This window comes from Ovis canadensis, chromosome 3, assembly GCF_042477335.2.
Source record: "Ovis canadensis isolate MfBH-ARS-UI-01 breed Bighorn chromosome 3, ARS-UI_OviCan_v2, whole genome shotgun sequence".
Taxonomy (NCBI): Eukaryota; Metazoa; Chordata; class Mammalia; order Artiodactyla; family Bovidae; genus Ovis; species Ovis canadensis.
Genome location: NC_091247.1, coordinates 212,925,008 through 213,069,186, shown reverse-complemented (window position 1 = coordinate 213,069,186; position 144,179 = coordinate 212,925,008). Strand labels below are relative to the sequence as shown.

The 144,179-nt window shown below is 41.1% G+C and overlaps 3 protein-coding genes across 15 annotated transcripts; 1 reads left to right on the top strand and 2 right to left on the bottom strand.

The window, feature by feature from the left end:
* Window positions 1-9,081: 9,081 nt before the first annotated feature.
* AICDA (activation induced cytidine deaminase) lies at window positions 9,082-20,335 on the bottom strand. Its single transcript, XM_069586507.1, has 5 exons — window positions 20,160-20,335; window positions 14,753-14,900; window positions 11,796-12,069; window positions 11,406-11,521; window positions 9,082-10,590 (listed from the first exon to the last, which is right to left on the bottom strand). Exons 1-5 carry the CDS (start codon window positions 20,165-20,167, stop codon window positions 10,537-10,539), a joined length of 600 nt encoding a protein of 199 aa, XP_069442608.1. The 5' UTR covers window positions 20,168-20,335; the 3' UTR covers window positions 9,082-10,536.
* A 20,331-nt stretch (window positions 20,336-40,666) lies between these two features.
* MFAP5 (microfibril associated protein 5) lies at window positions 40,667-53,166 on the bottom strand. Of its 3 annotated transcripts, XM_069581334.1 has the most exons (12): window positions 53,119-53,166; window positions 52,648-52,786; window positions 52,356-52,491; window positions 51,774-51,833; window positions 50,244-50,279; window positions 47,273-47,317; window positions 46,744-46,776; window positions 46,344-46,379; window positions 44,758-44,787; window positions 43,766-43,853; window positions 42,757-42,830; window positions 40,667-41,097 (listed from the first exon to the last, which is right to left on the bottom strand). In XM_069581334.1, the coding sequence occupies exons 2-12, from the start codon at window positions 52,735-52,737 to the stop codon at window positions 40,985-40,987; spliced, it is 741 nt and encodes a 246-aa protein (XP_069437435.1). In that variant the 5' UTR covers window positions 52,738-52,786; window positions 53,119-53,166; the 3' UTR covers window positions 40,667-40,984. The 3 variants fall into 3 exon arrangements, with proteins under 3 accessions (XP_069437435.1, XP_069437436.1, XP_069437437.1); XM_069581335.1 differs by lacking the exon at window positions 53,119-53,166 and having other exon boundaries at window positions 52,650-52,781; XM_069581336.1 differs by lacking the exons at window positions 46,344-46,379; window positions 53,119-53,166 and having other exon boundaries at window positions 52,648-52,777.
* A 27,974-nt stretch (window positions 53,167-81,140) lies between these two features.
* RIMKLB (ribosomal modification protein rimK like family member B) lies at window positions 81,141-126,101 on the top strand. 11 transcript variants are annotated; one of them, XM_069581327.1, is made up of 10 exons: window positions 81,183-81,637; window positions 96,921-97,151; window positions 108,991-109,221; window positions 111,666-111,752; window positions 112,754-112,957; window positions 116,489-116,634; window positions 120,808-121,020; window positions 123,226-123,303; window positions 123,751-123,910; window positions 125,944-126,101. In XM_069581327.1, the coding sequence occupies exons 1-7, from the start codon at window positions 81,349-81,351 to the stop codon at window positions 120,886-120,888; spliced, it is 1,269 nt and encodes a 422-aa protein (XP_069437428.1). In that variant the 5' UTR covers window positions 81,183-81,348; the 3' UTR covers window positions 120,889-121,020; window positions 123,226-123,303; window positions 123,751-123,910; window positions 125,944-126,101. The 11 variants fall into 11 exon arrangements, with proteins under 11 accessions (XP_069437430.1, XP_069437422.1, XP_069437428.1 ...); XM_069581323.1 differs by having other exon boundaries at window positions 81,270-81,637; window positions 116,489-116,960; XM_069581328.1 differs by adding an exon at window positions 81,915-81,997 and having other exon boundaries at window positions 81,607-81,687; window positions 116,489-121,020.
* Window positions 126,102-144,179: the final 18,078 nt, after the last annotated feature.

The window sequence follows — 144,179 nt, the reverse complement described above, 5'->3', positions numbered from 1 at the left end:
GGACAATTTTTGTGTACCTAGCTCTGCACGGCCAGCAGAAAAACCAGGATACCATACTGCAGGGTGACTACTCAGAACCTGTCTTTAGGTCACATGACCTTCCCACACTGCCAAGTATTAGAGATGGCCAAGGTGTCAAGAAAAAAATACTTCCTCCAAGCATCTACTCTATTTTTTTTTTTTTACTTGAGGCTAGATGTGGGTTTCTGAGCTAGAAAGATCCAGAAAGGATGTTTATGAATAGAGAAAAATTGTTGAAGATGAGACTCTAAAGAGTTTATTAACTTTATCACCTTTAGTAACTTAAAAGGAAAGAGAAAAAAAGGGAGGGACGGGCTTCCACTTTGGACTGGAGAGAGCAGGGCATCAAGAACCCCTGCTCAACACCCCCCCAAAAAAAGCAGAAATCAACACAATTCTGTAAAGCAATTATTCTTCAATTAAAAAATGAATAAATTTGAAAAAAAGAAGCAAACCAGTCAGTATCTCTTAATTGAATTTTCTCTTGATAACTGATGCTTTCTTTCACTTTATGCTACAACTTAATAGAAAAAAACCTGGTAAGTGGTGTGGAACTCTTCCTGGGTTTATGATAGTACACTGTGCTATGAGCAAGCTGGAAGGATAAAACCACACTTGCCGTAGACAATATACTCTTGGTAGAGAAGGGAATTATTCTACCGGTTTTCTGTGAAGGCAAGGTTGGTGCATCAGTCATGTTCTCTGGCAGATAAATGGCAGGGGTATTCGCCCAAGTTCTGACTAGTCATCACTGAGAGAACTCAAGAGGACTTCCCCGGTGGTCCAGTGGTTATAACTTCACACTGCCAATGTAGGGTGTGTTGGTTGATTCTCGGTAGGGGAACTAAGATCCCACATGCCATGTGGCCTGGCCAAAAGATTTAAAAAAAAGAGAGAGGACTCAGACAGTGCTTTCTAAACTGGTGCTATCAAAAGGGAGCTGTATGAGAGATTATATAGCCAGGTTAGCAATGGAGGTAAGATAATTCAGAGTCTTTTGGGGAGGAGTCACGCCAAAGGGCATGCAGGATCTTAGTTCCCTAACCAGGGGATGAACCCATGCCCCTGCAGCAGAAGCAAGGTGTTCTAATTACTGGTTAGCCAAAGATTTCCTAGAGTCTTGAAGTAATATGGAAAATTACCCTGTGTCTTCCTGAATCCCCAAATCCTTAAATATGGAAATGTGTTTATAATTTTCCAGCTGTATATCAAATCAAATTTCCATGGAGGGTGACATGTTTCCTGAGAATGTTCTCATTCTACAAGGTAGTAAATTCTTCAGCCTTAAGTAAAGTTTTCTGTATTACCTCAAGGCATTTTCCCCCCCAAAAGAAACAGAAGTTATCCTCTATACAATGCATAACAAATAATAAAGCCATGTTGAAATATAGATTCTAGGTTGTCAGTTTATTTTACACCAGCCTTAAAGGTCATGCACATACAAAATAAAAAGTAGTGTATATTATAACAATTTAGTCTCCTAGGGAAATACTAAAACCATACAGAAGTAGAAACATTTTTCCTTTCTATCTGGATTCTTTGGCTGGTGTAATTAATTAGCACAAGACAGAGTAACCAGAGGAAATCAGTTTTCATTTTGTCTATACAGGAGCCCCATAGAAATATGAGATTTAAAGAACTAACCAAAGCATACAGCTTCTGTATAATTTAGGCAAAGAAACAATGGGTTGTGAAGAATTGACTGGATAAAAGGGGTTTGGGCTTGCTATAGTATGCAGATGAAGAAGTAACAAGATTTGCTTACACACCCTTCTTGGCTCTCAATTTCTTGTCTCTAGTGGCTCAGTGAGGAAGAATCTGCCTACCAAGCAGGAGACTTGGGGTTCTATCTATCTCTGGGTTGGGAAGATCTCCTGAAGAAGGAAATGGCAACCCACTCTAGTATTCTGGCCTGGAAACATCTCATGGACAGCCCATCCCTGGTGGGATACCCAAATGACTTAGCAAATAAACAACAACAACAAAACAAGGAGGGTACCTTTTGCTTGAGAGGTTTAGCTCTAATTTAGGTAGACAAGGGAGGGTCAGAGGGTCTTTGTTCCAATTTTACCATCTTTCAGAAAACTAGAAACACTCTCATGGGTTAAAGGGAATCAGTTCAGTTCAGTCGCGTCCAACTCTCTGCGACCCCATGAACTGCAGCATGCCAGGCCTCCCTGTCCATCACCAACTCCCAGAGTTTACTCAGACTAATGTTCATTGAGTCGATGATGCCATCCAGCCATCTCATCCTCTGTTGTCCCCTTCTCCTGCCTTCAATCATTCCCAGCATCAGGGTCTTTTCAAATGAGTCAGTTCTTCGCATCAGGTGTCCAAAGTATTGGAGCTTCAGCTTCAATATCAGTCCTTCCAATGACTATTCAGGATTGATTTCCTTTAGGATGGACTAGTTGGATCTCTTTGCAGTCCAAGGGACTCTCAAGAGTCTTTTCCAACACCACAGTTCAGTGTACTATGTATAACTTGGGTGGGGGGTAAAGGCACCAACTGGATGCATACAAGGCCTTGAGGGAATGAGTCAAGGAGATAGCTAAATGTTATCTTAAGACCTATAAGCCTGAGGCAGTCCTTCCTGGAGGGATGCAAGTGTTTAATATCTTTTTTTTCTGTTTTATATTCCTTTGTGAGATGATCATTCAAGTGCAGCCATGAGGAGACATAGTAAAGTTTATTATATTCACAGATCTTAACGACAGGAGGCCCAGTATCCGCACAGTATGCCACACAGGGTCACAGGAAAGAACAGAGTGGTCAGGAGACACAAGACAGGAAGGACAGGTTTAGATCAGAACCGTTATTGGTGTTTCCAGGAGGAAAGGCCAGAAGAAGTGAGTTTGATCCCTGGGTTGGGGAGATCCCCTGGAAAAGGAAATGGCAACCCACTCCAGTCTTTTTGCCTGGAAAATCCCATGGACAATGGAACCTGGCAGGCTATAATCCATGGGGTCAAAAAAGGGTCGGACACGACTTGGCAGCTAAACAACAAAGAGGAAGGACAAGGCAGTGCAGGGTAAGGACGTTAAGACTGGCGAGTTTGAATTAATTTCACTGCGTTCTAACCTATGGTGTGTTAGTTGCTCAGTTGTGTCCGACTCTTTGTGACTCCATGGCTCACCAGGCTCCTCTGTCCGTGGGATTTCCCACTGGAAAATACTGAAGTGGTTTATTTCTTTCTCCAGGGGATCTTCCTGACTCAGAGATCTAACCCTGGTGTCTTGCATAGCAGGTAAATTCTTAACCGTCTGAGCCACCAGAGCTACTATAGGGATGGTCGATAGTTGCCTGCTACCTGACCCTGGGATGATTAAGAGAGATGAATAAAGCTGTTTGTCAAGAATCAAAACTGAAACTGGCAAGAAATAAGGGTGTTTGTTGAGCAAGGGTTGGTTGGGACTTCAAATGGTTGCATCTTTACAAGGAACGACCTTGAGACCATAAGCGTGCAGTTGGCAGTGGACATTATTTTCAGATTGGTTAGTAGTGTCCCTGAGTTTGATACAGTTCAGAAAGTTCAAGTTCTCAGTCATGGAAGAACATGTCCAAAACTACATCCACAATGGCTACCCAGTTCCATTTTGAATGCCTGAACCGCACTGACACCATTTTGAGTTTTAAATGAATTATTTTCTCTAATGGTTAAGGTAGATGTTCAATGCATATTTAAATGACCACACAGCAGGTTGTACTAATTAGCGTACACTTACAACAGGTAGTAAGCCAGGATGACTTAGGCATATCTCAGTACTGTAGGAGTTCTTCCTTCATCGTCAACTATAACTTCTACAGCTGATTAGCAAAAGATAGGTTCTACTTCTAGAAGTCACATTCCTTTTATGAAGGACATAATTATTTCTTGTTTGAAAAAATCCTTTCAGATATTCTTTATAGCCTGTGGGTTTAAAAATTAAATCCCTCAACTTAATAAAGGGTTTTTCATGATCAGCCCCGTGCTGCCCCACCCTCTAGACTCCTCTTCTACAGCTGCACCTCCTTAAATGTTACCCTAACCTCTCCATCTTCAAAATGCTATTCTCGCTGCCAAATGTATCATTAGCTCTTCTCACTTCTAATTTTTCATTTAAACGAGGGCTGGGATGCAGAATGAGGGGAATTTTTGCTATGTTAGCTGTGTTTTCTATTTTTTTAATGGCATGTGCAATTTCCCCAACCAGGGATCCAACCCATGTCCCCCTGCAGTGAAAGCATGGAGTCTTAACCACTGGACCACTAGGAGAATCCTTGTTTTATTTCTTTAAACATTTTAAAAAATTTACTTCCTTATTTCTATTTTTGGCTGCATCAGATCTTAGTTTCAGTACCTGGGACTCCTTCATGGTGCACAGGCTTAGTTGCTCAGTGGCATGTGGGATCTTAGTCCCCCCGCCAGGGATCGAACCAGCATCCCCTGCATTGGAAGGTGGATTCTTTACCACTGGAACCTCAGGAAAGTCCCTAGTGTTTACTTCTTGATTGTGCTATTTGTCAGATGTTTATGAAAATTCTCAAACCGTTGCTTAGGATTCTGGCACTTTTCTCTACATAAAACTTTATTTTAAAAATTATTTAAGGACTAAGAATAAAAAATAGAGGGACTTCCCTGGCAGTCCGGTGGTTAAGACTCCATGCTTCTGCTACAGGGGGCATGAGTTTCATCCCCGATAGGTGAACCAAGACTACAAAAAAAGAAGAGAAGATTGGAGAATCTATGATGATCTGAGGTAATATGGAGCCGGAACTTTCAGAAGAAGACAGCAAGTTATGGAGCCGAACAGAGGGAACCCTTGTTGTTGTTCAGTTGCCCGGTCGTGTATGACTCTTTGTGACCCCATGGACTACAGCATGTCAGGCCTCCCTGTCCCTCACCAGCTCTCAAAATTTGCCCAAGTTCATGTCCATTGCATCCGTGATGCCATCCAGCCATCTCATCCTCTGACACCCTCTGCTCCTTCTGCCTTCTACCTTTAGGGAGAAAAAAGACACCGAGAGAGATAGAAGCCATGTGGTCCCTGAAAAAGCCAGGAAATGTAGCTAGTCACTAGAACCTCTTCGTGGTTTAGTCACTAAGTCGTGTCCGACTCTTGCAGCCCCATGGACTGTAGCCCACCAGGCTCCTCTGTCCATGGGATTTTCCAGGCAAGAATACTGGAGTAGATTGCCATTTCCTTCTCCAGAGGATCTTCCCGACCCAGGAATCAAACCCAGGTCTCCTGCATTGCAGGAAGATTCTTTACCGACTGAGCTATCAGGGAAGCCCAACCTCTTAGTCATTAGCAAAACCATCTCACTTTTCCAGTCTACATGTAACTGTAAAACAAATCTGCTTTTTATGAGTAGATTGAGTTAGTCTCTGCTATCTGCAATGAAATGAGCTACACTAAGGAAATGGCAACCCACCCCCGTACTCTTGCCTGGAAAATTCCATAGACGGAGGAGCCTGGTAGGCTACAGTCCATGGGGCGGGCCGCAAGAGTCTGACACGACTTAGTGACTAAACCATGACTAAACCAAGACAAGTATGGAGCTTCGCTGGGTCAGTAATATGAAGCAGTTAGTACCATGACAAACGTATAGTCTCAATCAAATGTTAACTCTCTGTGATATGTGGGTTGTTTTCTTTTTTAATTTTACTTTGGTTTTTTTGTTACTGCTGTTTGGTTCCTTACATATACATTCTGTTTTATGGGTCAGTTTAGTGAAACCCCAGTTATTCAGTCAAACACTGATCTGGGTGTTGTTGGGTATTTTGTAGATAAGAAGTCAGTAATCCCTTAGTCGAAATTCCAGTGATTAGGACTCTGCTTCCACTGCAGGAGTCACAGGGTTCAATCCCTGGTAGGGGAACAAAGATCCTGAATGCCCTGCAGCACTGCCCAAAAGAAAATGCTTGATTGTATTTTATATAATCTGAGTGAGCCTTATTCAGTTAGTAAGGATTTAAGAACAACTGAGAGGCTTTCAGGGAGATAGTTCAGCAAAGGACTGAAGCTTCTGCCTTAAAGTTCTCACCAGCCCTTCGTGCCACCCTGTACTGCAGATTTCAGACTCTGTGCCAACTCCTACATTCGTGTGAGTCAACTCCTTAATGTATATCTTTTTTGTTTGTTTGTTTTATTTTTTTTCTTGTAAACTTTTTATTTTGCATTGGGGTATAGCCAGTTAACAAACAAATGTTGTGATAGCTTCAGGTGAACAGAGAAAGGACTCAACCATACATGTACATCGATCCATTCTCCAAACTCTGCTCCCATCCAGGGACATAACATGGAGTAGAGTTCCATTTGCTATAATGTATATATCTTTCTCTGGTTCTCTTTCTCTGATGGAACCCTAACTCCCTTTCCTGCACATTGTCTGGCCTTTAAAGTGTTTCATAAATCATTGGTAAAGAAAGTTTCTAGGCATGTTCTCACCTATGCACTCGAATCTTCTCAACCTCTGAAATTAGTGGAATAGTCTGTATGTTAGTAAATATTGGAGAATAGAAAACAAGAATTCCTGTTGAGTCCTGTTTTCAATGGTATTTTTCTAAAATTTTAACTATTAAAAACTTGTGCTTTTTTTTTGGTAGAACTGTATGGAGTAAAAAGCATTAAGTTCCCTTTCCCCTACTTTCTTTCTCCCATCCTATTTTTCTCTCTGGAGATAACCCCAGATGAGTTTGGATTTTATCTGTTCAGTCTGTAGTGGCTAAGTGTTATGTGTATCTTTAGGTGTCTGCTGCTCAGCTGGCAGTGTGTCCAACTCTCTGTGGCCTCCTACACTGCTTCCCAGGTGGCTCAGTGGTAAAGAGTTCACCTGCCAATGCAGGAGACTCAGGAGACTTGCGTGCGATCCCTGGGTCAGGAAGATCCCCTGGAGGAGGGAATGAAAACCCACTCCAGTATTTTTACCTGGGAACTCCCATGGACAGAAGAGCCTGGTGGGCTGCAGTCCCACTGTGCTTCTGCTCAGTCATGTCTGACTATCTGTGACCCCACAGACTGGGGTGAGTTGCCATTTCCTGTCTCCAGGGGATCTTCCTGACTCAGGGACCGAAACTGTCTCCTGTATCTCCTGCATTGTCAGGCAGATTCTTTACCACTAGCGCCACCTGGGAGGCCTGAGGAGGAGAGGGGCCCTGAAATACGGGGTGGTTAGTTTTCATGGCTTGAGTAGTTTCCTCGGCTGATAAGTGGGAGGAACATTCGAACCAGCTTGGAGGAGGGGTGGGGATTTTTCAGAATGGGGCCACCACCTACTTTTTTGGCCTTTTTGGCCCTGAACTGTCCTGGCTATGAGAGGATAATGAATTATAATTATAATTAGTGTTTAATGAGACTCAAGATCTACTGAAAGTTGAACCTAGTTGGTTCTAAGCAATTTATGTTAATGGTTGTGCCCTGCCCCCTTCCTTCTGGTCTCCAAATATATTTGTTTTTAGTTCAAGATAATATGCATTCAAATATAATATAAAGAATCCTACATTAAATATTGGCATTTCAAGCTGAAAATTTTAAGAGAATTTGAACTCTGGATTTATCTGTTTTGGAAGTGGACATCTTTTCAGCGCCATGAACTGTAGCTGGTCAGGCTCCTCTGTCCATGAGATTCTCCAGGCAAGAATACTGGAGTGGGTTGCCATGCCCTCCTCCAGAGGAATCTTCCCAACCCAGGGATCAAACCCAGGTCTTCCACATTGCAGACGTATTCTTTACCTTCTGAGCCACCAAGGAAGCCCAAGAATACTGGAGTGGGTAGCCTATCCGTTCTCCAGGGGATCTTTCTGACCTGGGACTCAAACCAGGGTCTCCTGCATTGCAGGTGGATTCTTTATCAGCTGAGCTACCAGGGAAGCCCTTCCACTTTTAGGCTACTACCAATAATGCTGCTAGAATATTCATGTGCAAGTTTTTGTTTGAACCTTTGTTGTTAGTTCTCTTGGGTGTGTGCCAAGGAGTGGACCTGCTGTGTCATACAGTAATTTCGTACTGACTTTTGAGGAACCACCAAACTTTTTAATGTAATTTCATACTGACTTTTGAGGAACTACCAAACTTTTTAATAGTGGTTGCACAATTTTACATTTCCTCTAGGCAATATATGGTTCTAATTTCTCCACATTCTCACCAACAATGGCTATTATTATTTTTTTGGTTTGTTTGTTTATACCCATCCTAGTAACTATAAGTGGTATCTCATTGTGGTTTTCATTTGCATTTCCCTCACGATTAAGGATGTCCAGAATCTTTTCATCCGCTTACTAGTGGTCTGTTAATCTTCCTTGGAGAAATGTATCGGCATTTTTTTTTTTTTTTATGGAGCCTCACAGCAGGTGGGATCTTAGTTCCCAACTGGGGATGGAACCCAAACCCCCTGCATTGGGAGCGCTGAGTCTTAACCACTGGACTGCCCAGAAGTCCCTAAATTAGGTTGTCTATATTCTGGATACTAGACTCTTATCAGATAATATCTGTAAATAATTTCCTCGGTCTGTGAGTTTGAAACTGAATCCTCGTAAAACAGAGTTCCTCTGCTGAGTTTATGATTAACATCTCTATCTAAAACTTCCACTCCCGTTCCCCTCAGGATTGAGTCCTATCAAAAGGAGGACTGAAAAGGACATGCCCAGGAAAGGCCCTGCTGGGTTCCCTGTTTCTTATTTGTAGAAAAAGTCTTTAGTATCTTAGGCCTTCCCTGAGTGAACAGCAGACTTATGCAGGTACGGATTAGGAACTTTCTTAGATTTAGGTATTTGATAAACTTTGAATTAATTTGTGTGTGTGTGTGTGATCCAGTCTTTTGTCGATGGATATCCACTTGTCCCAGCATCATTTGCTGAGAATACTGTTCTTTCTCTACTGAATGGTCCCATCGCCCTTGTCAGAACTCAGTTGAACATAGATGTGTGTACTTATTCTTGGACTCTGAAGTCTATTCCATCATACGGACTTTGTGTAGTTTAACTTTTTAAAAATCACCTTTGGAATTACTTTAGTTTGACCTTTTATCTCCAAATCTCCAAAAATTATCATTTATTCAGTTGATTGAGCCAGAATCAAATTTGCTGTGGGAAAAATTTACTAAAAAAATCAAGAAAATGGATTTCATAGCAATGTTAATACAGTGTTAGACTGTGTTACAATTATATGGTTTACTATTAGCATTTCCAAAGCTATAAATGTACGAGACATTACAAATCCATTTTAACAAATCAAAAAGGGAAATTATGATAAAAATGAGACACTGCATACCATAAACATATAACATGAATACATGAATAAGGATGTTTAATATTTAATTATTTCACAAATTATGTACAATAAGAGTAAAACAGTATAATTATGCATTCTAGTTTTTTTCTTTTCTTGCTTTCAACTTTTCCTGTAGATCTGTTTATCTGCATTGCAAGGGTTGCTAGGTAATAGTTGTGATATGGTTATTCTGAATATTTTTCTCACAGTCCATGATAGTTATTAGGAACAAATAATCAGTTTGTGCTGTGGTGGATCATTCCATTTTAATGGATAAAACACTATTTCCTTGCAATGCTCTGTCGTCCTTCTCTCTCAAATACTGTCTTCTGTCACAGTCTCTTATGTTGTCACATCTTTGAGAGAAGGGACCCATACAGGCAAAAAAAAAGGGAAAAATCTTGACCTGGTTGACTTTCCTGAGGTTCAGAGAGAATGGACTTTTTTCTTTTCTCAACATTCAAGCAACTTCCTTCCAAGCGTTCACTAGTTACGTGGGAGACGCGTGCTTGCACAATTAAGATTCTAAAATGATCTTTTTGCCGATTTTTACCTGAGGTATTAATTCACTTGTAGCATGTCTTTTTCACAGCCCTCAAATTCATTTTAAGCTCCTTTATTATACAACATCCTAACGGTGATCATGCATATTCCATGCCAAGAAAAAATTAGTATGTACAAACATTAAAATCAGCCTTCAGACAATTAAACACAGAACACATGCTTGGATATTAATGCTTTGAATAGACAGCTTGGGGTTGCAGTCACCCAGGTTCTCTCATTAGGTTCTGTGGATCACAGGGTGGCAAGTTTGTTCACTTGAAAGTGAACCCCAAAGAAAAAGTAGAAAAATCTATTGTTAATACCGTTGAAAACGCAGAACAAGAATCAAATAATTAAAAACACTGGTCATAAAACCTCTGATCCTCTCACCATCCTCCTCAGCATTAACCTCTTGCTTTCTCTCTGCTTAAAAGTCAAGAGTACTGACACTTAGGGGCTCTCAGGCCTTGCAGTTCTGCCATTTCCCAGTAGGGGGCGATGTTACATTGAAAAACTGAACCAGTTTTTTGGCATTAACCCTGGTGGGTCTGTGTTCCTTCTCTTTTCAAGACATTTTTTTTAAAAAGTCCTCTATGAATACTTTTTTTTTTAAACTCAAAGAAAGTGAGAGTTGAAGAACAGAAGAATTCTTCAAAGATAGTTCTTTTACCCACTATCTTCACAGATACTTCTTTGTATGTGACATTCTTGAAGGTTGGTATCAAAGTCCCAAAGTACGAAATGCATCCCGCAAGTCATCAACCTCATAGAGTGGCTGTGGAGAAAGACAGTGGGTGCCTTTGTAATTTTTGTGTTAATTTTTTTCTTTTTAAAATTTGTATCTTTTGGTTGCACTGCATCTGGGATCTTAGCTCCCCGACCAGGGGTTGAACCCATGTCCCCTGCCCCAGAAGCTCAGAGTCTTAACCACTGGACCACCAGGGACATTCCCATTAATATTTTTGAAGAAAAGAAAGGGAGAGGGAGAGGAAAGAAAAAGAGGAAGAAATTTTACCAGGAGTAAAATGGATTCTGAGGAGAGTCTAAGTTAAAGATGTGAGTGAGGAAAGAGAAGGGAGGGGATTAGGGTGGGGAAGGGTGGAAGGGAAAGGAATTTTACTAGAAGGCTAGTGATTGTGCTAAGTCGTGTCTGACTCTTTGCGACCCCATGGACTGTAGCCCACCAGGCTCCTTTGTCCGTGGGATTTCCCAGCAAGAATACTGGAGTGGGTTGCCATGCCCTCCTCCAGGGGAATCTTCCCAACCCAGGGATCGAACCTGAGTCTTTTTTGTCGTCTGGATTGGCAGGCACGTTCTTTACCATTAGCGCCACCTGGGAAACCCCAGAGGGCTAGTAGAGGGCTTTGAATTGTGAAATATTAGAGCAAACTCAGTTGTAGGAGAAATGACAACAAAAACAGACGAGAAAGTTTTCATCATAGGAAAAATGAGAGGAGAATGATAAACACACACACAAACACACATGCGGAAATGTAGGAAATATAAGAAAAGGAAAGATAAGTAGTGCCAGGGATAGATAACTTTGGAGACAGAAAGAAAACGAGAAGCAAAGAAAGCCCCCTCACTTACCAAAAGGATGCGTCGAAGCTGTCTAGACAGACGAACCGAATTTTCATGCAGTCCCTCCCAGGCTTTGAAAGTTCTTTCACGATTTTCCACAAAAGTATTCCAGCAATAAAAATAATCTATTTGAAAATTTAAAAAGGTGAGAGGAGGGGATGGGTCAGAGCTCAAATCATGAGGAAAGAAAGAAAACCCTGCCACCCCTCCCCCAAAGTCTTGGGCCCACCGATTCTTTTCCTCCAATTCTCCTTGATAGCTTTTGGCGCCAGAGGCGAGTTAGGACTTTGGGGGCGAGTTAGAATTCTGCCCCTCTCTCCCCTATTTCTCACCCTGGCTTTTCCCAATCTGAATGGCCAGTCCTGCTCTGCAGAGCCGGGCCGAAAGGTCCCCGAGCACCTTTGAAGGTCATGATGGCGATCTGGACTCCAGCGCGGTGCAGCTGCCGCAGCCCCTCTGGCTCGTTCTTGCGCTCCTTGTCGCAGAAGTAGAGGCGCGCTGTGAAGATCCGCAGGCTCAGGTTGGGGTACCCCCGCAGGAAGTCGGCCACGTGCCGCGCACAGTCGTAGCAGGGGCTCCAAGACGTGAACCAGGTGACGCGGTAGCACCGCCCAGGGTCCAGATCCCAGTCAGAGATGTAGCGGAGGAAGAGCAACTCCACGTGGCATCCGGCCTGCGGAGAGAGCAGAGACTCAGGGGATGGTGACCGACCTTGACTGTCCTGCTGGTAGCTTCACCGTCATTAGTAATTCGTGTCCCTCCCACCGGTCAGCCTTTTTGGGGTGCCTGTCTTAGGTTTTGTCCTAGATTACAGAAAGGCTAAGCAACTGCCTGAAAGGACACAATGATGAGCAGTGAGCCTAAACTCTTTGCACTTTCGGCCTTGGGAAGGGGAAAGGGAGCCGATTTTCTGTGGAATAATGGGAGGGAGGATGGAATGGGTTGAGTGGGTCAAATAGCATCACACTATCTCAGATTTAATTTTTGTTTGTGAAGTTGCTTTTCCTTCCTTGGAGAGGAAAGAACATGGCTTGGAAGTGCTGTTGATGTAACCATTGTGAAAATACACTGGACTCCACTACACCAAGTGGAGAATAAAAAGTTAGGGTTAGGAGAGTCTGAGACTGACAAGTGGGTGCTGTAAAAGAGGTGGTAGGCACCGACTGTGGTCTAAGAACAATTAAATACAGGGGTCCCTTGTTTTATTGTGCTTGGCTATATTGGACTTTGCAGATACTTCGCGTTCCGAAGGTTTGTGGCAACCCTGCCTTGAGCAAGTCCTTTGGTGTCATTTTTTCCAACAGCATCCACTCACTTTGTGTCTCTGTGTTGCAGTTTGTGATTCTTCAAATTTCAAACTTTTCATTATTATGGTTATCTGTGGTCAGCGATCTTTGTTACTAGTATGACTCATCGAAGGCTTAGATGATAGCAGTTTTTAGCAGTAAGCTTTAAAATTAAGATACACACTTTTTGTTTTAGATACAATTGTATTGCATACTTAAAAGAACTATAGAATAGTGTAAACATATAACTTTTGTATGTACTAGGGCTTGCTTGGTGGCTCACATGGTAAAGAATCTGCCTGCAATGGAGGAGATCCAGGTTTGATCCCTGGATCGGGAAGATCCCCTGGAGAAGGCATGGTAAGCCACTCCAGTACTCTTGCCTGGACAAGTCCATGGACTAGAGGAGCCTGGTGGGCTACAGTCCATGGGGTCACAAAGGGTCAGAAAGGACTGAAAAACTAGCGCTTTCAGGAAACCCCCAAAGTTGACTCAGTTTATTGCAACATTCTCTATTGCAGTATGCTTTATGGCCATGTTCTGGAATCAAACCTAGAAAATCTCTGAGGTGTGCCTGTAATGAGTTTGCTCTTTGTATAACCCCCCATGATTGTAATAGTAATCACTATAGTGAGATATAGCAAGTCCACTTCATGTTGCAGAAAAGTCATTGCTCCCAGAATCTGGAGACCTAGGTTCCATAAGTCACCCAACTTTTAGATCTTCTGATTCCTCATAAGTTAAATGGAGTTTTGTTGTGAAGACTCAGGGAGAGAGAAGGAAAGGAACACAAAAGCTTTCTATATTTAGAATGTGTCTTATCACCAAATAGGGAAAAGATTAGAAGCTAAAACAATTGCAAGTGGGATAATGAACACAATACAAATACAGGCCAAGAAAAGTGGCATGTGTCAGTGTCATTCTACCCAGGGATTCTTCCCTGCGTTTCCGCCAAGACCATGTGTCAACTGCATGTTATGTAAACTCTTCTGGATTTTGGTGACGAAGTCTCTTGAAAATGTAATTCTCTGATCTTCTAGGTCTTTTTTTTTTTAATGCTAGATATGTTATTGCTCAGTTGGTAAAGAATCTGCCTGCAATGCAGGAGACCTGGGTTCAATCCCTGGGTTGGGAAGATTCCCTGGAAAAGGAAATGGCAAGTATTCTTGTCCACTCCAGTATTCTTGCCTGGAGAATCCTATGGACACAGGAGCCTGGCAGGCTACAGTCCACGGGGTCCTAAGAGTCGGACACAACTGAGCGACTAAACCACCACTGCTGCCATATTATTGAGAAGCAGTTTTTCTTATTTATCTATTCATGGCTTCCCTTGTTGCAGAACAGGAACTCTTGGGTGCGAGGGTTCAGTAGTTGCAGCATGAAAGCTCAGTAGTTGTGGCACATGGGCTTAGCTGCTCCAGGGCATGTGAAATCTTCCTGTACCAGGGATCGAGCCTGTGTCCTTGCACTGGCAGGCAGATTCTTATCCACTGTGGCACCAGGGAAATCCTGATCTTCTAGTTTTAATTCATGGCTTCCCTGAATTTTCTGAGGGTCACTATGATGAATGTACTTACTGGCTTATGATCTAGGGGAGCAGGAAGGAATAGAAATCATTTGAAAGATAGAACTGAATCATTAATTTTTCCTAATTCTTCTTCCTTCATTTTTTAAAACTCCAAAGCCACAATTTGTTTTTCCACGTTTACAGTTCAGCTTGAATGAGCTGATAATATTCCCCCAAATAAAAAGTCTCTTTCTTTTGGTTTCTTCCTTAATCTGAAAAGCAATTTGGATGCTGGGGAAAGGAGATGAAGGTTTGGGGCAGTGATTCTTAGCACTGAAACAAGGTGTGGCCTTGATGTGCCCAGCAGGATTGGGGAGGATGTTAAATGACTACCTTTGGAACCTGTCTATTGTGGGTGCAGGGACATAGAAAAAAGAAAAGGTATCTCAGAAATCTAATCAAGACAAATGAACCAGGCTGAGTAGCATCATCAGCAGGGGGCTATAAAAGTGCCCTCAGTGTAGCAGGCATTAATTAATTAATAGCGAGATATTAATTGATACCTTGTTTCGAATGTGCCCGAAGTCCAGTGAGAAGGAGGTGGGACTGTCCCGCCGCTTCACCACGTAGCACAAGTAGGTCTCATGGCGGCCCTTAGCCCAGCGCACGTTTTTGAACTGGTAAATAAACTGTCTCTGCTTCATCAAGAGGCTGTGGGTGAGAGAAGAGGGAGGAGATGCAGCCTTCTTGGCTTTCCATCAGCTTTTAAAGAAAAATTTGTAATACTTGGGCCAAACCAGAGGAGATGCTCTTGCTTCCTTATGCTGGATGCCTAAGACTTACTGAACTTCAGATCCACTACCCCTTTTCATGCTTGTATTTAAGACCAGTTGAGACAGCAAGAACCCCAAAGTGATCCATGCTCACAGGACAGGCTGCTTTCTAGATGTTGATAACTTGGATTTACAGATGTCTTTCCCAGTTTCATCTTTTCAGGTTTTCTCTCCAGTATTAGTCATGTCTCACTCTTTGCTACCCCACAGACTATAGCCCGCCGGGCTTCTCTTGTCTGTGGAGTTCTCCAGGCAAGAATACTGGAGTGGATTGCCATTCCCTTCTCCAGGGAATCTTCCTGACTCAGGGATCGAACTTCTGTTATCTCCTGCATTGGCAGGTGGGTTCTTCACCACTGAGCCACCAGGGAGGCCCCAACGTCTACCTAAATGTCCAACACAGATCTCAGATTCTAAGTGGCCAAAACAATATTCCCAAATTGCCCTGTCCTGACCTCCCTCTCCTGTCCTACCAACTTGCCATCCCAAGAATACAGTCCAAAAGCTTGGAATCATTCTTGATTCTCCTTCACTCATATTTAATTAATTAATCATCTAAATTTATTGAGTCAAACTTTCCAATATTTCTGGGAGTGTCCCTGCTCTGTTCTCTTGGTTCTCTGCTTCAATCCAAGCCCTAATCTTTCTTTTTATCACATTGTCTTGATCTCTAACTGATGTCTCTGCCTGTAGTCCCTTCAAAATAACAGTTTCCATGAGGTGCCCTAGAGATCTCAGAAAATCTAGAATAAACTCCAAACTCATTAATTGTGGTAAAGCTGTTACAGTTGGACACAACTACATTTCTATCCTTGCTTCTTAGTATTTTTCTCTTTTCTCCCATCATTTCACCCCCTTCCTTACCTGTGTAGCAGGCCCCCTGGCACTAGTCTCTAGTTTTCTTTCCAGCCATCTTGCTGGTATACATCTCCTGACTGAATTCTTTTTGCCTTTTTTACCCCCACTGTGCAAAACCTACCCCTCCTTCAAAGCCTAATATCAATTTCAGCTCTTCCAGGAAGACCTTTCTCAACTGCCACTATCCCCTCTTTCTAGGCAAAACTGAATATTACAGCAACAAAAAACCCCTCCTGAAGTTTCCTGCTGTTCTCCACTCATCCCTATCAAAGCATTCAACCTTTGTTATCAATTGATTGCTACGTCTGTCCCCCTCAGATGTAGAATGTAGATTAGAATTTCTGTGCTTTGAGTCAGGAAGTGACACTTTTTGAGTCATATGTTAAAAGTGTGAGAGGTATTTGACCATTCTCAACTTGAATATTACAAAAAAGTAGAAAGTGAACATTTTTAAAATGTTAAAGAATTAAGGTTTAAAATACCAATATATCTAGTGATAATTAGACACAGAGCTTCCCTGGTGGCTCAGACAGTAAAGAACCTGCCTGCACCATGGGACACCCTGGTTCGATCCCTGGGTTGGGAAGATCCTCTGCAGAAGGAAATGGCAACCCCCTCCAGTATTCTTGCCTGGAAAAATCCCTTGGACAGAGGAGCCTGGAGGGCTACAGTCCATAGGGTCACAAAGAGCTGGTCACATGACTGAGTGACTAATACTACATTTTACTAATTAGACATACTATCTAATGATAATCACTTAATATACTTATGTTTTTCCTTCTAGTCTTTTTATGCATATATATTTACAAGATTTGAGTTAGGCTGATCTCATGTATAAATTCACAATACAATCTAGATATTTTGCCATGTTCTTCACACACCGGGGATGGGGGTCAGGGACAGATTGCTTTTTGTTTTCCGGCACAGTGTCTTGCATGTTATAAGCACTAAACTGAGTTGAATTTGTAGAAATAACTGTGCCAACACAAGTTCCTTTGTAGTTGTGAACATAGCACAAGCTATACAGTGTGTGTGTGTGCGTGCGTTAGTCGCTTAGCTGTGTCTGACACTTTGTGACCCCATGAACTGTAGCCCAATGTGGTTGATAACCAAAGCATCAGTAGTTAGTGTCCCTGGTTTTTGTCCTTTGTCTTTTTCAGCAAAAATATCTACCTGTGGAGATAACGCTGCCACCTAGTGGCGTTGAGCAGAAGTGCAGACAATTTGTCAAAGTAATGATCTAGGCAGTAATTTGAATACGGTTTGCTGGCGAGAGAATTGAAACTTATTTCAATTTTTTTTTTTTTTTTTACATTGAGGTTTCCAGGTGGTACAGTATAGAATCTCCCTGCCAATGCAGGGGGATCGGGTTTGATCCCTGGGTTGGGAAGATCCCCTGGGGAAGGAAATGGCAACCCACTCCAGTGGGTTGTGCCTGGGAAATCCCATGGACAAAGGAGCCTGATGGGCTACTGTCCATAGCGTTGCAAAGAGTCAGGCATGACTGAGCGACTGAGCACACACACGCGTAATTTACATATTCACCCATTTAAAATTCACAATTCTATGAATATTGGCAGATGTAAACACTTCAAACTCTACTACTGTCGTGTACGGAACATTCTCAGGGCACCCCTCCCCCCAAGTTTTCTCATCCATCTCTTCAGTCAGTTCTTTTTCCCCCTCCCAGGCACTGTAATTATAAATGATGGTTTATTTTCTAGAATTTTATTTTAAACATGCATTATCGCCTCATTTGTGTCTGACTTCTTGTACTAAGTATATTATGACGTTGACATTCATCCATGCTGCTGTATGTATCAGGAGAGTTTGTTCTTTTGTCCTGCAAAGCACTATTCCATTGCTTCGGTACAGCACATTTCGTGTATTCACTCACCTGTTGATGGACATCTGGATTGTTTTCCATTTGAGGGTTATTGTGAATAAAGCTTCTACACCCGCCTTTGTATGGACATGTTGATTATTGATACTCTGATAGTGAAATACATGAGATAGACCCAGAAGTCAACTTCCCAAGTGTCACCCTTACTAAATCTGTAAGCAAGGGCCAGAGATTTTTAAAGGTGTTGTAATTTGAATGTTTTTCTCACACACATGAAGCTTATTGGAAATCGTTTTGAGGGGGCGGTGTGGGAGGTGGGGCGCTGTGCCACATGACATGTGAGATCTTAATTCCCCAACCAGGGATCAAACCCATGCCTCCTACAATGGAAGCATGGACTTCCATGGAAGTCCCTGGAATCCACTTTAAATCCTGAGGTATTGAAAAAAAAAAGAAAATCCTGAGGTAGAGAATTAGATGTATCACCAGTGTATACATTACATATATGAAACCATATACAAGTTAGTCAATCAAATTTTTATAATTAAAAATTCACACTTGACAGAAATCCAAAATGAATGTTAACAAAAATCTAATAATCACTGGCTTTATTCTAAAGTGATAATAATTTACCATGGTAAAACCACCACAGCACTACCTCGTTACTGTTACTATTGTTAATTGACATAACCACCCTCAGCATACTGGAGAGGAAGAAAAAAAATTCTCTCCTTTGGGCCCAGTTTTAAATGGATTAGGCATCGTCTCTTACCAATAAATTCCTTTTGCATTTACCCTGTCCTCCTGGGCTGTGTGGATGAGAAGTGGGGGAGGGGATACAATATCATGCATTGCAGGTGGTATTGGCCGGGCGGTTCCCGTAGGAGGGAAAAGTGTCCTGGGAGTGTAAGGAAGGATAGGACACAGACTAAGGAATTCAAATGGCCTTCTACCCCCACATGAAAATACAATTTCCATCAGAAGTTACCAGCCACAGTGAATTGAATTGCATGCCTGTGACCTTGTTAAGTATCTTTAATTATAGCTGGGGGCTTAGTTCCTATTCTCTGGTTTCTCTCCCTCTCTTTTAAGAAATATTTATTTATTTGGCTGTACCTGGTCTTATTTGTGGCATGTGGGATCTAGTTCCCCTACCAGGGATTGAGCCCAGGCCCCCTGCATTGGGAGTGTGGCGTCTTAGCCACTGACGCACCAGGGAAGTCTTCTTTGGTTTCTCTTGAGGATGCAGAGGACTCGGTAGAGACTGTCTGTAAGGCCCACAGGTTGACAGCTGCGCCAGACAGCTGTGTGCCCTGAAGCGGAACCCTGGCTGCATCCCCAGCAATGCAAACCAGAGACAGATGGGTTAAAAGTAATCGTGACCAAGTCATCCTTTCCTGCCGCGTGCCATCAGTGCTGTGCTCTGCAGATAGTATTTTCCTTAATGAAAATCATGTATTTCCCTTTTTCTCCTGTTGAATTTCATCCTCTCTCCTTCTCTGACTTTCTCTGAATTTCAGCTCTGATTTTACTGTTGTTTTGCATTTCATTATTTACAAGTATCTCCATTGAGCCTTTTTCCTCTCATACCACAGATTAGTTTTCACTGTAAACTGAGCTGACGTGTGATATTTTGCCCTCAGTTTTCTGAAGGACATTTAATCCACCATTAAGATTCTACACTGAGATTGAAGTATATGGATTAGGTGTAAATTTGCATACATTTGCAATAGAAATAGATTAAGTTCTATGATAATAACATAATTGTCATAAACTTCATGTGAAGACATCATCAAAAGTTTACAGAGTATGCATTAAAGAAGTAAGTTAAGTCATGTCTGAAGAAATGGAAAGACTCAGTAAAGAGTAAAAATGCCATTAACTGCCTCTTTGGCCTATAATATTAAAGAAGCTTTTTCAATTGAATTTATCTCCTTGTCACAGACAGTGACTGACCTTCAAGCAAATACTTTTGAATATTGGCATTTAGAAAATAATTTCTTGACTATGTAATTTTCAATAAAGTCTCTGTAGTCAAGTTTTTCTTCAAGAGGTTCTACAGTTGAATGTTTACAGAATTATTACCATTACCACTACTGTTTTTAGTACAGTATTGCCATGACCTTTTCATGATTTGAGTCTCTTAACATTTGCCTGATGAATATTACTATCATAAACTATCCTAACTGTAAGGACAAGTCAATGCATGGTGCATAAAAGTTCTTTTGAGTATGGAAAGGAAAAAAGAGAAAGATAATTGGGCGGAAAGCATGTAAGATCTGAACAGAAGATGAGACAGATCCAGAAAAATGTGTATCTTGACCAGGCAGATCCTGTGAGTCAGTGTTAGGGGAAAGGGAAAGTCTACGCATGTTATCACTCAGATTTGCTCTGAGAGTAAGGCCAGCGCAACCACCCACAAGCAGACTGCTTTACCTGTCCATGGTGGAATCCAGTTTGTCTTTCTTGGCTCCCTGAAGATCTTAAGAAGAAAAGCTTGCCTCCAGCACTTCTGCTGCACTGGCTGAAAATGCACCGGTCTCACACATTCAAATTTGAACTCAGCCCTTTAGGCTCCTCCCCACAACAGCATCACCACCAACAGGTACCCCATACCCCAGCAGGCTTCCTCCTGTTTGGGTCCACTGGAGATGGGTGGGGTTTTCATAGGCAAAAATTCACAGAGAGAAAATGACTGAGGGCCACTCTGCCTAATGTATAGGTCCCTTTAGTTCTGCTTCTTTAAAAATGCAGTCCACCCTCCACAGGTAGTAAAGATCAGGAGACAGGAGAAGTAGACAGACTGTATATTGTAATCCTGGTAAGAAATGATATCTTTATTCATTTATCTATTTCTTGGCTGAGCCTCAAGGCTTGTGGGAATCTTAGTTTTCTGACCAGGGATTGAATCGAGGCCATAGCAGTAAAAGCACCAAGTCCTAACCACTGGATTGCCAGGAAACTCCTCAAAATGGTATCTTTAAAACATAATAATAACAATAAATTTAAAAGTCTTGTGTGTTCGATCAGCCAAAAGCATCTATTCCTCATTTAATTACACAATAGCTCTGAGTCTCAATAAAGACCGACACTAACTGTTCCTGCTTGTTTGCTGGCCAAGTATACTCAGGACTTAGGACGGAGATTTTTGCCTCCCAAACCACTGATTTTTTTTTTTTCCCCCTTTGATTGCTTTACAAGAATTGCTAGAAGACTAGATGATTACACCAAAGGATAATTTTTGCATAAGCTCATCTTTTCCACAGAAGCCATAGATTAATTTGAAGTCAGAAGCAACAGCATCTCAAACAACAAAAGATTTATTTCATCACACAGAATCAGCCTCTAAGTGACTGCACTGAACTTAGAAAACAGGTTGGGCTTTTCAAATGAGAGGCTTTAAGTTCCCTCCCTCATACAAGCTGGTCTAATAAAGATTTTTACTTCTCCCTCCTGCATTCATATGTATTCTATCTATTCATTCAATAAGACATTCAATACCCACTAGGTGACAGAAACTGCCAGGTGCCGGTGTTGCAATAGTGAGCCAAGCGGCCAGGGTTCTTGCTCTCTTTCTGCTTCAAGGCTTTAAAAAATCGTCTATATGTTAATGATCCTCCCCTTGCCCCAGTCTGTAGTTCTAGCCTGGAACTCTCCCTTGTACTCAAGGTAAGTATATCCATCTTCCACCTCAGCATCTCCCTCTGGATGTCTGGGCATTTCAAACATGGCTAAAACTGAGCACCTGTTCTCTCTCTCAACGTATAATCCGGTCCTCTTCCCTCTTTGTCTCAGTGGCACTCAGAGCCATCCTGGCCATCTTCTTGGTTGCTCTCTTTTAAATCTCATGCCTGAATCCTGTTAACTCTCCTTTCAGAATAAATCCAGACTCTGACCACTTGTCACCACCTCCAGGTCTAAGCATCCTGAAAAAGCGTTCAGCCGCTCAACTGGCCTTCCTGCCGCCACCTTTCTTCAATTACAGTCTATTCTCACAGCAATCAGAGTAATTCTTTCGAAAAAAAATATATATATTAATTAAGGTTTATTTTCCTTTTTGGCTGCATGGTGTGCAGGGTCTTAACTCCCTTACCAAGAACTGAGCCCATGCCCCCTGTATTGGAATTGTGGAGTCTTAACCATTGGGCTGCCTGAGAAGTCCTATTTTTGAAATATTTTTGATCATGTCACTCTGCTGTCAACTCTCCCTGACCCCGCCTTTCTCAGTAAGAAGTCAACATCTTTACAAATGGCTCCCCAGACCCTCTGCCCGGCCCTCTGCCCCTGCCTTACCACTCTCCTTGCTCTGCACAAGGAACACACAGGCCTCAGTCTCTGCACTTGCTTGTCCCTCTGTCTGGAATAAACTTCCCTTTGCTGTTATTACTGCTTGGTCCTTTGTCTTTACTCAGATACTCCTTGTATTGAATTGAGACTTTTTCTTGGCTCATATCTAAGATTTCCACTATATCCCATCACACTGACCTTTCTCTTTCCACTTCCTTAACGTATATTTTTTTTTAGCACTTATAACTTCAAGTACGAAATTGTCTATGTTCACTGAGTCTTAGGTCCATGAGAGGTTGGTTCCTCTGCAGGGATTCTGCTGGTGGTCTAGTGGTTAGCGGGCTTCCCAGGTAGCGCTAGTGATAAAGAACGCTCCTGCTAATGCTGGAGATATAAGAGACGTGAGTTCAGTCCCTGGGTGGGGAAGATCCCCTGGAGGAGGGTATGGCAACCCACTCCAGTATTCTTGTCTGGAGAATCCCATGGACAGAGGTGCCTGGCGGGCTACAGTCTATAGGGTCGCAAAGAGCTGGACACGACTGAGCGGACTTTATCACACATGCACACCAGTGATTAGCACTCCATGCTTTCACTGCCAAGCTCGCCGGTTCAATTCTTGGTTTAGTCTCCTCTAGTTGAGGGAATTAAGATCCCACAGGCAGTGTGGCACAACCCTCCAAAATAGAAAAAAAAAAAAATTTCCTCTGCAGAGGCCAAGGTGTGATCATCCAAGGGTGTGTAAAATCTGATCCTCTTGTTTCCTCAGATATGAGTGGTATCTTTACTGTTTTATCAACGGATTGTCTAGAGAGTGACATGCACACACATCCTTCCAAAGGAAGTTTAAATATTAATTCTCAGAGATGGTAACATCACAAAATCTGAAAATTAGAAAAAAATTTCCCAGCTCACCCCAGTGGGAAGCTCAATTCCTGATACTGATGGTGGGAACTTGACGTGATCTGGCAATACCGTATGAGCTCCTTTTGCATATTCTCTCTCTTCAAATTATGCCCTTTTGTTCCAGCCGGAAATAGGAAAACAGACTGGCTGCTGATGCACCTGCTTTGTTTCTGTTTCGTTTTGGTTTGGTTTCTGGGATTCTAACCCTTTTTCCCCCCTTTGGCTGCACTGCAGATCATGTGAGATCTTAGTTCCCTGACCAGGGATTGAACCTGTACCTTCTGCAGTGGAAACATGGAGTCTTAATCACTGGACCCCAGGGAAGTCCCTCTAACTATTTTAAAAAGCACAGTTCAGTGGTATTAACTACATTCACAAAGTGCAGCCATCAAAATCCTTTTTCACGACCCCCCAAAAAAACCCATAATCATTAAACAGTAACTCACCATTCCCCCTGGCCATCCCTGGTAATCTTATATGGATATGACTGTTGTAGACACTCGTAAGTGGAAACATACAATCTTTGTCCTTTTGTGTCTGCCTTATTTCACTTTTCATGTTTTCAAGATTGATCCATCTTAAAGCATGCATCAGAATTTCATTCTTTTTTATGATCTGCCTTACTTAAAAGCTCACGCAATGCTATCTTGCTGGTAAAATCAACCTTGCAGATCTTAGATTGACCATATCCATTTAGAAATCTTCATTAGAGCTGCAGAGAAGAGTCTCCCCCCCCTACCCCCCATATTGACTGTGTTGTTAGAATTGGGTTTGGCTGTGTATGTCAGACAGACTCAATAAATTGCTTGTGCAAGATACGATTTCTCTTCCACATAAAAGTGTAGACAGTTGGTCTAGCAAGTAATTAAATCTAAATCTAACTGAAGTGTGGATTTTGGAGCTCTTTGTTTTGTTGAAAGAGTCTCTGGTGGCCATTTTTCGCCAGAATGTTTCCCCACCTCTCAGTTCAATAATGGGACATGAGTCTCAGCTAAGCAGCAAAGAGAAATAAAACACTGTGTTTTGGGAAGCACACAAGACCAGGCCTTGTGGGAAAGAACAGAGAAAGATGGCAATCATGGTGGTCCCCTGATTATGACATGGCCTTTCACTGCCATGGACCAGAGTTCCACCCCTGGTCAGGGAACTAAGATCCCACACGCCACCAGTTGTGGCAAAAAAATAAATATAAAATTTAAAAATTTGGGAATTCCCTGGTGGTCCAGTGCTTAAGACTTCATACTCCCAGTTCAGGGGGCATAGGTTCGATCCCTGGTCAGGGAACTAGGCATGCCTCACGGCTTGGCCAAAATAAGAAAGAAAAAAAAGGTGACAGTCAAGTCCATTCCTCCAGAAGCAGAATTATCTGTTCAGTTCAGTTCAGTTGCTCAGTCATGTCCGGCTCTTTGCAACCCCATGAACTGCAGCATGCCAGGCTTCCCTGTCCATCACCAACCCCCAGAGTTTACTCAAACTCATGTCCATTGAGTCTGTGATGCCATCCAACCATCTTATCCTCTGTCGTCCCCTTCTCCTTCCACCTTTGATCATTCCCAGCATCAGGGTCCTTTCCAGTGAGTCAGTTCTTCCCATCAGTTGGCCAAAGTATTGGAGTTTCAGCTTCAGCATCAATCGGTTCCTCTGCCTTTTCTAAAACCAGCTTGAACATCTGGAAATTCACGGTTAACGTACTGTTGATGCCTGGCTTGGAGAATTTTGAGCATTACTTTACTAGCCTGTGAGATGAGTGCAATTGTGTGGTAGTTTGAGCATTCTTTGCATTGTGTTTCTTTTGGATTGGAATGAGAACTGACCTTTTCCAGTCCCGCGGCCACTGCTGAGTTTTTCAAATTTGCTGGCATATGGAGTGCAGCACTTTCACAGCATCATCTTTTAGGATTTGAAATAGCGCAACTGGAATTCCATCACCTCCACTAGAATTATCTGTGGATATTTAGTTCTATTTCATAAATTAGATTTGATAGGGTTGATGATTGAGCAACTGAACAACAAAAACATCAAAGCACTGGTAGAATCTAATAATGTACAATTCAATGTACATTCTTATATACTGTCTCTTGTTTTGAAAATCTTACTTTTCAGTGTAGAGATTGCATAAAGAAGATTCTCTCCAACATATACAAATTCAGTACTTGAAAATGAAGGTTGTGGGAGAGGAAAAAAATCTGTTGTGTTTGTTTTAATGTTTTACCCCTTTGGAGATAATTCAAAAAGTGCTTTTATAAGTAATTTATAAACAGCATCTTTGAAAACTGAAATTCATTCATTTAATACTTATTGAAGTCTTACTATGAGAAAGCATAAGGCTGAGCTTTGAAGGGGAACAATGATGCATATTATAGTTCAAGAAACTTATCTTTCAAGCTTTAAAATAGGTGATCTTAAATGACAATATAAAAGAATTAAATGTCAATACGAGACTTGAAATAAAAATGAGAGAATCATTGCATCCCAAAGTTGAAGGGACAACTGCCTTGTGCTTCTAAAAATTGGATACACATATCTTCATTGGATACGCATATCTTCACACCTAAATATGAGTACATGGCAATAGAGGGCTTCCCTGGTGACTCAGTGGTAAAGAATCTACCTGCCAATGCAGGAGACACAGATTCGATCCCTGGGTCAAAGAGATCCCCTGGAGGAGGGCATGGCAACCCACTCCAGGATTCTTGCCTGGAGAATCCTCATGGACAGAGGAGCCTGGCGGGCTACAGTCCATGGGATCACAAAGAGTCAGACACGACTGAATCAACTTATCATGCACTCATGGAGGTTAAGTCAACATCTGGCAGGCCCACAAGTAAATAGAGCATCATGTTAACATTAGAGAAAAAACATAGATTACAAAGACATTTCAGCCCAACGTGTGGCTGGTTTAAGATGCTCAGCCTCTTAATTTTACTTCTCTTTTAGTTTAATGGGAAAAACACATTGAGAAACAACGATTCCATGATTCTCTGCAGAGAATTCTTGGTAAAGCATCCCACACAGCGGTCTCTTCACCTCTTATTTAATCCTAGTAACAGGATACCATTGCCCACTTAGTACAATGAAGTCAGAGGAAGAAAAGAATTCATAATCTATTGCTTCACAATAGACTGATTTCCTTTTTTTTTTTTTTTCTTTTTCTTTTTTGGCCAAGTGATTTGACTTGTGGGATCTTAGTTCCTTGACCAGGGATTGAACCTGGGACCTTGGCAGTGAAAGTGCCAAGTCCTAACCATTGGACTGCCAGCTAATTCCCTAGATTGAGTTCTCAATCAAGATTCTGATGAACGGATAGAATTTTAATAGAGTACAGAGCAGATGGACTTCCCTGGTGGCCCAGTGGTTCCACCCTTCCAATGCAGAGAGCATGGGCTCAATCCCTGGTTGGGGAACTAGGATCTCACATGCTCTGTGGCCAAAAAAAGGGGGGGGAAATGTACAGAGCAGAGAATTTCTGGAGGATAGTCTGAAATCTTGGGCCCTGGGTCTGTACCTTTCACTTATGAAGCACATGACATTGGGAAAGAATTCTTCACAAAGTCATTCCAAGGATCTGCTTAGCTTTACTGTGTGAGTGTGAAAGCTTAGTATCTGGAATACATGAATATGTCTGATAAAATTTCTCATCCTCTCTCCAAGTTGGCAGAAACAACATGAGCAAACACAGAGCTTCAACATGTGCTTCATATGTTTTAGCCACAATGATAGCTTATTCTGGTATGAGTGATGGCTTATAAGAAAACAATGATGACAGATAAAAATGAAATGTCAAATTCAAGAGGAGACAGCAGCATTGATTCCAAAGGAATATTTTTATGTGTGGAGGTGGAGGTATGTGAGGGTGTTTCAGTATAATGCCCCTGTTATCAAAACGTTTCTTAATTTGTGTGCCACATTAAACAGCAGTATATCTCAAAGTTTGTCAACTGGAGAAAAAAAAATGTTCAAATCTATTTTTCTTAAGTAAATTCAGTGATATAATTATCTATGGTAAAGGTAAAGGTTCTTTTGTTTGTTGAGGATTGAGCTCAGTTAAAGAGTTAATTTTATTTTAAAGGAACATAGACTTTGAATAACAATTTTCTGGGCATGTTTAACTAACCTAGTTGAGAAAACCATGGTGCTGTTTAATTGTAAACAGAGTGATATAAGACTGGACCAATACTTGATGTGTGCAATTTTAGTATGTAGGGTTTTTGTGCTTTTAAAAAAAAAGTTCAATTTTTCTCTTAAAAAAATGAGATGTCATTCATATTTATATAAGCTTCTTAAGAAAAGCTTTCTAACAAAATGGAGAGTTAAATAGCTTGCATAATGGCTGTAAAAATTATTTAAGAAGCCTGACTCATCTAGCATTAGAAAATAACCTCATTTCTCAGAAAGTTATAGTACCTGCTCACCTTTCTTCTGTTAAAGGAGGAAAAAAAAGTACATCTCTTATCATGACAGTAGCATTTTTCATTCCTGGAGATTTGGAGTTAGTGAGATTTTTTAAAAAATGGGGTTTCCTTCAGGTATTTTTAAAAGTTATTTTCCTTACTAACTACCCTCTTCCCTCACCAACTTCTCTTGAAAAGTCAGAAACCACAGGACTACCTGGCTAGGTTATTTTTAACGGAAATAACATGACTTGGAAATTGTGCCTCTGGTGGCTGAGTTGTCATGGACATCTGGGCTTCACCACCAACTGGACTTTCATGAGAAACACAAGCTGGGGTTTCGTTATGGCCAGAAGTCCCCCTGGTAGTTCTCCAGGGTACACATTCCTGTGTCTGAGAGATGAGATGCTCAGACAATGACTCCCTAGACCACTATTTTTGGACACCAGGTAGATTGTTCAATATGATACTTTGTTGTTTTTGAAAAGAGCCCAAAAAGGTTTCCGCGTGGGTTAAAGTGTGGTCTTGGAGTGCTTCAACTTCTGCATTTCCCAACTTTTGTTTTTCTCACTTTACTGCCAGCCATGTTACTGAATTTCTCTGGGGTCTGAAAGAGTTGAGGGACATATACAGGAATTACTCACTCAGCCTCTGCTGTGCAGCTGCCCAGAACTTACTGAGGTTGAAAGAACACAGAAGCATTTATCAAAAGCCTGGGGCTGGCCAAAGGTCTAAAAAAAGAGTTATTTTTGATAGGAACATTAACCAAAGCTTCATTGATCACGCATATACAAGAGAGAGTGAAAAGTTAGGGTTTTGTAATCAAAGACAAGAAGACTTGAGTTCTGTTTCCATCATTTCTTAGTGAACTGTCTTTGTGGGTTGCCTGCTGCCATATGTTATACTTTCCCCATGTATAAAATGTGAATAAATAATAGTAATAACTAACCATTTTTGTGCACTTTATGACAGGCTCTGTGTAAGCAAGTTGCACATATGATCTCATTTAAGTCAAAGAGGTAGAAACTATTATCCCAGTTTTCAGATGTGAACATTGAGGGCCAAAGAGTTGAAATGCTTAAGACTGTTAAAAGTAATTTTAAAGAACAATTTATTTATTGTTGACTGTACTGGGTCTTTGTTGCTGCAGTCTCTCTCTAGTTGTGGCAAGCAGGGGCTGCTCTCTAGTTGCGGTGAGAGGGCTTCTTGTTGCAGTGGCTTCTCTTTTGTGGAGCACGGAGCCCCAGCTCTAGGTGTGTGGACTCAGTAGTTGTGGCTCCTGGACTCTAGAGCACAGGCTCAATAGTTGTGGCCCGTGGGCTTAGTTCCTTTGCAGCATGCGGGATCTTCCCGGACCAGGGATCAAACCCGTGTCTCCTGCACTGGCAGGTGGATCCTTTACCACTGAGCCACCAGGAAAGCCCTTGTTAAAAGTAATTTAAATACGTGGTTCTGCATGTGGTCTAGTACATGGAAGATATTCTATAAACAACAACTGTTTTGCTAAAATAGTATCTTATAACAGCTGAAAGTATTAAGAAGATCAGATGCCTTAAAAATATAAATTATGATCATCAAAGTAATCTGCTCCCATGGTTCAAAGTTTTCTGATAGTAATAAAATGTGAGTAATAAAATACTTTTTTAAAGTAATAAAATGTGAGTAATTTTGAGGTTCTCATACTCTGAGGTTTGAGTAAGTGTATAAAATTGCACATTCCAGTGTTTAATTCCTACAGATTTTGGAGTCATTCTGGAGTACAGCCCAGTACTCTGCCTTTTTGACAAACACCCATTAATTCCAAGCAGGTGGTTAGTTTTCATTGGCCTAGAAGACCTTCAAGGTCTTCCCCAGCTCTAAAATTTTATGATTGTGTGACTTTATGTACTTCTGAAAATTGTGTGTGTGTGTGTGTGTGTGTGTATGTGTGTGTGTGTGTTTGCTTGCTTGCTTAATAAACAATTGAAATGCCAGGGGAAATGAGAACTGCTTCAGATAACGTACAGATCTTTCTTTCTCTTTGTGGGCACTTGGAAAACCAAATTCCATATTATTTCTTTGCTCAGTGATGCAGTATAAAGAATGATGTGATTTCATTGACTGGTAGAGGTAATTTTGATTAAAAATAGCTCTAAAATGAGTAAGGGATAGGTCCTGAAGCAAGGATAGCAGATTAAATGTTCCTTGTAGGATCGCTATTCTCTGCTCTTTCTGATTACTCACCAACAGTCGTTGGTATCAGATCATCCTCTCTTTAGGAAGTCCTGGCATCATATTGGCACATTCTTCCTCCTCAGTTCTCACCTTTTTTGAGGGCCTGTAGTGATCATTGCCTTACAATAGTCATTCCATCACTACTCATTAGATCACACTGCTTCTTGATTTAACTAATTTCAGGATCTTAGAAAGTTGAGAAGCATTTGACATCAACAGCCCCAGATTCCTTAGTGTGTGAACTGGATTTCCTCCTCCTTCAAGACCTCCTTGTTTTTCCTCTCCCCCAACCCATCCTCACGTGGACTAAATATACCATCGAGGGGTCTTCACTTTGTTACAGAAGGCAGGAATTGTCGACTCGGCATAGCTAGAAAGTCATTCAGTGCACTCTGCACTTTGCTGACATTGAACATGATTCTGCTACCCAAATGTCCTGGTTACTGATTGCTTTATTTCATTATTTTTAATTTTTATCTTCTGGTTGCACCAAATGGCATGTGAGATCTTAGTTCCCAGACCCGGGATTGAACCCACATCCCCTGCATTGCCAACTGGATTCTTAACCACTGGACCACCAGGGAAGTCCCTGTCCTGGCTACTTTAGACCTCCCTCCACAGGTTCCTTACCAGAGGTACTGCTACAGCATAAAGAGAAGTAGAAGTTGCTCCTGTGAGTCATTTGTGTCCCGTACGATCACCTTAAAACCTGATGATGGCAGACACAAAAGACCACATAGTGTATGATTCCATTTATATGAAATATCCAGAATAGATAAATCCAAGGAGGCAGTAGATAGATTGATGGTTACTCAGGTGCTTGAGGCAGCAGGGAAAAGTCATGAATGATTAATGGTTTAGGATTTTCTTTTTGGGGTGATAAAAACTTTTGGGAAGTAGATAGAAGTGATAGCTGAACAACAATATATGCACTAAATGTAATTGAATTGTATATTTTTAAATTAATAACTTATGGCTGTGCTGGGTCTTCTTTGCTGCTCTCGGGCTTCCTCTAATTGGGGAGAACGGAGGATACTACTCTCTGTTTGTGATGTGTGGGCTTCTCACTGCAGTGGCATTTCTTGTTGTGGAGCACAGGCTCTAGACTGCAGATTCAGTAGTTGTAGGGAAGCGGAATCTTCCCAGACCAGGGATCAAACTCATGTTATCCTGCATTGGCAGACAGATTCTTACCCACTGGACCACCAGGGAAGTCTGAATTGTATACTTTATTTTTATTTATGTGGATTTCACCTAAATAACAAATGTTAAAATCCTCATTAATTCAGAGAAAAGGATCTGAAGAGCTGGAGAAAACATGGGAATGATGGGTATTCTCTCAGCTGTCAGTATGTGTAAATGGAGAAAGCCCATAAGTAAGAGAGGCAAAGGTGATACATTTCCTGGAACAGAGGAGAGTAAAGAACAGGAGTGGGATATTCAGGTGCCCAGAATGGGTACTTGCAGGGAATTGAAGGCTGTGGCCAGGCTGTACAAAACTAAGCATCTCTCTGCCCCTGAACAAGAGAAAACAGTCTGTGGTATAAATGAAAGCTCTGCTTTATCTTTGATCAAAAATCAAACCTGGAAAGAAAACAAGAAAACACCTGCCATGGCAGCAGGTGAAAGTAGAAACAAGCTGAGTAACCCACATGACTCATCTGCTTGGTGGAGCCAGGATTGGCCGCCATGAGGGCAAGCTGCAGAGTTTGTGCTCAGAATCACTTTCTCTATCGCCCAAAGAAACCATGATTAAAACTGTTGACTAATCAGCCAACAAACTGGTGCTCCGTCCTTCTGATAAGAGGAAAAGTATGGCCATCTTGGGCTTTTCTCATGTTCTTCCTTCTAACCAGGTTCATGGTTCACAACCCCTGGCTCTCCCCACAGAATTCCAGAGAGGTGCAGTTCCTGGGAGGTGCATGTGGTGTGTGACACCAAGGGTTGTCTAGATTCACTCACAAACCTTCTTCAGCAACCAAGGAAATTACTTGTGATTTCTAAACAAGACGTTTCTGAGTTTTACTTTGGCAACAGAGTGAACATCAACATTAACCTAAGGTTTAGAACTTAGTTCAGGCATGGTTCTGCCATACTTTATCCAGTAAGTAGATGGGTCCCTTCACTTCTCTAAACCTTGTTCCCTATCTGAAAAAGAGGAATAATGGTCCCTCTGCTGTCCATCTCAAAGGGTCACACTCAAAATGAAACAATGTTTGTTCAGACAAACAAACACACACACCCCTAGCCAAGCAGTAGTCTCCATCAATGAGTGGACTTCTTTCCAAAAGTTCAGCATGAGGAGCCCAGGGCCAGGACATCTCCCAAGGGTGTTGGTCAAGCTGTACAAATTTTTGGCCAGAGAACCGACTCCATCTTCAGCCAAGATGTGCTGAAGAGGCTGTTCATGACTTGCCCCAGCCAGCAGAAGCTTTCCCTTTCTTTTGTGGATGGTCGGGAAGATAAAGCTTCCTGGGTGAGAAGACAAGACAGTTGTGGTTATGGGGGTTACACTGCGTGATGCACGTCTCCAGGAATAACCCCCAAACTGATGGTGCACACCTGCCCACACTGCAGGTGTGCACTGCCTGGGCACAATCACGGCAAGGGCTGCATTCCCAAGGCCAGAGGTGAGATCTGGCCTTCTTTTTGCCCATTTGGCTCTGGACTCCCTTATGGGCTGTGGCTCTGTCCTGCCCTCTGGTGCTTGCAAGGGTTGCAAGGTGTCTAGTTGTCCAGTGCTTGGGAATGCCACACAACCCCACCCATCCTACCTGCCCTCCAATCCTGCAAGTTTGAGCATCAGAGGCTGACCCGCCAGCTGCTCTTGCAAAAAAGACTCTGCTCTGCCCAAAAGAAGATTTTGGATGCTGCGAAAATAAAATTTAAGTTAGGAAGGTCAAACTGTAGAGAAACTAGCATTTGTGGCATTGTACATCCTTGGCAGGTTTCCATACCTCTCCAGGCAAAGGCCACTCTGTGAGGGTCATTTCACTTTGGCCTCCCCTGGTGGCTGAGATAGTAAAGAATCCACCTGCCATGCAGGAGATCTGGGTTCAGTCGTTGGGTCAGGAAGATCCCCTGTGGGAGGGCATGGCAACCCACTCCAGTATTCTTGCCTGCAGAATCCCATGGACTGAGGGGCCTGGTGAGCTACAGTCCATGGTGTCACAGAGTCAAACACAACTGAGCCACTAATGCACACATATACACACACACACACCTCATGTTGTCACAAGGGAAAGAAGAAAGTCAACCTCCTCAAGGACAGTTAGGGAGAAACCAAATGGCTTAACTAGGAAAAAAGTCCCTTACTTTTATTAAATAGTAGTCTTACAGGCAAAAAAACCTTTGAATACCTGACCTTGTTAATCCTCAGAACCACTCCTAAGGCAGATGTATTGTGATCAATTTACAGTTATAACAGGTGATTACCTTAGGATCACATAAGGTGAGTGTGACATCAGGACTTGCCCCCAAACCAGTAGCAATTCTTCTATGCCATTTAGACAAATAGGATGATACAAACCCACATTTCATTATGCCTAGAACCACACTGATTTAGATTTTAGATGCTCTGTGTTCGGATGGTATATTTTTTTAGTTTGTTACATGGCAAGAGAGAAATTATAATTTTTTCTGTAATTTTATTTATTTGCCTGTTTTTTGGCTCTGCTGGGTCTTTGTTACCGCTTGGGCTTTTCTTTAGTGAGGCCGGTAGGATCTACTCCCCAGTTGGAATTTGCGGGCTCTAGGGCATGCAGGCTTTTAGTTGCAGCCCATGGGCGCAATGGTTGTGGCTTGTGGGCTCTGGAGCGCAGACTCAGTAGTTGTAGGGCACCGCTTAGTTCCTCTGAGGCGTGTGGGATCTTCCTGTAGCAGGGAACCCACGTCTCCTACATTGGCAGGTGGATTCTTTACCACTGAGCCACCAGGGAAGCACAGAAATTATTCTTGTCATTAGAACATACTGCAATTCCTATGAACTGTAAATATAAGATTTTAGCTCACCTTCCAACAAACAATAGGTTTCTCTCAGTAGCCAGTTAAGAAGCTGTCATGTATATTTAACATGAACATTTTTGAAGTAATTTTTATTTTTAGCACTTTGGTTTTAATGTTTGTATTACACACTTTCATAGGCTTATTTGTATTTACACTATTTTAGTTTCCTTTCCCCCTCAGAATTTCACCCATTTTCAAGAATGATGTTTCTGTACAGTTCTCACTACTTCATTGTAGCTCTGTGTTTGACCTTTTGGGAAAGGACGAAATATTAGAAAAACATTCAATGACAGGGTTGATACCTCAATGCTCACCAATCTCATTTTCCTTTAAAATATTGACCTGTACCTGCTCAAAGCCTATCAGTATTTTTTTTTTTAATTAAAATTTCTGTTTTGGCTGGACTGGGTCTTCGTTGCCGGGCATGGGCTTCCCTCATTGCGGCGAGTGGGGTCTACTCTCCAGTTGTGCTCAGGCTTCTCATTGCGGTGGCTTCTCCTGTTGAAGAGCATGAGTTTTAGGTGCAGGGACTCAGTGGATGCAGCGCAGGGGCTTAGATGCTCCACCGCATGTGAGATTTTCCCTGATCAGGGATCAAACCTCTACACTGGCAGAGGATTCTCAGCCACTGGATCACCAGGGAAGTCCCCTACTACTTTTTATAACGGTTAGGGGAGGAGGTGAATCTCACATACATTTATGAGATTATCCTGAGTTCAGCCCTTACGGATTGGTACAGAACTATGGTAATGTACTCCCAAAAGCTCCACAGTATAGATATATGGCTGGGTAAACACACAGCAGAAAGGAAAAGAGAATGAATGAGAAGAAAGCTGGAGACGGAGAAATGAACTTAGAACCTGTGGGTTAAGAAAAAGCTAGAATCTTACTGAAAGTGATTGGACAAATTGAAAGGAAAAAAAAAAACCCATTATCAGTTATTTTTAAAACCATTGAAGGTTTGAGGTGAAGCGAAGCTCATTTTGTCAACAGGAAGCTATGGTACACGCTCTACGTTTCTATTTATATAAACAACATTTGCTTTTCCATCTTAGGTTCTGCCCAGAAGTTATCGTCTGACCGCCACTTCTGGCTTTGGTTGACTGGTTTTTAGAAAAAAAAACAAACTGTGACCACCTGTTTCTCTCTCTACCACAGAGAAAGTCAAGTCACTTTCGCTAGTGTTTGGTTAGTGAAAAGTGCTAAGACACACAGGGATTTCAATTTTTATTAGAATGTTGTATTTTTTAATTAGTTAATGGCTCTGCTGGGTCTTGTTGCCGCACGGGCTTTTCTCTGGTTGCAGTGAATGAAGGCTGCTCTCTGGCTGCCGTACATGGGCATCTCGTTTCGGTGGCTTCTCTTGTTGCAGAGTACGGGCTCAAGAGTACAGTCTGAGTAGCTGTGGTACACAGGCTTAGTGACCTCGTGGCATGTGGGATCTTCCCAGATCAGGGACTGAACTCATATCTCTCCCACACTGGCAGGTGGATTCTTTACCACTGAGCCACTAGGGAAGCCCTGGAGTGTTGTGTTTTTAACCAAATCTTTGTCTCCCAGAGTTTGCCTCCCCAATGTTCACTCTACCCTGTAAGGTTCCAGATGGGTTGGTATGGAACTCAGATCCTCCACCACACTTCTCCCAGACAGATTTGTGAATTTCCACCTTCTAGCCTCTGGGTTCCCCTTCTCTGATGTCCATCTCTTGACACTCTGCCATCCCCTTCTCCCCCTTCTCTGGTACTCTTCCAACTTCTCTTTCTATTCAGCTGTGTCTTTTCAGTGTGTTCCAGCTGCTTCTGTACAGAAGGAAGCAAAGTTGCTTGCACCTTGTGATCAGGTGTAAACATCAACTTTCACCATGAGCGCCAGGCATTGTGGAGGGGGAGGAGTTTGTGGCTGGTAACACATACTGCTCGGGGACATCAAAAGAAAGGTCCAGAAGTGGGGAGACAGCTTTTTGCACCATGAGTCAAATGAATACTCAGAGAAAGTGTGCAAGGAGCTCTTTTTAGAGAGTAGCGTGCACATTTGAATCTCCAAAACTTCTTCATTCAAAGAAGAAAGAGAATTTACTTCAGTCACATGCATGAAATGATGGGGTAAAGTTAGGTTCAGAGCAATTTTGGAAGAGAAGACAAGAAGAAAGCATGTTTGTTTTTTTTTCTTTTTAGATGAGGTGTACAGGCAGCTGAGTCTGTCTGTTCAAGGTGCCAGGAAGAGATAATCATCACTGCCTAATGATACTTTTGCAGGCATGCTTAGTCATTTCCAACTCTTTGCAACATCATGGACTGTAACCTGTCATTCTCCTCTTGTCGATGGAATTTTTCAGGCATGAATATTGAAGTGGGTTGCCATTTCCTTTTCCAGGGGATCTTTCTGACCCAGGGATTGAACCCATGTCTCCTTCATTGGCAGGCAGATTTTTTGCCACTGAACCACCTGGGAAGCCTAATTTTACTTTTACCAAATCTTTTATTTCCAACACTAAATATCCACTGTTTCCGTTCACATAATTTTTTTTTTTTTTTTGGCCATGCAGCAAGGCTTGCAAGATCTCAGTTGTCCACCAGGGATTGAACCCCGGGCCTTGGCAGTGGAAATGGACCCCCAAGAATTCCCTCAAATAACTTTTTTTCATCAGAATAGAATAGAAGTTCCTTGCTTAAGAAGGTTGTCATTTGTGTTCATCAGGAAAAGAATAATGTTAATACCATAAAGAGTGAAATGTTTTCAAATCTTTTTCTGGGGTGGACCAAGGGAGGAAAACTAGAACACCAGGGGCCTGAAATGGGCTGAGAGTAAACAGCAACAAAAAGGAAGTGAATGAAATTTTTAACTTTTTATTGTGTTTTGGAATATAGCCGATTAACAATGTTGTGATAGTTTTAGGTGTTCAGCAAAGGTACTCAACCGTACATATACATGTATCCATTCTCTCCTAAACTCCTCTCCCATCCAGGTAACCAAATAACTTTGAGCAGAGTTCCCTGTGCTATACAGTAGGTGCTTGTTGGTGATCCATTTTAAATACAGCAGTGTATGTCCATCTATATGTATGCTGTACATGTCCATCCCAAACTCCCTAACTATTTCTTTCCCCAACCCTTGCCCCTGGCAAGCATAGGTTTGTTCTCTAAGACTGAGTTTGTTTCCATTTTGTAAGTTCATTTGTACCATTTCTTTTTGGATTCCACATATAAGGGATGTCATACCATATTGCTCCTCTCTCTGACTTACTTCACTTAGCATGGCAATCCTAGGTCCATCTATATTGCTGCAAATGGCATCATCCTTTTTAATGGCTGAGTGATATTCCACTGTATATCCATCTTTATCCATTCCTCTGTTGGATGGGCATTTAGGTCCTTCCATATCCCGGCTATTTTAAATAGTGGTGAAATGAACATTAGGATGCATATATCTTTTTGAATTACGGTTTTCCCTGGATTATACCCAGTAGTACAATTGCTGGATCATATGGTAGTTCTATTTTTAGTTTTTAAGGAACCTCCACACTGTCCTGGCTGTACCAAAAAGGTGAATTTTGTAAATGGGGAAGAGAGGACAGAGGTAAAGAAAACCGGAACCAAAACTAATCTCCCAGAACTGCCCTGGAACTGTTCTTACAGCAAAGTTATGAGAGAAAACAAGCCTTTGTAAGGGGGAGGAAAGCAAGGATGAAAAGTGAGTTAGAAGTGTTGCTTTCCACTTGGAGAAGAAGACAAAAAGCAGAGAACATCAGAATAGTGAGAAATGGCAAAGCACAGGAATTTGATGCAAGAGAAAAGGAAGGGTGAAACATGAAACTGCATCCAGTAAGACCGAAGGGGACAGAAAAGAAAGAGAACTTTCTGGAGAACCGAGGAGTGGGCCACATCTGGGGGAGAGTAAACAAGTTTGTAATGTTGCAGAACCAGTGGTTAAGGAAGGAGGCGAAGATGGAGAAGAGCAAAACAGACATATGTGAGCCATGCTGCTACTCAGCTTTCAAAGGGAGACAAAAGCCCAAGTTCAGGCCTTCTTTCTAAACATAGAAAAGAGAAACAGACCAAAGGAGACCACTCTCCTCTGAGAAGGAAGTTGGAAAAAGTTTTATTTTAAATGTCTAATTTGCAATATATACAATAATGGGATTGGGGTGCTTTCTGGTGGGCATGCCCCTCTCAGTCAATGTGCAGTAAGGGTCAGTTTCATGAAGAGGCTCTTAAATGTTCTCAGAAACACGGTGCCTTCTGAAACCTCTCTCCACTGGCTACAATATCCATGGACTCTGTCTGTATACGAGTACATCTGCTTTGAGGGACTGAGGCAAGGATTCTGTGCTTCAAGGGTTTTTTTTCCTAGTATTTCTCTTTAATCAGTTGTGCAAATCCTATTAAACTAAGCTGCTTCTTAACAGACTTCCCTGGTGGCTCAGACGGTAAAGTGTCTTGCTTACAATGTGGGAGACCTGGGTTTGATCCCTGGGTAGGGAAGATACTCTGGAGAAGGAAATGCTTCTTATCAGCAAGAATCTAGTCCTCATTTCGGTAGTTTTTCTGCAACATGGAAGGAATCCAGCCCTTACCAAGTGGACTTCTGCCACATAGAACTGTCTCAAAGTGCCCTCGTTTCTGTTTGAATTCCACTGGCTTTTTTGGAAAGGTACTGTGTTGTTTAGATGAAAGTGTCCATGATGTTTCTTTGTCACTCATAATATGGTTTTGTTCTATGACGTTGTGGACTGTTGTCCTAATATAGAGTATTTATCTTCTTGTAAAGCAGACACGATAGTTGTGAATTAGATTGCATCTAGGCTTCAAGAAATATGAACAATGCATTTAAATCTCATCATTGAATGAAAAGAAATCTTTGAATAAACATAAATTTCTTCTATATTAAAGATGGGGAAATTGAACCAGGGCTTCATAATGAGGGAAATTGACTGATCTGAGTTTACCTGGTTCCTGCCAGAGCCAGGATAAGAATGCAGGTTGTCTGAATATTGTGTTTCTTTTACTCTTCTCTGTAAACCATCAAGTATACTTTATGCTCGCCTATTAAAATTCAGGTCTGAATTCCCTTCTTTGGCCCCCAGTCAGATGATTCCAGAATCCATCTGCATGCTCATCTCTAGATTATGGTGATGAGGATAAGAGAAGTAGCAACAGCTCCAGGAACTTCAGAGCAATGATCCGATTTCACATTAAGCTGTCTGATTAACTTGTGGAGGTGGAGTAGAGGTGGGCTAACCCCATTACTACCGCAAAGAATAATTACATAAGACTTTCTAGCTCTGCTTGGTGATTGAATAACTAACCGCATGAAAAACTGGATACCTTTATACCTGGTGTGCTCCTTTCTCTAGCCTCAGCTTCTGAGCTTAGCAGAAGACATTTTGGGTTTCTATAGTAGGACTGAATAACTCTTGTCTCTGGAGTGCTTTCTAGAACTACACAATTACCACCATCCTTCTCATAAAGAGAGCATATAAAGAAGACTGAGCCCCAAAGAATTGATGTTTTCTAACTATGCCAAAGCCTTTGACTGTGTGGATCACAATAAACTGTGGAAAATTCTGAAAGAGATGGAAATACCAGACCACCTGACCTGCCTCTTGAGAAACCTATATGCAGGTCACGAAGCAACAGTTAGAACTGGACATGGAACAACACATTGGTTTCAAATAGGAAAAGGAGTACGTCAAGGCTGTATATTGCCAGCCTGCTTATTTAACTTATATGTGGAGTACATCATGAGAAATGCTGGGTTGCATGAAGCACAAGCTGGAATCAAGATTGCCAGGAGAAATATCAATAACGTCAGATATGCAGATGACACCACCCTTATGGCAGAAAGTGAAGAGGAACTAAAAAGCCTCTTGATGAAAGTGAAAGTGGAGAGTGAAGAAGTTGGCTTAAAGCTCAACATTCAGAAAATGAAGATCATGGCATCTGGTCCCATCACTTCATGGCAAATAGATGGGGAAACAGTGGAAACAGTGTCAGACTTTATTTTTTGGGACTCCAAAATCACTGTAGATGGTGACTGCAGCCATGAAATTAAAGACACTCACTCCTTGGGAGGAAAGTTATGACCAGCCTAGATAGCATATTCAAAAGCAGAGACATTAATTTGCCAACAAAGGTCCATCTAGTCAAGGCTATGGTTTTTCCTGTGGTCATGTATGGATGTGAGAGTTGGACTGTGAAGAAAGCTGAGCGCCGAAGAATTGATGCTTTTGTACTGTGGTGTTGGAGAAGACTATTGAGAGTCACTTGGACTGCAAGGAGATCCAATCAGTCCATTCTAAAGGAGATCAGCCCTAGGATTTCTTTGGAGGGAGTGACGCTAAAGCTGAAACTCCAGTACTTTGGCCACCTCATGTGAAGAGTTGACTCTTTGGAAAAGACTCTGATGCTGGGAGGGATTGGGGGCAGGAGGAGAAGGGGACGACAGAGGATGAGATGGCTGGATGGCATCATGGACTCGATGGACGTGAGTCTGAGTGAACTCTGGGAGTTGGTGATGGACAGGGATGCCTGGCATGCTGTGATTCATTGGGTTGCGAAGAGTCCGTCAGGACTGAGCGACTGAACTGAACTGAAGTGAACTGTGGTGCTGGAGAAGACTCTTGAGAGTCCTGGACTGCAAGGAGATCAAACCAGTCAATCCTAAAGGAAATCAATCCTGAATATTCATTGGAAGGACTGATGCTGAAGCTGGAGCTCCAACACTTTGGCCATCTGATGCAAAGAGCCGACTCATTGGAAAAAGAAAAAAATCCTTCCCTGTTGCTGGGAAGGATTGAAGGCAGGAGGAGAAGGGGACAACAGAGGATGAGATGGTTGGATGGCATCACTGACTTGATGGACATGAGTTTGAGCAAACTCTAGGAGATAGTGAAGGACAGGGAAGCATGGTGTGCTGCAGTCCATGGGCGTAACTGAGTGACTGAACAACAGAAAGAGGACATACCAGGCAAAAGTTAGGACAATCCAGCAAAATAATTGGAGTAACGAGGACCACATAAGTGAATGGAGAGTTAATCTAGGAAATGCTTGAACGTAAAATATTGATGTTCTGTAGTTAGTTGAGATTGACAGTGATAGCATCTTCCCCCCTAAGACCTATCTCAAACAGATTCAGTAGTTAATGTTTTTAATAATTTTATTCAAGTTTATTTTCTCTTGACATTGTACATAGAATGTTTCTATCTAAGCGACACATTAATCATTTATCTACCAGGTCTATGATATGGAGAAGCAGCAAAACCATGCAATACTACAAAAACTATATGTTATATACTGAAAAGTGACAGAAGCGGGTAAAAAAAAAAATAAAGAAGTAGGGACAAAAGCTAGACATTGCAAAGGGATTGGTTTAAGAACTACTCGTGTCTATGGGTTAGCTGACAGTGGTTGGACAAGGGGTTCCCTCCCACCCACACATTCTTTCCTTCCTCTTCCTTGTTGATCACAGACCACTGGGTCCCTGCAAATTCACATTATCACAGGGAGGAAGGCGGAAGTAGTTGGAGCGTCGGAGTCGCCTTGGGGGCAGACCAGCCTTCTGACGGCAGAGTTCATCTAGAAGAGAAGCAGAGCATGTTGAGATGAGAATGTAGGAAGGTGGCCAGGGCTCCAAGAAAAGAGAAGAAGAAAGAGGAGACTGCAGGGTGGTGCAGTGAAAGGGTTGGAGAGAAATAGATCAGGGTTAGAACCTGGGATCTGTCACTTACTGGTTATTTACTCCCTACCAGAAAGACTCTTGACTTTTCTGAACCTCACCATCCTTTTCTGCAAAACAAGCATTGAAATACCTGCTTCAAGAATGTAGTTGAAAATGAAAGACTGGATGCAAAAGAACTGAGCACAGGTGGTCAGTTCTTAGTCACACCTTGCTTCCAATTCTTCTAATTATAGACTTATTAAACAGCAGGAAAAAAAAAATGAGGTCCAGTCATTCAAAAGTGTTTACTGTGTGCAAATGGCTAACTTTAGCAAGTCCCCCGAGACACTTGAAAGTGCCTCGAGTCCCAGATACTCATCCTCAGTGTCAAGGTGCTTCCCTTGCAGGTGGCTTGCAGAGCCAATGAAGGCGAGGGCTAAGTTTCCTTCTGCGAAGTTAAGTACAGCTCTTACTCAGAGGGGGTCGGTGCAAGGCCGGCAGCTGAGTCAGAGTGGCTTTTGCATGTGGTGACTTTGACGACGGCAGCCATCATCTGGGGCTGGGCCAGGGGAAGGTGAGAAATAGTGTTTTCACACCGCACATAGTGTCTAACCACACATTTGGACTCTTGTAATTTTTTTTTTTTTTAAATAAAATCTACCTTGCTCTACCTCTGAAATTTCACAAGAAGCAAGGGAAATGGTTCTTGGAATTGGTGGACTATTGTTAAGGTAACCAGTGTTCAGCCAATGTCCAAGTGATTTTTTTATGCATCCAAATGTTATAGTGTTTAAATTAGTGGCTTTTTTCCCACCTGGACTTATGAACGTGGCTGCAGGACTAGTAGAGACTGTTATTTGTAATAGTGGACTTGGCTTTTCATCTCTGCAAATGATCTTCAAAGTAGCAGAGCAGCTGAATGCACTAGCTATACATAAGAGAAGTTTGGGGTTTCTGTCTAGTTGGAAAGGGATTTAGCGGTGCTTTCTTAAGGGTTATCAATTTTTTAATGTTAATAATGGAAGATAATTGCTTTATGATGCTGTGTTTCTGCTGAATGACAAAGTGAGTCAGCTATGTCTTGTTTACTTGCTCAGTCATGTCTAACGCTTTATGACCCCATGGACTGTAGCCTGCCAGGCTACTCTGTCCATGCCGAGAATACTGGAATGGGTTACCATTTCCTTCTCCAGGGGATCTTCACAACCTAAGGATCAAACCCGAATCCTCTGCATTGGCAGATGGGTTCTTCATGGCTGAGCCACCAGGGAAGCCCTATACGCATTCATATATCCCCTCCCTCTTCAGCCTCCCTCCCTCCTCCTCTCCTTCCACCCCTCTAGGTCATTACAGAACACAGAGCTGAACTTCCTGTGCTGCACAGCAGCTTCGAGGGTCATGAATATACCAAACATGGTGCTTTCTTTATATTGTTTATTGGGGTAACTAGGTGGAGCAGGAGCTGATGGAAGTCAGCCTAAAGCCCTCCCCCAAAGCCACATCTTGGAACTGTTAGCACCTTGCCCCAGTTATCAGTTGCTCTCATTACTGTTCCTCCCCATCAGAGCTAGTCTTACCTTTCATAGCTTCGTGTTCTTTACAGACAAGACGGGAGCAGATCTCATTGTTGATGACGTACATGCGCCGTGAACTGCCATAGATCCAATGCCATGGTGCAAGAAGGATATGGAAAAAGCATTGAGAGGGAGAACTAGCCTCTGCCTGAGATGTCTCTTTCAACTCCTGCAAATACTTGGATTTCCTTAAGTATTTCAGACTTCCCACTCCCACCCCACCCAAGTAGTGTAGAAGATAGAATGGTATCGATCACGCTTGTTAGTTACAACTTTGCACATTCCACCTAGACTCAAGCTTTAATACTTCCCGCACTACTCCCTACTATTTTCTGCCTTCACACTTGCATCTTCAGCTCCAGCCTATTTCTCAGATGTGATGAATTTGATAAACCAGTGTTTCCCTCATGACCATCCTTCCTCCAGTACTCAGCATCCTTGCCTTCAGCATCTACATGTTAAACTGTTCCATGTGCCTCAATCCAGACTCAAGGTTCTTTTTTTCTTCTATCATAATACAGTTCCCATTACTTATTTCTCAGGTCTTAAGTCTATTTGCTTTTCTTGAAAAGTATTTTTATTTTTAAAAAAGCTTTTTATTTTGTCTTGGGGTAGAGCTGATTAATAATGTTGTGATAGTTTCAGATGAACAGCAAGGAGACTCAACCATAATATACCCGTATCCATTCTCCCCCATGACATTGAGCAGAGTTCCCCGTGCTACACCTTAGGTCCTTGTTGGTTCTCCATTTTAAATACAGCAGTGTGTACATGTCCATTCCAAACTCCCTAACTATTCCTCACCTGTATCCTTCTTCAGCAACCGTAAGTTCATTCTTTAAGTCTGTGCAGACTCTAGGTTCTAATTGGCACCTTTGGAATAGCTAAAAGGGTGATGCTTAAAACTTCTGCCGCCTTAGAGACCGAAATTCCAGAGTGGGTGCTCATTAAATAGTTACTGACATGAAAATGCTATCATGGGCGGCTCTCTAGGTGATACGGGACCCTTTACCTGGTGAAGCATATCTGATGGAGGCATTGCTTGATTGGCCGATGCACGGAGTAGAGTCTTGTGCAGGCGAATTTCTCATCCCGGCACTCTGAAGATACCCACCATAAAAAACACATGGTTAGAGGAATGGAGGAGGAGAGAAAGAGCTGGGGAAACCTACAGAGTAGTCTCTACAGAGGATCACTGTAAGCTGGGGTATGTTCTTCTTGTAACCAATACAAAGCAATAAAATCCATCTCTTTGCAACCCCGTGGACTGTAGCCCACTAGGCTCCTCTGTCCATGGGAATTCTCCAGGCAAGAATACTGGAGTGGGTTGCCATGCCCTCCTCCAGGGGATCTTCACAACATCGAACCCAGGTGTTCCGAATTGCAGGCTGATTCTTGACCAGCTGAGCCACCAGGGAAGTCCACAAAGCAATAATAGATGTTGGCTAAACAATGAAATTTAGGTGCTTCCCTACCTGAAAGGACAGAGAATAAAACAGTCCCTGTGGGTTCTTCTAGGAAAAAGTCCTTCTAGGGTTAGACAGGTGGCAACATGAAAGATGAAATGCTAACAGTCATATTCTGAAGAATTTGAATTCTAAAGTGGGTCACGATTTCTCTGTTCTGGTGGTTTTGAACCCTAGCTGCACATCGGAATTATCAGTATGTTAGAGAAAGCATGACATCTACAGTAATGTTGAGTCCTTGAGGTCACTTCCTGACCCACTAACAAACAGACTGTGTTCAAAGTTAGTTTATGGAGAGGACTGTTCTGGGACCATGCAGTGGTGATCCCATCTTTTCCCCATGACCTTTAGAACAGGAACTCATAGACAGTGAGGTAGGGTGGGAGGGACATGAAGAAGACTACAGATATTCTTTGAGAAAGAATTGGAAGTAAAACTAGATGATGTACCAAGTATTCTCCCAAGAACAAGGAGATTAGGAATTTCCAGGAAGAAAAAAAAAAAGCTTAAGAAAAATACAGACAAAAGACAATCATACCTGTGGTGGTATTTTTGTCGTTGAGTGAGGCTGAAAGGAGGAAATTTTATTCAGTTATTATTGGTTCTAGAAGTCACTGCCCTGTAACTGTCATGTTGCCTTACTTGAGACCCGTGTGTGTGCTCAGTCAGGTTCGACTCTTTGTAACCCTGTGGACTGTAGCCCACCAAGCTCTCTGTCCATGGGACTTTCCAGGAAAGAATACTGGAGTGGGTTGCCATTTCCTTCTCCAGAAGATTTTCCCGACCCAGGGATCAAACCCGCATTTCCTACGTTAAAGGTCGTTTCTTTACCGCTGAGCCACCAGGGAAGCCCCAGTCCTAACCTAGGGGCAAGTTAAATACTGGCTGAATTTGTAGAATGGAGAGTAAGTCAAGGAGTAAGATGCATCTTGAAGAAATGGACTAACCATGGGAGTTACCTATAAAATGTTATCGGAAGGGTTGCTAATAGGATACTATAAGAAGAATGTTAGCTAGGTGATCTCATCTATCCCCGGTTTCTTTGTTTCCTCTGCACTGGTTCTTATTTGCAGCATGCAGGATCTTCACTGGGGCATGTGGACTCTCAGCTGTGGCATATGGGATCTACTTCCCCTACCAGGGATCGAACCCAGGCTCCCATGGTTTCAATCACAGGCTTATATGCTGAGAATTCTCAAACTTCTATGTCTAGCTCAGAACTTTCTTCTAATAAGCTCCAGGTCTACAAATTCAACTTCCATTTTGTGGAAGAGCTCGTGGATTTTTTTTTTTTTAAAGATCCTTCCATGTCTCAAACTGCCTTCTTTCCCTTCACCAATTCAAAATGTTCAGTGAATGGTGCTACCATCCACCCAATAGCTACCATCTATCTAATAGAAAACTGAACTTCCTCTCAATAGCCTCTGCTCCCTGACAGCTCATTTCTCTCCCATACCTCTAACAAAATAATTCAGGACATCATATTTTATTGGGACTAGGCAGCAGCATTCTTGCTGGCTTTCCAATTCAATAATCTGCTTAGAACTTTCCTTTGCATGAACTGTTCTCTGGCTGGTTTTCATTTCCATCCTAAGCCTTTGCCTATATTGTTTTCTTTACCTGAAAGCTCTTCGCCTTTCCATTCATTTGATTCACTTCTGTTTGTCTTCCAGGAATCAACTTAGTCAATATGCCCTTCAGAAAAGCCTTTCCTAACTCTCAACACTGAATATAGTCAAGGACTTTGAGATTTCACAGCTTCTTTTGCTTGATTCCATATGTTTGGTGAAGCTGAATAAAATTATCCATTTCTTTGTCTTATCTCGTCTGTTAGACAAAAGATGTTTAGAAGAAAATCAGTTTTGTTCACCTTTACCTTTACCCATTCAATCTTGGAAACTTGGAGAGAAAAATCAAACCTTGGCAGTTTATGTATCAAACCACAGTTCTTGCTTGTTAGGGGCTCAAACATGTCATTAATTTAAATTAAACTGTTGGGCAAATGCGCTGCATAACATGTAGTCTTATTTAGGGTTCTTCACCAGCTGTGCTGTCTTCCATCATGGGTATTGCGGGAAGCCCAGAACAGCCCCCGTGGCCCTGAGGTCCCAGGTCTGAACTCACCCAGGTCATCGGTAGAAGGCTTGATATCAGCCAGAACTGAAAAGGCACAAAACAGTGATGTGAGAAGGGTTCCAGATTGACAAACAGGAAGGCACAGGGCAGGAGGGAGAATGTGGGTAACAGGAAAAAGCTGAGGCAATGGCTGGGTTTTTTATATTGTGTCCAGGGGAAGAGAGTTTATTGAAGATAATTTTTTTTGAGTATTATTTGGCCTGTTGACATTGGGAGTCTTAGGTATGTTTTTTGAAGCTATGAATCCACTTTGCTTCCTCTTTTTTAGGGGGCCAGGAAGCATCCCCTTCCCAGTGATAAAAATTATAAGATTAATTCAACAGCTAGAATAAATACTGTGACTATTAACATGAAACGTGCCGTTTTTAAGAGCTGGAGTGAAACCTACCTGTTTCATCTGTAGCAGGATCATTCACCAGATCTGCAAAGATATGATGGACGCAGGGAATGAAAAAATGCAAGCAGGAAAAACAGCAAAGGGAAAAACAGGGTGAGGCATGATGATCTAAAAGGAGGAAAGATTGCAGGGAAAGAATGCGGACTCTTGGGGGGAAATATAACGGACTATCACAGAGGGAAAAGGATGCGGCAAAAAGATTGGCATGTTTATAGCTTTGGTGGCATCTAAGACAGACAACAGGGCTCTGAATCCGTCTCTCTCTCTTTTTAAATAATATTTATTTATTTGGCTGTGCCAGGTCTTAGTTGCAGCATGAGGGATCTAGTTCTTTGAGCAGGGACACCTGCTCTAGTTCTTTGAACTTGGGCACCCTGCATTGGGAGCATGGAGTCTTAGCCACTGGACTACCAGGGACATCCCTGAGACTCTTTGCTAGTCTTCCTCTTACTTTATACAGACATCATCCTGGATCCTTCTATCCACAGTGTGAGAGCAAGGAAATAAAAGAATATCTTACTAGGATCTTCTGTGAATGTTTCTGAAGTCACTGTGGTCACATCATCTGCATAAAAACAATCAGAAAACACTTTCTGAGCATTCTCTGCCCCTCACCCCCGACCCCTGCACTCCCAGGAAGTGAAATTGTCAAGCACAGACACCATCATGTAGTAAGATCCTAAAAGTATTTTTCTTTGTTTCCCAACCAAAGTCCTTTCCTCTGTAACCCAAACAAATGTCACCCTTTTGCTACTCCCATGAATATACTCATACAATCCTAACCCTAAATTGTCCCTTTCCCATTGTTCTTATTTAGAGGAATGAATGAACTATGTGGCCATCCAGATAGTCTACTGATTAAACTTTGGTTCAGCATTGGACTGCAAGAATGACTTCATCCTAACAGATAATAACTGATACAGCTAGTTAGGGATTACTATGGGCTTGCTTCACAGATGGTAAAACAGCATCAACAAAATAAATAACTCATCCAAGGTCATAGAGCTTGTTGATAGTTATTATGGGCTGAGGACCTCTTTGTGATGCTTATTTAAATGAAAATTGTCTTTCTCAAAAAGACTGTGATTTAAAAAAAAAATCTTTTGACTGTGCTACTGTGCATGTGGGATCTTAGTTCTCTGACTAGGCATTGAACTGGCACCCCCTGAAATGGAAGTGCAGGATCTTAACCACTGGATCAGCAGGGAAATCCCCAGACTGTGATTTTTGACATTCATGATTTTGATATTTTTGGATATCAGTCTGATGATTCTCTCTACACAGTGTTCACAAGAGGTTACATTGGTCGTTTTCTGATGCTCACAGTGATAAGTGAGGTAGAAAGAGAGACGAGGAGGGGAGATGCTTTGCTATTGATCCTTGGAAAGTGAAAACAAAAGGAGAAGTAAAAAATGGTCCAGGTCTTAAGATGGAAGATATTTGGATAAACTAAGAAAACTTCATCTGAAACTGTACATAATAGCAACTCCTGAAACAAATAGTCTGAATTAACAAGCAACATAAAAAAAGCAGTGTGAAGAACTAGACGTTTAACAAACATCCCATCTGTAATGAACCTTCACTGTAAAAGGCTTATAGTCATTATCGGTTTTTCCCACTAGAGGTCAGCAAATCCACATAATACTTTGCCTTGAGGTCCGCATACAACTGTCAGATTTACAATCTGGTGAGAAGAGCATTTTTATAAAGCATATCAGAGTTACTGATCCTTGTACTAGAAGCAAAACACAGAACATTTTAAAGGAATTTCCCCTGCTTATTCCTCAGTCATCTTTTAGAAAAAAATTCCAGATAGGCATCAGATGGGACAGGAACCTTTTACGTCTTTTTAACACTTTTTAACATAAGCTTTCTTCTTTCAGAGCAGATTTTGATAAAAAGGAATTCAAGTTTGCTCCAGTCCCACAGGATAAATGAAAAACCACTGACCCGATTCATTCCAGAGGCTGTAAGAAGGGAGTGGATTTTCTCCAGGGTGTAGCCAATTCCTGTCCTGTTTCCAGTTCTCTCCAGCTACATTCCAGTCCAACCACTCACGGAAATAGAGGAAGCAGTGGGTGAACAAAGGGTTTGAGAATATCCTAGCTGTGTTTTTAGAATTTCAGGCAGAGTACTAGTTTTCTGCATATCTCTCAGTTTACCCACCTTTTCCATGAGCTACCTCCACAAAAGCTTAAGGACTGATGAATGTTTTCTGAGAAGGAATCTTATGGAGACATTTTCATCAGCTCTTACAATATTTCTGCTCAAAAAGCATCACAAAGTCATAAAACAGGACTGGACCTTAACCAGCCCAAAGAAAAGAATTTTGGATGTTAGCGCTGGGACTTCCCAGGTGGCTCTAGTGGCAAAGAGTCTGCCTGAAATGCAAGAAACATGGGTTTGATCCCTGGGTGGGAAAGATCCCTTGGAAGAGGGAATGGATACCCACTCCAGTATTCTTGCATGGGAAATCCAATGGACAGAGGAGCCTGGTGGGCTACAGTCCATAGGGTCACACAGAGTCAGACACGACTGAGCATCTGAGCACAGCACAGCACAAGGCTGGAATAAAATCTGGGTTCAAAAATGTAAGGATTCAGGCCAGAACAGAGAAAAGGTTTTTCTGTATTTTTATTTCTTCTACCAAGATGCACAGTAAGAAATTATATTGTGAGCCAGTATACACATATAAAACAGAAAGAAGAGTAAAAATAATACTTTACTTCTGTAATCTACTTGCAGTGTACTCTATTTATCTTCCAAGAAATATTTATTTTGGCGGTGCAGAGTCTTAGTTGAGGCTCTTAGGATCTTTAGTTGTGGCATGGGGGGTTTGGTTCCCTGACCAGGGATCAAACCTGGGTCCCCCTGCATTGGAACCATGGAGTCTTAGCCACTGGACCACCAGGGAAGTCCCCAGTGTACTCTGTTTTAATTTTAGTCTATCTTAACTCATTAAAAGCACCAGTTGTGACCCACTCATTAGATTTTTCGACTCATTAAAGGGTTATATACTGCAGTGTTCTCAAGGGTTGGGAAAACCAAGAGAAATTATAATTATGTTGGTGCCAAGAGGCAACTGCAGATGTTGAATCGAGCTGAAGGAAGCGGACCTTCGGAAGCCAAAACTTATGGATTCTGTCTCATTGAGCCACGATTTCCCTACAGGGCTGGGAAGACTTCTTTTTCCGTCTGCAGTTTAGTTTTTCCATTCTTACATGGATAGGAAAATTCTGTTAGGAGTAGTGGGCGTTATCCGAGGGTGTGAAAATGAGATGGACATAGAGAAGATTTGAGTGAAGTCATTTCAGTAGTGAATGAGAAAGTTTTATGAATGGGATGACAGAATTGTTGAATTCAATTCTATTATTTCACACACCTTGGCACTTCATCTCTGTATGGTACGACAAATTCTTGGAACTTTGACCATTTGGCTCCATTGTCCAGATAAGAACCCCAACAGAGCCCAGATGCATGGGATCACTTACCTCCTCGCTGTCCGCTGACTCCTAGGGGTGTCCGGCCTGCACAAAGGAAGAAGTATGTGAATGCGTCCAGCTCTATACCTCATAAAGCTTTTCTGCGATGAACCAGAAAATGATGGGAAAATTGCTGTACTTGCCATGTTTTATTTCTGTTACAGCTCCGTATAGAAATAGGCAGACTGTTAGTGCTACACACAGACACGGAAGCACTCAAAGACAGGAGACTGCTGAGCACAAAGGGGAGCCCTGACTCAGGAGGCCTCTTGCTTTCAGGCCGTCCAGAAGGGGTGGGGTCTTGATCCACCCACCAGGCAGCAGCCCTTCCTGATGGCCTGTCCTTCCATTCCCACAGCCAGCCCCTCCAGCTACACTACTGAAAAGGGCCCAAAATGATTATCTCACAGTCTGTGTTGGGCAGAATAAGAAAAAAAAAAAAAAAGAATAGGATTTTTTTTGGAAAGCCCAAGGTTCACTTTCTGTGGCCAGTCGTCTAGTTCAGTTCTGTGCAATCTATGAAGATCATTTTCCTTTTGTCTACAGAGGTGGCAACATTTTCTGTGTGCACGTGAGTCTGCTTGTGTGAGTCTGATGCTTGTGTTTGTTAGGTTAATGTATCCCCACTGTTTTCCTTCACAGTTTAAGATGTGCTGTGTGCTCAGTCACTCAGTCCAACTGTTTGTAGCCCCGTGGACTGTAGCCCGTCCGGCTCCTCTGTCCATGGGATTCTCCAGACAAGAATACTGGAGTGGGTTGCCATGCCCTCCTCCAGGGGATCTTCCTGACCCAGGGATTGAACCTTCATCTCCTACGGCTCCTGCATTTCAGGGTAGGCAGATTCTTTACCGCTGAGCCACCAGGGAAGCCCCTTCTTCATGGTTTAAACTTGAGTTTCTTGTGAGGTGGTCCTTATGTCTGTGTACACAATTGTATACATCAGCTTCTCTTTTTGCTTTCTTATTTTTTTGGAGGGGAGGTGTGTCCTGGGATCTAAGTTTCCTGACCAGGGATTGAACCTGGGCCGTGGCAGTGAAAGCACTGTGTCCCAACCGCTGGGCCACCAGGGAATTTCCTCCTTTGGTATTTGTTTCCCTGTTTGTATATTTATGAGAGCGGCCCTCTTGGTTAACATGCATTTGCGTGTATCTTAGTTTTGCTTTAATTTCATAACTCTCAGGCTGCCTTCTCCCAGATCTGAGGTTGTCTCTAATCACATCCCTCTAATCACAAAGTCTTCTCTTCTCTACTCTCTCTCTCTCATTTTTTGGTCATGCTGCAAGGCTTACACCTTAGTTCCCCAGCCAGGAACTGAACCTAGGCCCTTGGCAGTGAGAGCGCAGAGTCCTAACCAGGGGACTGCCAAGGAACTCCCTGCATTCTTTGACTTCTCTTTAATGGGCAATTCTAGAATTAAATAGCAAGCATCTCTCCTCCCATTCCCCTTCAGCCTCCTTGCATCCTCCCTCTAACATACACCTCTACCCACCTCGGAGGAGCTGACATTTTAGGGAGAAAAGAAAAAAGGTAGGGACTCACCAGAGGACATGATGAAGGCGGTGAGAAGCAGGAGCACTTTGGGTCTGAAGAACGCCATATCTGACAGGTGAGTGGGGAAAGTGGAGACAGTGATCAGCACTTCCGTTCCAGGCAAGCATATCTGTAGGGTGCCTTGCTTCCCAAGGTCTTACCTGGTCCCTCATAAGTCTCAGACCCTTCCTCTCTTTTCTTCCAACACTTCTTCAAACTCTCTTCTGTGATCATTTGCCATCATTCTCACCCCTTCTTTCCCAGAAAGTCAGGAAATTTTATACTCTACATGGTTCATGATGGGCCCCCCATCCACCCCATGGCCTCTTTAGTCCCTAGCATCTAAACTTTTGTTTTGATATCTGTGACTTTTAAAAAAATAATATCTGTTCATCTAAGTGTCTCCTCATTTGAATTCCATGGATAACTGGGATGTCTGTTCAATTCTAAATCAGTGACATTCTCCATTGCCTGCTTCCAGCCCTTTCACACACACACACACACACACACACACACACACACACACCCTCCCTCCCTCCCTCCCTCCCTCCCTCTGTCTATTTAGGGTTTTAGACAATCCAAGCCACTCACTGTTGATGGTTCTCTGCTCTTTCCACCGAGTCCTTTGGTTGTTGAATGTGTGTCTCTCTCCTTCTCTGTTCCACTTTGGCTGGGGTGTAAGATGAACAGGGCCACTCCCTGGAAAGGACTTCGAATTTGGCGTACTCTGAAACAATGAGATGAGGGAGAGCAAGGAAGAGAGAGAGAGAGGGAGGGAGGGAGGGAGGGAGGGAGGGAGGGAGAAAGCCAGGCTAGAGGAGTCTGATTCAGTGCTACTGTGATGCAGGGAGGAGAAGGGCGATGGGGTTTTGCAGTCACTCACACCCTCGTTCCAAAGGTTATGATCACACTGATGAGAGATGGTGCTGCTCCCTTGACGGGTTGGCTCAAGCTCATATATGCCTTTCTCCATGAACCACCATCTGGCCCCAGTCTCACTTTGTCCTTGGGTTACTTTTTACCTAAAGAGAGAGAGAGAGAGAAAAAAAAAAAAAAAACCCCGCAGAATATGTTTTTGTGTCTCTGGCTGTCTTCCATATTTGAATCATTCTTCCAACCCCCTTTCTCACTTTTGTCTTTTTAGAATTGTGCTCCCCCAAATTTCTTTGTTTCTTTGTGTCTCTCTTTTTTCTTTTCCTTTTGTCTTGACCCACACATTTAGCCTTTCCCCACCCACCCCCATAATCTCATTTATTGTCACATCCAAACAAACACAGACACCACAGGAGTTTTGTCCTGGAGAAAGCCTGGCTGTCTTAGGGTTAGGGACAGTTAAGGACTATAGGACCCTCACCCTTCTGTAATGTGCAGGAGCTCCATGAGAGAAGACGCCAGCCTTAGGCTGTCGTTTGGTTTTGTTTAAGCTTTTGTTAAGAATCTTGGTTTCTGGACTCTTGAGGACAAAAACGCCATCAGAAGGCCAATGAAAATTGGGAGCCAAGTTCATTCTGCTTGCTTTATTTCCCATCATATCACATAATATGTATATAACACTTTCTCTGATCCAGGAGCTATAAAAACTTTGTCTTTGCTCTTATTCCTAGAAACTCTCATGCTTAGACAATTACAACATCTCCACTTCAGCAAGAATAAACTTGAATGACAGAAATGCAAATCTGAAAAATGGTTGACCTTAGGTGCACGAGCAGGGTGTCAAGTTGTCTGTTAGCTTCCTTAGTCTATATTCCGTTCCCTGAACAGCTAAATTAGAGAAGCATACTGGTAGACCCTGGTGGCTCAGTGGTAAAGATTCTGCCTGCCAATGTAAGAGGCTTGGGTTTGGGGGTACTTCCCTGGTGGTCCAGTGGTTAAGAACCTGCCTTGCAATGGGGGCTACGCAGATTCAATCCCTGGCTGGGGAACTAAGATCCCATGTGCTACTGGCAACTACCAAGTCATGCCTGCCTTGAATAAGACTGGTTGCCGTGATATAAATAAATAAATAAATATTAAAAAAAAAAAAAGAGTCTCGGGTTTGATCCCTGGGTTGGGAAGATCCCCTGGAGAAGGAAATGACAACCTACTCCAGTATTGTGCCTGGAGAATCCCATGGACATAAGATCCTGGTGGGCATCAGTTCCATGGGATCATGAAGAGCTGGACACGACTGAGCAACTGAGGGCCAGCACCAGCACAGCTAGACAGAGCAGATAATATTAATGGGTTACAGACCAGAAGAAAGAAGAGAATTAATGATGGAAGAAGGGAGGAAAGGAGGAAGGAAGGAAGGAAGCGGTCCTGAGGAAGGAAGAGCTATGGACCTAGAAAGAAGCAAATAGCACCTGTGGTTTCTCTTCGGGAGCTATACCTGCTCCATCTCTGAACTACGCGGGTTCTGGTTAGTTCCCAGAACAAATCTGTGGACCAAACCCAAGTCTTCCTCACTAGCCTGGTCCAAAACTTGATCTTTTTCCATCTGCTCCATAATGAGAGTGCAGAGGCTGCAAAACAGATGTCTGGGGAGAGCCAGAGCAAGGAAAGGCAGGGTGGTGGGTGTGGGGGAGGAACGAAAGCAGACGCAGAGCAGAACTCAGGCAGGACACACAATAGAGGGCCTAGAGCCACACTCATGTTTTCCGTGAAGCACAGACAGATGGAGGAACTGAACTCCGGCCAGTCGTTTGGCAGGGCCGGCAATGACCTCAACTTGCTGGCCCAGCCAGAGACTGTAAGACTGTATCTCCGGAAAGCCTCCCCAGGCAGTAGGAGGGGGCGCTCTCCTGGAGTCCCAGGGCGCGGGGAGTCTGAAGTTAGAGCTGAGAAAACAGGGACAGAATGTTCAGAGCAAGCAGAAGGAGAAGGCAGGCAGCGAGTGGGACCTCGGAAGGAAGGGAGGGAGGAAGCTGGAAAGAAGGCGGGAACTAGTGAAAGCAGAAACCACCCTGTATTCTTGCTGGTCCTAGAAGGATGTCATTTATTTGCAAGTACTTGGGTTGATTTCTTATTCATGACCTTAGAGAGCTTCAGATTTACTTTTCTCTGGTGGTTATCATTATAATTACATCAAGTCAAAGTCAGCACCCATGGCCCAGGAATGAGCGACTGCCACCCAGAGACGTGAGCTGAGACTCTCCCCAGGGAAGACCTCCCTGAGCTGCAGTCCGTATATTCATCCAATACAAGCTGGAGCTGCTGCAGGTCAAGGACACAGGAAAGGCCTCCGAGGAATTGACTGGCAGGTGCAGAAGCAACTTAAGGCAGGCATTCTCATGTTTGAGAGAGCCAGGAAAATACTAGTTTTTTAAAAGAGGTCTCCAATCGGTGGACAATGGGTAAAATGCAAAGAGAGAGAAGGGAGGCAGAGACGCAAGACAGTGTGCTGGTTTATTCATCTGTTTACTGGCCTGTGAAGAATACACCCATTAGTTGAAGGCCTCTGGGCAAATGTACAGAAAGGTTATTACTGCGGTATGATCCAACTAAATTAAATCCAGGGCCTAAACACACAGAGATCCCATAAAAGGGAGGAGAGGAAAGGAGGAGGGTTATATGAGGTGGGGATGGGGGGTGGGGGAGTGCTGTGTGTAGCAGAATGAAGCAATAAAGCAGTAACAGCCAAACTAAGAGATGGACTCAGCGGAGGCCTTCAGAGCCAACAAACGTATGTCCTCTGAGACCTTGGGCTGGGGAGAGCCTCCCTCATCTTAGTAACCATGCACCTCTCCAATACTCTGCTCTTTACACCTCCATGCCTTGCACTTTCTGTTCCTTACTTTCTGAAATATCCTTTTCCCAACTCCAGTAAAGGCCTGTGAAAGTGTTAGTGTTAGTCACTCAGCTGTGTCCTACTCTTTGCAACCCCGTGGACTGTAGCCTGCCAGGCACCTCTGTCCATGGAATTCTCCAGACAAGAATACTGGAGTGGGTTGCCATTTCTTTTTCCAGGGGACCTTCCCAACCTAGGGATCAACCCTGGGTCTCCTGCATTACAGGCAGATTCTTTACCATCTGAGCCACCAGGGAAATACAAAAATAAATGCCTATATGCACATCAAAACCAGCTCCAAGGCTGTTCTACCCAGAAATCTTTGCCTGGTCCCCTCTGCTTCTGAAGAGTTAATCAGGGACTTCCCTGGCAGTCCAGTGGTTAAGACTTCACCTTCCAATGCAGGGGGTGCAGGTTCAATCCCTGGTCTGGGAACTAAGATCTCACATGTCTTGAGGCCAAAAAACCAAAACATAAACCAGAAGCAATATTGTACCAAATTCAATAAAGACTTTTGAAAATGGTCCACATAAAAGACAATTGTTAAAAAAGGTCAGTTGTTCCCTCTACTGAGCTACCTCTCCATTTTATTTTTCTCACTGTGGCATCAGCTTTATTATATTCTTTTTTATGTGTCTGTCTTCTTGATTACACTGAGAGGTCCTTACTCCGCTCTGGCTGACATAATGATTAGTACAGAGCAACTCAAAATTTGTTCATTTGAGTTGAGATGAAGACTTGGAAATATTTTGAGATATAAACATTCAAAAACTGAGTTAAATGCAAAAATAAAAAATTGAGAGGAAAGTTGTAAAAAAGAAAGTAGTTTGAGAAGATACAGGAGTTCAACCAGTAAAATAACTAACCAGTGTTTTGATCCAAAGGGAGGGGAATAGAGCTAGAGGAAACAGGTACAGAAATCAGGTACCGGTTATTCCAGGAACAAAGGAGTTTTGGCAGAAGGGCTGTAAAATCAGTGCATGTGAAACATATGTAACTTTTATCAACAATGATGAGCGCTTCTGTCTTATCATTTTCAGAGGGTGTGGTGGCCTTGCACTGTTCCTCTCGACCAATCCTGCAAACATAAAATGCTTGATCCGGTTCAGAACTCTGTCAGGTTTCCTGAAATGGAACCCACAACAAATAAACTTGAATAACTAATCAAATTGGCTGTAGACACACAAAATAAGACAAATGCCTGTTCACTGATAGGAAATGTCTATCTTTTCATTTTACTCATCAGGAAAGAAATAAAAACAAAGTCTGGAATTCAAAAATATGAAAGACATCCAGGAAAGTTCAATGTATAATTTTTTTTTTTTACGCAGTGTTCTTATTTATTTAATGTTTTCATCTTTGTTGCTGCACACAGGCTTTCTCTAGTTGCAGCGAGCTGGGCTACTCTCTAGTTGTGATGTGTGGGCTTCTCATTTCGGTGGCTTCTTTTGTTGCAGAGCATGGGCTCCAGGCAAGGGCTCAGTACTTGTGGAGCAGCCGCCTGGTCATCCCGTGGCACTGTGGAATCTTCCCGGTACAAGGAATCAAACCTGTGTGTCCTGCATTGGCAGGCAGATTCTTTTTTTTTTTTTATTGGAGGCTAATCGGTTTACAATATGACAGGCGGATTCTTACCTACTGGACCACCAGGGAACTCTCATGCATGTAATTATTCTCAAATAGCAACAGCTAGTAAAATCAGTGGACATAGCGCATTTATATGACAGATATGTTTGCATTTTAATAGACGGTATGAGCCAGGACGCCCATAGGATCGCCCTTGGTGACCCCCACGTTCTATTCTTCACTCCTATGTATAGTACTAGGCAATAAGGTAACAGGAGAGGAGATAATCCCAGAAGAGATTACAAAGAGACTCCAGCTTCTAGGGCCGGTGCTCTCTCGATCTCTTGCTTGTTTTCCCTGAGCAAAGCGGCTGCGCTGTGAGTCACTCTATAGAGAAGGTCATGGCCGACAGTTGTGTGAATGAACTTGGAAATGGATTTTCTCTCAGTTGGGCTGGAAGACTGCAGCCCCAGCCAACACCTTAACTATAGCCTAGTGAGCTGCTCTCAGCCAGAGGTATGCAATAAAGCTGTGCTTGGCTTCCTAACCAACAGAAACTTTGGGAAAATAAGTGTTTTAAACTGCTAAGTAGATAAGAATGCATCATAAAAAAATATTGTATCTCCAACTAAATAGTATATAATAAAATCACATTAATACAATTATACTATTATGAAATACTAAATTAGCTAGTATAATACATATGTTCAGTTGCTCCTTTGAGTCTGACTCTTTGCGACCTCCTGGACTGTAGCCCACCAGGCTCCTCTGTCTATGGAATTTTCCAGGCAAGAATACCAGAGGGGGTTGCCATGTCCCTCTCCACTGGATCTTCCCGAACCAGGGATTGAACCCGCATCTCCTGCGTTGGCAGGCAGGTTGTTTACCACTGAGCCACCTGGGAAGCCCTAGCTAGTATAATATGTTGGCTATTAATATACACTAGTTTAATACACTAGTGTTAATATATACTAATGTTCATGGAGCACTTACCATATGCTAAGCACTGTGTTAAGAAGTGTGATTGGGCTACATAAATTAAATATATCCTTTGTAATTAGGACTTCCCTGGTGGCTCAGAGGTTGAAGTGTCTGCCTGGAATGCAGGAGAGCAGGGTTCGATCCCTGGGTCGGGAAGATCCCCTGGAGAAGGAAATGACAACCCACTCCAGTACTCTTGCCTAGAAAATCCCATGGAGGGAGGAGCCTGGTAAGCTACAGTCCATGGGGTGGCAAAGAGTCAGACACGACTGAGTGACTTCACTTTCACTTTTGAAATTAATACATTCATAGGAAAGCATAGAAAAAAGGAAGGAGAGATGAAAAGGAAGAAGAGATAAGGGAGAAGGGAAAAAAGAAGGTGGGAGAAAGAAAGAAATCACCCAGAAACCATAGAATCACCTTGAATATTCACTTTGTATCAAGATTTGCTAGGGACTTCTCTGGTGGTCCAGTGGTTAGGACTCTGCTTCCAAAACAGGGGATGCAGGTTTGACCCCCTGGTCAGGGAACTAAGATCCCACAATCCTTGTGGCCAATAAAATAAAATTAAAATTAAAAAATTAAAGAAGACTTTCTATAATTTAGTACTACAACTTACTTGAAATGTAGAAAATCTTATGAGCTTCCATAGAAAAGAATTAAACAACTAAAACGTCCAGTTTGTAGTAAAGAACCAAAGGAATTTGTTTCTCTGCCTGGAACAGAAAGCCTGAGAGAGGAACTTAATTTTTTAATGTATACTATTTTGAAGATTTTGGTAGCTTCATATTTATCACTTCCACAAAAATTAGGGCAGAATAAAAATGAACTTCTTTTGGAGGTTAGTTTAAATGATATCTTGGAGAGATTTCCTGAATATAAGGCCATGAATAATTAAAATTCATTTAATCAGTCAACAGACTTTCTATACTCCAGCCATTCTGTTAATATGCAGTTGAAATAGAATAGAAATAAAATATATTGTTTTGCTTTTCTATTACAACATTTTCTAAGGAAAATTCTAGAAATTCTTTCTTTGGAGGTAGCGGAGTGATTTGATGTTGATGTATTTCTAGAAACAGAAAGATGGATTGAATGATCAGGAAAAGTTAGACATGAATCTCATGACAGGAAAATTGGAATTTGCTTGTTTTGGGTTTTTTATTATTAATATATAAAAATAAATTTTATTTATTCATGGCTGTGCTGAGTCCTCTTTGCTGCGCGGGCTTTCTCTAATTTTGGTGAGCGGAGGCTACTCTCTAGGTGCAGTCCGCAGGTTTGCCGTTGCTGTGGCTTCTCTTGTTGTGGAGCATGGTCTCTAGGATGCGGACTTCAACAGTTGCGGCTCCTGTGCTCTCAGAGCACAGGCTCAATAGTTGCGGCGCACGGGCTTAGAGGCATACGGGATCCTCCCAGTTACAGGGATCGAACCCACATCTCCTGCATTGGTGGGCGGATTCTTTACCACTGAGCCACCAGGGAAATCCTGACATTTGCTCTTGTTATTGGGTCTACCTGCATGCTTTGCATTTTCTGGTATAAGTGAAGGAGGCCTTCAGAGCTGTCCTGAGACGGACTTCTGGGTTGGGCAGAAGTACAAGGCTATCTTTCTTATCTTGAACCTTGATAATCTTTCCACTTGAAGATCCTTCTCCCCAGTTCCCATAAGAGTGATCTTTAACAAACCACACTGAAACTTAGGATTTTGAAAGAAAAACAGCTTATAATTTTCCATGATTTTGTACATTGATCAGGCAGTAAGTCTGCTTGACATGGTGTTGGCTGAAAAATCCCAAATGGTCTCACGCATGGCTCTCTGGTGCTGGCTGCCCATGGAAACGAGCCTCTGATGGGGCTGCTGGCAAAAGCCTCAGTTCTCATCTATGTCGTGTCTACAGCTGACTCACTTGGGCTTCCGACAGCATGGCCCTGGTGGGGAGAAGAAATCTCCCAAGAGGCAAAGGAAGAAGGTGCAGACCTCTTAGGATCTCCTTCACTTTGTTTTCAGTTTTTTAGTTTTTGGTTATGCTGCTGGGCGAGAGGGCTTCCCTTGTAGCTCAGGTGGTAAAGGATCTGCCTGCAATGCAGGAGCGAAGTGAAGTTGCTCAGTCGTGTTCGACGCTTTGCGACCCCATGGACTGTACCCCACCAGACTCCTCCATCCATGCGATTCTCCAGGCAAAAGTACTGGATTAGGTTACCATTTCCTTCTCCAGGGGATCTTTCTTACTCAGGGATCAAACCTGGGTCTCCTGCCTTGTAGGCGGACGCTTTACAGTCTGAGCCCCCAGGGAAGTCCGTAATGCAGGAGACCCGTGTTCAGTTCCTGGGTTGGGAAGATCCCCTGGAGGAGGAAATGATAACCCACTCCAGTATTCTTGCGTGGAGAATCCCATGGACAGAGGAGCCTGGAGGGCTACAGTCCATGGGGTCGCAAGAGTCTGACACATCTTAGGGACTAAACCACCCCCTGGGTATGAGGGATCTTAGTTTCCCGACAAGGAATCAAACCCATGCCCTCTGCAGTAGAAGCATGGATTCTTAACCACTGGGCCACCAGGGGAATCCCTGGTCTCAGCCTCACAAGTTCCCCAGCATCACTCCCACTATATTCTGTCAGGTAAAAGAAGTCTTCAGGGTCTCAATTCCAAATTAAGGGAAGGAGAAATAGACTTCTCTCCTTGATGAGAGGAGTGGCAAAAAAAAAAAAAAGTGTCACAGGGCTTCTTTGGTGGCTCAGACGGTAAAGAATCCATCTGCAATGCGAGAGACCTGGGTTCGATACATGGGTAGGGAAAGTCCCCTGGAGGACGACATGGCACCCACTCCAGCATTCTTGCCTGTTGAAGTCTCATGGACAGAGGAGTCTGGCGAGCTACAGTCCACGGGGTTGCAAAGAGTTGGACAAAACTGAGGGGTTAAGCACAGCAGAGCACACATGTGTCATAAGGATAAATGGAGTCTTTAGCAGATTAGCTAAGAGCCAAAGAACATTTGTGTTTTGCCCTTTCCCTGAAGCCTAATTCCCTCTCATCACAATTCTAAGGACCTCTTGTATGCTCAATAAGATAGAAAATTTCAGTCTTTGGTTTCCTCGGTATCCGACACTGTTCTGCTTACTCGTCATTGCTGGAAGTGTTCAAGTTTCTTCCCCAGGCACCTGTCTCTTGACTATACTGTGTCTCTATTTACCACTCCTGGGTATCTATTTATCATCTTTTGCTTCTGCTCCCAGATCTATACCTCAGTCTCTGCTACATCTGAAAGTAAAATAGGCATCTCTAGTTGGATATTTCATTGGCACCTTGAGTCTGTCACGCTTTATCTTAGAGAGAGTAGGATCATTTAAGCAGAAAAGGGCAGGTGGGGGCGGCAGAGGTGGAGAAGCTAAAGAACAGACTCCTAGCAGTAACCTCCTAGAGACCAGTACCCATCTTCTGGAGGCCACCTCGCATGTTGAGATGTTACCACTCAGTCTACAGGAACACACAGGCTCTGCTAGAATCCATACTAGCAAAATGCATCTTCCCTCCCTGCCTTTCTCTTCACTTACGTGGCTTTCAATTCTTCTCGGTTGCTGGAACCTAAACCACATTTAAACTCTAGCTATAAGAGGGTCTAGGGTAGGTAGTTTTTAGTTTTCCACCCTCTGTAATACAGGAAGGTGCCCAAGAAAGACACGTGAGTAAATGTAAAGTAAATTGCCGTATCTTTGCATATGGAAAATTGAGTTATTCTCTGCATTGGTGCCCCTCTCATTCTAGAAATCTGCCACCATAACCCAGATGAAGCATGTGAGTCATCCCTGAATTTCTCCCTCACCCTGAATCCCAACACACACACACACACACACTCACACACATACACATATACATCCGTTTTCTCTCTTATTTCCATCACCACCCCAGTTCAGTCCAAGTCATTACTCTAACAGTCTCAACTCATCTCCCAGTTTCCTCACCTTAATTGGTAATACAGAGCACTATGAGTAATTTTTCTAGCATTACTCGACTTAGGTCATCCTGACTTAAAAACCTTAGGGGCGTCTCATTATCTTTAGGACACAGATAGAACCTCTTAGTTCCATCTCTCATCACCAGTGCTCCAACCCACCCACTCCGACCCATTTTGCTTATTGCTTTCCGACCACACTGGCTGACTTACAGTTCTGCAAAAGCTCCAAGTTCTCCTGTTGCTTCGAAGCCACTGTACATACTCCGTTCCATTTGTACCACCTCCACCAAAATCCTTAATATATCAATTTAGCAAACAACCCTTATGTTCATCTGGCTAATTTCTGCTCATCCTTTTCAGCTCAGCTTTGGATTGTTTTCCCGAGTGTCTCCACCACAGTGTGGGCTTATTGTGGGCAGATGTTTTGCTCACTGTTGCATGCATGCCCAAAACCAAGCCAGGGACTCCTATTTGTGCCTCAGAATATGGATGCCTAGAGTAGGGGAAGGAAATGGCAACCCACTCCAGTATTCTTCCCCTGGAGAATCCCAAGGACGGGAGAGCCGGGTGGGCTGCTGTCTATGGAGTCGCACAGAGTCGGACACGACAGAAGCGACTTAGCAGCAGCAGCAGTGTAGGGGAGAAACTGTATTTCCTAAGACTGAACACAAGAGGACGACAAATCACTTCTCCGGACCTGCTCTGACGTTTGGCTGAATTTTCATACACCTCATTTACTATTCCAACTGACTGTTGACACAGTTCATGTAGCACAACTCTTGAGCTGTGCCCGACAGGATGAAAGATTCCTAATGACTCAGAACTGTACTTCATTTATATTCTGGCTGCCTTCTCAGTGCCAGGCACTTCACTACCTACTGGTAACTAAAGATAAATCAGTCCCAAGTCCTCCATTCAAAGAATCCAGTGGGAAAGAGAAGCAAACTTAATTTTTCTTTATTCCCAGGCATAGGAAGACACAACTCATTTTTTTTTTCCAGTATCACTGGCTTCTTAAAATGGCAGAAAGGTTAACTATTGGGTGTAAATAAGACTGAAACTTAGGGGCTTCCCTAGTGGCTTCAGTGGTAAAAAATCTGCTTGCCAATGTAGGAGACACAAGTTGGATTCCTGATCCGGAAAGATCCCACGTGCCGCAAAGTCACTAAGCCCTTGAGCCACAACTACTGAGCCTGTGCACTATAAGAGAAGCCACTGCAATAAGAAATCCAGATACCCCAACTAGAGAAAGCCTGCGCGCAGCAACAAAGACCCAGCGCAGTAAAAAATAAAAAACAAAAATAACCAAAATAAAATTATTTAAAGACAGAAACTTAGACTATCCTAAGTGACATGTTTGAAAAGCATAATCACCACCAATCCAGCTAATTCTACCCCAGGTAATTCTAGGATAGTTGGAGAATTATGCCTCATCCTAAGCCCATTATTCCCCCTCCCCATTTTGAACAGACTTTTTTTTTTCGTTCAGAGCAATTTTTACGTTCAGAGCAAAACTGAGTGGAAAGTACAGAGAATTTCCATATACTCCCTGCCCTACATACTCACATCCTTCCCCACTGTCAGACCAGGGAAGTCCACTGTTACAAGAGTAAATTAGGGTTCACTCTGATCTGACTTCCCTGGTGACTCAGACGGTAAAGCCTCTGTCTACAGTGCGGGAGACCGGGGTTCGAGCCCTGGGTTGGGAAGATCCCCTGGAGAAGGAAATGGCAATCCACTCCAGTACTATTGCCTAGAAAATCCCATGGAAAGAGGAGCCTGGAAGGCTGCAGTCTATGGGGTCGCAAGGAGTCAGACACGACTGAGTGACTTCACTTCACTTCACTCTAATTTAGAATGCTGTCCATTATGTGGGTTTTGACAAATGTGTACTGATACGCATCCACCATTATAGTATTGTACAGAGTAGTTTTACTGCCTTCAAAGTACTCTGTGCTCTGCATTTTCATGACCCCTTCTCTGAGCCCCGACAACAACTGATCTTTTTGCTGCCTCTTAGTTTTGTTTTTTTTTTTTCAGGATACATATAGTTGGAATCATACGGTATGTGGTTTTTTTCAGATTGCCTCTCTTACTTGATCATAATACATTTAGGTTCAGTCCATGCCTTTTCATGCTTGGTAATTTATTTCTTTTTAGTGTTGAATAACAGTTAAACCACATTCACCTATTCGATTGTTTCTGTTTGGGCAAGTATGAAGCTGCAATAAGCAGACATGTGCAATTTTTTGCATAAGTTTTTCCTTTGGATAAGTACCAAGGAGCTTGAGACTAGATCATATGGTAAGGGTATGTTTAGTTTTATAAGAAACTAATCTGTCTTCCAAATTGGTGGTACCATTTTGGATTCTCAGCAGTGAATGGGAGTTCCTGTTGCTCGACATCCTTGCCCTTGTTTCATGTTATCGGTATTTTGGATTCAGCCACTCTAATAGTCATGTAGTGTTGTCTGATTGTTTTTTAATTCTTCCTTCTCTAATGACATAGGGTATGGAGCGTTTTTTCATTTGCTTATTTGGCATCTTATTTTTTATTGGTGAGGTACATGTTTCAGGTCTTTTGCCCATTTTAAAATCAGTTGCTTTCTTTTAATATTTACTTATTTGGCTGCATCGGGTCTTAGGCGTGGCTCTCGAGGACTTGGGCTCAGTAGTTGGACCCCTCCGGCTGCGTTGACCCATGGCAGGTGGGATCTTAGTTCCTCAACCAGGGACAGAATCTGAGTTCCCTGGACTGAACCCAAATCCCTGCGTTGGAAAGTGGATTCTTAACCACTGGACCGCTAGAGAAGTCCCTGTTTATTTGTCTTATTGTTGATTTTTAAGAGTTATATTTATATTTTGGATACCTATTCTTTTTCTGATATGTATTTTGCAGATATTTTCTGCCAGTCTGTGGCTTGTCTCCTCATACTCTTGAGACCATGTTTTGCTAAGCAGAATTTTGGAATTTTAATGAAGTTTCAGCTTATTAATGACAGTGACTTAGTATGTGAAAAAGTCAGCACCATATCCAAGGTCATTTATCTATGTTATCTTCCAGAAATTTTATAGCTTTTCATATTAGGTCTATGACACATTTCTCTAAATCTTTTAGAGAAGAGCATAAGGTCTGTGTCTAGATTCTTTTTTTCGGGGTGAGGGGAGGGCATGTGGATGTCCAGCTGTTCCATACCATTAAAAAAAAATTTATTTATTTATTTATTTTTGGTTGTGCTGGGTCTTTGCTTTATGAGGATTTTTCTCCAGTTGTGGTGAGTAGGGGCTTCTGTCTGGTTGTGGTGCAAGGGCTTCTCATTGCGGTGGCTTCTGTTGTAGCAGAGCACAGGCTTTTGAGCTAGCAGGCTTCAGTAGCGCTTGTGCTCAGTAGTTGTGGCACACGGGCTTAGTTGCCCTGCAGCATGTGGAATCTTCCTAGACCAGGGATTGAACCCATGTTCCCTGCATTGGCAGGCAGATTCTTAACCACTGACCACCCGGGAAGTCACAGGACCATTTCTTAATAAAGACTGTCTTCGCTCCATTGTATTGCCTTTTATTCTTTGTTCTAGATCACCTGATTGTTATTTATGTAGGCCTATTTCTGGACTCTATGATGTATCTTTGATCTTTTGTTGCCAATACCACACTGCCTTAATTACTGTAGCTTTATACTGTTTGATGCACAGAAAGCCAAATGCTGAGACACAGGTGTGCTGCAGAGAAAGGGTATATTCATGAAGCAGCCAAGCAAGGAGCACCAAGCTCAAATACACCTCCCGAAAGGTGAAGGGCTTAGGATGTTTATGAGACAAAGAAGCAGGGTGGCCTGAAGTGGGGCTTCCTACGGGGAAAAGGATGGAAGGCAAGGTAAAGGTGAAGTAATCAGTGTTCTGTGAAGGTATATCTGATTTTCATGCTTCTCATGGGATGCTTGTTCAGAAAGAAGCATCAGCATGATCCGAGGGTGGAAGTTTTGACCCCCTGATGTCAAAGGTTATCAGGCCCAGTGGTTGGTTTGACCTGGACAAGACTAGCTCCCAGTTTCTGAAAAACAATTTAAGCAATTGTAGTGTAGCATGCATACATCAGAGGTGTTATTTATAAGGGCTGTTAAAGAAGTCTTATGACGTTTCATCTAAGCTACGTGAAGTTTTGAGCGTATGCAATCTGCAAGAACAATTAAAGCAAGCTTGGTCAATGAAGGCAGGTTGCGGGTTATCATTTATTAAGCAAGTTGTAGTTCAAAGGATCTCAATAGTAAGTCTTGAGGTCAGTTAGTTTCAGTCCTCCATTTTTTGTCTGTTCTTGGTCTGGGTCAGTCTGTGGACATTCAGAAAATAACTTGCTGGAATTTTGATTGGGATCATATTGAGTCTATAGATCAACTGGAAAGAACTAACATCTCTTTTTTCAGAGCTTATGGTTTCCTTTTTGATCATTTTTATATATTCTGTTAGGTTTATACCTGTGTGTTCAGTCACTCAGTCGTGTCTGACTGTTTGCGACCCCATGGACTGTAGCCCACCTCTGTCCATGGGAATTTTCCAGGCAAGAATACTGGAGTGCTTGCCACTTCTTCCTCCGGGGGATCCTCCCCACCCAAGGATGGAAGCCTCTTCTCTTGCATCTCCTAAGTAGTTCCTTTTATTGGGTTTCTGCTGCCCCCATCTCCCTCCCTCCTAGTACACAGCACATAAAACCCTGGGAATATCAAAAGTTACTTGTCTATTCTAAGCTAATGAGATGACTGGTGTTGGGGACTCTAGGATCATCATGGGATGAATGTTCATTGCTGGGTTAATTACCATGTGATTAGAAGGTTGAAAATTTCAGCCATCTCCCCATCTCCAAGGAGGTATGAATTATTGTTGATGGACTATGATTTAATCCTCCCCCATATCATGGAGCTCCATAAAAATTACCTGATGGAAGGGGTTTGGAGAGTGTATCGTGTGGGGAATACATCCCAGTGCTGTCACAGTACAGTGCCCAAGGATGGCACAGGAGCTCTGCGTATTCCGCCCTCATACCTTGCCCAACATGCCCCGTCCCTTTGGCTGCTCCTGTTTCTAGCCTTTACAATGAATGGGTAATACTGAATAAGTAAAATACTTTCTTGAGTTCCGTGAGTCATTTAACAAAATTATTGAACTTGAGGAAGATTGTGAGAACACTGATTTATAGCCCAGTGTTCAGAAGTACAGGAGGCAGGACTTGTAACCGGCAGCAGAAATGGAAGCAGTCTTGTGGCACTAAGCCCCAGACTTGAGAGGTCCAACACTAACTCTGGTTACGTAATTTTGCAATCTAACTGAATCGTAGGATACCCTGCTAGTGTTTGGAAATTGGGAAGTGTCAGAGAGTCAGATCCACACATTTGGTATGTAGAAAAAAAACCAAAAAAACAGCTAGCTTCTTGGAGTGAGACTTTTGCAGAAAAAAAGGCAGAAGCAAAGCAAGAGAATTATTGCTTGGCTATAACTTAAGGCCTTTATGGCTGTTTGTGGTTGGCTTACTCCTTGGAAGAAAAGCTGTGACAAACCTAGACAGTGTATTTAAAAAGCAGAGACATCACTTTGCCAACAAAGGTCTGTATAGTCAAAGCTCTGGTTTTTCTAGTAGTCCTGTACAGATGTGAGAGTTGGACCATAAAGAAGGCTGAGTGCTGAAGAAACGATGCCCTTGTACAGCAAGGAGATCAAATCCTAAAGAAAGTCAACCTTGAATATTAATTGAAAGGACTGATGTTGAAGCTGAAGTTCCAAAACTTTGGCCACGTGATGGGAAGAGCTGACTCATTGGAAGAGACCTCGATGCTGGGAACGATTGAGGGCAGGAGGAGAAGGGGCAAAAGAGGAGGATAAGATGGTTGGATGGTATCAATGACTCAATAGACGTGCATCTGAACAAATTCCGGGAGATGGTGAAGGACAGGGAAGCCTGCTGTGCTGCGGCAGTCCATGGGGTTGCAAAGAGTCTGATATGACTTAGCCACTGAACGGCAACAACCCTTAAGTTTCAATTTCATAACCTTGAGACATTTACAGGCTTAGATTTTGGTTTGCTTATATACAGCCACCTTGGAATTAGAGCCTCCACAGTCTAATGGCTCCCTGCTTAATTAACTTAACGATTTCTCCCTTCTAACCATCCTCTTGTACATGGGAGATTCACCAAAAATTTGGTATTAGCAGAACTCCTCAGTCACCATCAGAATTAAGTTGCTTTTGTCTCATTGTGATAGTGATTATGATGTCAGGTTCACAGAATTTGTTTTGGGGGAGTTCCCTGGCAGTCCAGTGATTAAGACTCTGTGCTCTCACTGCCAAGGACTGGGGTTCAATCCCTGGTTGGGGGAACTAAGATCCCACTAGCTGCATGGCCCGGCCAAAAAGGAAAAAATAATTTTTTTTGGTTATTCATCTTGTTTCTGTTCTGCAAGCACAATGAAATCATTTGACACGCAGCTGATGGCTATGAATGTGCATTTAAGACCTGTGGGAGAACACAGTGCACCAAGGAACCAAGCATGGTTATTATTCAATTCAGTTCAGTCACTCACTCATGTCTTTCTGACCTAACCTCACTGACTGCAGCACACCAGGCTTCCCTGTCCATCACCAACTCCCGGGGTTTACTCATGTCCACTGAGTCAGTGATGCCATTCAACCATCTCATCCTTTGTCATCCCCTTCTTCTCCTGCCTTCAGTCTTTCCCAGGATCAGGGTCTTTTCAAATGACTCAGTTTTTCACAGACTATAAGGAGGATAATACCAAGAGTGAGAGGTATATTCCTTAATCAGAACTTCCTATGAACCAAACCAGTTGTTATCAAATAAATCAGGGAATGTACCTGAAGGGTCATCAACCCACCAAAAGGCAAGTGGCTTATTTATTAATCTCATGTATTTAGCACAATACCAGTGTGTAGTGGTGTTAATCCAAGTGTGACAGGAGGCATTCTGCCATGGCACAATTTCCTCCTTGTTAAGCTGATAAGTAAGGTCAAACAATTCTATTATCCAAGACCATCCTAGCAAGAAAGCTTTAGGACTTTTGTTGTGCAACTATATGACCTGAGTTATAGATTTAGGGATAATTGCCAGATTTAAGGGCCTGGCAGGAAGTGACCTTCCTTTACCTGGAAAGGCTGCCAAGAATCCTGTAAACAGGTTAGCAGGCCTGTTTTTCCCAAGGGGCCTGACTGACTCCACAGAGTCTACCTGAGTTTTACTCTAGGCTTTGAATTCCTTCCAGAGCTGAATTTCTGTTCTTATAAGGACTTCACTTAGAGGGGTAAGTATGGTTGTTTTTAATCCTCAAAAGAATAGGCTGAATGAAATCAAGAGGCTGATCCACCCACCCAAATACATGAATTAAGATCAAAATCTAGATTCCTGTGTTCTAGATTTAGAGCTGTGGGTCTCTGGAATGTTTTCCTAAATGCTTCCACAATGACCTCAGCATGTTTGTCTTTCCCTCTGGGTACATAGTTTCATTTTAGCTTAGGAGAAAATGCCTTAAAAAAAAAAAAAAGACTTTTAATATCTACTTCCAATTAGGCCAACTTTTGACCACAGGCCTACTTTAAAAAAATGTAGAGCTTCTCCTCCCCTCCCTCAAATATTTTGTCAGGTTTCAGCTGGGACAAACAGTAAAATTTCCTGGTAGTTTGGAACAATCCCAGGGATCCAAGAGGTGTCTCCAAAGAGGATGCGAATGATAATACCTTCCTAGATCTGGAGCTACTTCCAAAAATAACCCAAAGACAGCCAGCCAGTCTGACTAAAGACAGTCAGTAGGACCCTAGCCACAAATAGCCCACGTTTCTGTCCAGCTATATTTTGGGGCTGAGCTGCCTGCATATGTCCCTAAGAACCGAAAACCTGAGTGCCCCAGGCAGGCAGAGAAACTTGTTTAGTTGCCAAGTCGTGTCTGATTCTTCTGCGACACCAAGGACTGTAGCCCACCAGGCTCTTCTGTCCATGGGATTATTCAGCTAAGAATACTGGATTGGGTTGCTATTTCCTCCTTCCCTACCCAGGGACTGATCCAGGATCTCCTGCATTTCCTGCACTGGCAGGTGAACTCTTTACCACTGAGCCACCTGGGAAGCAGAGAAACTGTAGAGGAGAATAAATAATTTTCCTTCTACTCTTGAGAGAGGCTGGGAATCCTTGTTGTCTAGGGCATCTCTTGACTGGATCTAAAAATTAAAAGTTCCCCCACTCTGGCCACTGCAATTCAAGATTATCTTTGGTGAGATTAATATACTTGTTCAGTTTTAAAATTTATTCACCTGCAGGCTCACACTGGACCCAGTTCAGTTTAGGTCAGATCCAATCCCATCCCCAACCCAGTCTGGTTTTAATTTAAGTTGGACCAAGTTTGACTTTGGCTGATTTCTGGACCCAATCTGGAAAGATGAAATGCTCAGATAAAGTCTGACAACTCATAACCCAAGGATCCAAGAGGGTTTCAGCCACATCCTCCAGAGAAGCCATGCGTTAAAGGGGCTAAGTGGGTACTTTTACATGGTTTCTCATTTCTCTAGGAGGCCACTCAGGAGCTCCTTCTGTTTCCTCTGCTGACAACAGAAAGCTAAAAGACCAACTGAGGCATATTAAGAGTATGTGAAAATGTTAGTTGCTCAGTTGTGTCCAACTCTTTGGGACCCCATGGATTGTAGCCCTCAAGGCTTCTCTGTCCATGGAATTCTCCAGGCAACAGTAATGGAGTGGGTCATCATTCCCTTCTCCAGGATTTCTTCCCTACCCAAGGATCAGACCTCCGTCTCCTGCATTATAAATGGAGTCTTTACTGTCTGAGCCACCAGGGAAGCCCAAAAACAAAGACACCAAGGCAAGCTACAGTCATGTGCCATGACTCAGATTTTTAAAATCGGAGTATTTTACGAGTATACATGAACGAAAATCAATTCTAATTGAGCAGCTTCAATGGGAGTTGAGATTTTTATAAGGAAAAGGGAGAAGCAAGAAAAATATTGGTGGGATGTATTATGTTGGTCAAAATGTTCGTTTCGGGGGTTCTTCCATAAGACCTTACTTATATTCTACTTGGTGGCCATTCATTCTAATGGCCCCCTAATTTAATTAACACATGCAGATTTAGGGAGGGCTCCATGAAAGAATTGTGAGGAAGAGTGGTTATCAAGCCTTAGTGCATCGACATAATCCAATGTACATCACAATGAAGCTTGAGCTTCTTTCAGTCTGGTGTGACTGGCGTGGGGATTAGAAACTGCAAATGGGGATAAGAACACCTCCAGTTGTTCTTACTAAAAGCGAAGACTTCAGACTTCTTCATACCAGTATTTCTCAAACTTCCTCTGAGGATGTGACTGCCAGAAAACATGCAGGATGGTTAAATAAATTTGACCCGCACTAATAATTTTAGTATATCTCAAAAACTGCACTATTTGGGATAGACCATCTGTTAGTTTAACTGAAATTCAAATGTACTTTCCAAGCATCTTTCAAATGTGTAGTTTGTGTTCCTGTTGTGACTGTTGTCTGTCTTTTTCAGACATTTCAAATGATACAATCTCATCAGGAGATTGTTTTATCTCTGATTCACCTACTGAATCTTCTGACCTACTTCTAGAATCACCTCAGTTACTTAGTGGGTAACAAAAATTTCAATAAATCTTTATACTTCTTTTTTCTTAGTTTCTCCGTTGATTTTCACACTTCCGTTTTGTCTCTCCTCTGCTGTCCCCTCCTAACTCTGTTTCTCTGCTTTTGTTGAAGTTGTCTTCATGGAAATGCCTCCCGCGGCTTTCTCTCCTTCCTTCCCTTCTTTTTGTTTCCTTTCTCCTTTTTCCTTCTCCCCAAGCCTCCCACGGCAAAATTAAACTCTGTGCAAACAAGTTAGGACACTAGGGACCAGGCCACAGTATTGTGTTCCAGAAGGTTCTGCTCTGACTGTCCTTTTGCAAGAGCAAGTTCCCAGTCTGGGGAAAAGAGAGCTTCAGGAAACAATCGCTTCACCCGAGGATCTGTTGGGGGAGTGATGGATGGTACCGCAGTTACTTAACTGCCGGAAAAGGAGGGGAGTCACTGCCAGGCAGCAGGAGGGGCGGAGGTGGCTGGGAGAAAGAGCCAGTCAGGAAGAGCCATGGAAGGGGGCGGGGAATGCGCTGCCTGTGTATGCTGCCCGCAAGACCTTTCTGCAGATACTGTGTCTTTGTGAGCTGACTGCGGAGGCCATGTGCATGCAGAATGCATGTGAATGTATGCGTTGCTTATTTCAGATGGCGGGTCTATGTGAACTGCTGACTGCAAGAAACAGGAATGTCCCGTTGAAAGGATTTTGCAGTCAGAGTGCTTGTTTGTGGTTGTGTGGTATGTGTGACTGACTTTTTGCCAAATGCGCTGTTTCAGATTCCAGCTCTCAGAGTGGCGTAGAAGTCTGGCTGACCAAGCCAAGATGCAACAAAGTCAGAAGGAAATATGGGGGCAACCTGAGGTGGAAACAGAGAAGCTGTTGCAATAAGAAAAAAATTGGAGAAAGGAGAAATGAATGAGAAACAGAATATAAGCTGGAAAAATTCCTCACTTGGAAGAAATTTGTAAGGAAGAGAGAAAGAAAAGCCACATTCTTCCAAATGTAGGCACTATATATATATATACATATATAGTCATTATATACTATACATAGTATATAGTGCATATATATGTATATGTGTGTATATATATATATATATATATATATATATATATATATCCTTACTTCCTCTGGTAACAGTTATCCAGAAAGGAACACTCAGTTCACTTCAGTTCAGTTCAGTCACTCAGTCAGTGTCCGACTCTTTGCGACTCCATGAATCAAAGCATGCCAGGCCTCCCTGTCCATCACCAACTCCTGGAGTTCACTCAAACTCACATCCATTGAGTCGGTGATGCCATCCAGCCATCTCATCCTCCGTTGTCCCCTTCTTCTCCTGCCCCCAATCCCTCCCAGCATCAGAGTCTTTTCCAGTGAGTCATCTCTTCGCATAAGGTGGTCAAAGTATTGGAGTTTCAGCTTTAGCATCATTCCTTCCAAAGAACACCCCGGGCTGATCACCTTTAGAATGGACTGGTTGGATATCCTTGCAGTCCAAGGGACTCTCAAGAGTCTTCTCCAACACCACAGTTCAAAAGCATCAATTCGTCAGCGCTCAGCTTTCTTCACAGTCCAACTATCACATCCATACATGACCACTGGAAAAACCATAGCCTTGACTAGACGGACCTTTGTTGGCAAAGTAATGTCTCTGCTTTTGAATATGCTATCTAGGTTGGTTATAACTTTTCTTCCAAGGAGTAAGCGTCTTTTAATTTCATGGCCAGTTCTTAAATGAGAGATAGGGTTTTTTTTTGTTTGTTCGGTGCTGTTAATAGACCAGAGAGCTATTGGCTGTAATGGAAAGATGTCCAGTTTGGGGTTTTATTTTGGGGGGGGGGGGCATCCCTGGATAGGCTCACACCAAGGACATTCAGTTTTGATCAGCAATTTGTTTCATTTTAATTCTTTAAAATTGTTTAGTGATTGAAATAGTTCATGATGTCCACGATATTTCAAAAACAGGGGTGTTGAAATACAGTCTCTACATTCCAGAAGTAGTTATTGTTATTACTATGATTATTAACAATTTGACAGAGACTACCTACACCTGGAGTGAGGTATTCAACTTAGTCATGAGAACTTCTAGATTTCCATGGATAAATAGCATAACTTTTAACTTGGAGGTGGGCTGGGGAGAGAAGTCTTAATTGGGACCCTATCAGTTTTGCTTTGTTGCAAAAACAGTACATATTTTGGATGGTTTCAAATTGCAGTCATTACAATGTCTTCCTCAGGTCTTTGCTTGCTTCATTTTTAAAACATTAGAGATTATTATAACTGTATTTCCGGTACTACTTGTCCTCCATTCATTAATATGTCTTTTATTTTATTCAGTCATCCTCTCCCTTTCTTTTCATCTGCCTTGCTCCTTCTTCTCTCTCATCATGTTTCCCTGGATTTGATTAAAATTCTCTTCACTTCTCACCACTCTCTCCATTATGGAAATTATTCCTCTTCAGGCTTGTCTTTTTCCTCATTCCCTTCTCCAGTGTCTTTGTCTCCAGCAGAGGGGGTCTGATGTTGATCCGAGGTAGGGAATAAGGCCTGGGAGAAAGCAGCCTGGGGAAAAAGGAGGAGGAAGCAGAGATTCAGCTGTTTCTGCCATTAGCCGGTGAAAGGCAGGCTTTAAGCCCGCCTCTGTAAATTCCTCCCTGCCTGCCCCAACAGTTCCCCACCTCAAAGGGTCTCCACTTCTCCACCTTAAATTCCATTTCCCTTCCCCCTCCCCCCTCCCCTCCTCCCATTTCTCGGGTGACATTACTCTCTACCAGCTCTGACTGCCAGGGACACTGACCTACTTTCTGCCCTCTCTGTCAGGCATGAACCCTGGTTTGTCTAGTAAACCCTGAGTTTCCTCTAAATCTTTTTTTGCCCTAGCCTATTAATGGGTCCCTTTTGAACCTCAAAGCATTTCACAGTTTCCCACAAAATAGTAGTTTTTATGTTTAGTAACTGAAATTTGAGAAGAAGCTTAATGATAAAAAATCTTCTGTGATTTTAGCAAATCCATCTATGACAAATGAATTGGTACTTTGTTGATCACAGTAGAATCTATACATATTCAGAGAGTAACAGTAATAGTTTTTTGGTTGAATCTTTATATGTTTGATTGATGGATTTGTAGATCCTTTGTGACAAATTCTGACACACACACTGTTATTTATCAATCGTATGTTATGTTAGAGACATAAGTCAAAATATCAGGCATTGCTATCCTAATACTAGTTTACATACTAAGTAGTAGGAGGAAACTGCAGACAAAATCAACTGTGCAGTCATTGAGGGTTTATAAGAAGTTGGTTCAGAGTATGTACTTTGATGCTTGAATTCAAATCATAGCTTTGCCACTTGCTAGCTAGTAATAGCTGTGTAAGTTTGAACAAGTTATTCAACCTCTCTGTTCCTCAGATGGTTCAGTGGTAAAGAATCCGCCACCAATGCAGGAGACACAGGTTTGATCCCTGGGTCAGGAAGACTCCCTAGAGAAGGAAATGGCAACCCACTCCAGCATTCTTGCCTGGGAAACCCCGTGGACAGAGGAGCCTGGAGGGCTACAGTCCATAGGGTCATAAAGAGTTGGACATGACTGACCAATTAAACAACAACAACAATCTTGGCCTAGCTTGTCTGTCCTAACTGTCCCGAAAACTTTTGGAAAACTAGCAGGAAGGTTTGGAACTTTCATATTAGAGATTTGCCTAGTAATTGCACTGTGTCACTCAACATAAAATTTCTTTTTCCTTTTTTTTCTTTCTTTCTTTTCAGTGTTTCCTCATGCTGCCAGGATGAATCCCAAACTGAGAGACACTGAGATGAAAAATCAAGGAACCAGTTAGTTTGGGGGAGTCAGGTGGAGTTTTCTATTTAACCTACGAGAAAAGAAAGGAAGATTAAATCTAGCTTAATGATCACCCTGGGTTTGAAACCCAAGAGAGCAAGAGTGATTTAAAAACAAAATGAATAGATATTGTTCTGTTTCTTTGCATCAAAGATAATTACATGAACTCAGACTAATGAATGGAGCTCCCCAGTCTAACTTTTTATAATTTATTTATTTACGTATTGGGTGTACTAGGTCTTTGTCGCTGCTCAGGCTTTTCTCTGATTGCAGAGAGTGGGTGCTACTCTCTAGTTGCAGTGTGAGGGCTTCTCATTTTGGTGGCTACTTTTGTTGCTGAGTGCTCTAGGGCTTCAGCAGTCTTGGCTTCCAGGCTCCAGAGCACAGGCTTAGTAGTTGTGGCACACACACTTAGTTGCCCCATGCTACGTGGGATCTTCTGAGATAGGGATTGAACCGGCATCTCCTGCATTGGCAGGCAGATTCTTTACCACACAGCCACCAGGGAAGCCCTAGTCTAACTTTTTAAATGTGAAAAATACAGCAACAGGACCAGAGCAATCAAGATGGTGCCAGATCATTAGAATGATCCCAGAACTCATTCATTCTTTCATCCAATCAATCTGTAAATATTTGTTAATCATTCAAGGTGGTATTGTGACATTCATGGCAGGTCCAACAGCTGTTGTGTGGTTTGATACCATTTCTACGGTTGAAATGTCAACAAATTCAATCAGGTGACTCTCTGCCCTGAGTGGAGGGTTCTCCCCTATTTCTTTTTCCCCCTATTATTTCTTTATAGAGAACATGCTGTTACCTTTCCACATTTGCTTAGTCCATTCTCTCTCCTTCCATTCTTCCTAGATTGAGATACTACCAATAAAATTTTACTTTTATTATTTATTTATTTTTGGCTGTACCGGATCTTTATTGCTGTTGGGGTTTTTCTTTAGCTGCAAAGAGCTGGGACTACTCTCCAGTTGCAGTATGCGGGCTTCTCATTGTGGTGGCTTCTCTTGTGGAGCACGGGCTCTAGGGTGCACGGGTGTCAGTAGTTTTCGTTCCCGGGCTCTAAAGCACAGGCTCAATAGTTGTGGCTCACGGGCTTAGTTGCTCTGTGGCATGTGGGATCTTCCCCGCCCAGGAATTGAACCCATGTCTCGTGCATTGGCAGGCAGACTCTACGCAGTGAGCCACCACGGAAGCCTAGATTTAGATACTTTTAGTAAACTCCAGTGGATAGAGAATCCGGAGACTGGGAAATTGCCACCAATGATGTTACCTCATTGCCTCAATTTTCTCTTCTGTTAGAAGAGACTAACAATATTTACTCAACATTACAAGGTTGCTTGGGGCTTCCATTGAGTTTATAAATGCCGAGTGCTTTAAATTAAGAATATTTTACAGATGGCTTGTTTCTTTAAGACACTATTCTCAAACTTTCATGTGTCTAAGAATTACATGGTAAGCTTGCAGCCTATTGGCTGATTCTATAATTTTGCTTGTGTTTGGCTCAAAAAAGAAAAAATTCAGATACTCTGGAAAATTCAGAAAGTCAAAGGTGAAGGCTAAGGAATCTGCATTAAACGTTCTGTGTACTCTTGTGTAGTATAGTAAAAGAGACAGTGGGCAGATACAACTAAAGGAAGGGGACAAAAAAAGCCTACATTGTGCTCTTTCTTTTTCCTTTACACTTTTTCCTTCTGTGATTCAGCCAATGTACCGTCTTTCCTGCCTCTTCACATCCCATCCTCCTTTGTGTTGGCATTGACATTTTCTTAGCATAGTTAGAGGCGCTCAGCTTACTGTGCAGAAATGGAGTGGAGGGAAAGGAGGAGGGACGTGGGTGGAGAAAGGCTAGATCAGGGTTTAGCGATTTCTAACTGTGAAGACTGTTGTTGCCAGGCTGGTTCTAGCCGGCTGACTCTGGGAGAGGAAGCCTGGGGAGAGCTAGACTGACTGCAGCTGCTGCTACTGTTCCTTATTTGTTTGTGTACATTCTGATAGAAGACTCACTACCTTTTCTCCACCCACAAAAATCACATTAGATATCCCACTGGTGGACACTATTTTAGGTACTGATAACAATCCTGGATTCCTTCCTGTTTATAGTTTTTCTTTTTACTACTTTGGGCCTTTGGTTTTGATCAAATCCCAGCTGGTTTCTTTGTCTTTAACCCCAGGAGGTGAAGACTTGCACCAGATGGTGGCTATGGGGTACTTAAAGATTTTTGTTTGACCTGTAGTCTCCGAGGTAGATGAGTTATGCTTTTCTGACTGAGGTAACTATACACCAGTGCAACTCGAGTGGAATCAGAGAGAACCTGGGCAACTTTGTTGGGAGATTTTGTTTCATCAAATCTTCTGTTTTATGTGCCTCCCCCATTACTGTTTTCACATTGTCCACCAAGAGCATTTTAATAAAGTCATACAGATAATTCCAGCATCTCTGTTGTCTAAACCTTGGTCTTTAGCTTGGGTGCACATTAGAATTCCCAGAAGAGTGTTAGCAAATACTGGTGTCTGGACCCCAACCCCAGATATTCTGATGTAAGCTCCCCAGTGGTTCTATTATGTCTAGGAACAAAAATCTGGAAATGTTTTGCTTTATGCAAAGGATGTACTTTAACTTTGTCTCACATATTATTCAGGGTAGAGTTGGTCTCACAATCAAAGGGACATCAGTAAATATGTATATTTGTACTATCACCACATGTCTGAACATTGTATAACTTCTCTTTGGTATTTGACTATTTTGGTATCAGCCATGTATAATAATAGCTAATGTGCAGTTTCTATATAGTGCATTATATTTATGTTACCTCATGAATCCTTGAGTTTCCCTGGTGGCTCAACTGGTAAAGAATACGCCTGCAATGCAGGAGACCTGGGTTCAATCCCTGAATTGGGAAGATCCCCTGGAGAAGGGAATAGCTACCCACTCCAGTATTCTGGCCTGGAGAATTCCATGGACTGTATAGTCCATGGGGTTGCAAAGAATCAGACACGACAGAGCCACTTTCACTTTCATGAGTCCTTAAAGTTCAATGAAATAATCTTCATTTTGTTGACGAGAAAACTGAGGCGACGATCCCATGACACCAGTAAATAAAGCCAGGATTTCAAATCAGATAAATCAGATTTACCTGACTCCAGAGATGTAAGGTTACTAATAACATATCTTCTCAAGAGATTCAACTGACCCTCTTCTGAAGAGTATTAATTTATGGGTTAAAAACAAACGGTGCATGATTAAATCAAGATAAACTACACTGTTCCCCAAAAGATATGTGAGTCCTTACCTGTCCAGACATAACTACCATCAACCTGTGAAACCTATAACTACTTCGAACCTATGATTGAAACTAAGAAACTGAACCTTGCTTTCCCACTATGGAAATGCTAAAAATACAGTGTCATGCCACTAGCTTTGTGTTTTCTTTTTCTAAAGTTATGTATTTAATTTGGCTGCACCAGGTCTTAGGCCTGTGGGATCTAGTTCCCCGAACAGGAAAGGAAGACAGAGTCTTAGCCACTGGACCACCAGGGAAGTCCCTCACTGGTTTTGTTTTTTTAAAAATATACTCCCAGGTTTGTTTGTTTCCCTGACTAGGTTACATGAAAGCAAAATTGCTGTGTTTTCTGAATTTCTTAGGATGTGTCTGGCACATAGTGATAGTGTATTGAATGATTGATAGCATTTTTAAAAAAGATAAGCAGCTAGTTACTTACTAGTCTAATACTCCCTATCCACACTTTCACCTATACAACCTGGTTTTCCTGGGTGTTCATGGCACTGTGAATTGGGATCCTCTGTTGGGCATGTCGGCAACCTTTTCTCTGTGCTAGTTTTCCTGTGTTTCTTGGGCTCACTGTGGTCAGATCTCTGTGATCAAGCTTTGATTGCAAAATAATTCTCTTTTCCTCTTCAGATTGAAGAGAAGTACTTTATGTTCCAGGAGATAGTATCAGAGGAGACTATGTAGTAACATTTTAGTTCTGTAGACCTTTCCCCCCTTTCTCTTGAAGGTTGTAGATCATATGTATTTCCCTGTTGGCTCAGTGGTAAAGAATCCACCTGCTAATGCAGGAGATGTGGGTTCAATCCCTGAGTCAGGAAGATACCCTGGAGAAGGAAATGGCAACCCACTCCAGTATTTCTGCCTGGGAAAGCCCATGGACAGGACAGCCCGGTGGGCTACAGTCCATGCGGTTGCAAAAGAGTGTCATACAACTTAGCTGCTAGACAACAATAGGTCATATAGCACTTTTGCCCCTCTATGTGTATCTTTAATGAAAATTGTTCACTACTCTAGGTTACGCTCAGTGTCATAACATATAGTAACAGCAGTACAACACCCTAAATCCTGCTACATTTCTCAGTCAGGGGACTCTGTGGTAAATAAATTAGAAAGCAGACTGTAAAGATTGAGAAAGGAATGCTGAAAAGAATTTGTTGGCTGAAGGGACTGAGAAGCTATTGTGATCTGCAAGAAAGCTGACTTGTTAGGACACAACTGTAGCACAGCTGGGGATATCTGGGGGTAAGAAATAAGTAAGGTTATTTGGAAATGACTATCTTCCATATAAATATGGTTTATCACAGGATATTGAATATAGTTCCTTGTGCTATATGGTAGGACCTTGTGTATCCATTCACTATAACAGAGTTTGTAACTGCTAATCCCAAACTTCCAAGCCATCTCTCCCCCAGTTCCACTCTCTGAAGCCTGTTCCCAGTCTGTTTCTCTTTTGTAGATAAGTTACTTCATTTGTGTCATATTTTAGATTCCACATATAAGTGATATTATATGGTATTGGTCTTTGTCTGGTTTGAGTTCATTGAGTATGGATACTCTCTAGGGTCATCCACCTTTCTACAAAGGGCACTATTTCATTCTTTTTTTATGGCTGAATAGTATTCCTTCCTACCTATACACATCTTCCTTCCCCATTCACATTTGGGTTGTTTTCAACAGATTCATATTCTTAACGCTCCTTTGCAGAGGAGTTTTTGGACCTTCCTCACCAGCGTGCAATTACCAGCACCATCTTTTTAAAAATCTGTCCCTTCTCAGCCATACTGTGAAGAAACATACTGAAGTGAACATTCTTTTTCACGCAAAGCTTGAGAATTTACAAAATGCTTTCAAGTGTATTATCACATTTCATTCTCACAGCAACCTTGGAACATACGCTGTTCAGAACAAAGGCTCAGAGAAAGTTAGGTAACTTCATTTGCCCAAGGTTTACACTGGTTTCTAAGTGGTAGAGGTGGCTGTGCCACGCGGCCCCGCCTGCATCTTAAAACCTGCCAAAAGCCCTGAGAACATAGGATGTAGTTAAAAATTGGCCTCACACTATACAGAGGCATCGTCCTTACTCTGAACACGGGGAAGGACCTCAGAGGTATTTACGATCTTTGTCCCCAGATCTTTGCCTCCTGCCTCCGGAGGGGAGACCACCGTTTGAAGGGACTCGCCGGGACAAGGGTCCGCAGGGGAGCGCGGGCGGTGGGCGGGGCCGGGCGGGAGGCGCCGAGGGGCGGACACACACACCGCCCACCGCGTCCGGGGACTCAGGGAGCTCGCGTCAGGGGTGGACTAAGTGGGGCCGGAGGAGGGGCTGTGAGGGAGGGGAGGGTATGTACAACGGAAGGGATTCACCACGCGGTTTCGAGTTGGGAACAGACCTCGCCCCTCCACCGGTTTCCCTTTCTCAGTGAGGACGGTTTAGGGGCGGGCGGGGAAGGCGCGTCCTCGAAGCGCTCTCGCGCTCCCATAGCCCTCCGGGTGCGCGCGCCCACCGCTTCGCCTCGACCCCAGAGGCCGCAAGGGCTGCGAATGGGGACGGGGCGCCTGAGGGGCGGGTCCCGACGCAGGTGTCAGATCCGCTCGGCCGGGTTCGACTGGCTGGCTAGCTGGCTCAGCCCCTCGCTCGCCGGCCACCGCCCCCCGGCCCGCGGCCGCGCCGCAGCAGCGCCTGGAGGGCGGGGCCGGGGGTGCGCGCGGGTCCTCAGCACGCGGGCGGGCGGTGCGCGGCGCTTCGGTCTCAGGGAGCGCGGGGCGGCCCCCCCGGCGTCGCGCGCGCTGTGTGCGAGCGGGGTCGCGCGCGGGAGCGCGCGCACGCCAGGCAAGTGAGGGAGTGTGAAGGGAGTGTGAGGGAGTGAGGAGCGGCCGGGGGTGAGTGTGTGTGTGTGTGTGTGTGGGGTGGGGGGGTTGAGTGTGTGCCGGGGTGGGGGTGAGGGAGAGCCGCACCAACCGCGCGGCTGTGAGCAAGGGGGCGGGGGGTGAGTGGGCGAGGGCGTCGGGCCTGGCTGCTGGAGCCGCGGCGGCGGCGGCGGCGGAGAAAGGAGGCGGCTCCCGGCATCCCGACCCCCCTTCCCCTGCCCTCCTTCTCGGACTTCCAGCCCGCCTGGCTGCCGGCGCTGCCCTCAGAGGCCCCCAGCCCGGCGCCGCCGGCCAAGAGCGAGGGAGGAGCCGCCCGAGCCAGGTGAGCTGGACCCTCACGTCCCTCCCCGGGGGTCGTGGCGAGACGGGAGGCGCTCCCGCCCTCCGCCTCACCCCCCTCCCCCGCCCCCCGCGGCCGAGTTGGGGCGGAACGTGCTCCGGAGGAGCGGGCCGGAGCCGGGGAGCCGCCGGAGACGGAGTCTTGTGGAGGCCGGTGGTCTCCTCAGAGCCGGGGGCGGCGGGCGCGAGGCAGACCCCGGGCGGGGAATGCGCGCCGAGAGGGGTTGAGGATGCCGGTGCGGGAAGCTGGAGGGAGGGAGGCGGCGGCGGCTTCGAGCGCGGAGCAGTGCGGTCCCCCCTCGGCGAGGGGGTGTGGTGACCCGGGAAGGCGCGGCCGAGCCGCACACGCGTGGCGCTAACCTGTCCCCGGGAGCCCGGTAATCGCTGCCTCGCCTGGTGCCATCAGACGGATTCCTGTGGTGTGAAACCGAGGCGGGCGGGGGTGGTGATGGTCCTGCAGTTAATTCTGTTCTGATTTCACGTTTTCCTCCTTACGTTTTAGAAAGAGTGACAGCCATTCCCCCTTTTCCTTTTGACAGTCCTCTGGATAAGAATCGGGTGACAGTTAATAATTGCACGTCGTGATTTTTTTTAAAAGGCATTTGACCATGATGCAAATCTTTTAACCCCCTCCCCCCATAAATACAAAATAGTTAAGAGGATAATAACTACAGATTTGCCTTACTAATTTGTCCTCATCTCTGGTAGCAGATTTGTTTTATCCCCCGTATGTGTGTGAATAGAGATGAGGCGTTGATTCTGTTCTGGGAGTGGGATTTTTGCACTAACCGTGCTCCATGTAACCTCCTTGTAAATTTTTTCATTGTGCTGTTTTCCCATTAATTACCAGACTTGTTCCCACATCTTTGTGGAGTTGGGTTAGATTTGAAATCTGTATGGAAACTGGGCAGCCTAATATGGAAGATTTTCTTTTTGTGGGCTTGATAGGTTGATTATGTTTATGGACGACTTAACTTTTAACTAACCATTAAAATGTAAATATTATTTGTTTTAAACCTCACTTTGATAGCATCGGATAGTTTCAAGGTCGCTGGAAAAACAGTTGATTGTCCAAACACTTTAAAATATTCATTTGGATTAAAAACAGCCTCTGAAATTTCAGTCATGGAGAGTGATCATTCATTTTCAAACTTTCAGAATAAAAGGCTCTCATAGTTATAGTTTAAATTTCTTTTATATTGTTTGGTGTGTCAAAGGGGAGGAGGCCTATTCTGTTTTGACGTGATCTTTTGTTTATTCCATTCTGTCTTGGTTAGCTATTAGTTTCCTTCTTTCACGTCATGGATTTAGTTGTTAGTTTGGCAACATGGCTGATGTTTTTCTCCCTCTGTCTGCCTTGTTTTCTCTCATCTTCTCTTATTGTTGCCCCCAGATGCTGGAGTCTCCTTGTTGGGGAGGTGGGCAGTCTGTGATTCTGAGAACCAAGAAGGGGAACAGCAAATTCAAATTCAGTCTTCTGTTCAGTCACATTGAGAATCCTCTAGTCATGAGCCAGTTTTCTCATCCTGCCTTTCTCTCTGCAGGGGGTAAGGAGCTGTTAAATATCAAACTTCAAGACTTGTGGCTACCAGCTAAAATTCCACTGATCTTAGTTTCTGGTTATGATATCCATGTGTGCTCAGCTGTGTTCAGCTCTTTGCTGCGACCTCATGGACTGCAGCCCGCTAGACCCCTCTGTCCATGGGATTCTCCAGTCAAGAATACTGGAGTAGGTTGCCATTTCCCACTCCATGGGATCTTTCTGACCCAGGGATCGAACCTGGGAAGCCCAGTTCCTGGTTGGATAAGTTAATCATTTCTCCTGAATATGATGGCACCTAGGGATGGAGGGGAGTGTAACAACAAGAAATTGTTCTTTTCTTCCCCCTTTTCCCTTCTCATTCTGTCACCTTTTGCTCACCAGAGGGAAATTACCAGTAGTATCTTATAAATATTCTAGCACTTCTTAGCCATATTGTAAAGAAAGTTCTAAAGTGAAGGTTCATTTTTTCCTCTGAACACCAACCAAGCTTAGTGCATTACTTTGTTGGGACACAAGATGAAACATACCTTTCAAATTATCTCCCAATTCTTACTTTCCCCTGTTTGTGGTCCCCTGGAATTTGCTACTGGATAAGTCACTAGAGTGATCTCAAGTCCTCTCTTCTCCCTCTGAGCTGAAGGACTGAACACTGGGCCAGATCAGGGAAATGGGACAGAGCAGAATGAATTGTTCCACACTTTGAGACATAACACTTTCCTCTGGGGAGCAGACAGAAAGCTAAATACAGAAAATGGGTGAAGAAAGAGCTTCTGTACCCATGAACAACCCACGAAGAGAGAGAAAATTGAGTTTTATTGTATGTTGTTTGCTGATAGCGGTTTTTTTCTTGGTGGGGGCGTACTTAAGTGAGGTAGATTTGTAGAAACTTTATGGCTGGTTAGTTTTTGAAGAGTGCTCTCTGCAAGTGGGATTGTCATAAGCATTTGAGAAAAGAACCTTTAGAAATGTTATTTAATTGAGGGGGTAGATAATGATAAGGACAATGAGAAAAGTAGTATTATCCAATGTTAGCTGTACTGGCGTGTGCAGTTATTGCAAGAGAGGTTGAATAGGGGAGATTAGGCGCAGAGGTTGGGTAAATTGTCTTGCAGTACTTGGGAATTTTCCTGCTTCTCATATTTTTAGGGTCATTAAGAAATAATATCTTCAAAAATATCCGTATATTATATACTTTAGATTTATGTACATATCTGTGTAAATGTTCAGCTTGCAGAAAAGGACTGATTTTCTGGCTTCATGGTAACTGATGCCATGGTGTTAGTTGCAGTGTTTTCTTTTCCAGTGTTTTTTCCCTTTTAAAATTGGCTTGGAGGACAAAAGCCACAGAGCTAGCCAGCTCTACTCCCTTAGAGTCTGATCTGCATGGAACCCTGCTTATATCTGCTTATATCTTTTTTCCTCTCTTTTCTGACCCTAACCCTAGTCCCTACTTTAATTGTTAACAAAAGTAATTATTTCAATATTAGTTGTGTAACAAGGATGGGAAGTAGCAGTAGGTTTGGGTTGTTTGTTTCTTATGAGAAACTGAAAACTTAAATTTCTAACAGTTACATTTAGATATTATGTGGCACAGTTTGCTTGGTGTTGGTGTTTAATATTGAAAATAGCTATTTTTTTTTTTCATCTCCAGTAATACTTCAGTATAACAAACTCCTTTAAAGTAACTCCCTGACTCTTAACCCTGTCCTTTCTGAGGTTCTGTGCTTCCCCTTGGGGATTAGTAGAGAATAAAATAGATGAGGATTCTGTCCTCATAAAGTATATAGTTTTATTTCATTGTTCTCTGTCCTTTGCCCTGTCAGTCACTCTCTCTTCAATGTCTTGAGGAGTCTGCTCTATCTGTGAATTGATGAGTTAGCAAAACAAATTTGTGTGAATATTGTTATGCCAGTTTTTTTTACTAGTTTTCTTTCAAAAGTGACAGCGCACCACAAAATGTGGTAAAAACAAACAAAAACTACCTCTTAAATGTTTTTGTTCAGTTCATCTTCTTAACAGTCCTCCTTTCTCTTTGTCTCTCTCTCTTGACCGCTTCTAATACTAGCTCTTACCTTCATGTTATTAGAAATACAAAGATAGAACATGGATTGGCTGTATAAGATCAGACCTTACTGCTCTGCTGTCCCATATTTGGCATTATTTCAGTCTTTTGATACTTTATCAGAAAACTGCATCTTGAAAATACATGTGAGTTTGCCCAATTATAGCAGCGTTGGAATTCTTCCCTGATGTTTTGGAGTTCTCAACAGTTTCCCAATTGTTTTTTTCAACATAGTGTCCAGAAAGAAAATTTGGAAAGAAGGCCCAACATTTAACATGTTAAATGTGATGAACTTTGAACTGTACTGTGCATTGCATCTCAGGAAATTTTTGAAATTTTGTGCCACGTTCCAGAGATACTCTGATGTAACATTTCTCTGTTAAGTGAAATCATTAGAAATGTTATTTGGATTCCAGAGAAAACATAGGTTTTCTTTATACCACAAAGTATTTTAGGAATTTTAGTAACTAACCTACAGATTATTTAACGGTAGTATTTCAGGCCCTTTAGTTGGGAATGTGTGAACATTTGCATGTTAATTTGTTCATGACAATTTTTTCTTTTTCCAGTTTTCTTTTTACGGTATAGTATACACCTAAATTTTACCATCTTAAAAAGTTAGTGGTATTCAGTACACACATATTTTGCAACCACCACTATGGCCATCTCCAGAACTCTTTTCTTTCTCCTGCATTATTGACAACCTGTACCCATAAAACATTAACTCCCCAATCTCTCAGTGCCCCAGCCATTAACAACCACCATTATGCTTTCTGTCTCTGTGAGTTTGAGCACTCTAGTACTGGAGCATAAGATTCATTCATGTTAAGCATGTAACAGAATCTGATGTCTTTCAAAGGCATTGTGTGTATACTGCATTTTTCATCTGGCATAAAGGTGGCTTGCATCCACCTTCGAGCTCTTGTGAATAGTGTTGCATGTGTGTACAAATACCTCTTTAAGACTCAGCTTTCAGTTCTTTTGGGTATATACCTAAAAGTGGAATTCCTGGATTGTATGTTGATTCTATTTTTAATTTTTTGAGGAACTGCCATACTGTTTTCCATAGCAGCTGCACTATTTAACATTCCCGTTAACAGTTTGCAAGGCTTCCAGTTTCTCCACATCCCTCCCCAACACTTGTTATTTTCTGTTGTTATTGCTCTTTTTTTCTTTTTGATAGTAACCATCCTGTGTGTGAGGTAGTTTCATGTTTTTGTTTGCATTTTCCTAGTGCTTAGTCATACTGAACACTGTTTCTTATTCATGACATTTTAACATCAGCTCATTTTTAGTTCTCAGAGGGCTGGGGCTTCATTTCTTACCATGATTTTCAGTGTCTTCAGATAAAGTGCATAGTAGATATTCATTAATTAAATGTACTATGCAACTGAATGTTTAGTTTTGTATATTTAGTAGTTTATCTTTTTTGACTATAAAGGAATCCACAGATATCTTTGACATAAGTTAAACTTATTTCTTCCTCATGAAAAAGAGATGGTAAAGAGTTTAAGGCTATGATACTGTGCAGTCAAGTTCTTCTAACATGTAGCTGTGCTTTTCTTAGAGTTGACTTACTCCAAATGGATGTTAGAGATACATAACAACTATGGAGCACGGACCAAGGAAGAGTACGTCCCTTTAATATGCTTCCTGGAAGTTGGAGTGCAGTACTTTGACTCAGTGCTTTGATCATATTTAGTTGCGAGAAAACATAGGGAATACAAATAAAGGTTCTTAGTTCTATGGCACTTTGCTGAGCTAAATATCAGATACATTATTGCTGAGGAGTAAGTAGATGGTGGATATTGGAAAGCAAGTGGCAGTCTCTACTATCAAGTATGTGGAATTTGAAGTGACTCTGGGCTCTTCCTCTTTCTAATTTAGACAAGTGACCTCTCTGCTAGTTTAGCTTCACCTGCCAAATGATGATAATAATGTTTCATGAGGATGATTGTGAGGATTAAATGAGAAGATACAAATAAACTGTGTTAACATTGTATTTGGTACATGTAATCACTCAAAAGTGAATTTATTTTCTTTATTTAAATTCCCTTCGATATCTTTAAGTATCAAAATAGTTCAGAGAAATCAAAAAACCTGAATCCTAGTCTTGGATCTGCTATTGTGATATCTTGGGCAGGTCGTTCCTTTAGGATGGGATATGTTATGTCTGTGTTTCTCACATAATTATGTACGGACTAAATGACAATCACATAATTGTGTGCAGATTAAATAACAAAATATAGAGACTTCCCTGGCAGTCCAGTGGTTAAGACTTCCCATTTCAGTGTAGGGGTGTATGTTTGATCCCTGGTGGAGAAGCTAATCTCCCACATGTCTCTCCACCAAAAGACCAAAACATAAAACAAGCAAATTTTCAATAAAGACTAAAAATAGTCCACAACAACAAAAATCTTAAAAAAAAAAAAAAAAGGCAAAGTGGGAAATGTTTTGTGAACTATAAATGGAGAATGTTTTTAACTCCACTTGTATGCATTGTTTTGCTTTTGTCTTGCATATGTTTCTTTGTATAAAAGGGGGAATTTATAGATGCTTGTTTATGTATTCAAAGTGTTGCCTTTCTTTATTACCTTCATTGTTTTCTGTTTCTGTGTAGACATTCAGTGTTTTAGTGTTTTTCTTATGTCTTTTGATGGAGGGTCCCTATTGAGTCTGTACAGAAAAATGGCTATCCTCTCATTTTTTCACCCTCCAAATCATATATATACTTTTTTTAAAAAGGGGTGTCATTCCCATGGTGGATTCATGTCAATGTATGGCAAAACCAATACAGTATTGTAAATTAAAATAAAGTTAAAAAAAATAAATAAAAGGGGTGTCATAGATTAAAGAGCTAAATGGAGAGAGTGTGAATGAGTGTGTCATATAAAATTTGGAAAATTAGCTATTTGCTCTGTTTTTGAGGTATACGCTTTCAAGAATAAAGAGGGAACTGTCATACTTTTCTATCACTGTAATCTTTGATTAATACCTAACCTCCTGCTCCTGCTTTCAAAGCATTTCAGTCTACCTTAAAGTTAATGTGCTGATGAAAATGGTGTCCAAACAGTGATATTATTGTTAAAGTGGCACCTTAGCTAAAGGATGAGATTGTAGAGGAAGTACCTCTACAAGTTTCAAAGGGAGAGTCGTTTTGTGGGTAATGGGGTAACAGGCATATAACACTTCAGAAAACTATATTCATTGATTTGGCTGCCCTGGGTCTTAGTTGCAAAAGATGGCATCTTTAGTTGTGGCGTGTGGGATTTAGTTCCTTGACCAGGGATTGAATCTGCACCCCCTGCATGGGGAGCACAGAGTCTTAGCCATTGGCCCACCAGGGAAGCCCCCAGGTCTAATACTAGTAATTGATTGTTTGAGACTCTTCTGAGATTTTCATTTTATCATTCATTTTCCTTTGTGGTGGTTGTTCAGTCTCTTGAGTCGTGTCCGACTCTTTTAGGCCCCATGGACTGCAGCACCATGCTTCACTATCCTGGAGTTTGCTGAAATTCATGTCCGTTGAGTTGGTGATGCTATCTGACCATCTCATCCTCTACCGCCTTCTTTTCCTTTTGCCTTCAATCCTTCCCATCATCAGGGTCTTTTCCAATGAGTTGGCTCTTTGTATCAGGGTAATAAAGTATTGGAGCTTCATCTTTAGCATCAGTCCTTCCAATGAATATTCAGGGTTGACTTTCTTCAGGATGGACTGGTTTGATCTCCCTGCTGCAAGGAACTCTCAAGAGTCTTCTCCAGCACCACAGTTTGAGAGCATCAATTCTTTGGTGCTCAGCCTTTTTTACGCTCCAACTTTCACATCCATACACGAATACTGAAAAGACCATAGTTTTGGCTATTTGGACCTTTGTCAGCAAAGTGATGTCTCTGCTTTTTAATATGCCGTCTAGGTTAGTTATAGCTTTTCTTCCAAGAAGCCGGCATCTTTTAATTTCATGGCTGCAGTCACCATCAGTTCAGTTTCAGTCTCGCTTCAGTTTCAGTCTCGCAGTCGTGTCTGACTCTTTGCCACCCCATGGACTGCAGCATGCCAGGCCTCCCTGTCCACCAGCAACTCCTGGAGTTTTTTTAAACTCATGTCCATTGAGTTGGTGATGCTGTCCAACCATCTCATCCTCTGTCCTCCCTTTCTCCTCCCACCTTCAATCTTTCCCAGCATCAGGGTCTTTTCAAATGAGTCAGTTCTTCCCATCAGGTGGCCAAAGTATTGGAGTTTCAGCTTTAGCATCAGTCCTTCCAGTAAATATTCAGGACTGATTTCCTTTAGGATGGACTGGGTGGATCTCTTGAAGTCCAAGGGACTCTCTCAAGAGTCTTCTCCAGTACCACAGTTCAAAAGCATAAATTCTTCAGTGCTCAGCTTTCTTTATAGTCCAAGTCTCACAACCATACATGACTATTGGAAAAACCATAACTTTGACTAGACAGACCTTTGTTGGCAAAGTAATGTCTCTGCTTTTTAATATGCTGTCTAGGTTGGTCATAACTTTTCTTCAAGGAGCAAGTGTCTTTCTAATTTTATGGCTGCAGTCACCATCTGCAGTGATTTTGGAACCCAGAAAAATAAAGTCGGTCACTGTTTCCATTGTTTCCCCATCTATTTGCCATGAAATAATGGGACCAGATGCAATGATCTTGGGTTTTCTGCATGTTGAATTTTCAGCCACCTTTTTCACTCTCCTCTTTCACTTTCATCAAGAGGCTCTTTAGTTCTTCTTTGCTTTTTGCCGTAAGGGTGGTGTCATCTGCGTATCTGAGGTTATTGATATTTCTCCTGGCAATCTTGATTCCAGCTTGTGCTTCCTCCAGCCCAGCATTGTTCCATGTCCAGTTCTAACTGTTGTTTCCTGACCTGCATACAGATTTCTCAAGAGGCAGGTCAGGTATTCCCTTCTCTTTGAGAATTTTCCATAGTTTATTGTGATCCACACAGTCAAAGGCTTTGGCATAGTTAATAAAGCAGAAATAGATGTTTTTCTGGAACTCTCTTGCTTTTTCCATGATCCAGCGGATGTTTACAGTTTGATCTCTGGTTCCTCTGCCTTTTCTAAAACCAGCTTGAACATCTGGAAGTTCACAGTTCACGTATTGCTGAAGCTTGCCTTGGAGAATTTTGAGCATTACTTTACTAGCATGTGAGATGAGTGCCATTGTGCGGTAGTTTGAGCATTCTTTGGCATTGCCTTTCTTTGGGATTTGGAATGAAAACTGACCTTTTCCAGTCCCGTGGCCACTGCTGAGTTTTCCAAACTTTCTGGTATATTGAGTGCAGGACTTTCACAGCATCATCGTTTAGGATTTGAAATAGCTCAACTGGAATTCCATCACCTCTACTAGCTTTGTTCATAGTGATGTTTCCTAAGCCCACTTGACTTCACATTCCAGGATGTCTGGCTCTAGGTGAATGATCATACCATTGTGATTATCTGGATTGTGAAGATATTTTTTTGTATAGTTCTTATGATTATTCACCTCTTCTTAATATCTTCTGCTTCTGTTAGGCCTATACTATTTCTGTCCTTTATTGTGCCCATCTATGCATGAAATGTTTCCTTGGTATCTTTGATTTTCTTGAGATCTCTAGTCTTTCACATTCTGTTGTTTTCCTCTATTTTTTTTGCACTGATCATTGAGGAATGCTTTCTTATCTCTCCTTGTTATTCTTTGGAACTCTGCATTCACATGGCTATAGTTTTCCTTTTCTCCTTTGCTTTTTGCTTCTCTTCTTTTCACAGCTATTTGTAAGGCTTCCTCAGACAGCCATATTGCTTTTTTGCATTTCTTTTTCTTGGGGATGGTCTTGATCACTGCGTCCTGTACAGTGTCACAAACCTCCATCTATAGTTCTGTAGGTACTCGATATCAGATCTAATCCATTGAATCTATTCCTCACTTCCACTATATAATCATAAGGTAGTTGATTTAGGTCATGCCTGAATGGTCTAGTGGTTTTCTCTACTTTCTTCAATTTAAGTCTGCAGTCACCATACACAGTGATTTTGGAACCCAGGAAAAGAAAGTCTGTCACTTTTTCCATTTTATCCCCATCTGTTTTCCATGAAATGATGGGACTGGATGCCATGATCTTAGTTTTTTGAATGGTGTGTTTTAAGCCAGCTTTTTCACTCCTCTTTTACTGTCATCGAGGGGCTCTTTAGTTCTTTATTTTCTGTACCTTTAGAAATCGCACCCTCCACCACCACATATGCATACTAAAATGTTTCTTCCTTACTCGCATCCTTTTTGTCCCTGTGCCTCTTATTCCCACTCTTATTTGTAACAGTAATACAGTCCCACTTGTGGGATGGGTGACCTTTGGATAAGACAAGGAAAGGACAAAGGATAAATTTCATATATATTCCAAATTGTGTTTTGTTGGGTTTGAGGGCGTGGAGGGAAGCATTAGAATTTATTGAGAGAAAAGCATTGATAATCAGATCCTTGGTTAAAAACTAAGCATAACACAGTAGGTGTTAAAAGTTTTAATTGAAGTCAGTATAGGTGGGTAGTATGATTTGGAGGGAGGCTGTTGGGACTGAAAGAACATCTTTGGAAATTCAGGCTATGCTATTTAGTATCACTTAATAAAGAAAATACATGCATTTCTTAATTGTATTAACGTACATTTCTTAATCTGTAAATGTTTACTTTAGTCAGTTCAGTTTAGTCGCTCAGTCGTGTCTGATTCTTTGGGACCCCATGGACTGCAGCACGCCAGGCTTCTGTGTCCATCACCAACTCCCAACTCCCTGAGTTTGCTCACACTCGTCCATCGAATTGATGATGCCATTCAACCATCTCATCCTCTGTTGTCCCCTTCTCCTCCCGCCTTCAGTCTTTCCCAGCATCAGGGTCTTTTCAGATGAGTTAGTTCTTCCCATCAGGTAGCCAAAGTATTGGAGTTTCAGCTTTAGCATCAGTCCTTCCAATGAATATTCAGGACTGATTTTGTTTAGGACGGACTGGTTTGTTCTCCTTGCAGTCCAAGGGATTCTCAAGAGTGTTCTCCAACACCACAGTTCAGTAGCATCAATTCTTCTGCTCTCAGCCTTCTTTGTAGTCCAACTCTCACATTCTTACATGACTACTGGAAAAACCATAGCTTTGACTAGTAATACTCAAGGTTTAATTTGAAGTAGTGTTCATTTAACTTTCAGTTTTAAAATAATTCATTATTCAATTTGGAGTTTGATAAGGCATGCCATTCAATATCTTTAAACATTGTGATTCTATTAGATCATCTGTTTATAATATATATTATCACACACATACACACACAGAGTTGACCCTTGAACAGCATGGCTTGGAACTGTGCAAATCCACTGATTCAATAAATATGTACTATAGTTCTTTGTTTGCTTAACTGAGGCAGTAGTGGGAGGCACTGAGTTAGGGATGCCCATTAGGCACATTAAAAGAGGATCTGAAATTCAGTTCAACTTCTGGTTGGAAAAATATATTTAGTAGGTCAATGATAGTAGTTGAAACTGGGCTGAGAATGACTTTTCTAGAGAAGGGAAAGAAAGATTTAACAATGAAGCCCTGGGGATTATGTACAGGAGGAGAGCTGACAGGAGGAAAGAGTTAGAGAAGATAATAGGCAAAGACTGACTGTTCACACATTTGTTATTTGTCTGTATAAACCGGATCCAGCTCCTGTATTTCACATCCAGAACGGAATAATGTCATTGAAAGCACATCTGTGGTAATTGCCAAATGGAGTAAATCCTAGTTTTTATGTAAGTGTATATATATTTTTTCCAACATTTTTTCCTTTTCTGTGTTTTTAATCTGAGTTCATTTGATGTATCTTATCTGGAATAAAGAATTTTTCTAGTAGTAAGAGATGTCCTTAATATTATCAGATGGTAGACTGTGATTTTGCTTTTTCCTTAGCAGAATAATTACCACTGGGAAGAGGCCTCTCAAGAAAAATGAATGAAGAAGCATCTTAGGATTCTCATTTAATTAGCCTTGCCTGGACTATTGGAAGATAACAGATAGAGATAAATTGGTGTGCTTATCCATAATTTTCATAGGAAAACTCTCTAATATAAAATTAAATTTTATAAATTTCCTCTATTTCAAAAACACTATTTTAGCATTCACTTAGTATCTGATATTTATGTGTCATTTTCCTTGGTACTTTTAGATGAAGAGGATGAGAGTTAGTAGATCTGATTTTACATTCTAAGAGAAAAAATAAGCTCCTATGTATACGTGGACATTTGCAAATGCTGTGTTTATCTTACACTTTTGGAGAAAAACTCTTCTCATACAGATATGTTATTGGGTAGCCAGACTTACTCAGTTAAATGTCAGGGGAAAAGGGGGAAACCATTTTATTTTACAACGGACCCTTTCTTGTCATTGATAAGTTTCTGTGTGGCACAGCTTGCAAGTTCTTAGTTACCAAACAAGGGATTCACTCCGTGCCCCCTGCAGTGGAAGCAGAGTCTTAACCACTGGACCTCCAGGGAATTCCCCCCTATCTTTTAAAATAGTGAATATGATTTGAACTTCAAGGTAGTCCTTTTATTGGCATACTTTGGGATCCTAGGCGGTGTAGGTTTACGGTTATGCTTTTGACTTTTTATCGTTTTCCTTCATGTTAAGAGTTTGGGAAAAAGAAAAGTAGATGTTTTAAAATAATAGGGAAGGAGACACCAATCTATTGGTCTCTGGCCCGTAGGAATGCGTTGGTGGCCTCTCAGGCCAGAAGGGGCCATATGGGTGGGGACAGTTGGGGACACAGAGTCTGTGCCTTTGTGGTTGGCGTCTTCACCTGCCTGTTTCCTGGGTTACACTGTCACATGGTTAGATGTGGATTCCAGTGGAACAGCCTGAAAAAGACAAACAGCCACTGTAGCAGCATCCCTGAGCACCAAGCCACTTACCCTCCTATGAAAACTGGAGTGGATCATTGGGCAAAGAAGAGGTTGTACCCTTTCACCCGCTGGCAATAAGTGGTCTCTGGAGATGACTAAGATTATAGTAGATAAAAATCTAGACAGGTGTCATTTGAAGATACCAACACCAATGGAACAGTAAGCTACGGATGGTTAAGCACACTTTGCCTTTTATAACCTGGTGATGCTATTTTCTTGGTGTACAGGAAGACTGAGTTGGAACACAGTGTTGCCACATACCTCTGTAAAACTTTACAAGAAAACCAGGGTATAACATAATATTCTGAAGATTTTTAAGTATTCTACATGAAGATACGTCAGTGCAGCACAGGGTGACAACCCCCATGTTGTCTGCCACTCAGGTGGGCTTTGAGGAGCCATAGCCATTGACATCATCAATGTAGTCTCTACCTTCTTCTGCAGGGTAATAGCATTCTTCCAGTTCTACATTAGGGGGTTGAGGCACCCCTTCTTGAAAAGCTGGGGTCCAGTTGTGGCAGTGTTTGCTTCAACTCACCCAGACAGAGAGGGAACATCGTTTTCTTTCTTAAAACCCTGGGTGCAAGAGGATTTAGAGCCTCTTCATTAAAAAGAAAATGAAAAGAGAAAGGGAGCCTAATTTGAGCATGTAGTTAGTTGTTGGTCATGTACCAGCATATAAATACCCAAACTTTACTACATGAGGCTATCAGAGCTGTGGCCATGAGGCCAGACAAGATGGGTATGCTCACAAGCATCATCTCTTAGGAGTCTGCAAGACTGTATGAGACTGCAGTCTTGGGATGCTTTTTATTGTGTGATTATAGAATCATTGGAAGCAGCATGTGTATTACTCTTGTGGCCTGGGCATTTTCCTGAAAGCTGATTTACCATAACTGCTTCCCACTGTGGTACCAGTGGCTACCACAGCCCCATCCTGATTTCTACTGAGGCCACAACTGAACTAGTAATGCAGGGCAGTTCCAATCATAAAAATAGACAGTGGTCAAGACTTCAGTGTGAGTGGAGGCACAGTATTGGAGGTCAATGAGTGGGTGTTTCAAAAGCTACCCATTGTAAACACTTTAAGGGCATTTTTACATTAATAGTTTCCCTCTCAGTGGAAACTGGGCATCTCTCTGGTGTGACTTGTGGAGCTTTTTCTTCTGAGCGAGACCTTTTCCAGTGGTCTGGAAGGCCACATTCCATATTCCTAGTGTGTAAGTTGAGCTCAAAACTCAAAACCCCTTTCTTGTGCTTATTTACTGGTATCAGTGACTGATGCCTTTGGGTGGGTCCTGGGGTAGGTGGGTCAAGGTCTTGACAGAGTGGGTAGTGTGAGTGTTTTTTGTGTGTATGCAAATGGTAGTGCCTCTGTCCCATGATGTTCTGCTTTTACTGTGTGCATCTGTGGAGCAGGCCCTTCTGGTTTAGACTGGCAAAAGCCCACGAATGGTACCAGTTCCAGCTGCTATGAAGCAGTCTTATCTGTAGGGCCGTTGCTTCCCCTTGTTCTTTCCTTTTGCTTTAGTTTTGCCATGTCATATGGAATAATACTAGAAATATTTTATTTGTTAAAATCACCTATTAATGCTTGTTAGTAAAACTTGTAACTTTTTGCTACTTTTCATGAAAATGATTTCCAATTCTCTTACTCATGATATAAACTCTTGAGAAGTAGCACTCTCTTTTTTGGTGGCATTCTAGTAAATAAGCTATGTTTGTTGAATAAAATTGAATAAGAGCATGCTGTCTCTTGACTGAAAAATAAATTTTACTGAAGAGCTTTGGCGTTTATTTTGATTATTTAAAAATTTTCCGCCACATTCTCAAATTTTTATTTGGATTAAATGGTGGTTTTCATCAGTAGTGATGCTCATTTAGTAATATAGGTACTACCTTCTCATTTTTAAACATACGTATAAAGATGTTTATAATAAATTATACATGTGCTGTGTGTGTGTTTAGTCACATCCAACTCCGCGACCCTGTGGACTATAGCCCACCAAGCTCCTCTGTCCATGGGATTCTCCAGGCAAGAATCCTGGAGTGGGCTGCCATTTCCTCTTCAAGGGGACCATCCCGACCCAGAGGGTAGAATCCAAGTGTCTTGTGTCTCCTGCATTGGCAGCCGGGTTCTTTACTACTAGCTCTTCCTGGGAAGCCCAGCAAATTATACATACACGTATGGAATAAGGAAAGCAGTTGAACAGTAACTGCACAAGTGTACATTATTTCTTTGAGTTTGTAGTGATGGAAAAGATACAGGGATATAGTTTTCCCTATTTCTTTTATGGTTAGTATATAATTGTGTTTATTTGTGTGTGTGAAAGGAAAAAAAATAAGATTTCTTGATTTATTTTTTGTGTGTATTTTCTTTTCCATCTAGGAGGAATCTATATTCAGGACGAAGTAATCCCTGGAAAGGAAGAACAGCAGATCAAGATGTGTAGCTCTGTGGCTGCCAAGTTGTGGTTCTTGACAGATCGTCGAATCAGGGAAGACTATCCCCAGAAAGAGATCTTACGAGCGTTAAAGGCCAAATGTTGTGAGGAGGAACTGGACTTTAGGGCCGTGGTGATGGATGAGTTGGTGCTAACAGTTGAACAAGGAAACCTGGGTAAGTCTATAGTTAAGTAATGGTCTGGATTTTTACCTAGAATTTGGTGATTCTTTTTGTTTTAGGAATAATTAGGTCAAAGGATCTGGTAATAGGCTTTATCATTACTAAGTATCATCTAGTCTAAATATCTAGTATATCTTACAGAAGAAATGAAAACAGCAGTATTTATTAAACCCCTCATTGTATTATTTATTAAATAGTTGTGAGGGAAGTTAAAGATAACCTACTACTTTTTCCCCATTATTATTGTCTTCTAGTTTTTAAAAAGCCTTGTTTTTAAGATGCCTCTAAAGGAACCTGTACTCCAGTCAGGGGTCTGTCTAGTAAATTAATCAAAATCCATGTGCGATTCTTCTTTTCTTTTTTCTTTAGCAAATACTTTGTATGTATAATGTAAAATATTAATAGTATTTTTAATGAATAAAAGTGTCTTAACTGAGTTTTAAAAAAATATTTCTAATAGTTCATATTGTTTTTGGATTACTAGGGGAAGATATTTTGGAAATGTGTTGGAAATTCTTCAGGACTGTCTTTCAGGAATCTTTCAGGACACTTTTCCTTTGGAAAAGTTAGGATTTGTTACAGCTAAATTGGTCACCTCTGTTAGGGAAAGGTGGTTATTGGTGGCGCTCGTGGTGAAGAATCTACTTCAACTCCAGTATTCTTGCCTGGCGAGTTACAGTCCATGGGGCCACAAAGTCCGGCTTGACTAAGCAACTGAGCTCGCACAATAGTAAGGCGAAGTACAGGTCTGCTATTGTAGGGTAGTTTCATTCATGAGCTAGTTAATAATAGATCCAGAATCTTGCCTGATTTATACCATGATATCGGGTTTAAATAAGTAGAATCTTTTAACAATCACTCTCTATCTCAGTCTTCTTAACATTTTTTATTGCACCCTCATTATCTTTTGGCAGTTATTGTTTCTTTACAAATAACTGCATTAGAAATATTTCTAAATTATTTCACTTGAATTAATAAGTAGCTACTACCTTTATAAGAAAAATGCATGCCATGTTAATTCAGTCCAGTTTTTTTTTAATACATGTGCCCAGTTGCAGCACCTTACATGGATTCAGAAAAATCTGGGATAGAGCATGTGTCATTCGTTCATTAAATATTGAGTACACACTTTGTGCTAGTTAATTGGTATGGTGTGTAAAATTAGACATTAACATTAATCAGTTGATCACACAAAGAAATGTAAAATTATTATGAAAGGAATTGGATGTCACTGCACCTTCCTGTACCTATAACAGATAGATTTCCCTTGAAATCTTTTATCTAGTATCTATTACATGCTTTTACAACTTGATAATTGTAAGGTCCATACAACTGTTGTTGAAAATAAAAACTCAAGATACTTTATGTTAGAAGCATATTCTTGAAGTCTGAGTGAGAAGAGATCTCAAGGACTGTGGTATTCTAGCTCACTAAACACAACTTCCACAGGCTTCTGGTGTATGTTTCTATGTTTTAAAGGTTGAAAGAGTCCCCTGTGTTCATCATGTGACCTAGCTTCTGTCAAATAGGCACATTACAGAAAGATTTAGGAAGTTAGAAGATCACTATTTTTCAGCAGTTTCGTAGGTTGAAAACCGTTGTGCTTGGTTTTTTCTTAGGTGCCTCATGGACATTTTTACTTTGTTCTCAACTGTTTCCATGCCAGTCTGTCAAAACTGATCCATGTTTTCCCCCTAAAACAATCTTCTTATTTCAGTTTTTCTGTCTCTGTAACATTGCCTTTTGGCCTTTTTATCCATTCATAAGAGCCATTTATATGACAAAATATTGTTGTTTTTTCCTTCTAAGCCACAGCTATTCTAACACAACAGCCCCATATCTCTTTTTCACAGTCTTTCTTCTCCACCCTCTCTCATTCACAAATACTACCTTTATCATTTTAACATGATAAAACCTTGAGAAACGCTTGTTTCCCCATAACATTGAATCTGATTTTCACTGATGTACATCATATGAATCCAGGAATTCCTAGTTTTTTTTTTTTCACATTTTGTATATTTTTTGATTATTTAAATCTCATACCATCTTGTAAGGAAGGTAATAGTATCATTTTATAGATGATGAAATAGATGAAGAATTAAGTGGAGAAATAATAATAAACACTATTTATATACCTTTATTGAGAGATTTATTTTTGCATACTACTTTGCGTTAACTGACAAATGTCCTGTCTTTTCACCTGGCAGCTCATAAACTCATTCAGTATTTGCTTTTCTATGAATGCCTCTTTTTTGAATTAGAGTTTTGCTGGGTATAGGAGTCCTAGTTGGCAGTTTTTTCTTTCAGCATTTTGAATGTATTACCTTCCTATCTTCTGGCCTCGAAAGTTTCTGATGAGAAATCTGCCAGTAATTTTATTGAGGATCCATAGAATGTGGTGATTTGCTTCTCTCTTGCTTTTTTCAGAATTCTGTTTGTCTTTTGAAAGATTGATTATAGTGCATCCCACCATGTGTCTGTCAAAAGGTGGAGATTGTTGAGCTTCTTGGATGTTTATGTTCACATCTTTCATTGAATTTGGGAAGTTTTCAGCCGCTATTTCTTCAAATATTATCCTCCCCACAGTCTTCCTGGGACTCCAACAATGCATAAGTTTATTGCTCTGTCTGCTCAAATCCACTTTGAATTCCTTTACATCAATTTTCATTTCTGTTACTGTTCGTTTCAGCTCCAGAGTTACTTACTGGTTTCCTTTTATGTGTTCTGTCTGCTGATATTAACATTTTGTTCACACATTGTTTCCTTGCCTTTTTTCATTCTTTGAGTATCTTTAAGGTAGTTTCCCCCCTTAAAAAAACTTTTTTAAATTAGGTATAGTTGATTTACAATGTTGTGTTAGTTTCAGGTATACAGCAAAGTGAGTCAGTTATATTATATATAAGTATATCTGCTCCAAATTTATCTCCCCTGCCCCCCATAGTTTCTTTTAATGTCATTGTCATGCTCAGTTACTCAGTCATGTCCAACTCTTTGCAACCCCATGGGCTGTAGCCCACCTGGCTCCTCTGTCCATGGGATTCTCCAGGCAAGAGTACTGGAGTGAGTTGCCATGCCCTTCTCTAGGGAATCTTCTTGACGCAGAGATCAAACCCAAGTCTTTTATGTCTCCTGCATTGACAGGTGAGTTCTTTACCACTAGCACTACCTGGGAAGCCCAGTGGAGAGAGTGGTATAACAAAAAGTACTGTGGCCTCTTTGTCTGCACCTCTGTGATCAGAAGCTGCATGCAGCCATCAGAGCAGAGATCCCAGATATTTTGAGGGCAGGTCGTTATAGTCACCCTGACTCCTGCAGGGTGTTCAGGTGCTCCAGAACCAAGTGCACAGTATGGCTAGAGAATGGGGGATGAGTAGTTGCTGCTGTTCTGAAATTGATCAAAATTAACTGCATTTATGATCCCAGTCTTTTTCTGAAAGTTGTGGTCGTTCAGCAAATTGACCAGGGGTTGTCTAGATGGCAAGACAGAGTCCTGATGCTTCCTACTCCTTGATCCTCCCAGAATCCTCTCTATACTTATTTTTGATTGAGGTGTATCTTTTTGTTTTGTTGTTTTATATTTTGGGAACAAGTCTCTTACAGGATTATGTGTACCATGAATACCTTTTATCTGTGGCTTGCTTTTTTCACTCTGTTAATGACATCTTCTAGTCAGTAAAAGTTTTGAATTAAGTCCAGTTTATATTTTTCTTTTTTTGATTGGTGCCTTTTGTGTTGCAGTTCAGAAAGTTGTGTGTGCCCAAGAGTCTTTATTTTATAATACATGCTGAAAATCTATTTGATAAAACACAGCATTATTAGGTGAAATTATTGTTAAGAAAAGGGCATTATAGTGTGGTACCATTTTCTAAGGATAGGTGAGTGTTAACTTTTGCTGGCTTAAGAAATAATTAATAAAAGGACAATTTTCTAAGTATGGGCTTTCCAGGTGGCTCAGTGGTAAAAAATCTGCCTGCTAATGCAGGATATGCGGATTTGATCCCTGGGTCAAGATGATCTCCCTGGAGAAGGAAATGGCAACCTACCCCAGTACTCTTGCCTGGAAAATCCCATGGACAGAGGAGTCTGGTGGGCTGTATAGTTCATGGAATCACAAAGAGCTGGACGTGACTTAGAGATTAAACAACAAGAACAACGATGATTACCTTTAGGGAAAAGAAAAGGATCAAGAGGACAGGGATGAGCAAGACTACTCTGACAAGTTTGGGCATGTATTGATAATTTTTGAAACTAGGTGATAGTACATTGGATTTATTATAATATTTTTATTTTCTATTTAGAATTTTACTTAATAAAAAGTTGAAATGTTTGACCTGATGAAAGTTTGTTTGACTCAAGGTTAGAAGGAGAAATTTTGGAATTTAGTTATTTTTGGTATGGCACCTTGTTGAGTTTATAAGAAGCAAGTTCTTCTTGCTTCCTGGATTCCCAGAATTGCCCTGGTATTTTTTTTTACCCTGGTTTTTACATTATTTTTTTTAATTCTGTGCATGATCCTATATACATCCATTATTATTTTTCCTGCTCAAGTTAACTAGAGATATTTTAATTGCTTACAAATCAAATAAGCTTCCCCAATACAAAAATTAATTCCAGAGAGCATGTTGCCAACAGTAGTCCTTCAGAGACTTGGTTACTTGGCATAGATAGGGCAGAAATCAATTAAGACTACCTTTCCAGAATGGGATTCTAATAACCCAAGGCACACAGTGGTGAAACTGGAGATTAAGTAATTACTTTTATTCACTTGGAACCATGGCCTCTTGATGAAAGTCAAAGAAGAGAGTGAAAAAGTTGGCTGAAAATTTAACATGCAGAAAACTAATATCTTGGCATCTGGTCCTGTCACTTCATGGCAAATAGATGGAGAAACAATGGAATCAGTGACAGACTTTATCTTTTTGGGCTCCAAAATCACTGCAGATGGTGACTGCAGCCATGAAATTAAGACTTCTGCTCCTTGGAAGAAAAGTTATGACCAACCTAGACAGCATATTAAAAAGCAGAGACATTACTTTGCCAACAAAGGTCCGTCTAGTCAAAGCTGTGGTTTTTCCAGTAGTCGTGTATGGATGTGAGAGTTGGACTATAAGGAAAGCTGAGTGCCGAAGAATTGACACTTTTGAACTGTGGTGTTGGAGAAGACTCTTGAGAGTCCCTTGGACTGCAAGGAGAACAAACCAGTCAATCCTAAGGAAATCAGTCCTGAATATTCACTGGAAGGACTGATGCTGAAGCTGAAACTCCAATACTTTGGCCACCTGATGGGAAGAACTGACTCATTTGAAAAGACCCTGGTGCTGGGAAGGATTGAAGGCAGGAGGAAAAGGAGACGACAGAGGATGAGATCGTTGGATAGTATCACCTATTCAATGGACATGAGTTTGAGTCAACTCCGGGAGTTGGTGATGGACAGGGAAGCCTGATGTGCTGCAGTCCATGGGGTCACAAAGAGTTGGACACAACTGAATAACTGAATGGAACTGATGGTCTATTGAAGATAAACCTTTGCAGTCTGTTAGATACTGCTGCAGAAAACTTTCAGTTTAAAAATTATATTTCTTTTTACAAACACGTTAGTTTTCTAGGAACCAACTTTTATCTTGGCCGTTTTTTTCTTTAGATTCTTAGTTACTGTTAGTTACCCAGTCATGTCCGACTCTTTGCAACCCCATGAACTGTAGCCCAACAGGCTCCTCCGTCCCTCGAATTCTCCAGGCAGGAGTTGGAGTGGGTAGCCATTCCCTTCAGGGGATCTTCCCAATGCCAGGGATCAAACCCGGGACTCCTGCATTGCAGGCAGATTCTTTACTGTCTGAGCCACCAGGGAAGCCCCAAAAGAAAGCCTGTTTCTGCCTGGCTTCAAATTGAGGACCTTTCGAGTGTGAGGCGAATGTGATAACCACTCCATTATGGAAGCACAGTTATTTTGCTGAACCTCGCCACATGCGGGACCTTAGCTCCCTGACCAGGGAGTTTGCTTTTAGTTCATTAATTTCTGTTCTTCCTTTTTCTTACATGTTAATATGATTTGATTTACCTCTGGTGTTTGAGTTATTTACATCTTGTTTTACGCAGTTATGTCTTCAGACATTAAGTAAAGCACATGCTCTGTGTCTTAAAAAATGGTGAGCGGAATTTCCCTGGTGGTTCGGTGGTTAAAACTCCAATGCATGGGGCGAAAGTTTGATCCATCCCTGTTTGGAGAACTAAGATTCCACATGCCAATTTGTGTGTCCCACCCCTTCCATGGTGAGACAAGTTCAAATTTCAATATAATAATAATTATCTACTATATTCCAGGTAGTGCTGGGGGATATAGCTTTGAACAAGATAGTATTTCCTACTCTAATGGGAATTTCTGGTTATTCTGACTCTCAGTCTCCCTTGTGCAAAAGAGGAAGGTGGATGTCAGAAATGATTAAAAATTATTAAGTGCTTACTATTTGCCAGGCACTTCAAACTAATGTTAACAAGGTTAATTCTCATCACAACTTTATAAAGGGAATTACTTCTACTATTCTTATTTTAAAGAACCTGTGGCGCAGAGAGGTTCAGTAACTAGCCTGGGGTTACACAGTGGAGAAACAGTAGAGCTTGGATTTGAATCAGATATGGGGTCGTCGTTGCAGTAGATCTGTTCACTTTCTGTGTTTGCCTTTCCTGTCCTTTCATTATCTACCTTTGATAATGAGCGAAGAACCTTAATTTACTTACCCTGTTGGTTTCTTCAGAGTTTTCTGTATTCGATGAGTTTAACACTGTTTCCTTCTTTGTTCTTTATTGTTCTACAGCTTTAAATTTTATTTAAGGTTATATAAATATATATTTTGAATTTTACGTCAAAAAGTTCCAGATACCATGTAGTTATTTATGTCACCTGCTCTACTTTGCCAAAGTAGGTTGGAACAGACTTATACATTTGACTGTAACCTGGAGCTGTTAAAAAGTTTACTCTTTTTCAAAGTGGAAAGTGAGACTTGACATTTAAAGGACACCAAAAAGACACTTTGCTTCCCCTCTCCCCTTGTCTATACTAGTCTGTTGCTGGAAAACTTCAGTAAATTTTTATGACTGGCTTCATTAATAGTGATTAAAATGATACACTTCCCCACTTTTCTTTTCTCTCCATATATATTTTTAACTGTTTCCGAGTAGATTGCTATCTTATGAGGGGAAGAAAATGTATAGAGATAGTATTTCATACTTGGATAATAGTAAGGGAAAAAACTTCATAAAACTTTTCATGCTAAGTGAGAAAAATATGTTTATATCTTTTTGCTTCCAATACTGAGACCTTATGCATCAAGTATTAAGTAAATCAGGTTTGCTTGGGAGCTGAATACAAAGGGGGATAATCAAGTTCCCAAGATATATTACTAATAACAATTAACACATGTGCCATCAGGCTACCTCATCCTACCACTGTAAACTATAGAAAAGGTAAAGAGAATGTACTCTAACATGCTGAGCTTGAATACCAGCATTAAAATTTAAGTTTAATTGGAAGTATTTAGCGGCATCACATTTTTCTGTATTTGTTATATCTTACCTCCTTTTGGGGATAGAGCTGGTTATCTTCACTCCAGATTCTATAGTTTTTAAAGGCACTTAGAGTAGAAGCTAGCCAGTCATTGCCTTCAATAAAAGATGTTTTTAAAAAAGACAGTCATAATCTGAATGCTTGTTTGTTTGCTTCTACTTTCCTCATCTCTTTCTCCTTTTCTTTCTCTCCCTCTCCCTTTTTTTCAGACACATGACTGTCAGCTGCTACACAGCAGTGCTCAGTGATAATGAGGCACACTGTTAAAGTAGTCTCCTTTTGTTTCTTTCTGGACCTCTGATGAAGGGCCTGGGAAAGAAATGTTATTAGTTCCTAGTCATTCTCCAAAGAGGACATCTTTGGAGAAAATTTGTTTTTGCTATTTGGGATTAATAGTGAGACAAGTCTTAGAAACAAATTTGAGGGGGAAAAGGATTGCTGAGGATATTAAAGAGGGATGGTTTGATAGGAAACATAAAGTTTATTTTGATGGGTAGCAGGTGAACAGATAGGAAACACATATATATTCTCAAAAGAATGGATTCTTACATTATGCCTGGTTTTTTGATACTTGATAATTTCTCGATGTGTGAGTTCTAACCCAGCCTTAATAAAGACTTTTAAAGTATTTTGTATAACTCTTGAGAATCGTTTGACCCTTGGCACTACAGAGTTACTAACTGCCCTATTCTCCTCAAAATTTGGGCAACGATTTCTTCCTACATTTTTGGGACCTGTGGGGCAAATAAGCCAGTGATTTTTTTTTTTCCTTTAAGTTTAAGAAGACCTTTCTGATGTGAAGATAGACCTGCATTTATGATGGGCAGCAGTCCAATGTGACCAAAGCCCTCTTGCTGCAGTCTTTTTTAATGTCCTATTTAAAATATTGAAAAGTAGATTTATAATGAGTTTTTTAAAGCATTCAGAATTATGTGTTTTGCTTTTTTTTTTTTTTTAAGATTTTACATGTGGTGAATTTAATAGCTTTGTCAAGTAATGGATTCTAGGTTACTGACCTAAACAACTGAATGTGAATTTAGCAGGGTGTAGGGAGTGCTCAGAAGTTATGACTCTGTTATCCTGCCTACTTGCTATTTCCAGGTAGAACTCACAGCCTGAGAAAGAATATGTTAGATTTCTGGTCCAAAATTTGTTTTCGACTACCCCTTCCATTCATGGAAGCCCTTTCAGGCTGTCTAATGTTGTCATAATTCATCTGTCTTAAATCTTTGAGTGCTTCCTTGATTTTTGGCACAGAGATTATGTGGCTTTTAAATCATGTACAAATAGCACCTTCATTTCCAGTTAAGATACTTAAAGTTATGTCAGCTTTAAAAGATTCCTGAAATCCTGATGAATACTCCTGAACTCTAAAGGATGGAAGAAAAAAAAATGCCAGTCAGCAGGGAGCTATCAGTTGTCTGTTTCTTATTCCCTGAGGATAAAAACACTTAATCATGTAGCCAAACTAGACTCAAAAAGCACAGGAGTAGTGAGATTTCCCACTTAATTACTGGCAAGGAGATTATTAATATCCCAAAGGAATCTTTCCACTAGGAGAATAATCAGCCCTTAGCACCTTCTCACTTTGCCGTGACAAAGCAGCAGCCTTTTAATACATAATACACTTTATACAAAAAATATAGGAACAGAAATTTTTCCCAGCCCCATTGCTATTCTAAGGTTAACTCATTACTGACTTTTGATGTTTAATCATATACTTAATTCAAAACTTACATCTAAAATATTTATATTGAAATCTCTATCCCAGTACAAAGCAAAGTTAGATGAATAGCATCATAAGTTACCATTTAAGATGATAAGCAAAAAAAAAGTAGAGTTGAAAGAACTGACTGGTGGCACATTCATTTGGAATGAATAGCTGTGGCCATAATAAGTAGAGTGCAGTTGTACCTGTGTATCATGAATAACAGAGATCTAAGGAAAAGAATCATTTGCCCCGTATTTCAGTTTCATAAGCTCTACGTCAAAGATAAGTTGTATTTATTGAAAGTACCCAAGAGATCAGTAGTACTTTGCCTTTTTGGGGGGTTCACATTCATCTGTACCTGCCCCTGTTTTTCTGGGTAGCCTCAGATCACATTTTGCTTGCCTGGAGTAATAAAGTATTTTTGTCACAGGAGGCATTGAATTTCTTTCCATCCTCAGTAATATCCATTATAGTGTACTATGCAGATCTGACTGCTTTGGGTAAAGTACTCCCGTATTCCCAGTTTCTTTTTGGCAGCAGACTTAGAGTGAAACACTTCCATTCCCTTCTTTAATCCCTTTTCTTAAAAGTAGCAAAAACTCCAGTTTAGGGAAATGAGAAGATGAATTTTCTTTTGACAATTAAAGTATCTTTTTTCTGCTCACTCTTCTTTTTACCTTTCATGTAACAAATTTGATTTTCTTCTGGTAACACCGACTTTTCTTATTTTTCATAATAATATTTAAGACTAGATATTTTGAGTTTTTTGACTGATTTTTCTTCAGATTTTTGCTTCTTTCTCGTTGCTGAGATTCATCAGGTCTTGGTCCTAGGAATTTCCATTTTTTCTTTTTCGTTTTTCAGCCTATATGTCCCTATTTCTTAAGTCTTGGGCTGATTCCTATAGGTGCACATTCACACCCCACCTACTAGGTATGAATTCTGTATACATATGTGTATAGTTCCTATCTATACTTCAACTATTACAGAATATTCTACTTTGATGTCCTTATGTTATCACCAAGATCGTATCTATGATCCAGAGTCAGCATCTTCTGCCCTAAACTGAATTCCCTTTTCACCTTTTTTCATTTGGTCACTAGGCTTTTTTCTGATTTCAAGGAAAATGCTGTTTAGATCTTGCCTGTTGAGGCAAGTCAGCACAAAAGCCAAAGAAATGAGAAAATGCAGGATTGCAGAAATTTGCTGCTGCTGATCTCTAGCAGCATGATTATGAGGAGAACGCCTGGAGCCATTGGCCAAAAACCTCACATCTGCTGATGACCACAGCGCTACCCATAGCTGCCCCCAGAGAATAATGACTGCTACTTTGACCTTTAAAATTGTGTGTAATTATCTTTCATTGGTGAATTCTCCAAATTGGAATCCTGCTGGTAAGGGGGTCTTGGAAGTGCGTCTAGCCTCTGCCATACAGGAAAGGATTAAAAGATAAGGATGTATCAACAGGCGGTATCAAGTTCATTCCCTTATCAGAACAGATATAGTCTCTTTGACTCAGAATTGTGGATCCAGCAGTTTCACTTCTGAATATTACTTAAGGAAAACAAAATCACTATCTGGAAGATTTATCTGTTACCCCCATGCTCATTATTTGTAATAGTTAGACATGGAAACAAAGTTAATGTCCATTGACAGATTGGATGAGTATATAAAGAAAATATGGTGTACACACACACACACACTCCCTATAAAAGTCTTGGGTATGTAATGTGTAGCATGGTGATTACAGGTAGCTGATATACCTTATTTACCAATCTTCCTAACTTTTAGAAAAGAACCTGACACATAGTAATTAATATTTATTGAATGGATATTCATGAGTAAGGGGTTGATTATATGGTGTATCTTTAAGTATAATTCCATTGAGCCCAATAAAGCTATATTTACATTGGCTTAGATGTCTGGTATAATGTTACATGATGAAAGAAAGTGCCACAAAATATTTGTCAAAATTACCTACATATTTTTCTTTACTTAGTTAACATTAGGGGAAATACTAATAATAACCTGGGATGTTGGATGGGATAAATGTATTATATTTTTATATTTGAGTGTTTTAATAAGCATATATTTTTTAATGAATATAGGTTTTAAGAAGCAACTTGAGTACCTTGTTCCATTATTTGGGACCTTTTCAAAAATAGAATGGTACTGGATAAAACTGAAGAAACTGCTGTTTTAAAAATTCTTTTTTTGTACTAAAAGCATATGTGAACACAAAGTTATTTGCTTTTTGAAAGCAAATCTCGACATGTTTCTGTCTTCAAACATAGCGATTTATGACAGTCTTTTTAATGAATACATAATATTTCATTGTATTGGCATATACCAGAATTTATTACCCAGTACATAAATTCTTCTCATTAATGTTTTTTTCTTACAAAAGGAAATCATTTAAGGAGGAATGTGTCTCTGTCTCTGTAAAATGTTAGCAGAATAGTACATTTAGTTTTGAGACCTGAACTTTGGTCTGTATCTATTTCTCTGTTTTATTCTATATTCTCCTTTGATGGTTTTGGTTTTATTCCTGTGTATTTCAGGTCTGCGTATCAGTGGAGAACTAATCACTGCCTACCCGCAGGTGGTGGTAGTGAGAGTACCAACCCCTTGGGTGCAGAGTGACAGTGACATCACTGTTTTGCGGCATCTAGAGAAGATGGGATGCAGGCTGATGAACCGACCTCAAGCCATCCTGAACTGTGTTAATAAGTTCTGGACGTTTCAAGAGTTGGCAGGTCATGGTGTTCCTCTGCCAGATACTTTTTCTTATGGTGAGTTTACTAATAAGACTTTATTGCCTTAGTCTTAGAGCACTGATAATATTGAAAGCCCTACTAAACTGATAGGGTTATATGATACAAGGAAATTTGTGAACATGAAAGAACTTCTTATAGAAGTGACTTTAAGTTTTAACAAACTAGGCAGGAGAATTATGAGGCTTATCTTTGATATGGAGAAGGAAATGGCAAACCACTCTAGTACTCTTGCCTGGAAAATTCCATGGATGGAGGAGCCTGGTAGGCTACAGTCCATGAGGTCACAAAGTTGGACACGACTGAGCGACTTCACTTCACTTCTTTGGTGTAGGTAGAATGGACTTATCAAACTCTTTCTGTAAAGGGTCAAATAGTGAATATTTTTGGCTTTCCAGGCCATATGTTCTCTTTTGTGACCCTCAGTAAAGCTATTGTATTGTGAAAGCTGCTGCTGCTGTTTTTTGTTTAGTTGCTAAGTCGTGTCTGACTTTTTTGTGACCCCGTGGACTATAGCCTGCCAGGCCCCTCCTGTCCATGGGATTTCCCAGGCAAGAATACTGGAGTGGGTTGCCATTTCCTTCTCCAGGGGATCTGTTGACCGAAGGATCGAACCCATATCTCTTACATTGGCAGGAGCGTTCTTTTACCACTGAGCCATCAGGGAAGCCTGAAAGCTGCAGTAGACGAAGCTTAAATAGTAAATGTGGCTATTTTGTAGTAAAACTTTATTACGAAAAGGCTATGAGCCAAATCTGTCCTCAGTTTGACAAGCCCTGAGGTAAAATAATCTGATAATCGTTCTATAGTTTCTGACATTTTCATGTTAATGCTTCATAAATATTTTCATATTTTGAATGAAAGAAAATGACACTAGATATGCTTTAAACCATTGCTTCTGAAGTCATCTGTGGGAGAGGACCATTTTTTTATTTTTAAAAAAATTTACTGTGGCTTTCAATACTATAGTGCTCTAAAACCAATTTACAGTATGCATAAAGTACTGTAAAAATATCAGAACAATGCCAAATTGTTTTCTTGTGTTTACTCTTCTTATATTTTTCTGGACACATATCAGCAGCAAAGAAGTCACAGAGGCAGGGGTTCCTGGACCACACTTGATGTAGCACTGTTATAAACATTGTTGTTTTAATATATTCCTGACTTTCCAGTTCTTCTAGTTTGGAAAGAATCAGGCTTACTATAAATCACTATAGTTTTTTCATTAAAATGTCCAGCCGAATGCTTGAAAAGTTGGAGAGGCTTTAAAAAGAAATTCTTGTCCTCTTGTTATTTTTAATATTTTAAAGAAGGGAACTCCGCCAATTTGTATGGCATATGTAGATACCATTGCTCTTTTTAGCAATTGCACAAGAAGAGACAATATGAATAGTTCTTTCTTCCTCACAATTCTTTCTTCTTTTGAAATGTTACAGCTTACCTCATCAGTCTACAGTACTGATTTTAAGAGAATGGAAAGGAGCAAATTATATTAACCAAATCTGGCTTAAAATGTGGAGACTGGCTAATCATAATTTCTCTTAAGCTACAAATTTATGAAATTGCAGTTGTTTAATGAACTTTTTCTTAGTCTGATTATTCTGTCAGCCATGCTGATTTTTTGCAACTACAATCCATTTTTGCTCTTTATTATTTGTTTCTAGGAAGTATAAACAGAAAGAACAAGACATAACCTGTAGGTTACCTGAATAGCTCATGGTAGAATGAACTCTGTTTTATAATAGAGAAAAGAAAATTTAATTTGTGTATTTGATAAGAGTGAGAGCACACACACACATGCATGTTAGCATTTTTTCAACTTTGGATGAGTCTTCCCCAGTGACTCACTCTTCTTTCTTAATCCAAATAGAATGCTGTATACTAAAGTTGATCTTAGAGCTTCTATTACTTGTGTGGTGGAATAATAAAGGATGAAATATGAAAAATAGAACTTCATTGGTGGTACAGTGGATGAGAATCTGCCTACCATTGCAGGGGACAGGTTCAACTCTTGGTCTGGGAAGATTCTACATGCTGCAGAGTAGCTAAACCTGTGTGGCAACTGTTGAAACCTATGTACCTAGAGCCTGTACTCTGCAACAAGAGAACCCACAAAAATGAGAAGTCCTACATGAAGAGTGCGCCTTGCTTGCTACAACTAGAGAAAGCCCACACACAGCAATGAAAATGGAGTGCAACCAAAAATAAAAAATTATGAAAAATGTTAATAAAACTAGGAAACTTTGTTTTAACTTCTTTGATTTCAATATTAGAATATTTATAGTTTAATAGTTTTTATCCATTTAAAAAGAAGTAGTTGTTTTAAACTGATAGTTAACTGAAGACAAAATTGAGCCATTAAGTTCTTACCTTCTACCTTCTTTGTCTTGCTGACTTTAGATAAAATATATCATAAAACACCTCTGCTGCTATTCTTAAATTTTATTTTTTGCTCAAACCAGGTGGTCATGAAAATTTTGCTAAAATGATTGATGAAGCAGAAGTACTGGAGTTCCCAATGGTAGTGAAGAATACACGTGGTCATAGAGGTGTGTATGGGTTGTTGCTATTATACATAATATTGAAACTATTCTTCAGAACTTCTAAAGAATTGTAGGGAAATTGCTAGGTGTGTGGTACCTCAGACTTGTGGAAGGCTTTTGTGAGTTTTGCTCAAAGTTTTTTCTGTTTGTTAAGTGGTTATCTTGGACATTTTAAGGTGCATACTTAATTTAGACTGAGTCTCAAGTTAATGATCTATCTTCCTTTTCAACAGTATAAGGATTCTAGATCACTAACACCATCATCCTCATCCCAATTTATGTTGTTTGAAAACAGTATATAAAATATCTTAACTTTGGATTAATAGTGATTTTTTTTAAGGTGTAAAATGATTCATAAATCCAAGTACTTCCAAGCTTTAGTGCCTTGACAGATAACTGGATGAGGGTTCAGCTGGGACTTTAATGCACTACTTCTACCTGACTTCTCCAGTCAGCCAAGAAGTCTCAGGGCTCCTACAGTGACTGCTCCAGGGAACAAAGAATCTGTGTGACCTTTTACAACCTAGCCTCAGAAGTCGGATAGAAGTCCTTACTCTGTATTCTGTTGGGTGAAGCAGTTACATCCCCTCCTAGATTCAAGCAATGGGACATAGATTCCCCTTCCTCTTAATGAGAAAACTGTCAGAGTATTTATAACTATGTTTTAAAAACAGACACTTCTATTGGCACAAAAGTAGTAATATACTGCTATCTTACTAAATGCAAATATAGTATCTTAATATTGCATAATATATAAAACATATATTTTAACTCAGAAAAATGTTTTACTGATAAGTGAGGCTAGTATTATTGGCTAACCTGAAGAAATACAATTCACAAGAACCCAGCCTCACAATAAATTTTGTTAAGAGATTGGGGAATGCGAGAGTGACCATAAACAACTGATTCTGAGAAAGTAGATTGGAACGGAAGAAGATATAGGTAGCAGATATCAACTGCTCATAGTCTGATGACATACTCATTTCTTGCTCTTCTTTTGGTCACAGGCAAAGCGGTTTTCTTGGCTCGAGATAAGCACCATTTGGCTGATCTAAGTCACCTTATTCGCCATGAAGCTCCATACCTGTTCCAGAAGTATGTTAAAGAGTCTCATGGAAGGGATGTACGTGTCATTGTCGTGGGAGGCCGTGTGGTTGGCACCATGTTACGCTGTTCTACAGATGGGAGGATGCAAAGCAACTGCTCACTAGGTAAAAGCAATGCAGGAGTTTTTCTGTGATATAAAGTAGTATTATTTAAGCTTATTCAATGAGTATTTGTGTATAACTCAGGTCTTTTTACCTAATAAGTTGAAAAATATGTCTTTCATATGTAAATATCATTAATAGACTTAACACGAACATAATTTATGTATGTATAAATTTGCTTTCACCCAGGCTCAACTTGTAACCCAATTCACACATTTAGGAAATGTCTACCAGTTTCCCTCTTTGGTTTATATTGAATTGGCCAAAAAGTTCATTTGGGTTTTTCTGTAAGATGTTACTGAACAACCTTTTTGGCCAGCCCAGTATTATTTTCTGTATAATTGAGGTTCATTTAAGCTGAGTCCTAACCTATTTAACTTGTTGGTCCAGATAATATTGCTGATTTTCATTTGTTTAAATGTATATTTTCTGAGATCTTTTAAGTGCCTCAGAGAATAGTCTCGGTGTTTTCCTCTTCTGTGTTTATTTTACTTTCTTAGTAATCTTACTTAGCTTGTGGCTTTAAATGCCATTTATTTGTTACTGTTTTTAAATTTATCTCTCCAGTTTAGGCATTCTTCTTGAACTTGGGCACACATATGTCACTGCTTGTCAATAGCGCCATATAGATAACTGTTAGAGATTTTAGTCTCAACATGTCCAAACCTGAACTCCCCATCTAGCTACCTCTTCCAGTATGTCCCACACACTGTTATCTCCTTATTGTTTATTGGCAGCTGTATCTTTCTAGTTTAGACTAAATCCTTGGAGTCATCCTTGATCCCTTCACTAGTATAAGACTTCACGTCCAGACTCCTTGAAATCTCTACTCTGAAAATGTACCACCTCTATTCCCTCTCTCCCCCAGTGAGAGGATTAGAACAGTCTTACTTTACTTCTGCTCTCCTCCTCTTGATTCATTTATTCACTGAACAAATATTTTTCAGCATCAAGTACTGTTTTAACAGTATTTTGTATATAACATTGTACAAAACAGACAAAAATTTCTGCTTTCCTGGGTTTATATTCCATTGTTCTGGTAAAACCATTTAATAGTTTTAGTTCAAGTATGGATTAGAATTTCTTTTATTGAGTTATCTCTTCTGCTTTAAGAATCAAGGGCTTACTTTATCCGTTCCCAGGCTGTCTTTATCTATTTACAGTTAATTATACCCATATTGGGGCTTCCCCAGTGGCTCTGTGATAAAGAATCCACCTGCAATGCAGGGGATGTAGGAGACACAGGTTCAATCCTTGGGTTGGGAAGATCCCCTGGCAGAGGGCATGGCAACCTACTCCAGTGTTCTTTCCTGGAGAATCCCATGGACAGAGGAGCCTGGTGGGCTACAGTCCATGGGGTCCCAAAGAGTCGGACATGACTAAAGCAACTGGAAATGCACACACACATACCCATATTGCAAGAATTATTACTCATCACTCTTTATTCCCCAGCTGCTCCTTCCCATATCTTGAGTTTTCAGGATGATGTATTGGCTGAGATAGAATTCTGAAATTGTAAAAGTCTTGCTTCAGTTCTGCTGGTTTATAGTTGATGTGTGCATGCTTAATCATGTCCGACTGTTTGTGGACTTATGGACTGTAGCTTGCCAGGCTTTTCTGTTCATGGAATTTTCTAGAGAAGAATACTGGAGTAGGGTGCCGTTTCCTACTGTGAGTGATCTTCCCGACCAAGGGATCAAACCTGTGTCTCTTGTGTCTCCTGCATTAACAGGTGGATTCTTTACCACTAGTGGCACCTGGGAAACCCGCTTTATAGTTTACACTTTTACAATTGAATGTCCAAATCTACTCTGATTGGGCAGTGGGGGTGAAGTGGGGGGGGGGGGTAGGTAATATATATTCTTTGTAAGTTTTTTTGTTTTGTTCTCTTATTTTTGGTTGTTTTACTTGAAAAGCTCAATATTTTGTCAGGATATTTATAGATATGTGTCTCTTCTCAGTCTGTCCAACCTGGATTTTAGTAAGCTGTTTCTATCAGACCTACTTGTTTTAAGCCTCAGGAAAACTCTTCTTTCCTTCTTGGGGAGGAGTTTTTCTGATTCAGTTAGCAAATTTTTTATTTGTGGCTTCACCTCAGTGTTTTTGTATGTGCTTCAAAATATTTCTTAAGCTAGATTTTCCAAGTTATAAGTTATACTCACAAAAGCAACTCTCCTTCATTTCTGCTACAGAAGTTTTTAACTTGGGTAGTCATTTTTGTTTTAGTTCAGAGTGCTAAACTTGAACTTAATGCTTTTCTTTTATTCAAGTTGTAGGTGGCTTGTTGTTTTTGTTCTTGTTACTATCCCATCACATCAGAGCTCTGCTCAGGTTATTTGGAGCATTGCAAATGGTTTCGGAGCATTAAAGATCCATCAGTACTGTGGGTGCCGAGAAGCAGTCTTTAATTCGTTGACTAGTGTGTCATTCCCTTACTGAGGCAGTTACATGAAGCCCTCTTATTTCCTGGGCTTCTCTCCCTTACTCTTCCAGCCTCACTGGTGGTGGTGGTGGTGATGGTGATAGTGGTGGGCAGGTGGGGAGGGGTACCTGAATCCTACTCATGTGTGCATTTCCCTTTTGGTCTTTTCGGGGTCAGGCAATACTCACATAGTAGTGAGGTCAACTTTCCTTCTGTTGAGCTCTTAAAGCCAAGGTTTTGTCAGAGTTCTTTTGCTTTCTGATCCTTATCTAAAGCTTCCTGAAGCTGGTCACCAAATTAGAAAATCTAGTTCTAATTCTTTTCTCTCAGATACCAGCAAAGAGTTCCCCTCTACTCAGCCAACTGCCTTAAGCCCCAGGATCCTTTCAGCTTAGGGATGACACATAGAATAGGGGCTATTGAGCAAGAGAACCATGTTCCTAGATTCTGTTCCCTGTTGCTGCTGCTGCTGCATCGCTTCAGTTGTGTCTGACTCTGTGCGACCCTAGAAACAGCAGCCCACCAGACTCCCCGGTCCATGGGATTCTCCCGGCAAGAACACTGGAGTGGGTTGTTGCCATTTCCTTCTCCAGTGCGTGAAAGTGAAGTTGCTCAATTGTGTCCGACTCTCAGCGACCCCACGGACCACAGCCTACCAGGCTCCTCTGTCCATGGGATTTTCCAGGCAAGAGTACTGGAGTGGGTTGCCATTGCCTTCTCTGAGTCTCTGTTATGCATCTCTATTACTTTTACAAATTAAAACCTGGAACTGATAGAAACCAATAACAATATTAAATAGTTAACTGTATTTTTGTAAAAGTTCCATGTTATTGCAAGTAAGATAGGCTTTAGTCAAAGTTCATTGTCTTCAGAAAATATAACATTGAAAAAGTACTCACTCATCAATTTGTTAAGAGACTGGCTTCAAAGGGGATTCCCCAATGAAGGAGTCCTAGACTTCAGAGTCCCAGTTTTACATTAGCATAGCACTTTTGTTTTTGCTATTGATTTAGAAGATTTTGAAGAGATGGTTAACCTTAGCGGGGTTATTTTTAAGGTCTGCTTTAGTTTTACTCCAAAAATTTATCATTTCTTTTTTTCTCTTTTGTCAGGTGGTGTCGGGATGATGTGCTCATTGAGTGAACAAGGGAAGCAGCTAGCTATCCAGGTGTCTAATATCCTAGGAATGGATGTGTGTGGCATTGACCTGTTGATGAAAGACGACGGCTCCTTCTGTGTCTGCGAGGCCAATGCAAATGTAGGTTTCATCGCCTTTGATAAGGCTTGTAATCTAGATGTAGCTGGTATCATTGCGGACTATGCCGCCTCCCTTCTGCCCTCTGGCCGGCTCACCCGGCGTATGTCCCTGCTCTCCGTGGTGTCCACGGCCAGTGAGACTAGTGAGCCGGAGCTGGGTCCCCCAGCCAACACTGCTGTCGACAACATGAGCGCAAGTTCCAGCTCTGTTGACAGCGACCCTGAAACCACCGAGCGAGAGCTGCTCACCAAGCTCCCAGGGGGCCTATTCAACATGAACCAACTGCTAGCCAATGAAATCAAACTCCTGGTGGAGTGATTCCACTGGTAAATAATTAACCAACAAAACCCTTGTAAAACTTTCTTTTTCTTCTTTCCTTTTTTTCTTTCTTTTTTCTTTCTTTTTTAAACCAACTTGCAATGCTGTTCATGAAAAATGCTCAGGAAGATGAGTAGGAGTAGTTAGGAGGGAAAAAGTGGGAGATAGACATGATCTCTGCTATTAAGATGTTACTTTTATTTACAAATGCTACAGATAGAGAGGCAGAAGAGGTGAGACACAGAAAAATGTCAGGCTCTTGTAGTTAATTACTCTTTTAAGTTACTCAGAAATGTGTAGGCTCTCAGGCCATGAAGATCATAATTTTTTTCATGGCCCTTTTTGTTTTTGTACAGTTGGTACAAATTTCACAGGAGTGTGATTTCATATTGTGTTTTAATGGATGAGGTAAATATCCACCTAAATTATAATTTTTTCTTTTTTAAAAATCTGAAAATTCAGCCTATACGCTATTAACTAGCAGCTTTATCTTCATATTTACGAAATTCTAAGGGACTCTCTTAGCGACTTTTTTCAACCCTTGATATGGGTGGGAGGGCAATGTGAGTGTGTCCCAATAAAAATTTCCTTTAATGACAAAATTGGCATGTTTGCATGATAAAAGGGAAATGAACAGTATTGCAATGTCTGGCACACAAAATAACATTTACTCCATTGTAGATAAAATTGCACTAGTTAAAAATATGTGCATTGACTTGTATTTGTTAGTGTTTTAGCCTTTTTTGAAAGACATATGCTCTGTTAATGTTGCATTTTTTTTAATACATGCTAGTCTTAACATTCCCTGATCTATGCCTGCATCTTTAACAATGGCCAAAGTGAAGAAAATGCTTCCTTTTTTGTTAACAAGACACTGACTTGAAACATGTGCATTTAAGCCTTTTATTTTTTCCTTTTTTCTTTTGGTGGTTGGGCATTTAAAGAATAAGGACAAGGTAAAATATTTTGGGGGGGGGCAAATCAAGGGCCTATAAGTTCCTGAGTATAAAATTGAAGTGATTCCATCATTATTTATTTGCATTTTTCACATTTTAAGAGGGTGTTGTGTGTGTGTGCATGTGTGTGCATGTGCTTGCACACGCATGCATGTTTATGTGTTTGCTTTTTGTTTACACCAACCATCAAAAAGGATAGAAACTAGAAAATGGAGCATGATGGGAAACACAGTTTTTTACTTAAAAAAAAAAAAGTCAAGTTGTTTTCATAATTGTACTCTGCTGGGTAGAGGTACTCACCTGAAGATATGAGGAGAATAGATGCTTTTTAGGCTTTTGTGTATATGTGTGTTGTTTGCTTTTTTTCTTTGATTCTAGACTGTCCAGTGTATGATTTATTCAAGGCTACATGCTTTCCCTCTGCTTCTTGCTGTGCATTTTTTCCTATTACACATAGATTTTGCGGTGGGGTAGAACATTTTTTGTTTGGGGACTTAGCAGTCTCTTATAGCCCTACTCTGAAGCCTTCAATATTCTCTTTATATTTCTTTATTTCTGAATTCATAAAAGCCCCCAAACTGCATATAATATGAGCCTTTAAGCATGGGAAACTATTCCAGCGAATGGTTTGGAAGGTGTGTTAAGAAGTAGAGATGATCCAGAGTTCAACGTAATTTTTTTAAGCAGCAAGTTCCATCTCCCTACAATCCTCTGAAGCTTTTTACCCAAGTCCTTTCTTGCCTCTCCAGTGCTTTTTTTCCTTCAGATGGACCTTAAACATAATTTCTTGGACACTTACTAGAGAGACTTCGAGGCAATAAGATCAGTATTAACCAGTTCTAACAGAGGTTTGATCATGCTTACTTGTACAGTTTTTTCCCCATTTAAAAAAAAAAGGAATGTAATAAAATTTGTTTTCTTTTCCATAGAATTAAATAATATTAAAATGGAGTGAAAGGTTGATTGTTGACAAATAGAATAGTACCTCTAATCTGTGCAGTGTCTCATTTCACCTTAGAAAAAGGTGTATAAGAGGAGTTTCTGGTTTACTTTAGGATATTCTAATCTCATCTAAAAAAATTTGACTCGTACAAGGTTATCGTGGGACATACTGTGGCATATATAAGTACCTCTGGCTCACTTGGTACTTGCTTTACTGAATGACCGTACTTTGGAAGATGCACACTATTTGGGATAGAGAACTGAAAAGGGAGAACTTTAATTAAATCATCATTCATATGTATATAGAGACCATCTGGTTGCCACATAGATTATGACACATACACTTGGAATAGTTACATACCACATGCATATAGGTCAGTGAATTTTAAAATACAAGTAGAACAGCCTCTCTATTTGATGAAAAACTCAAGGTTTCTGTTGGATGGGATAAGGCACCAGGAAGGATATAGGTGTAGCCTTGTAAAAAATTATCAAATTGACCAACTACATTAGAAAAAGTATCTGAGATTATTTCACTGTTACTTTTGCTCACTATCCATCTTTTGTGCATTCACACTCTTAAAGCATAGCCTTACCAACCTACTTCTAGATCATACACTCATATGTTAGAATGAGAAGGGCAAGGATGGTCATCTTAGAGTTAAAGAACACAAATACCCTTTTGAATTCTCTCAAAAAAGTAAAGACTATGAACAAACCATACTGGAAGAACCCAAATAAACCAGCCCAGATATTTAAGTGAAAGTTAAGTATATTTTCATATTGTTTAGTAAATTTCTTAAAATCTTTATTGCTATTATGAGAGTTAAAAATGTGTATTAACCAAATATGTATAGTTGTTATCATTGCAAAAATCTGAATTATTGTAAAACTATTATATATTGTTAAAATTGTATTCTGAATTGTATTTAAACATAATTCTTTCTGATATTGCTTTTATGTCACCCATGATGAAAAGCGGACTATATATATATACACAAACATACAGATATGAACTATTCCATTTAAAAGTTTTAATAGTTATTTTCTTTTGATTGGTCATTTCTGCTGGCTCTAACTCCACTGAACTTTGAAATATTTCTGTATATGCTATCAAATAAGAAAACATCCTGGAATATTTAGGAAAAAATCCATTGAGAGACTTGTTTTCATCAACCACTTTATCAGACTTTTGAGAAGGTATTGAAGACATTGAAAGAAGTCATTGACTTTCATGATCATCTCTTCTTTTTCTCAAGAAGAAAACAAGGAAAAAGAAATTATCTTCCTTCAATGAATCCCCAGTTTGGGGTCTGGGGCGCTTAGAGACGTTGTGAAATCCAATCTTGTGTTACATTTTTCTCCTGGCTCACTCACTCTTTTTGAGAAGGTTTATGGGCTATATGGCTGGTGAGACACGATCCCCTCCTAAGAAAATGTAGGTGCTCAGACAGGTAACCTCTGCTGCTACTGTTTTTATTTGTTTGTTTGTTTGTTTAATTTCTTTTAAAATTTGTTTTTGTTGTACTAGGATATTTTTTAATGTAATATATTGCAGGATTTATAACCAGGTACTGCTTTCTTTCTTTCTTTCTTTTTTTTTTTTTCTTAAAAAACAAAACAAAAACAATTTCATTTAAGATACATTTAGGCGCCTTTGAAGCTTGGATTTTGGAATGTTTCAGTAGTGGACAGAAATCTGCTGTTGGAATCTCCTAGTCTTCCAGGTTTAATTTGAAATGTTTTTAGTTTTGTTTTGGATTTTTGTGTGGTATTTTATTTCCTTTATACCAATTGCCCTTTTGCCATGCTGTTTTGGGGTGGCTGCCTAACTCTAGTGACAGCTCTTTCTACATTAACGAAAATGTGGTGTTTTAAATTCCATAATGTTTTGCATTTTAAAAATTGTTTTTAAAGAAATATTCTAACTGCTTGCACTATTACTGTTCTTTGCCAGCCTTTTCAGGAGCCAAAAAAACAAAAACAAACAAACAAAAAAATACCCAGAGAAAAAACTTTCCTTCTTCCCCCTTCCTGATGATGAGTGAGAAGTATTGAGAACTTTCGGGGTCAGTGCCCTTCTAAACTCCCCTTCCCCCAATAATGCAGCTGTAGAGTGAATGGTAAATGCAGCGGTTTGGATTCAGGCACAACCCCAGCCTGCTGGCAGGTAATTTGATTCTCCTTTTTTTTTTCCATCACAAGGCTAACCTTACTTTCTTTTTAAAAGTTCCTTTCTTATGTACTTTGAAGCACCCATGGGTTTGTAATTACTTTTGTTTCAAAAAACAATGTGTAAATTCGTCTAGCAAATAATTTGGTTATAGAAAAACCTTTGGGGGTAAAGTTTGAATCAGTTGGGATGAACTCAGAACTTTCTTGGGGGATTTGCTTTAGCCATTTAGATCTTTCCATTTCTTGCATATATGTCTATGATTATTTCAGAGTGTGACTTTTTTGGCTTTGTTTTTGTTTTGGGTTTGTATGTTTCTTCCATTGTGCTACTCTGGCTTAAGCTTTTTCAGAGGTTGGTGTTCCGAATACACAGTGAGCTCACAGTATAAAGACATCAATTAGGAGTTGACAGGTATGGAAAACTAGAGTTTTGAAAAGGTAAAATTAGGTTCTAGGTTATATATATGGTAAAAACTCATCATAGCCTTCGGTTGACCGTAGTAGTGCTTCTCTTTCTCTGACATCATTATAAAAGTGAAAGGTAATGAAACCAAGATAACAGAGAGTATTTATTTCAGGAGCAGCATGATTTCAGAACAAATGACTTTAGTGTTTCTGAAACACTAGTTCTCACAAAGAGGTAGATGTCAGCAGACGTCATAAAGTAATAGTTTAAACATTCAAACAGTTATAGGTTGAATAGATTGGAGGGCACTTTTGAAGCACAAGATCTTGAAGCAATTTATTAATTCCATGAAGCAAAGTTAGTGGCAGAAATAGGGATATAACTTAGCCATTTTAACAGCCTTCCCATTAGTTAATATACTATCCCCTCCTCTGTCTATCCCAGTCCACCTACCCTTTTCCTTTTTCCTGTCCTTCCTGAAGTTTTAGGTGTAATAGGAGTTTTGGGAGATAATCCTCTTTCTAATAGGTAGGATTTTAGTGGCAGAAGTCAGGACCTTTCAAAACTTCTCTTTGGATGTCCTATTCAAGCAGGCTGTAAATCTGATAACCCTCCAGGTTAGTGAATAGGGAATCCTGGCTTGTAATGTGGTTTCTACTGCTAAAGGCATATAAGAAGTTACTAACTTGTTTTGTGCTTCAGTTCACTCCTGTGCGGTAGGGATAATCATTCCCGTAGCATCTTAAGATTTAAAATATTTATCTCTTGAACTGAAATTTACTAACCGAGGAATCCCACTGCACTCCTGCAGTAATTTATGATGTATACTAAATAGGCTTGAATGGACCTTGTTCTGTTGCAGATAAGAATGGCCAGCGTTAGGGTGTATGCACTACGTGATTACTTGGAACGTGGAGGATTTGTGAACCTCCATTCCGCTGCCTCCCCCACTTCCCCCTCCCTGAAGATCACTTACATGTTAAGAATGATTACTTTCAGATTTCACCATATTCAAACTATATTAGATGGTCCTTATATAGCGTATTATCTGGCTGCTGTTGTGGGGTTCGGGCACATGAGGGGTGGGGTGAATTGTTGTTGTTTTAGGTTTCAGTCAGACAGCCATCCCTGTGCCCCAGTTCCCAGAAGCACAGCAGGCCTCTAGAAGCATCCGTGGGAACGGCGCAGTCCTGACATCAGCAACTCTCCTGCTCAGGCTCATCCCATATACAGAGGTCAAAGGGTGGGGCTTGAGATGGGGGAAGGAATGAAAAAGAAGAAACAATGTCACTGCAGTGCCACTGTTGACCAGCCTTTCTTTAGTGCTTATGTCAGTGTTTGCTTTATTTTTTTTAAGTTAACCAAAAAAGATTTTACTTGGGAGTAAAGGTAGTGGGTGGGTGGAACAAAAACATGTCATTTTTACTAGTTCATTATTATCACTAGCTCATTCTTGCATATTGTTCTTTAGTAGCTAATAAAGAATAAATGAAACCTAGACCTCAGTAATAAGGGGAGTCTGAATACAAGTGAATCTCAGGATACTAAAAAAGAGAAAAAGCATTTTTGTGGTATTAATTTCCAGTTCTACAACAGTTATTACATTTGTCACCGTGTCTCCCTTTTTTTGCCCTAAATCTTCTATGTATGTTTAGAGTATGAGAAAATGTGCCTTTTTTTTTTTTTTGGTGGTCAGTCCTTTTAAAAGGACCTAATGAAATTACTCTTTTGCAAAAAGAAAAATACACCCATTGCTTATATGGGCATACAAATGCTACCCTATTTTAAATGTAGGTGGCGTATGTGTTCGTGTTTTAATGTATTCAGAGCCATTGGGCAATAAGCAGTCCAGAACATTGAAAACTCAAGCAGGTAAAGCACCTAACACCCTTAGTTTCTAGAATTACTTTAAAATACTCCTTTATTGCTGCATCTTCCACTAGTCTTTTGGTAGTCTCTGAACTTAAAATTTGCAGGAGTTGTAGACTACCTAGTTAAAATGTTAAGTTATGCATTTATTATTTGTAGGGACAGGTGAAGAAGAAAAGTGTTAACAGACAAGAAATGGCTCCTTGAGATGGCAACTGCTGAGTGTCTGAATTTCTCCCCCTCCCCCTCCCCCAGCTTAGCATGAACATTGATCATACCTGTTTTGATTTTCTGTGATTGGGATTTTTGTTGTTTTAACTTTTGGCGGGGAGGTTTCAGGGAAACAGGAAGTTCATGCACATGTGAAAATATGAAATATTAAACAAAGGAAGCTTTCTATTTAATGTGACTAGTAAGCGAGAACCTTTTCTATATACTCTTCTGCTGCAGCAGAGAAATAAACTGGTAGGTGGCAGCAGAAGAAAGAATTCTTCAGATTGATGGCTACTAGCAGTCTGCATAGGAGAAGAGAGAGAACGTGACATACCATGTCCAGCAACAGGGCAGAAATGGAAACAGGACTGCAATTGCTGATCTTGACTCTAAAATGGTAAGTTAATTTCAAGAACATGTTTTCAGTCCGGTACCAGTGTTACATAATTTACTGTAGTGTGTAACCATGAATGGCTATAAATTTTTGATGTGGAATGAATTTGTCCTAAGTAGAGTACTATCATTCTTTAAATTAGGGGAGAAAAATAGCAATATGTAAAATTAGAGATTTCCAGTATCTTGATACGTGTAAATTTTTTTTAATCTCAACTGTATTGAGGTATAAGTGACAGATAAAATTTTAAGAAAGTGTACAGCATGGTGATCTGATACTTACTGTGAAAAGATTTCCCCCATCAAGTTACTAACATATTCTATATGGGGACTTTAATGATGGTAAAAATTTATGCTATCTCATAGTAAATATAACCTCCCATTATTAGGGGGGTAACTACAGAAGTATGTAATTTGACAAAGTTTGGGGCTGAAAATGATCCTGCTGTCTCTTTCCTTTCTAGCCCTATTTCTTCATCACTGTCTGCCCATCAGCCCCTCTGCACATACATCCGCCTTCTCTCTTGCTTATTTGGCTCTGCCTTCCCTCTCCTCTTTCTCTGGTGGTTCTTCCACTTTCCTGGCTTCGTATTTCTCTTACCTCTGTCTCTCCATGCTTCTCTTTCTCACTCAGTCCCTGTGCATTTTACTTCATCTCCCCTCTGGCCTACCTTTGTTTCTCTTCTGGGAAATAAAACAATCTGCAACAAATATAGAACATTATACTCTGAATTTCTTTTTCTGACAGATTTCTAGGCTAGCAATGGGAGAAGTAGATAGTTAAGTAGACTGATTATGTATACTTGGGAGAAAGGATTTACAGTAACATGAAGCCGAAATAACTGATATAATCGTTTAAATACATGGTGAATTTTCTTTTTTTAAATGGTATAAAAAGTCACCTATTAAAAATTGATTAATGGTAAACACAGCTTTACATATATTAGAATAGAACATAAGAATACATGGCTTCAGTTAATAAGATTACAATTTCTAAATTTTTAAAAAGAGTTCTGTCATATTTTGGTTAGTATACGGAGATGTCAGAGCTGAAAGAAAATGAACAGCTTGGATCTTAATCAGAGCCAAAATTATTGCTCATTGAATAACTTACTGAAAATGTAGTCTGGAGCACTAGAGGAAGAACCTTTTAAATTAAATTTTGTTTGTTCAGGCATTTTGTTAGAGTAACTTTCTGTGATATTTTTTCTCTTCTTGGTGCTGACTAAAATAAAACACTTGTCTATATGATAAGATTGTTAGGGAGTAATATTACTGACATATTTATTGTATAACTTATTTTTTAATTAATATAAAATTCAGTGTCTAAAATTAGGTTGATTTTTTGTAAGATAGCACATGTCTTTATAAAGTGAAGTTGCTCAGTCGTGTCCAACTCTTTAAAATCTCATGGACTGTAGCCTACCAGGCTCCTTTGTCCATGGAATTTTCCAGGCAAGAGTACTAGAGTGTGTTGCCATTTCCTTCTCCAGGGGATCTTCCTGACCCAGGGATCGAACCTAGGTCTCCCGAACTGCAGGCAGACGCTCTATCTTCTGAGCCACCAGGGAAGCCCATATCTCTATAGTACAGTTTAAATCGATCACTAGAAAAATATGCTTACTTGATGTCTAACTGAAATGAGTCACAAAACTCCAGGGACAACAACAAAATTTTGGCTGTGGTGTTGGCAACATCTTGAAAAAAATAGATAAAATAATGGACCTATAAATGCACTGTTGATTCCAGAGAGAAAATTCCAGGAAATAAGAATAGTTTCTCCTGAAAAAGAGTCAAGTAAATTTGAGAAGTAAGGATGATATACCTTAGACCTTTTGTCAGTTGAGACCACCAAGGTAACGTGTGGTGATTACAGAAAGATATGGTTATGGTTTTTGGCAGCAGTCTAGACAGTTTACTATTTTTTATTGTTATATTAGCTACTCTGTGTATCTTCTTTTTATTTTTTCTCATCCTATTTATAGATAGTGTTTAAATCTGTGGTTTGAGTGAGTTGTATGTGTTTTTGCCCTCTAGGTTCTTTTCATCTCACAGAATGGATGAAGATTGATCTTGACTGGATACTTTTTCAAATGGAGGATAGAAGTAACACAAAACAAGGCAACAGTAGCTCTCCAGTGTTTAGTTCAATGTGCTTTCTTTCTAAAATAAAAACACCAGAACTGGGAATGAAACAGCATGGGGTGTGATTCATTCTTCAGTTATCCCTGCTCACTACATTTTGTGTGAATTCACTTGAGTACGTATTTCTAGGCTTGTTCCCCATGGGTCATTCCTTGTTTCTTGTTCTTCACTTTTTGCAAGCTGAAACTCCTTGGTTCTTGACAGACTGATATTCTGATATGGTTATTACTTTTGGCAGAAAGATAGACACTAAAACATGGATTATGTGGAATTTCTCCTACCCCTTTCATCTCAGTATATCTGTCCGTGCTGAATAATTGTTGCCATGTTTTTGTCTCTGAAGAAGTGCAGCCTTTTTCCTGTCACTCTGACAAGGCTCTGGCACACACCTGTGATAGCACTGCTCACTACGTTTTAATCTTGTGGCTGGAGACCATGTCTGACCTAGTTTATTTGAACTGTAGGAGATCTGATAACATACGTGTATATACAGAGGCAGCTGTCATACTTTCGGTAAAGAATGGCCTTTGTGTTTGATACAAATTCTGATTTCATTACTTACTGTTTACATGGCCTTTGATAAGTCACCTGCAAGCCATAAAGGAGTGTTTATAAGAAAAATGGAAATAATTGTACTTGCTTTACTAGATTAATGTCTAAGTAGTAGCTAAACTATAATACATGTATAATTCTTAGCATATAGTTGAGTATTTAATAAATACTGTCCTTGAATTCTATAAATTTTGGTTACTGAAATCTTATTCAAGACCTGCTGAATCTGAATTTTTCTTGATTTCCTTTCAGTTTTATTATTTAAGCTCCTTTCACATGATCTTTTGGTTGGATCACTGTGTGTGCGCATACGTGTGTGTGAGAGAGATTTCTCAATACAGACAGGATTATTTCCACATTTCATTGGCTAAGGAATTTCTTATTAAAGAAGAAAAAAAAAAGCTTTTATCTTGGGACTTCCCTGGTGATCCAGTGGATAAGACTCCCAGTGCAGGGGACCTGGGTTTGATCCCTGGTCAGGAAACATAAGATCCCACATGCCAAGACTAGGCCCGACTGCCATAATTACCAAGCCTGCATACTGCAATGAAGACCCATTGCAGCCCAGATAAATTAAAACACAAAATCCTTTTATCTCATTTTTTTCCCCGTTAGCTCATAACAAAAATATTCTTTTCTTTGGATTTGCCTGGTCATCCAGTGGCTAAGACTCCACACCCCCAACACAGGGGGCCTAGGTTCCATCCCTGGTCAGAGAACTAGATCCTACATGCTACAAGTAAGAGTTTGCATGCCACAACTAAAAGCCTACATGCTGCAGCTGGGACCTGGCACAGCCCAAAAAATTTTTTGTACTGTTTTCATTACATGCAACCAAAGAATTCTAATGATACAGGGAAGGAGATAGATTTTTCTTAGGGTAACCAATTGAAAGTAATTTGAGCACAAATTCAACCTTGCTAGAAGAATTAGTATTTTCAGGGGGTAATATGTATACTAATGGTAAAAAATGAAGCACAATCTGGAATCAAGATTTCCGGGAAAGAGATCAATAACCTCAGATATACAGCTGACACCACCCTTATGGCAGAAAGTAAAGAACTAAAGAGCCTCTTGATGAAAGTGAAAGAGGAGAGTGAAAAAGTTGGCTTAAAACTCAACATTCAGAAACCTAAGATCATGGCACCTGGTCCTATCACTTCATGGCAAATAGATGAAACTGGCAGACCTTATTTTTTTGGGCCACAAAATCACTGCAGATGGTGACTGCAGCCATGAAATTAAAAGACACTTACTCCTTGGAAGAAATGCTATAACCAACCTAGACAACATATTAAAAAGCAGAGGCATTACTTTGCCAACAAAAGTCCGTCTAGTCAAGGCTATGGTTTTTCCAGTAGTCATGTATGGTTGGTGAGAGTTGGACTATAAAGAAAGCTGAGCACCGAAGAATTGATGCTTTTGAAATGTGGTGTTGGAGAAGATTCTTGAGTGTCCCTTGGACTTCAAGGAGATCTAACCAGCCCATCCTAAAGGAAATCAGTCCTGAATATTCAGTGGAAGGACTGATGCTGAAGCTGAAACTCCAATACTTTGGCCACCTGATGTGAAGAGCAGACTCATTTGAAAAGACCCTGATGCTGGGAAAGATTGAAGGCGGGAGGAGAAGGGGACAACAGAGGGTGAGGTCGTTGGATGGCATCACCGACTCAGTGGACATGGGTTTAGATGGACTCCAGGAGTTGGTGATGGACAGGGAAGCCTGGTGTGCTGCAGTCTATGGGGTCACAGAGAGTCAGACATGACTGAGTGACTGAACTGAACCCTGGAAAGCTATTGCTGGAGCTTTCCATGGTTATGTTCAAAGAGAATCCCACAGTTTGGTCATGTGATTTATCATCAAAGGATGGGGCGGTAAACATGAGTTTTAAAAAGTAATGGCTCAAGTCCACAAGCCAGACAGATTATTGGATTGGCCTGAGTGACACTAGATCTGATGGAGAGTCACTGGCCAATAATAGGAATGTGGTAGGGTTAAAGAATTGCCAGATCTAGTTAATAACCAGGAAGTAAGGTGCCAATAGGGATGGTGAAGTCATTTGTACCAGTTAATAAAATCAACTTGAGTATTTAAGCACACACTTGGAATATTTGCAGCATCCATATTTGGCGTAATTAGGGTATTTTATACTAAAAGCGGAAAAAATAAAGTTGCCAGTCAATATCTCCAAAACAATTTTTATTATCTCTTTAAGTATGTACTCCCATCTACTGGAAAACCCATTTGAATGAAAACATATGACAACATTAGTCAGAAACATTAATATATATTTGCTAGCACAAGTAATAAGCTTTTTATAAATTCAATTTATGTGTAAACAAATGGATTAGCATAATTCCAGGCCACTTTATGTAAGTCATCTGTGCCAAAGAGCCTGAAATGTACTGGGGCTGGTTTTCACTGGGCCAGTCCTGACTTAGGATGACACGAATATATTATACCTAGAGTAGATTTATACAGATTTCTAAGTTCAAGGAATTTGCAATGAAGTGAAGTAAGACCAGTCAAGCCTATTATTTGTCCAATAGTCTCTATAACCCTAGCCTAATCATTTGACAAATACCATAAAAGTCAAGTTAAAGCAGTCTAAAATTTAGCCTTGCCACATGCTAATTCTGTTGTGGAGAATTTATCGCACCAATTTTTCCGTCTATGAAAATGATCAATGATGGGTTTTTCTTAGATTTGAAGGTAAGCCTAATAGCATTTGGAACTAAATACTAAATGGCTCAGCTAGAATTTCTCCCTTTTCCCCTTAACCATGTGATAATCTATAAAAGAACTATACGTGATAATCTGTCTTTCACTATCCCAAAATTCAGCTGGAAAATGGAAAGAAGAAAAGACACTGTGAACAATTAAATTTGCATAATATCAATAGTAGAAATGGGAGAAAATATTTGCAAACCTATATCTGATAAAGGATTAGTATCTAGAATTGAGAGTTTCTAAAACAACAGCAAGAACAAAAATCTAATTCAAAAGATGGACAAAGGACTTGAATGGGCATTTCTCCAAAGAACATGGACGAGTGGCCAGTAAGCACATGGAAAGATGCTGACATCACTAATCATTTGGGAAGTGCAAAACAAAACTACAATGAGATAGCACTCCATTACAATGGCTCCCTCCTAATACGTAATAGAGGAGAAGGCGATAGCAACCCACTCCAGTACTCTTGCCTGGAAAACCAAAAGGACAGAAGAGCCTGGTAGGCTGCAGTCCGTGGGGTCACTAAGAGTCAGACACGACTGAGCGACTTCACTTTCACTTTTCACTTGCATGCATTGGAGAAGGAAATGGCAACCCACTCCAGTGTTCTTGCCTGGAGAATCCCAGGGACAGGGGAGCCTGGTGGGCTGTCGTTTCTAGGGTCACACAGAGTCGGACACGACTGAAGCGACACAGCAGCAGCAGCAGCAACAATACATAATTAAATGAGTTTTCCACAAGAATAAAAGGGAAAGAGGGTGGTTTTCTTCTCTAAAAGGAGCCAATGAATGGAATGAAAATGGAGAATAATAATATAGAGATTATTTTCTTGTTTTACTGGTGATATAATATTTGAAAGGTTAAGACAGATTTGGAAGATTTAAGTGATCTTCCAATGGTTACACAGTAGCAAAGCCTAAGTATTTAAAAAGTACCCTTAGTCTTGGTTCCCATAGTGGAAATTTGAAGCATTTTGGTTTATTATATGAAGACCTATCTGGTAAGTGGAAATGAATTGAAATAGCTCTGGATACTCAGGAAGTGAGAAGAAAGATATTTCTGCCATTAAGCCCCTAAGATTCCCACCCTCTGGTATGTATGTGTGTGTTAGTTGCTCAGTCTTGTCCGACTATTTGTGATGCCATGGACTGTAGCCCACCAGGCTCCTCTGTCCATGGAATTTTCCAGGCAAGAATACTGGAGTGGGTTGCCATTCCCTTCTCCAGAGGATCTTCCCAACCTAGGGATCAAACCTGGGTCTCCTGCATTGCAGGCAGCTTCTTTACCGTCTGAGCCATGAGGGAAGCAAGCTCTTATTTCCCTTTTGTTTTTAGAAACTTTTATTATTTATTTATTTGGCTGTACCAGGTCTTTGTTGTGGCATTTGAATTCTTGAGTTGCGGCATGCAGGATCTAATTCCCTGATCAGGCATCAAAACCAGACCCCCTGCATTGGGAGCACAGTCTTAGCCCCTGGACCACAAGGGAAGTCCCTGTTTTTTTCTTAACATGTATTTATTCACTCATTTATTTTTGGCTGTGTCTTAGTTGCAGCACCCAGAATCTTGTTGTGTACATGCTTAGTAGTTGTGGTGTGCAGGCTTAGCAGTTGTGGTGCACGAGCTTAGTTGCCCTGTGGCAAGCGGGATCTTAGTTCCTCTACCCTGGATCAAACTCATGTCCCGTCCATTGGCAGGCAGATTCTTAACCACTGGGCCACCAGGGAAGTCTATATTTCCTGTTCTTTAAATGGGACCTGTGTATATGGTGGCATAGCATTGTGTGATTAGGTTATGTTATATGACAAAGGTCCAGGGACTTTGTAACTATAAGACCTGTAATCAGTGGCTTTAAATTAATCAAATGGCAACCTAGATGTCCATCAGCAGATGAATGGATAAGAAAGCTGTGGTACATATATACAATGGAATATTACTCAGCCATTAAAAAGAATACATTTGAATCAGCTCTAATGAGGTGGATGAAACTGGAGCCTATTATACAGAGTGAAGTAAGCCAGAAAGAAAAACACCAATACAGTATACTAATGCTTTTGAAATGTGTTGGAGAAAACTCTTGAGAGTCCCTTGGACTGCAAGGAGATCCAACCAGTCCATTCTGAAGGAGATCAGCCCTGGGATTTCTTTGGAAGGAATGATGCTAAAGCTGAAGCTCCAGTACTTTGGCCACCTCATGCGAAGAGTTGACTCATTGGAAAAGACTCTGATGCTGGGAGGGATTCGGGGCAGGAGGAGAAGGGGACGACAGAGGATGAGATGACTGGATGGCATCACTGACTCGATGGATGTGAGTCTGAGTGAATTCCGGAAGTTGGTGATGGACAGGGAGGCCTGGTGTGCTGCAATTCATGGGGTCACAAAGAGTCGGACACGACTGAGTGACTGAACTGAATTGAACTGAACTGAATGCATATATATGGAATTTAGAAAGATGGTAACGATAACCCTGTATGCAAGATAGCAAAAGAGACACAGAGGTATAGAACAGTCTTTTGTACTCTGTGGGAGAGGGCGATGGTGGGATGGTTTGGGAGAATGGCATTGAAAATGTATATTATATGTGAAATCACCAGTCCTGGACTGTGAGATCACCAGTCCAGGTTCGATACATGAGACAGGGTGCTCGGGGCTGGTGCACTGGGATGACCTAGAGGGATGGGATGGGGAGGGAGGTGGGAGGGGGGTTCAGGATGGGGAACACATGTACACCCGTGGTGGATTCATGTCAACGTATGGCAAAACCAATACAAAACTGTATAGTAATTAGCCTCCAAAAAAATAAAGTGAAAAAGAAAAAGGAGTTCACTAAATTATAATAATTCAGAAGTGAAAAATATTAATCAATGGGATGAGATTAATCAAATGAGCCTGAGCCGACTCATGCCCAGACTCCCTACCCATTAACTGTGAGGTAATAAATGTGAGTTGTTTTAAATACCTAAACTTATGATAGTGAGTTATGTAGCAGAAGAAACCTAATAAGGACTTGCCTGGTTGTCCAGTGGTTAAGACTCCAAGCTTCCACTGCAGGGGGCATGGGTTTGACCTCTAAACAGGAAAATTCTGCATGCCTTGTGGTGTGGCCAGAAAGGAAAAGTAAAATCTACTGTATGTATACAGAGACTAGGTCTGAAAAGAGAAGCAGTAGAGACAAATTTATGAGAAAGATTGAGGCATGAGGACAAGATGGTGCGGGGGTGGGGAGATGGGAAAGAGAGAACTTACAGAGGTCAAGTCTGGAAATCAAGGGAGAAGTGAGCTTCTCCATGCAGCTGGGATGTGTTTTAAGAAATCGAACTTGCCAATTTGGGGCCACTCAAAGGACGACAGGCAATAAATGTTCTGTGCCATTTATAACTCTGGCCTAAATGGGAACACCAATGTAATTGCTACCCTGAAAAGCAGAAATCATCTTTTAGAGCTTCTATGGGTACTGCATGCTCCTCTGTCTCCAGTAGAGACCTCAGCCCACACAGACTGCTGCTGGCTTCCCATGAGGTGGCCCTCCGTGTAGAGCTCCACCTTTGTCTAGACCAGGAGAACTGGTATTGGCAGCTATCACAGAATAAAAGAATGGAGGACCTGCCACGCAGCCTTCCTGGTAAGGTATATTTGAAAGAAAAATGAGATCTGGCGTTTTGAAAGGTTGAGTGTAGCACACGTTTTTCTACTTAAACAGAGCTGTAAGCTTTTCTACTTCAAAGACAGAACACATGGAATTAGATGGGTCTCTGGGCTTCATTTACACTTTCTTCTGGTTTTACTTATATAACTAATCCCTTCAGGATACTGAAGGAAGAAGTTTCTTTTTAAGCCAACAATTATATACGTATATAAATACTTTTAGGAAAAAATTATTGTTGCACTTTTTTTTTTTCCTTTTAAGAATGATGGTATTGGGAATTCTCTGGCGGTCCAGTGGTTAAGACTCTGAGCTTCCACTGCAGGGGTCACGGGTTGAATCTCTGGTCGGGGAACTAAGATCCCACATGCCTCAGTGGTGTGGCCAATAAATAAATGAGAAAACTGATCTTAAAAAAAAATAAGAAGAAGGGTGGTATTGAAACCGTCTGGAGATGGACAGTGGTGATGGTTGCATAGCAAGGTAAATGTACTTACTGCCACTGAACTGGACACTTTAAAGAGGCTAAAAGGGTAAATTTTACATTTCGTATAATTTAGCACACTTTTAAAATAAAAGTTTACAGTTCTACCATTAGTTTCTAAGGCCCGCTTTCACATCTTCAGTGGCATTAAAAATCTTGACGAATTCAGTTTTTAAAGGAGCCTGATGGTATTATATAGCAAGTCTTCAAATATTTCTAGTAGGAATAATATTTTCCAAGTACACATCTGAGCTTCTCCTGAAGTTCTATTAGACATTTTTACCCTTTGAAGTTTTATATTTTTGAGGCATTTCAGGCTGAGCTTAATATCAGATCCTGCTTCCCACAGTTTGCGTCACTTAGCCCAATCTCTAGGTTAAACTCTGATCTCTAGTAAAAGCACATTAGATATCTCTGGTCCAACAATAACACTTGGCATCTAAGAATCATTTTTTACTGGCCAGACTCTGATACTGTACTCCGTGTTCGATAACCAGATCTCTGTTTTGTCTCTTGTGGCTGAGTGTCTGTTCTGTAACCTTCCTAATATCCTGAATGCTCTATGATTAGGTTTAGAGTCTCATTCCACAGATATTTACGGGATCTACTACGTGCCGCACACTATTTTAGATGTTTGGGTTAAATCGGCAAAAAAAAAAAAGAAAAAAGAAAGAAATCCTCATCATTTGCTTTATATTACAGTAGGGGAAACAGATAGTAAATGGTAAATGTTATTAAGCTGGAAGTGTGCCTGGAATGTTTGAGGAACAGCAATGAGGCCAGTATGGACGGAACACAGAGCAATGGTAGAAGAAAGGTAATTAAGGGCTAGATTAACAGGCCTTCAGAAAACTGTAGAGACACTGTTTTATGTTGTAAGAAATTGAGAAGCATTGAACAATTTTGAGCAGAGAAGTAATATGGTCTAACATATTTTTAGGGTTTTTTTTTTTTTTTTTTTTTGGCTATGTGGCATGTGGGCTCTTAGTTCCCTGACCGGGAATCAAACCCAGCCCCTTGCATGGGAAATGCTAAGTCTTAACCACTGGATGGTCAGAGAAGCCCCTACAAGGGCAACAAAAGAAGCACCTCAAATTAGTAGGAACAGTCCCCCAGGTCACAAAAGGACTTGAACAGTTTGTATTCCCACCAACCAGAATGGAAAACTCAAATATATCACGGGACCAAAAGTAGGGAACTCGGAAGTGTATTGCCTCAGCAGTGGGAAAAAAAAATTGCCGTGGTTTAAAAGCCATTTGACCACACTTTACAAAGCTCACCAATAAGCCTTACCAACAAGGACCTACTATATAGCATGGGGAACTCTACTCAGTATTCTGTGATAACCTATATGAGAAAAGGATCTTTAAAACATGAATATGTGTATATATATAACAATCACTTTGCTGTACCCCTGAAACTAATACAACATCGAAAATCAACTGTACTCCAGTGAAATGAAAATATATTTAAGAAAAAAAAAAAAAAAGCAGGCATTTTCCTCTTGGTCCTGTGGCTAAGACTCCATGCTCCCAATGCAGGGGATCCAAGTTCGATCCCTAGTCAAGGAGCTAGATTCCAAATGCTGCAGCTAAGACCTGGCTGCTATGTAAAATAAATAATGTTTTTAAAAAAACAAACTTTGATCATAGCTGGGGCAAACAATAGATTAACCAGAAAGCTAAAAAAGGAAAAGCTGAAGAGTGAATTAGCCATAAGGGCTTTGAAAGCTTCAATATATCCTGGAATCTAGGAGGCCATATTCATGAGTCAGGCTGTACATGCAAGAAAGACCTGAAGAAGAAAAAAAGAAAAAGAGACCGCCCTGGTGGCCCTGTGGTTAGGACTGGGCGCTTTCACTGCTGTGGTCGTGGGTTCAACTGCTGGTCAGGGAACCAACAACAGTGAACTGGGAAGAGGGGAGAATCTGATTGCCAGAGTTGTTACATTATGTTATTTGATACACCTAGTTTCCAAAAAAATTAAGATATATTAAATTAGCTATTTGAAATATGTTCAAAGGACTAAGTGACAACTTTGTCTAAAGAACTAAGGTTTGAGAACAGTATCTCATCAAATAGAGAATATCAATAAAGAAAGAAATATTATAAAAGGAGCCAGGTTACCTCGCTGGTGATCCAGTGGTTGGGACCCTTGAGCTTCCACTGCAGGGGGCACAGGTTAGATCCTCATCTGGAAATTAGGATCCCACATGCCCTGTGACCTGGCCAAAAAATAAAATAGAAGGAGCCAAAGGGGAACTCTGCCCTTGGAAAATATAATAGCTGAAATGAAGCAAGCACTGAAGGAGTTTTGAGCAGAAATAAGAATCAACAAACTCATTTAAGCATAAAGGTAGGAGTTCAGTTCAGTCGCTCAGTCATGTCTGACTCTGCGGCCCCATGGACTGCAGCACGCTAGGCTTCCCTGTCCATCACCAACTACTGGAGCTTACTCAAACTCATGTCCTTCGAGTCAGTGATGCCATCCAACCATCTCATCCTCTGTCATCCCCTTCTCCTCCCGCCTTCAATCTTTCCCAGCATCAGGGTCTTTTCAAATGAGTCAGCTCTTTGCATCAGGTGGCCAAGATATTGGAGTTCAGCATCAGTCCTTCCAATGAATATTCAGGGCTGGTTTCTTTTAGGATAGACTGGTTGGAGATCCAACCAGATCTTGCTGTCCAAGGGACTCTCAAGAGTCTTCTCCAACACCACAGTTCAAAAGAATCAATTCTTCAGTGCTCAGCTTTCTTTATAGTCCAACTCTCACATCCATACATGACTACTGGAAAAACCATAGCTTTAACTAGACAGACCTTTGTTGGCAAAGTAATGTCTCTGCTTTTTAATATGCTCTCTAGGTTGGTCACAACTTTTCTTCCAAGGAGTAAGTGTCTTTTAATTTCGTGGCTGCAGTTACTATCTGCAGTGATTTTTAAGCCCCCCAAAATAGTCTGTCACTGTTTCCATTGTTTCCCCATTTATTTGCCATGAAGTGATGGGACTGGCAATGGCACTCTTGCCTGGAAAATCCCATGGATGGAGGAGCCTGGTGGGCCACAGTCCATGGGGTCGCTAAGAGTCGGACACGACTGAGCGACTTCACTTTCACTTTTCACTTTCATGCATTGGAGAAGGAAATGGCAACCCACTCCAGTGTTCTTGCCTGGAGAATCCCAGGGACAGGGGAGCCTCATGGGCTGCCGTCTATGGGGTCGCACAGAGTCGGACACGACTGAAGCGACTTAGCAGCAGCAGCAGCAGCAGATGGGACTGGATGCCATGATCTTAGTTTTCTGAATGTTGGAGTTTTAAGTCAACTTTTTTACTCTCCTCTTTCACTTTAATCAAGAGGCTCTTCAGTTCTTCTTCGCTTTCTGCCATAAGGATGATATCATCTGCATATCTGAGGTTACTGATATTTCTCCCGGAAATCTTGATTCCAACTTGTGCTTTGTCCAGCCCAGCATTTTGCATGATGTTCTCTGCATAGAAGTTAAATAAGCAGGGTGACAATATGTAGGATAAAGGGAGTGGAGCTATGGAAGAGTAAAGTTTCTTTAAACTATTGAAATGGAATTTGTATTAATCCAAGTCAGATTGCAACCGATTAAAATGTCAATAATAATCCACGGAGCAACCATTAAACACACAATTTAAAAATTTGTAGGGAATTCCCTGGTGGTACAGTAGTTAGGAATCTCAGCTTTCACTGCCAACGGCCTGGGTTCCATCCCTGGTTGGGGAAGTAAGATTCTGTGGCCAAAAAAATAAAATTACATAGTAAAGGAACAAGAACATTTAAGTGGCCCACCAGAAAGCTATAACAAAAAAGAATGCAGTAATGGAGGAAGTGAGGAATAAAAAGAATAGTAAACAAATGGTAAACTGGCAGAGATAAATTCTAACTGTTCCTTTAATACATCCAATGAAAGTAGATTAAATTATCAAAAAGCTGAAATTGGCATATGGATATATAAAAGGAAAACCGTGATCCAATTATATGTTGTCATGTTTGATTCAAAGGTGCAAGTAGATTAGAAGTAAAGGAGCAGAATAGGCTATGCCGTGAAACAGTAACCAAAAGAGAGCTAGAGTGAGTAACTATACCGATATCAGACAATGCAGTCTTGGAAGACAAAAATCGTTACTAGAGACCAAAAAAAAAAAGTAATGAAAAAGGTCAATTTATGAAGAAGAAGTAACAATTATAAACATATACACCTAAAACAGGTCTGAAAAATAAAAATGGACAAAATTGAAGGAAGAAATAGACAATTCAACAATAATGACTGTAGAATTTAATACCCCACTTTCAATAATGGTTAGAAGAAGTGCAAGGAGAATCAACAAGGAAATAGACTTGACCAACTTTACATCTGACAGACATCCATGGACTACTTCAACACCCAACAGTAGCAAAACACATTTTCTGTACTGCACACAAGGGCTTTCCAGGTGGCACTAGTGGTAAAGAACCCTCCTGCCAATGCAGGAGATATGAGAGATGCTGGTTTGATCCCTGGGTCAGGAAGAACCCACTTGAGGAAGGCCTGGCAACCCACTCCAGTATTCTTGCCTGGAGAATCCCATGGACAGAGGAGCCTCAAGGGCTATACAGTCCATGGGGTCACAAAGACCTGGACACAACTGAAGCAATTTAGCAAAAACAAAAAAAGGGGGCATGTAAAACATTTCCCAGGATAGAATATATGTTTTTCAACATCAAAATCTCTATCTAGATCCTTTAAAATTTTTTTCTCTCTTTTCTCTCTTTTTTTCATTGTGGCTGCACCCTGCACCATAGGGGATCTTAGTTCCCCAACCAGGGATCAAACCCATGCTCCCTGCATCAGAATCCACAGTCTTAACTACTGAACAGTCAGAGAAGTTCCCCAAACTTTCTCTTTATTGATATTCTCTGTTTGATGAGACATCATTCCCATACTTTCTTTAGTTCTTTAGATGTGATTTGATCACATTTAAAATAACTGGGGTGTAGGAGGGAGGCTCCAGCGGGAGGGGACAATACTTACAGCTGATTTACACAGTTGTACAGTAGAAACCAACACAACATTGTAAAGCAATTCTTCTCCAATTAAAAACAAAATAACACAAAGTTTTTACCTAGTAAGTACATCTGGACTTCCTCAGGACTATTTCTATTGATTTTTTCCCCCTGTGTATAAATGATACTTATTTATTTCTCAGAAATTTTTTATTGAAAACTAAACATCTCAAATAATAATACGGGGCAGCTCTGCAAAGTAGATTCTGCTGCCTCCTTGGGGTTTATCATTTTGGTGCTTCTTAAACTTGTTATTTGTTTGTTCTGTGGTTTTTCAAAATAATTCCAAAGAATTTTTCAATGTCAAGCTTTTTCAAAGCCCCTATGGATACCTCATTCCTCAGCTTTTCTTTTTAAGCTTTGCGGTTAGTCTATTGTGTGTATCAACATCTCAGGCAGCTGTGATGTTGAAACATTCAGCAAATGCTCTTCCCTCGGTCCCCAAGGTGGTTAGCTCTGGGCAAGTTTGTGTGAAGTTAAGGAGCCTTGCCAGTGGTCTTCCAGGGAACCCCTAGCGAATAGATCAAATAATGACGTTTCTTTGGGAATAAGATCTTTTCTGCTCCCCCACCCCCAGGTGGCGCTAGTGGTAAAGAACCCTCCTGCCAAGGCAGGAGGCTTAAGAGACACCGTCGATCCCTGGGTCAGGAAGATACTCTGGAGGAGGGCGTGGCAACCCTTTCCAGTATTCTTGCCTGGAGAATCCCACGGTCAGAGGAGACTGGCGGGCTAAGGTCCATAAGATCGCAAAGAATCCAACACGACTGCGACTTAGCACGCAGTCACACACAGTATTAGAAATGCAGGCTTTATTTTTAAGACTGCCACAGAACTGGGGAGTGGGGAGTGGGGTTAAGATAAGTTAAAATGCTGCAAAGTTCATTGCTGTTACCAGGTTTGGCTCTTTTTCTTTACTAAATGTTCCTTGGATACATCGTTACCATTTGTGCCAGGCTGTTTTGGTCGCTTTTATGGAAGGACAAATTTTTGGAGGGTCTTACTGTATGATTTTTGCTGAAATTACCTTAATTAGGACTTTTTTTGCTCTCATTTTTTTTTTCACTCTTTCATATTTATTAAATACCTCCCACAGCAAGACACTGTTCTAAGTGGCCTGAGGTTACAGCCTGTTCTTCCCTGGGGCTCACATATTATTAATACATAACCACAGTAATAAAATAGTGGTGGCTGGTGTAGAGTATCCGGTATCTTGCTGTGAAGTGTATAGGTGCTATTGGTTCACTTCAGTAGTCAACAATAACATATTGAATGCTTCCTATGTGCCCAGCATTGCTGACTTTCTAGGAAAATGTTTGTTGTACTCTCATATCGATCTCTTATAGTCTGTGCCTCCAGAAGGAAGGTTATGCTTTACTGGAAGCACTTACATCTGTTTTACTTCTCCTTTCTCTCCTTCCCCCTCTCCCAAATCACATTCAAGTAGAGTGGCTTAATATAGGTAAATCAATGCCTCATAGACAAAATAATATGGTTATGACTGAAGAGGAAGGTCCTGTCTTTCAAAATGGAAGATGTTCTTTCTTTTTGGCTTTGGTAAAGGATTTAAAGTTAAAAAGTAAGAGTGATAGGGCTTCCCGGGTGGCTCAGTGGCTAAGAATCCACCTGCCAATCTTCCCTGATCCTGGAAGACCCTTCATCACACTGAGCATCCAGGCCTATGCTCCACACAAGAGAAGCCACCGCAGTGAGAAGCCCACTAGAGAGAAGCAACTGGAGAAAAGCCCGAGCAGCTACGAAGAGCCAGCATAGCAAAAAATAAATAAGTAAATAAAATTACATATAAAAAAATTAAAGGCCATAAAAGTCCAGTGAAAACCTGTATGAAAGAGGTTCCCTGAAACTTCTCAGTCACACGCTGTGTTCCTTTGAACTTTTCCTTTCAACTCTAACCCAGCCCACAGATTTGTCTTCTAAACAAGTATTATCAGTAGCATGCTTTAGGTATTAAATCATTCCAGGGATGGAGAGGGAGCCCCCTGTAGTGGAAGCGCAGATTCTTAACCACTGGACCACCAGGGAAGCCCCACAAGGCATTTCTTTAGTACTTTTCTCATTCATTATTAGACTTTTCATGTGTACGATATGAGATATTTTCTTCGAAGTCAAAGAAAAGGTCTTCAAATACTTTCCCTATTATGTTTAACATGCTGAAGATGTTTTTTTATATATAAATCAAATTCACACACACACACTCAAACACAATTTACAATTGGCTTATATGATTGTGGAGACATGTCCAAAATCTTTAGGTTCAGCTGGCAGACTGGACCCCATCTCCAAACACAGTCACACTCTGAGGTACTGACTGGGGATAGGGCTTCAGCATATAAATTTTGAGGGAGCTCAATTCATCCTATAACAGTGATCAATAGATATTTATTGAAAAAAAAAAAACCCTTTTCCTATATATAATCTGAGCATGTGATCTCTGTTTCTCCTTTGCCTCTTGTAATAGGCACGTTCAGTTTTCTTTCTTTTCTTACTTCAGGAAACTAAATGTTAGTTTAGGTACTGTCGAAGCTTGGGTGGGGTTGCATGGGAACCACATTTGCCCTGATGCATTCATATCTAAACTTTGACACATTACATCCTTTGCTAGAACGGATTTGGAAAAGAAAAGAGTTGAGCTTATGATTAGTCGAGAAGGGTGGAGGAGACACAGAAGCAAGCAAGGAGTGGCCCAGCTCCGGGCGGTTCCTCCCTGCTTTTTCCCCAAAAGCAGGACTTAGTTTAGTTAGTCCCTAATCTCCAGAGGTAGTCTCTGCTCAGCAGACTGACAGTGGGACAGAAACACACCCCTCTCTTCATTCTTCTCAAACGAGGAGAGCAAAACCTAGCTCGCTGAGAATACCATAGTACCAACATGTATCCTAGGAGACTAGCAAGCAAAGAAAGCTGGTCACATTTGGACAACGAAATTTTCAAAGAAAATGTTAGCAGATGGAAGATCAAAGAATATGTGTGAAAAAGTGGAAATAACCTCAAAATGAGAAAGGGATATTTTGGAGCAGAAGGGTGTGGGATAAAATATAAAATATAAAGAAAAGGATTGGGAACGCTAGGATAACATAAATTTTAAAAATTCCCTACACACAAGAACAAATTTTTTCCTTAGCTGTACTGAGTACTTGTCGTTTAGTCACTAAGTCGTGTCCAGCTCTTTGTGACCCCATGGACTGCAGCATGCCAGGCTTCCCTGTCCTTCACTATCTCCCAGAATTTTCTCAAACTCCTGTCCATTGAGTCAGTGATGCCATCCAACCATTCATCCTTTGTCGTCCCCTTCTCCTCCTGCCCTCAATCTTTCCCAGCATCAGGATCTTTTCCAATGAGTTGGCTCTTTGCATCAGGTAGCCAAAGTGTTGGTGCTTCATCTTCAGCATCAGTCCTTCCAATGAATATTCAGGATTGATTTCCTTTAGGATTGACTGATTTGACCTCCTTGCTGTCCAAGAGACTCTCAAGAGTCTTCTCCAGCACCACAATTTAAAGCATCAATTCTTCAGCGATCAGCCTTCTTTATGGTCCACCTCTCACATCTGTACATGACTACTGGAAAAACCATGGGTTTGACTATAAGGACCTTTGTCAGCAAAATCATGTCTCTGCTTTTGAATATGCTTTCTAGATTTGTCATAGCTTTTCTTCCCAAGAGCAAACGTCTTTTAATTTCGTGGCTGCAGTCACTGTCTGCAGTGATTTTGGAGCCCAGGAAAATGCAATCTGTCACTGTATCCAGGTTCAATACATGTAATGTAGGGACTTCTCTGGCAGTCCAGTGGTTAAAGCTTTGCCTCCCAATGCAGGGGTTGCAGGCTTGATTGGGGGACTAAGATGCCACATGCTGCATGGCCAAAAACAAGCAAACAACAAATACTTGTAGTGTAGATCAGAACCCCTCCCTAGCCTAGGCATTACTATGTTTTCATTGCACAGTCAATATTTTACTGGATATGCAGCTAAATCATTCTTACTTCTTACCCGCCTCCATTCTCATTTTTCTTTTAAATCCACAGGGTTAGAAGATGTTCAACAAGATCCCACAGTTAATGAATTTTATCTACTAAAATCAAAGGGCCAGAGTAAGAGATCATTGGCTGAAGAGAATGAAGGTGTATTTCTGGGATTTTAGAAAAGGAGAGAGAAGTAGATGTGGATAGTGGTAGGCTCTGACATCTTACAAAGGGAAGAAGTGGAGAAAAATTAAGAATTAGAAAATTCAAAGTAGGAGGAAAGAAGGAAGAGATACATGCCAGAGGGATTATGATAAGCAGATTCTGTAAAGTTTCTTTCTTCATTATATATTTATTCGTTTTCCGGCTGGGTCTTTGTTGCTGGGTGAGGGCTTTCTCTAGTTTTGGGGAGGGCGTGCTCCTCTCTGTTGTGGTGCAAAGGCTTCTTATTGCGGCTTCTCTTGTTGTGGGGTACAGGCCCTAGGCACGCAGGCTTCAGTAGTTGTCACACAGGCTTTGTTGCTCTGAGGCATGTGTGATCTTCCTGGACAGGGGACTGAAGCCGTGTCCCCTGCACTGACAGGCAGTTTCTCATCCACTGTCACCAGGGAAGTACTCTTTATTTATTCATTTGCAGTCCCTTTGTTTTGACATGTTAAAAAGTACCTTACTCCTACATTACAGCTCAGAATGAATTATTTTTTGCTTTAGGCAGTCATTTGTCTTTTAGAGTGATTTAAATTGATCTATATGCCTTTTATATTTTGATACCATATCCAGAGATCTGCATTTATTTGTGCAGTTTCTGTATGATGTCTTATTCTAGGAGTCAGCACAGTTTTTCTGTAAACGATGAGGTATAAATAATGCAGGCTTTGCATGCTACGTAGTCTCTTAATAATCCTTCAGCTCTACTACAGCACGAAATAGCCACTGATAATATGTAAGCAAATGAATATTACTGTGTTCCAATAAAACTTTATTTGCAAAACCTGTGAAAGGCTGGATATGAACAGCAGGCCAGTTTATCAACTCCTTTTTTATTTATTCTGCCTTAATTAAGAACTCCCTTTAATGTGGTTTGTAGAATACATCTTCTGGCAATAAATTCTCTCAGCTTTTGTTTGTCTGAAAAAAACCTCTTTTCCCCCTTCCTTATTAAAAGATACATTTGCTGAGTACAGAATCCCCACCCCCTGCCCCTTCTTTTGATGCTTTAAAGATGTCAGTCCATTGTCTGCTGGATAGTTATATTGTTCAAGAAAAGCTTGCTGTAATTCTGACCTTTGTTTTTTTAATATGCAATATATATAAAAATATTTTTTCTCTGCTTTGGCCATCTCCAGGACTCCCTATTTATCTCTGGTTTAGAGAAGTTTGAACATGATGGGTTAGGTGTGTTTTATGTTGGCATTTATCTTGCTGTGATTCTTGGATTTAGTATTTGATACTTTTCATTACTTTTGGAAAACTCATCTATTATCTCTTCAAACATTTCTTCTGCTTGTTTTTTTTCTTTTCCCCTAGGATTCTAATAACATGTACATTAAACGATTTGATATTTTCCCACAGCTCTTGGATACTCTGTTCAATTTGTTTGTCCTCTTTTTTCTTGATGTTTCAGTTTGGGTAATTCCTATTGATTCAAGGGTCAATAAATCAAAATTTATTT

Excerpts from the sequence above, each read along its gene's own strand:
- MFAP5 (XM_069581334.1), bottom strand. The coding sequence starts at position 52,737 with ATGGAGAAAGGCATATATGAGCTTGAGCCAACCCGTCAAGGGAGCAGC. Across the intron at positions 46,777-47,272 it reads AACATTCACAGAAGATCCTA|ATCTGGTGAATGATCCTGCT; the intron begins GTAAGATATTCT and ends ATATCTTTGCAG. Across the intron at positions 43,854-44,757 it reads CGACAAAAATACCACCACAG|AGTGCCGGGATGAGAAATTC; the intron begins GTATGATTGTCT and ends GGGTATCTTCAG.
- RIMKLB (XM_069581321.1), top strand. The coding sequence starts at position 81,349 with ATGGGGACGGGGCGCCTGAGGGGCGGGTCCCGACGCAGGTGTCAGATC. Across the intron at positions 81,638-96,920 it reads CGGGAGCGCGCGCACGCCAG|GAGGAATCTATATTCAGGAC; the intron begins GCAAGTGAGGGA and ends TTTTCCATCTAG. Across the intron at positions 111,753-112,753 it reads GAATACACGTGGTCATAGAG|GCAAAGCGGTTTTCTTGGCT; the intron begins GTGTGTATGGGT and ends TTTTGGTCACAG.
- AICDA (XM_069586507.1), bottom strand. Across the intron at positions 12,070-14,752 it reads TCGGGCACATTCGAAACAAG|GCCGGATGCCACGTGGAGTT; the intron begins GTATCAATTAAT and ends CTCTCTCCGCAG. Across the intron at positions 11,522-11,795 it reads CGCCATCATGACCTTCAAAG|ATTATTTTTATTGCTGGAAT; the intron begins GTGCTCGGGGAC and ends ATTTTCAAATAG.